Genomic DNA, 144,179 nt, shown 5'->3' with positions numbered 1-144,179 from the left:
TATATTTCTGTGTATATACAGCATACATGCAAATATTTCTATATATTCTTTCCCTCAATACTGTACACAGATGGGAACATAATATTTGAGACTCATGTATACTGTAGTGTGAACTAATAGTCATTCTTTTTTTTTAATTGCTTTACACTATATGGATATACCACAATCTGTTTATCCATTCACTGGTGATCTGCAGTTTGCTCTTTTCACCTCAAAAGTATATAAGAATTCAGTCTTTTTTTACGGCTGTATATATATTCTACTGTATATCTGGGTATTTTCTTAACTAATCTCTTTTACATATTTTTGTTATTTCTAATTTTTTTTATTGAGGTATGACTGACATAAAATTATATTAGCCTCAGGTATAAAACATAACAATTCAATATTTGTAAATATTGCAAAATGACCAAAAAGGAACCCTAGTTAATATCTGGTACCTCCATAGCTACAGATTTTTTTTTTACGATGAGAACTTCTAAGATCTACTCTCTTAGCAACTTTCAAACATGCAATACAGTATTATTAACGATAATCACTATGCTCTACATTACATCCCCAAGACTTATTTATTTTATAATTGGAAGTTGGTACCTATTGACCCCCCCTTTACCCCTTTTGCCCATCCCCACTCGCAACCTCTGGCAACCATCTATCTGTTCTCTATATCTACAAGCTCCATTTTTTGTTCAGTTTTAGATTTTACAGATAAATGAGATCATATAGTATCTGTCTTTCTCTGACTTACTTCACTTAGTACAATGCTCTCAAGGTCCATCTATGTTCCTGCAAATGGCAAAGGCTTTTAAAAAATTTTTTGAGGAGTCTCCACCGTTTTCCAGAGTGGCTGCCCCAGTTTACACTCCTATGTCGTTTCCAACTTTGCACAAATGATGTTCAGTAAATTGCACACGTGCTAACTCATACATTTATAAATATATCTGTGGAATAAATATATCTGTGGAATAGAAGCAGAATTGCTAAGTCAAAGGGTTGTGTATCTGTTTTCCATAATATTTTATCAATTAACACTTTCACTAGCAATATGAAGAGAATGTACATCATGGTTTCATCAAATTCAAGGAGTTAATAAACTAACTGCCTATTTTGCTTATTGTGTGTGTAATTACTCTTCCCATAGGCCTTCACTGAGCAGCTCTTTCTTCCCCGTTGTGGGATGGAAGCTGCCATCTAACAAAATTAAGCCCTTCATTTCCAGGGCGACTCCAAAGCTCAGGACAGTGTGGCTACCTTCCGTCGGCCTGAAGATTTGACTTAGACATAAACCAGGTCTGGAGAAGAAATGAGAGGTCCAGGTTGCAGACGTAAATTTGCCCAACGTTGAGTCTACGGCTGTTTTTCCAGCCAGGGTAAGAGGTCTACACCTCTCCACCCAGAGTTTCTCGCTTGCGCCCCTGTCATGTAGATGGCTGTCAGCAGTGCCTGAGATGGCAAAGTCCCAGAATATGCAGCCTTGGAGGTCTGTGTGCTGTGACCTGGACTCCTCTTTGAGGAGTCTAACTTCTGAGGAGAACCCAAGTCATAAGGGCTCTCGACAGGGTGGTCAAAGGAGATCTTTTTCAAAAGGGTGTCTGAACCACAGAAGCATTTCTGGAATGAAACTTTGCCAGGCTCACGAAATACAAATAGGCAGGCTTCTCGACGTTGAGAACAACATCCCAGTTATTAGGAGTGTGGGAGGTTGACACAGCCTTTTAGTGAGGACAGAAAATTACGCCAATAGGTCTGGAGGGCTTGCACTGGGCCTGGGCCTGTGTGGACCACTGGACGTGAACCATTTCACTGAATGCCCACAGCAACGCTCTGAACTGAGTTTGTCTTCCCTCGCCCAACAAATACAAAACTCAGGGCAGGAAATGTCTGCCGTGAGGGTTTCAAACCAAGACTAACTGACTCCAGGAACGGTGCTCTTAGTCACTGTGATGATATAAACTTCTTAAAAAATGTATTTAAAACCTACACACACCATTTAAAAATACATAGAAGGAAAGCCACCAGCAGGAAATACTATTCACACTTATGTCAGAGAGACAAGAAAAGAGTCTTTTTGTTCTATTCTCTTTTCTTATAGTTTTTCATACAGTTTGTGTAGTGGCTGCCTTAATTTTATGATGGAAGTTGTATACACACACACACACACACACACAAAGCACACACATATAAGCACACACACATCTTTAACCTACATGTTGTCAGCTTTCCGAGTAACGTAAATTCTTCTGCTAAGACACAGGAATGAGCCTGACCATCCTAAGAGTCTCTTGAAGGCTTTTATTACTTTTTGTTTGTTTCTCAGTCTCCCGGAATCTCTAAGTAAAAGCGTGTTCTCAGCATACTTCGTACCCTCACACCCAATAGCTCTTCCGCCTGGATTCCATTACAGTCAACAAACACTGTTGGGTGCTCTTAATTAAAAGCGCCCCATTTCTCCACTCTGATTTGTGATTGGTCTAAATTATGCGTCCTGGGCATGGCCCGCTCCTTGGCCATTTAGAGGCCACGTGCCTTTTTTTCACCCGAGACCATATCGCGGGGCTATTTGTTCTCAGATATCCTGGCCGAGGCCGTGTTTAGCGGCATGTCTGTGACTTCGGGACGTGCCTTCAGTAAGACCCTAAGGAACTTCTGGCCTCTGCTACCCACGGCGACTGCAGCTGTGAAGTCCAAAAATGCACTTTACTGTAAGGTTTAATGGGACGATGTTAACCCACTCTTTTTGGGGGAGTTTCCTTTCTTAAATTATGGAAGTTAATGAGACAACTGGAAGAACATTTTTGTTTGCCCTTGAACCCAGCCTCAGTTTGCGGCAGACAAATGTACTAAGTGGAATGCCAGTGAGATTGGTTGTTTCCTCATGCTCTCCCTGTGTTGCAACTGTTCTCAAAGTGTTCTCAAAGCGTGGTCCCCGGACCAGCGGCATCAACATCCCCTGGAAGTGTGTTCGAAAAGCAAATTCTTGGGCCCCACTTCAGGTCTACTGAACCCTAAACTCTGGGGTGGGGGGCCAGCCACCTGTATTTTAGCAAGCCCTCCAACGGATTCTGATGCACTTGCAAGCTGGGTAACCACTGGTCTGTTGTGAGCCCACAAATTCCAGCCCCGCCTGCCAGGCTGCCTTACCTTCCATTCACCCTCCCTCCGACTTTGGACTTGGCCATCTGACCATCCTCCCTTAGCCTAAATAACCCTGCCTCCCCAGTTAATTTGAAAATCAAGATCCTAACAGACATTCATTTAATGATGTTTATAATTCCTACTCAGATTTAACCAAAGTATGCAACTTCATGCAAATACCTGCACCCCCAAATAACCAAATCCCCATCCCAAACCATCTCCATTTTTCCTTAAGATTTATCTTATTATGTTTTTAATATTTATTTATTTTTGAGAGAGAGACAGAGACAGAGCATGAGTGGCGGAGGGGTAGAGAGAGAGAGGGAGACACAGAATGCAAAGCAGGCTCCAGGCTCTGACCTGTCAGCACAGAGCTCGACGCGGGGCTTGAACTCGCAAACCGCGAGATCATGACCTGAGCCCAAGTTAGATGCTTATCCGACTCAGCCACCCAGGCACCTCTCTCAAAATTTTTTTGAAACTGGAGGATGGAAACAATACTTCTTAAGCCAGAGAAACTACACTGTTCCTAAGCTATGAAGCTATTAATGACTAACTACTGTTTACTTTAGGGAAAAGCTCTTTAGCGAGGGAGGGGCAAGACTGACGACTACGAGGGGGAATGTTTTGGAGAAAGAACAGATTAGGGAAGTTGCAGAATGAAGAGAATCTTGGTTAGAAAGAGTAGAAGGGAAAGGTGAGACAGAAGGCCAGAACTCTGACTTTAATTTATTCTTTCAACAAACATTTATTGAGCACCCCCCTTTTCAAGGTTCTACAGGGAGGGGAGCAGACAAAGGCCCCTGTCCTTATGAGAAGCTTATATTAAAATGTGCACTGATGCCCACCCTTCTGTATTTTGTATCTAGCTTCCTTATTTTGCATCAAGCATCACCCCATCCAGTGATCTTTCGGTTCGTGGTCGTAGTGTTTCATGACTGTAGGGAAATGTAACCAGACCCCAGCTCATCTACCAAATTTAGCCACTTACAGAGCAAAGGAAGTCTCCCTGTGGCTTCCAAATTTTATGTCTTTATAAGTTTCTTTTTTTTTTTTTTTAAACAGATACTTTATTTTTTTTTTTATATTATTTTATTTTTATTTCAAGGAGAGAGAGAGACAGTGTGAGCAGGGGAGGGTCAGACAGAGAGGGAGTGACAGACTCTGAAATAGGCTCCAGGCTCTGAGCTGGCAGTCAGCACAGAGCCCGACGCGGGGCTCGAACTCACGAACCGTGAGATCATGACCTAAGCGAAAGTCAGACGCTCAACCGACTAAGCCACCCAGGCGCCCCTGTCTTTATAAGTTTCAAGGATCATGCACATTCTATAAAGCCAAACCGTCCTTGTAACAGATCTCCCACGGGGTAAGTCACATCCCCATCTTCCCCAGAGAAGGGAAGTGAGGCAGAGAAGAACTGAGTGACTGGATCCAGTTCTGAAGCAGAGCCTGGTCTGACCTAAGGATCCCCGTCGTCCTCTCCAAGTGCTTTCCTTGCCCGGGTGGGCATATGTACCCTCGCTCAGCTATAGCACTCCTTTTTCAGAGGTGATGCCAGTCTTCAGCCGCCATTTTTCATGCTCAGTCTTTGGTCGCCATGTTTCAGAAAGCCACCATGACTTTTATCTTCTTCTGTAAATATTCTTTCCTGCTGGCATCAGGTAGAAAGAGCCTCGTTCTTGTTTTCCATCCACTACTTGCTGTAAAAATCCTGATGCTGCATCCTTAATAAAATTTCTATCTAGTTATAAAAATAAGTTCCTTTGCTCATCCCTTACTCAAGTGTTGGTCATGTTAGCACAATACGCACAAAAGTAAAAGGCCTTAAACACCTTCCTGATGAATCAGAATACACTCTGTGCACTAAAGAGTTATTGAGGATGGCGGATACTACCATCAAAGCAAGCAAAGGTATTTGCTTTGGTAAAATTGTGAATTTTTAGTTTGGGACCAAAAAGTATTTTTTAAATATTTATTTATTTTTGGGAGAGCACGAGCTGGGGAGGGGCAGAGAGAGGGGGACAGAGAATCCGAAGCAGGCTCCTGGCTGACAGGCTGACAGCACTAAGCCCAATGTGGGGCTCGAACTCATGAACCATGAGATCATGACCTGAGCCAAAGCTGGATGCTCAACCTTGAGATTGAGCCACCCAGGTGCTCCAGACCAAAAAGGTATTTCAGGTTGAGAATACTGGCTAAAAATAAGAGCTCATCCAATTTTCGGGGGGGGGGGGGAGGTTTTCATGCAGTATTTATTAGAATATTAGAATATTACGTGCAATATTAGAATAATAATTTATTATGTAAAAGTATAGTAAAATTTACACGAATGGGTATAAATTATTCCTGATACTGAAAAATGTTAAGAATAGAACACATGAAAGATAAAGTCATATAACCTTTCAAGAGTCATGGCAAATGTGATTGTATATAACGAAATTTCTTTCTTTCTTAATTGGTGATTTCCTCCTTATTACCCTCCTTAAAATCAAAACAGTCAAGAGGTTCAAAATAGTGATAAGGATGACCTGACAACATTCTGTTCTGACTTCTAGAAAATTACGCAACATAACTTTTAATTGGGCACGTATATGACCAACTTTCCTTGTATGTATTTGAGATGGTGTTTCTTTCTTTCCCTCTTGTGTTTTAGAAAACCTTAACACGAAACCTCCTGATATTCAAGTTAATTCTGTGACAACATGCTAACTTCACCAAACTTGGAACACCCGCTTCGCAATCTCCATCCAGAAACCCTTTTGCTTCCAGCAGGGAGCCTCAAACGTCAGCACACTTGAGAATGAATGAGAGAGCTGGCCAACAAACAGCGCGGACATCTGGGTCCCATGCCCAGAGACTCTGATCCACTGGTCTTGACACGATGAGAATCTTCATTTTTTTTTTTTAATGTTTTTTATTTATTTCAGAGAGAGAGAGACAGCATGAGCAGGTAAAGGTCAGAGAGAGAGGGACACAGAATCTGAAACAGGCTCCAGGCTCTGAGCTACCTGTTGGCCTAGAGCCCGACGCGGGGCTCGAACCCACGATCCGTGAGATCATGACCCGAGCCAAAGCTGGCCACCCAACCAACTGAGCCACCCAGGGGCCCTGAGAATCTTCATTTTTAACAGCCCTACGGGCTCAGGTGCAGCCCGCCTAGGCACGCTTTGAGAAGGATACAGCCCCTACCTTAGGAACTCAAAGTGCGTGGAAAATCTGACCGAGAATCCTAGCTCACTGGGAGACTGACCTCAAAATCTCAGGTGATCATACTTCGTGCTCACTCAGATGGAACTAGGGGCAGAATGTGTAAGTGCTTCTGTTTGTAATTTCCCACCTGTCCCAGCAGGGGAAGACTTTATCTGTAAGACCGTAAGGTCAAGGTTCCCAGAATACCCTAGTCAATCATTTCCTCCTCATCCACTGTGGAAACAAGGTCAAGGCATAAAAGCTGAGAGGAAAGGGAAAGGAGGAAAGATGGCAGAGTGAGATGTATAGGAAGGGGCGCCTGGGTGGCTCGGTCAGTTAAGTGTCTGACTTTGGCTCAGGTCATCATCTTAGGGTTCATGAGTTCAGGGCCCACGTTGGGCTCCGTGCTGTCAGTGAAGAGCCCGTTTGGGTTCCTCTGTACCCCTCTCTCTGCCCCTCCCCTTCTTGTTCTCTCTCTCTCAAAAGTAAATAAACATTAAAAAAAAAAAAAAGAAAGATTCTTACAGGAAAAAATAAAAGAAAGTTAATATTGGCGGTGCCTGGGTGTCTCAGTTAGTGAAATATATAACTTTTGATTTCGGCTCAGGTCATGATCTCACGGTTCCTGAATTCAAACTCTGAGTTGGGTTCTGTGCTGACAGTGCAGAGCCTGCTTGGGATTCTCTCTCTCCCTCTCTCTCTCTGCTCTTACCCTCCCCCCACCCCCATGTGTATGTGCTCTCTCTTTCTCAAAAGTAATTAAACTTTTTTTTTTTAAAGAAAGAAAGGTAATGTTGCTCACATAAGTAGGATGAACCACACTGTCAATGCAGAATAATTCCAGGGTCTCCTTCAGAAGGTATGTACCAGCTACGCCAGCAAACAGGCCAGGAACCAAAGAGAGGAACTATTCATATTCTGGCCTCATGTTGTCTGTAGAGTCCATAGAATTTAGAAGGATGATCTTGTTCCGAAATCTTTTAATTTTTTTATGTTTTATTTTCTATTTGAGAGAGAGACAGAAAGAGAGGCAGAGCATGAGCGGGAGAGAGACAGAGAGACGGAGACAGAATCTGAAGCAGGCTCCAGACTCCGAGCTGTCGGCAGAGCCTGATGCGGGGCTCGAACTCACGAACCAGAAGATCATGACCTGAGCTGAAGTCGGATACCCAACCAACTGAGCCATCCAGGCGGCCCTCAGAAATCTTAATCCATAACAAATTGCAGAATGGGATTATGTCTCTCAGCAAGATCTGGCTGATTAGATTTCTTCTTCAGCCACCTGTATTCCTACTAAGGGTTTGCGATCTCTCCCCTGAGTTTGGCTATTACACTAAGAGTGTATCTCACTGTTGATATCATGGTTCCTCTTGAACCACATCCCTGTGCAGTTCCCAAATATGAAACACACAAGGAACACAGCTTTACTTCTTTCCTTCAGCCAGGGCATAACATATAGCTTCAACTTCCTACAGTTCTTGAACCCTTCTGTTTCATGAAAGTCTCTTGCATTTGAACACGATTTAATGTTGGCCACACTCTCTTTGCTTGATGCATGACTATGGAGTTAATGAGCCCTGAGGACGTTCAAATGCCTCTGCGCCAGGTGACTGTGCGCTAAACACACTAAGGTGAAGTTAACACATGGTAATTAACATGAATGAGATTTTAGAAATTAAAAAACTCTAAAACTGATCTCTGAAATGAAGCTCTCACACATGGGGAAGAGGCCACTCAGGGGGCACAAAGCACACACACATACACACACACACACACACACACACACACACACCCCTCTCCCTGCGACATCCCCTTTGGTCAAGCACAAAGTGATCCCCGCAAGAAGTCAGTGAACATGTCTTCAGCTCTGCATAATTTTAGAAGCTTCCAAAGGCCCTTCTCCGTCCAGAGCCTCACTGCCTACAAAGTGGCCATGACAAGTCCACAATGCTCAGGCAGGTTAAGGCGACAGGTCACAAAACACTCGGTGAGGCTGAACCACTGTCTAAAGCTAACAAGCCTTGGGGCGCCTGGGTGGCTCAGTTGGTTGAGCGTCCAACTTCAGCTCGGGTCACGATCTCATGGTTCATGTGTTTGAGCCCCTCGTCGGGCTCTGTGCTGACAGCTCAGAGCCTGGAGCCTGTTTCAGGTTCTGTGTCTCCCTCTCTCTCTGCCCCTCCCCTGATCACGCTGTGTCTCTCTCTCTCTCTCAGAAATAAATAAAGAAAAAAAACATTAAAAAATATTTAAAGCTAATAAGCCTTGCCAAGGAAATGGCAAAGATGAGATGAGAACTCAGTTCTCTCCGTGCCCAAAAAAGTAGCCTGCGGTCTTTGTATCTAGAGAAGGTTGTACTAAATAAGCATAACGGGCAGACATCTATGTGTTAAGAAAAAGGTGAGAAAAATCTCTGACCTATGCTCATAATTCCCACCATTTTAAAGCATAACGGAAGTGTTTCACTGGGTGGAATGATTAGTCATTTGAGAGAATAGTACATAAACAAAACCTGCTAATGGTGTCAGGTCACTATTCAGTTTGACCTGTTTCCGCTAATCTCACACCCAAACTCGGAGGAAATGAAGTGCAGACCATCCTACGGGAGCCTAGGGAGCTGAGGAAGATCCTGTCGCAAAAAGCAATGGTGAGAATGGGGGTCCTTCGCTAGAAGAGATGGGGAGTAAAGAAGGTAAAACCAGGTTTTCACAGGTAGTCTCAGAAAAATGCATTTTTTAACATTTCTTTTTGGGGTTTTTTTGGTGTTTATTTTTGATACAGATGGAGGGTGAGCACATGCGCATGCAAGGTGGGTCTGGGCGGGGGGGTGGGGGGGTGGCAGCGGATCCAAAGCGGGCTTCTGTGCTGACAACGGCGAGCCCAATGCAGGGCTTGGACTCACAAACTCTGAGATCATGACTTGAGCTGAAGTTGGATGCTGAACTGACTGAGCACCACCCCCCATGGCCCAGAAAAACGCATTTTGAATCAAACCCTTGTCCCAAGGGTAGAATAAAGCACTCTGTGCCTTTGGACATCCTAGGGTCAACTTTCCTTAGACCAGGAAATAACAAGTTAATTTAAATGCACGTTGGCTATGAATAAAATTTACCAGTAAAGTTTGCCCTAATTTACGTAAGGAAATCTACATAGGACTTTTTTGAAATGATCAAATCTAATAAGAAATTATCCTCGGGGCGCCTGGGTGGCTCAGTCGGTTCAGCATCTGACGTCGGCTCAGGTCATGAGCTCACAGTTTGTGAGTTCGAGCCCTGCGTAGGGCTCTGTGCTGACAGCTCAGAGCCTGGAGCCTGCCTCGGATTCTGTGTCTCCCTCTCACTTTGCCCCTCGCCCACTTGTGCTCTCTCTGTCTCTCAAAAATAAATAAATGTTAAAAAAAAATTTTTTTTAAAGAAACTATCTTCAATGTCCTTATGCTAACTTACCTAGTGATCGTTTTCCAACAAGGGATAGACTCGGTTCAAACCTGGCTTCATCACCTACTAATTGTATGATCCTGGGCAAATTAGTTGGTCCCGTCTAGTACGCTGGAGCTGGGAGAGGCATAGAAATGCACAAACAAGTGGCACTAGGTAGAGGCCGCAAAGCAGCAGAAGCTCCGAGACCGAAAGATGTCGACGGGCCTAGCAGATGAGGAAGGAGGGTCAGGAAAAGAAAAGGAGACCCCGAGTCCCAAATCTGTCAGGCCGTCAGAACTGCCTTTTGCAGATGATAGGAATCCAGGCCCTATTTGGCCTCATAGCTACGTGCCTTGTACAGTGAACAACCTGCACAGCCTTACACAGAGGCCTGGGTCCATGTCTAGTAGTAGCAGGGATTGGCACTAACGTTGGCAAACCCACGATCCCAGACCCACGTGGAGGGAGGAGGGACTGTTCGGCTCCAGACAGACCATCCTTGCCATGCAGCTGTACGTGACTAGTGTTACTGGAAATCTGGATTTTTGTTTGTTTGTTTGTTTTGTTTTACTATTCATTTATTTTCTGATCAAATAGTTTAAACAGTACTTACCACTTAACTGAACTTCTGGTTCTCTGCCTAAAGGTGATATTATTCAGTTGTCCAGTAGGTCCAGGCTCTGGGTTATCATTATTCTTTTAATGACTGAGCTTAATGACCTTGCAGACAAGTTAAATACTTATAGGCTTAGGGGCTCTTTTTGTATGGGGATAGGATTTTGACTCCTTTTCCTCAGAGTAGAAGTTACAGATCTTTGAATGGCATTTGAACATGATTTTTTAAACTCATAACATTTCAGAGAAAATTTCTCTCTTTTTAAACATAAATATAAGAGCAAATAATTTCTAAGAAACTAGAGACCATTTGGTGTCCTTCTTTCTTATTGCACTTTGCAATCTCTAGCTTTGGAAAAAGGCATACAGGCTTTAGAGAAGCTTCTTTAGGACAATAGATACAGTATGGAAATCTGGATTTTTATGTGAAATCTGCAGTTTGTAAATGTTGGTAAGGAAAAGAGAGAGAGAGAGAAGAAATGCCCTTGGATCTGCACACCCAATGTGCTGGCTAAGTAGGTGTCAGTTCTTAGTGTGAGATGCCCCCTTAAAATAAACCACCATCAACAGAAGTAACCTGAGAGCGTCTGGAATCCATACAACCCCGAAGAGCCTACTACTGTAGTTACTTTTACTACAAGTAACCACGTAAGCTCACAATAAGCGCATACTGTCTGGGAGAGGCCGTTTTCTTTGGTTCACCTAATCCTCGAAACAACCCCACCAAGTAGGTAGTATTTCCTTTGCTTCACAAATTAGAAAACTGAGGGCCAGAAAGGCTAAGTAACTTGCACATGAAAGCTGCTATAGGAGTTAAACTTCTGGCATTTTCCTCTTCCAGCAGCTTAGCAATGGAAAGCTTTGGGTGTGAAAGCTTTCTGGAGAAGGGTATTAAACTTCACCCCGCCTACTGAAAGGAACGGGCTGTGGCTTGTTTTTGAGACTCTGAACTCAGCTCCAAGATCATTAATCCCCCTAAGGGTAAGGAGTCTTGGAAACTGGTCCGAACATAATCCAAATACCCATCGGAGCAATGGGCAAAAGATTTAAGGGCAACCGCTGAAGGGTGAGTTTTCATCAAACGTCATTTTCTTTTTTGTGTACAGTTTAGTCTCTTCATGTTTTACTGGGGAACAAATCTCGAGCACAATAAAAGTGGAGCCCTTCGGAGTCCAACAGCTGTTAGTGCACCAAGTATTTTTCTAGGATGTGGGGTGGGGAAGGCAGAGAAGGGACCTGGAACAGAAATTCCATTCGGGCTTTTATTCCAGCTCTTTCTGCCTGGAGTGTATGGTGACTCGTCCTGACCAGCACCCTCCATTCCCCGACTCCTTGCAATGTCCGAGAACCCCCCCACCCCCCGCTCGATTCAGTCTCAGCTGAGAAGACCTTCATCACCAATCTCCTCTCCCACTTCCCATGACCACTGAGCCTCCACTTCCCGTCTACTCCCTCGCTCTGCCTACACCAGCGTTCTCTGGCTTCCACACTCGCCCCGCTGCAGAAGCTGTCCTTGACCCTGGCACCGTTTGCTGGGCAGCCACTGACTTCTTTCCTGCCCCGTTCTAACTTGCCCTTTCGTTGCATCAGACACTGCTGACCTCCTCCATCCTTCTTGAAGCCCCTCCCTGGAATTATACACATCCTGCCAACTCTCGTCGCCAACTGCTCTCAGTGGTTTTGTTTTTGGTTTTTGGGTTTTTTTGTTTTGTTTTGTTTTTTCTTGTGGGGTTTTTTGTTTTTTGTTTTTTTATTTTTTTGGTTTTCTTCCCCTTTGGACCCTTTAAATGTTGTTTGTTCCCAAATGACAGTCCTGGGATAACTTTGGGATTAAAAAGAGGGGCACCTAAGTGGCTCAGTTGGTTAGGCATCCGACTTGGGCTCAGGTCATGATCTCACGTTCATGGGTTGGAGCCCCCCCTGTGCTGACGGCTCAGAGCCTGGAGCCTGCTTCAGATTGTGTCTCCCTCTCTCTGCGCCTCCCCTGCTCACGCTCTCTCTCTCTCTCAAAAAATAAATTTAAAAAAAATAATAATTAATTAATTAAAAAGAAAAGGAGCAGCAGCTGCACCAGATGAGTAAATCTTACTCCTAAAACATGGGGAAGCATTAAAGAAAAAAAAAAAGGGAGAATCCCAAGCAATGAAAAACCCAGTGTTACGTGGTATCGCAGGGTCTGCTGATGAGCCTACTGCGACTATTTTCTGCAGAGTACGTAGATTTTTATAAATGGCCCTTTCTCAGAGGTCATCAGTTGCTTTAACAGTTTCATTCCTTCAAGGGACAATGTCAAAGTTGTTGAGCCCCAAACTGCCCAGTCTGATCATTTAGCGCACATGGAAAATTTTTTTCCTAAAGAATGCAGAAAGGAATTTCTATAAAGCAATTAATTTATCCTCTTTTGCCTGACCCAAAGCAGCAGCACATGAAGCCTTGGCTGTTTCCTGTCAATTTAATAATAAACAGCTCAGCCTTGTCTTGCCCTCACATCCACAGCCCCACATGCTCCTAGGGAGATGGTGAATGCTTGCTTGTCCGGGACATGTGACATTTAAAAGACCCTTAGTGTGGGGAATACTGTCAGGCAGTTCCAATGGCCCCAAGATGTGGCTCCTCCTTACACAGCCCGTGTTCCAAAATAAGGGAGAGGTGCTCTTGGCCAAGGGCACCTTCATAAGAGCTTTCAGGGTGCTACGAATGCCTTGATGCTACAATTTAAAGCGATGAGCATATTCTCGGGGTGCCTGGGTGGCTCAGTTGGTTAAGTATCCAACTCAGGCTCAGGTCATGATCTTGCAGTTCATGAATTCGAGTCCCACGTCCGGCTCTCTGCTGTCATCACAGAGCCTGCTTTCCCCTCTCTGTCCCCTCTTTGTCCCTCCCCAGTTCGTTCTCATTCTCTCTCTCTCTCTCAAAAGAAATAAACTTTAAAAAAAGTAGTAGGATATTCTTTAAAAAGCCAAAATTAGCACGGAAAACATGATACACTCTAAGAAAGGTTGGCTATAAGACATTTAAAGTTTTGAAGGAAAACTTACTGGTGCTGTCAGATCGGAGCTGACAGTATACAAAACGTCACAGACTTTTCTCTTTCTTTTACCTTTAGAAAGAACAGGTTGTGGTCAGAGGCAGGCCAGGTGTAGGGTGGAGACTTCTCTTTGTACTGGTTTAGAGTTTACCGTCGGAGAGGAGAACTCACGAGGGCACATTTGGGACACCATGAACGCTCTGGTGAAAGAAATTCTGTCCCCAAAAGTCGCGCCATTGGGCTACCTCTGGACTTGAAAGCTTGCCATTACTTGGCCTGTTCCGTCACCCCACCCATGAGGTCTCAGGTAAGGGAAGTTTTTACAGCAGAAAAAACAGTTACAAAGACAACCAGGCACAAAGAGAGATGAGAAGACGGGGCACTGAATTCAACCGCGGAGGCTGTGACCTCCCTGCTCCGTGTCATCTTCCTCCCAGAAGCCATCAGTCAGGGTTGCCTGCACCTAAATCTGTCACCCAGAATGAGGTAACGATATTAGCTCACAAATGCCCATCAATTTAGGTTATTATGTTTGTGGAAAGTCCCTGTTTCCCAGCGACAGTTGTTTCCTCAGGTAGCACTCTGCATTTACTCACATTATCTCAGTAAAAATCAACTGACTCTATGAGCAATAACACACTAAGTCCTTAGCAGCCCAAACCAATTCTTGTTGAAGGATCCATCAGCTGAAGGCCGGTTTTGAAGGGGGTTGGGGGAGGAGAAGAAAGGGACAGTTAGAACCCTTGGAGACCAAGTCTGGATGAAAATCTGAGAACATGCTAGAAATGGGTGGAGCCGTGGAGGGAGGGAGGGAAAGGTGTGTGGGGGCTTCTAAAGGCAACATCGCTTACATCCCAGTTTTCTTCAGGTCCTGGTAACTGAATCAGATAAAAGAAAAAAAGAAAGAGACAAAGAGAGCACTTGACATAGGTGAATGGTGTTTCTTTGAAAGAAGAAATGGGAAGTTGACCAAATAACTCTGGTAATGAGTGAGTCCACGTGATGATAGAAAATTCAAGGTTGGAGACCGAAGAACAAGGCAGTGTGAATGTTTTGTTTAAAAGGTGCATGCCGGGGCACCTGAGTGGCTCAATCGGTTAAGTGGTTGTGGTTCAGGCTACGATCTCATGGTTCATGAGTTCGAGCCCCATGTCAGGCTCTGTGCTGACAGGGTGGAGCCTGCCTGGGATTCTCTTTTTCTCGGTCTCTCCCCCTCTCTCTCCCCCTCCCCTACCACGCTATCTCTGTCTCTTAAATAATAAGCTTCTCTCTCTTTAAATAAACTTAAAAGGTGCATGCCAAGGAGAATATAGGAAACATAGCCAAACAACTGAGGAGTCCCTTCCCTTCTGAGGCTTCGGGGACACAATCCCAAGGTCAAGCCTGAGTGTGGATGTACACAACACTCCAGTGTCAAGGTTTCAAATGAGGCACTTCACCCCACGAGACTACCAGAATCTGCTCTGAACCAAATGCATGCTTCCTTTTCTAAAAGTATTTTTAGTTGTTTTAACATTTGTTTTTGAGAAAGACAGCATGCGCATGAATGGGGGAGGGCAGAGAGAGATGGAGACTGAACCAGGCTCAGCACTTTCAGCAAAAAGCCCGACTTGGGGCTCGAACCCACGAACCATATGATCCTGACCTGAGCCAAACTTGGATGCTCAACCCAGTGAGCCACCCAGGCTGCCCCTGAAGGTATTAAAGTTTTACCACAAAGTCTATACAGCTTTTTACTCAACTTCACTTCTTTTTTCATTTGAGACGGTCAGAAAAGAATGTTTTAATATAATTTACATAGGGACAATGGAAGGGAATTAGAAATATTTTGCTTTATTTATAAATGATAATACTATCAAGAGAACTTAAACTGAAGATATTTATTCCCCCAGAGACTTCTACATTTTTAAAACAAAGATTTCTCTGCCATAAAGCTAGATTGACTATCTTACAAATGGCAAATAGACACCATAAAAGATTTTTTGTTGGAAGTGTCCTTTTGGTTAAAAAATTAGCAAATGGAAGTAAATTCTGCAGGCTCATTAACTTACTATATTTGGCTAATTTACCAAATGTGGGAGCAGTGAAAGATATAAAATAACAGCTCATAATCTGTTTTTCCAGTGGACTTTCAAGAGATGTTAAAAAACAAACAGCAAATTCAAGTTAATAGTATGATAAACAAGGAAACACACTTCTTTCTGTACTTCAGGCGTGAATAACAATTTATTCAGATTCTATTCTATTGTGGCTATGTGAAAATATTTTTACTAAGTGTCACAAGGAAAACATTCAAGTCACTTAAAACTTTTTAAATACTCACTATTCTCAAACGATCTTCAATGTCAATTAAGAAATCCTAAATTCTGCTCATGGATTGGAAGAATAAATATTGTTAAAATGTTGTTACTACCCAAAGCAAACTACACATTCAATGCAATCCCAATCAAAATTGCACCGGCATTCTTCTCAAAGCTAGAACAAACTATCCTAAAATTTGTATGGAACCACAAAAGACCCCAAACAGCCAAAGTAATATTGAAGAAGAAAACCAAAACGGGAGGCATCACAATCCCATACTTTAGCCTCTACTACAAAGCTGTAATCATCAAGACAGTATGGTATCGGCACAAAAACAGACACATAGACCAATGGAACAGAATAGAGAACTCAGAACTGGACCCACAAATGTATGGCCAACTAATCTTTGACAAAGCAGGAAAGATTATCCAATGGAAAAAAGACAGTCTCTTCAGCAAATGGTACTGGGAGAACGGGACAGCAACGTGCAAAGGAATGAAACTGGACCACTTTCTCACACCATACACAAAAATAAACTCAAAATGGATGAAGGACCTGAATGTGAGACAGGAAGCCATCAAAACCCTAGAGGAGAAAGCAGGAAACAACCTCCTTGATCTCAACCGCAGCAATTTCTTACGTGACACATCCCCAAAAGCAAGGGAATCAGGAGCAAAAATGAACCGTTTTTGGACCTCATTAAGATAAAAAGCCTCTGCACGGCAAAGGAAACAATCAACAAAACTAATAGGCAACTGATGGAATGGGAAAGATAGTTGCAAATGACATATCAGATAAAGGGCTAGTATCCAAAATCTATAAGGAACTCCCCAAACTCCACACTCGAAAAACAAATGATCCAGTGAAGAAATGGGCAGAAGACATGAACAGACACTTCTCCAAAGAGGACATCCAGATGGCCAACAGACACATGAAACGATGCTCAGCATCCCTCATCATCAGGGAAATACAAATCAAAACCACACTGAGATGCCACCTCATGCTGGTCACAGCGGCTAAAATGAACAAATCAGGAGACTATAAATGCTGGTGAGGATATGGAGAAATGGACACCCTCCTACACTCTTGGTGGGAATGTAAGCTGGTACAACCCCTCTGGAAAACAATGTGGAGGTTCCTCAAAAAATTAGCCAGCAATAGCACTGCTAGGAATTTACCCAAGGGATACAGGAGTGCTGATGCATAGGAGCACATGTACCCCAATGTTCATAGCAGCACTTTCTACAATAGCTAAAACATGGAAAGAGCCTAAGTGTCCATCAACAGATGAATGGATCAAGAAGATGTGGTTTATCTATACCATGGAATACTACATGGCAATGAGAAAGAATGAAATCTGGCCATTTGTAGCAATATGGATGCAACTCGAGGGTGTTATGCTGAGTGAAATCAGTCAGGCCGAGAAGGACAGATACCATATGTTTTCACTTATAAGTGGAACAGAAGAAACTTAACAGAGGACCATGGGAGAGGGGAAGGGGAAAAAATAGTTGGGGAGAGGGAGGGAGGCAAGCCATGAGAAACTCTTGAATACTGAGAACAAACTGAGGGCTGATGGGGGTGGGGGGGATAGAAAGGGGAGTGATGGACATGGAGGACGGCACTTGTTGGGATGAGCACTGGGTGCTATACGGAAACCAACTTGATGATAAAGTATAAAAGAAAAAACAGAATAAATCCTAAATTCAATGCTCAAAGATTAAAAAAAAGCTCAGAAATCTCATTTTCTCTCTGGCACCCCCCTTTATTTATCCAACTTCCTTAGACTTGTTGAAAGTCTTACTTGTAAGTTGGTAAATTACCTGTGAATGACATGCTTTCCATCTTTGGATTCAACAGCAAGACCATGTTGAAATGGGATCATTTTATAGGTATATTTTTAAAGTTTCAAACATGTATTTGTCCACTACCTTCTATCTCCAAAGAAATCGAACCTATATTGAACACCTAAAGCCAATTTCTTGTGCCTCTCCTGCCTCTGTCAGATATAAAATAGATCAATTAGGACCATTTGTGGGTTGCCCCTCCTAGTTGTTTGTTTGTCTAAACTGTCTGCACAATCACCTCTATTTCCAATATTACTTGGTCTAATGAGTTTGAAGTCTTAGCATCTACATCTTGATGTCATCCAACCGACCCAACAGGTCTCGGATGGCTTCCTTACTCTGCCGATGACTTGGAATCGTGTGAGGATGAGAGATATGTGTGAAAGTGTCTGATACCTCACACAGAGTAGATGCTTTACAATCTTAACCTCTTCCTTTCTTCCCAGCAGGAGAGCAAATGGAGCCAGCCCCTGGTAGGGAGAAGGGCTCACTGGAGGCTCATTAGAAAGTGACTATTAAAGACCAAGTTGACCAGATTTTGGAGTAGAGGGTACCACAGATCATCTTTGAGGATGGATGATGACGCTGTGAGAAAGAGGGACCGTAAATCAAAGGGTTCCTTTCATGGACGTAATCTTCTAGCGTGTGGCGTGGGAAACACAGTAGGTATCAGATCGGTGGATTTGGGCAATGAGATGTATACGATGACTCCACTCCCACCAACATGCACACACACTCGTATTTCATCTGGAGCCTCTTGAGGCCCCCAGGGGAGGGGAGGGAAAGAGGAAGAACATAGCACCACAGCTGGAAACACCGCAGTAGGAAACACAGCAGTTGTTCAAACTGGGGCTCCCTGGGAGTCTTGACATCAAACAAAACATGTCAGCCAGCATGAACTGTATGGGGGCCAATCAGAGCTTTCTTCTTTGTAGCCAAAATTCAAATTTCATTAATAGCAGAGACTAGGGCCCAAGGCTGACCATCAGGGCAGCATCTCTGTCTTCCCAGAGAATGAACAGAGCAGGGACCCCACGGGGGGCTCTGCAGCACAAGATGCGTGGCACTGAGGAGTGGCCTCATGCATTGGTTTGAAGGGCCAGATGTGAAGAGAAATGTTCTTGTTATACCAAAACAAGAGAGGTCCCCTCCTGACATCCATCCCCTCCATCTGATAATCAAGGTTCATGCATTATAGCACCAAGTTGATGAAGTCCCTGAAGCCTGGGCAGTGTTTTAAGCAGAGTGTTTCTAGGTTTGATAATGTGGAGATGTGGAAAAAGTTAGACTTCTGAGTTTGAAAATGCATCTTGGTTCACAGCTAGTTTCGGAGAAAAATCGAGTCAGCGTTGGCCCACTCTAATAGCACCAAGCCCATAAAAGGGTTGGTTATTTGAGCTGTAATGAAGAGATGCCACCACAGGATTTTCAGAGGCTGGAAAGCTACCTCTAGTTGTGTTTAGAGTGGAGACAGTCCATCTCTCTTGAAAGTTAATCCGCTCATCCAGCTGAGGGGAAACTAAACACATTACGGCACATGGAAAAAACAATCTCAACAGATTCCACGGCAAGGCCATGGAGAAAACTTATTTCGGCACGCAAGCGGCTGGCCATGAGCAGCAGCAAGCAGCTAACAGCATTACACCTGGGTTTCTACAAGACTTATAGAATTATAATACTATAACATAATGATATACAATTATATGCATGTGAATTACATGCATGTGAATATATAGTACAGTATGTAATTATATGCACACGAAGGGCATAGCAAGCGTCAATAAGTGTAAGAATTAATGTGTTAAAATAATTATTAGTGAGCACATTGTGTTTCTCTTTCCTTCTGGCAGGATAAGAAACATACCACTGTCTTCTCAGTTTCTCCCAGTGCATATTGGTCTTCCCCAGTTGATGAAGATGAATTGTACAGTTGATCTTTCTACTTCTCAGTAAAAGGGAATTTTGAAAAAATTCGTAGTCGCGTCGCTATCATTTTTAACAGGCTTGGGACCCAAATTTCTTCTCAAGGGGAGTCTGGAGCTGGGTACTCATCCTTGTAAGTGGATGGAGTAGGGGAGGAATTTACAAAAGGAAAAAGTGACATGAGCCCTGAAAGGGATGTTAAAGATTATCTAATGATGCGAAGGCTCACATTGCCCTTCTGTACCAAGAAGCAGCTGGTATTTAATTCTTCTCAGAGAAAAGAAAACATCTTTTCTTGAAGTGTATTTATTTATTTTGTGATAGACAGAGAGAACACTAGCAGGGGAGGGATGGAGAGAAAGGGAGAGAAAGAGTCCCAAGCAGGAACTTGAACTTACGAAGTGCGAGATCATGACCTGAGCCAAAATTAAGAGTTGGACACCTAACTGCCTGAGCCACCCAGGCACCCCTAAAATACCTTTTAAAAAATTTTACCTACCCCTTCCTTAAATATGGAATAAAGAATTTGCCAGTTTCTCCATCTCCAGTGAGAATTCGTCTATTTACACCAAGTCATTTTACCTTTCCCAAAAGACAGGAGGAAAGAGGAATCAGTATTTATCAAACACCTATATGATAAGCAATTTCTACATAATCTTATTCAATTCTCATAACAATCCTACAAAATAGAATATTATCTTTTAATCAACAGACAAGGAAATTGAGGCCCAGAGAAGTAAAAGCTGGTTAGGAGGTGGGAAAATAGGCATTGGAACCCTGCTGTGACTCAAACTATTCATGTTTGCTCCAAAAATGACTTGCATTTCCATAAGCCCTCACCCTATTTTCTTCACAGCACTTAGCACCACTTGACATTATGTTATATACTGATCAGTACATTTATCCATTTCCATCATTAGAACCTAAGTTTGGTGGAGGCAGGGTCTTCTATATCCCCCAAGTGTAAAACAACAAGTGACATACAGTAATTGCTCAAATAAATATCTGTCACATGAATGAATGGGTGAATGAATGAATGCATTAGTGAGTTAACTAATTAATGAGGGACATAACAGAGAATGTCAGATTTAAATGTAAGTAGCATGTACCTCTTGCAATAAAAAAGAAATTATATATAATAAATTATTATTTTTTAGGAGATCTTATACTTCTATATAATTGTATTCTCATCAAGAAAACAGGGGCGCCCGGGTGACTCAGTAGGTTGGGTGTCTGACCTGGGCTCAGGTCATGATCTTGTCGTGGCTTGTAGGTTTGAACCACGCATCGGGCTCTGTGCTGACAGCTCAGAGCCGAGAGCCTACTTCGCATTCTGTCTCTCTCTCTCTCTCTCTCTCTCTTTCTCTCTCTCTCTCTGCCCCTTATCTGCTCATGCTCTGTCTCTCGAAAAATAAAAAGAAAATATACATATAAATATCTTCTGGGGGCTAGCTTATGGATTCTTGGTATAGCTGGAAACTTTGGGAATTAAAAAGGGAATAGCCTCAAAAAGGGACCAAGATTATCCAGAAAAGTATTCATTTAAACACTGTGGCCCCTAGGAAACTTCATGAGTTAATACTATTTGTCCAGACCAAATTTATCTTTGGGTTCATTGACTCAATCATAGAATGGCTTCAGTTCCATCTTTTGAGGCTGAGTTTTTCTTGAAGCCATCTACAAAAGATTGACCTTACCTGTTTGTGCGTTTTTGAACACAACTACCCTTTGGTTCTTAACCCAGGGACTAAGGCAAACTTCAGGGATGCCAACCTTTACAAGTGTTTTAAAATGTCACTCGAAAGACAGATATCACACAAAACCTTCCAGAAAGACAACTGGACAGCTATGTAAATCGGTGACTAATCTTCGGGTCTGTGGTTCCATGTCCAGCACTTACGCTACAGAATCATTCAAGATGAAAGTAAAGGTGAATGCATACATTTTTTGAGTGAAGTAGTGATTTCTAGTGGTGAATAATTGGAAACAAATGTAACTCGAATGAGAATTCGTTAAATAAATTATGATCTATGCTCACAATGAATTGTTATGCATTCATTTAGAAATGTCACGCAGGAATGTTTAGTGACATGAAAAGTTGTTCATGATATATTTTTAAATAAAAAAACAGGCTACAAAACCGCCTATATACCTGTTTCCAATTTTGTAGAAAACATTCATGCATGTGTGTGTTGGAAAATATATATGTATCAAGCTGTTAAAAGTGATAAACTTTTGGGGCGCCTGGGTGGCACAGCCAGTTAAGCATCTGACTTCGGCTCAGGTCATGATCTCATAGTTTGTGAGTTCGAGCCCTGCGTTGGGCTCTGTGCTATCAGCTCAGAGCCTGGAGCCTGATTTCTCTCTGCCCTCCCCCACTCACACTCTGTCTGGCTGGCTCTCAAAAATAAATAAACATTAAAAAAATTTTTTTTAAAAAGCCATATTTCATGTAAGGAAAGTATAGGAGAGAGGTGTGTAGTTAACGATCTGTAACGATAGCTGCTGGTCTTCAGGGTGAACCACACCTTCTAAATGGTTCTACTTCTCCAACATTTCTCTCCCATCTCTCACATAAACATTTCTGGTGCTCACATGACCGGCATTACCTAACTGGCTCTACCAAGTTCCCTCTGCAGGCTTTCAGAATTGCCACGAGTTTTCGTACAAGTCACTTTCTAGAAAAGGCAACCTTGCATGTCTATCATCTCTTTCGGTATTCAGAAAATGTGAGGTCATGGGGAAAGTCAAGGTCCAAATCTCCCTTTGGCCTTTACATCTCCTTCCTTTTGAGTGAACTGTCCATTGTGCACAATGCATACGTGTGTGCACGTGCGTTCTAGGGGACAGGCTTTGTAAATGAGTTGAAATCTTACTTTAGGTCATTGTGGTGGCTTTTTTTTTTTAAACATTTCTCTACCTCTCGTTTTCAGTGGTTTTTATTTTGTTCATACTTTTGGTTTTCTTCTCAGAGCACCTTCCTCACGAGAGCTCCTGTGCTGGTGTCTTCCGCATGATATACTGACTAATCACAGGACTGTGAAACTTATTCCCATTTTGCAGATGGTTCCTTAATACGTGTGTCTGCTCTTTGGTTTACCTAGCATCCTCATAGACATTATATCATCTGACCCAGTGACAGTGGTAGCATTCTGTTTTACAGGTGGAAACAATTAAGACTCAGGAAAGTTAAAGAACTTGCAAAAGACGCTCCCACTGAGAAGCCGTGGAGGGGGACGGGAACCTGATTGTCTCCCAAAATTCTGACTTGAAGGTCCATGCTCTTTTTCCTCCCTGCAGTGAGGGCTGAAGAGTTTTTCATTACGACAAACGATAAAATGATTCAAAGGCAGGGGCACCCGAGCATGCTCAGTCAGTTAAGCATTTAACTTCAGCACAGATCATGATCTCACAGTTCATGGGATCAACACCCGCATCAGGCTCTTTGCTGATAACTCAGAGCTGCCTTGGATTCTCTGTCTCCCTCTCTCTCTTTCCCTCCCCTGCTTGTGCACTCTCTCTCTCAAAAGTAAATAAATAAATATTTTAAAATAATGATTCAAAGGCCAATAAAACAAGAGGAGTCCTCGGACCCAAAGTACACCAGTCACGGAAAGCAAAGTGGCTCAGCTTCTCATCAAAATTCTGTCACAGAGGGCAGGTGGGACCATCACACCGTGACCCCACAAGTGGGAGCGGCTGTTTCAGAGTGCTTCTTTCTCTTCGATGGCATCTTGTTTCGTGCCAAATAAAATATTCATTCCAATTTAATCACTCGAAAGCTGTTCAAAAATACCTTTACCTTCTGGGTTTTCCTCAAATACTTTTAAAATGCTGTTCACAGGGGAAAAAAGAAACGGCTGAGCAACCTGGCACCTTATCCCCGTGTGGGGTGTCTAGAAAAGATCCACTTGCACGTGGCAAGTGGACCCTTCTGGTGTCTTGATTTCAATGAGATTTAAAAAAATTTTTTTTCCCCTACTCTTGGCCACCCTGCCTCAGAGGATAGGTGTGACTTGTATTCTGAGTGTCTCCACCTAGAATCTCAGGAGAGTCAGTCCACACGCTTTTGGATTTTGCTTCCCTGGCAGTCTCCACATCCATACGGACATGGGTTTTATCTATTCGCCCAGAGCACAGCAAAGCAGGCCTGTCTGTAGGTTTACTGACATTGTGTTAATGGCCATTGTGTTAATGGCCCAGGACCCTGAGGCAGAGACGGCTAGCGGGCCCCCAAAGATTCATGCTCCCCACTCACAGGGACGCATTGTTGCTGGCCTGTGGCTACCAGACAAGAACTGTATTCCCCAGCCCTCCCTGCGTAACAGCGGACCTCGTAGGTAGTCCTCACCATGTAATGTGAGAACGGATGTGCACCCCTATTAAGCTGAGGTATGAGAACTGGGTATAAAATCTTTCACTGTCTCTTCTTCTTGGCCACCGGCTGAATGATGCCAGAGTAACCTAAAAGCTACCAGGTGACAGAGTCATAAGGGTGAAGCAGCCTGGATTCCAGAGCCACTACTTGGAGGAGAAAGGCCACCTGACCTGCCTCAGTCTGTGGCATGAATATAAAATGGATTTCTGTTGGGTTATTCCACTGAGATTTTGGGACTATTTGTTATCACAGCTCCTTTACCCTGATTCATACTGGACCTCTAAGACTGGATATGCCTCCTCCTCCTTTGGCCAGGATCCTGGAACTCGAAGAGCTTGAATCTAACACAAGTATTCAGGGGTTGGAGGTGCCATGATGCTAAAATGGAAGTCCTGTCGCTAACTCATACCCACGGCAATTTGGGGGGGTCCAGAGCAGAGACCACTAGTTGCTTATCGGTACCCGTTATCCCCTTCATTCTAACTCAACCTTGCTTTTGTGGAAGTGGCAGTGTGTTGGGCTAATAACAATGATATTTACCAACCTCCCTTGGAGGTAACACAGATCTGACCAAATGTGATACACGGCAAATGTCCAGTTTCCATTTTCTGGAAAAGTCCCTTAAAAGGGAACAATGTTAGCAGACCTGGCTCTTTTGCCTTCCCTCTTCCTCCTGTCTTCAATGTTTTTTTAATGCACAGAGTCTCAGGAACCATCCGTATAGCCATGAGAATGAGAGCCACCCACTAAGGATGATGGAAAACAAGGACACAAGGAACCTGGTCTCCACCGAAATCCTGGGCTCTCCTACCAAGTCTGGACTGCCGACCACTGGAACACTTGCTATATAAGAAAAACAAGTAAACTCCTAATTTGTTGACTGTTCCTGGCAGCAACCCTAACTGATACAAGGGTAATCCTTCTGAGACAGCCTGTAACACGTACCTTCCTCACAGGCTGGCCTTCTTGCCTCCTTGCTCTATTCTGTCTTCCTAGTCTCTGTGATTTTCCCAGCCCAGGGCGTACAACGGACCACAACGCTACTGAATTTCTAAGCCCATACGATAACTTCCGAGGATAAAGAACTCGCTGACCCCCTTTCCAGTCACATAATGTCGCCTCAAATCCTGCTCCTTTGAGTGACACACAGGAATTTTCAAGTACCTCGTGCTTGAAAGTGACACACAAGATAACCAGAAGTGGCTGCTTCATCTCTGGACCAGACAGCCCTACAATTGTGGCTCCATCGATGTAATTATGGAATTGAAGAGAAACCCAAGTTATTAAGTCCATTCACCTGCCCCCAGGCAGGACTGTGATTTGCTCTCCCAGACATTTCCCTAACTTCCATGGACCAAAAAAGTCTTTCACGAGGCATGACTCATGGGCCGCTTTGAAGGAGTCCATTTAATTTGTTCTCAGTGTTCCTGCCAGTAAAATGGGTATTGTGATCTGAGCAGGGAATGACAAGACTTTCTGCTTCGACACGTGAAGTTTGAAATGGAATATGATTTCTTTCTTTCAGATTAAAGTGGCCAAATATTTTGCAGCTCCTCCCACTGAGAGACTGAATCTATTTCCGACCCGTTAAAGCTGGGTTTTTGCCTGGCGACTTGGTTTAACCAATTAATATGGTAGAAGGAATGTTCTGGAAGTTCTAAATTAAGGCTCAAGGAGCCTAGTGGCTTCCAACCTCTTCTTCTTAGAAAGTTCTCTCAACCCCATATGGAACATCAAGCTAGACTCCTGAAAGATAAGGGGCCGTGTGAGGAGGGACAGGAACACCATAGCCCTGAACTTGCGAGTGACGTTATCCTAGCCATTCCATTCCTGTTGACCCACCAGGTAATTACAGGCACATGAACGACCACAGCAAGACCAGAGGAACTGCCCCACTGAGCCTGGCCCCAATTTCCAACCCACAGAATCATGAGAAATAATAATCTGCTGTTGCTTTTAAGTCAATAAACTTTGGGGGTAGTGGATTAGTTTCCTAGGGCCGTAACAAATTACCACAGACCCAGTGGGATTTATTCTGTCGCTGTTCTGGAGGCCAGAAGTCCAAAATCAAGGTATCAGCAGGACCATGCTCCCTCTGACGGCTCCGGGGAAGAATCCTTCCTTGCCTCTCTACCTTCCAGTGGTTGCTGGCAGACCTTTGTGCTCCCTGGCTTGTGGTGACATGACTCCAATCTCTGCCTCTGTCTCCGTGGGTGTCTCTGGCTCTTTGTCTCTTCTTATAAGGATGCCAGTGATAAGATTTAGGGCCCACTATGACCCAGTATGACCTTGGGGCGCCTGGATGGCTCAGTTGGTTAAGCGTCCGACTTCGGCTCAGGTCATGATTTCGCACTTGTGGGTTTGAGCCCTGCGGCGGGCTCTGTGCTGACAGCTCAGAGCCTGGAACCTGCTTTGGATTCTGGGTTCTCTCTGCCCCTCCCCTGCTTGCACTCTGTCTGTGTCTCTTAAAAAATAAAATAAAACATTAAAAAAAAAAAACCTAGTATGACCTCATCTCAACTTAAACCTGCAAAGACGCTCTTTCCAGAATAAGAGGACACTCACAGGCACCAAGGCTTAGAAATCTTTGGGGGAAACACACAATTCTACCCACAACGGGTGGTTTGTCAAACAGCAAAATAGAATGGATACTGGTACTCTTTCCTAGCATTTTTTGTACTTCAGGCATACAAAGATAGACATACAGATAATAAAATAGAAAGGGTTATCAGTTCTGAAAGATAATACAGGACAGTGGCCAGAGAACACTGTCAGAATCTCCCAGGAAGAAAATATGTAAATAGAGTGTTTTAGTTACTGTTAGGGGGACGTAATACTGGAGTAATGCCAGATTTTCGATCTATCAGACAGCGGCGGGTCTTCTGAGCCTCTTTATCCACATGTAAGACTTATTTTCTGGGAACAAAACATACACGCGCTTTCCCTCTAAGGTCAGAGCACACATCCAGCAATGCGGGTTAAGTCTGTAAAAGCCAAAGCTTCCTTAGAACCTTCTGGTTACCGTTGTCCCACTTCTCTTCTGCCTCATCCAAACTTTATAAAGGAGAGGTCTCTACCAGCTTCCTCCATTTCCTCTGCACTGACTCCCCCCCATAACCCTATGAAATCCGACTTCCTTCCCCACAGCTCCGCTAAAACTGCTGGGTCAGACGTTTACGCTGACCACCAGCAGGCCAAATCCAAGGACTCTTTCTTTGTCCTCATCGTTTGGCATCTGACTTTTTTAACTGCCCTGTTAGCTCGCTTTTCTAGCTCGCTTTTCACCCCCTCTGCCCTATCTGGGCCCAATTTTTCTTCCTCTCTTTTTGTAGATTTCCTCTATTGTACCAAGTGGCAGTGGCTGGAGCCTAGACCCATTATTTTTCTCTCCCCGCTATCCCTTCCCACTTTCACTGATGACTTCCTAATTCATATATTCCATCCCGATCTGTCATTCAAGCCTCAAGCCTGTATCTCAAGCCGCCCGATAGAAATGTTGTGTATTTTATCGGCATTAGTCAGAGTAGGCTTGGTTATGCTGTGGTAACAAAGAATCCAAAAATCTTAGTGGCTTTCTTAAAACCAAGACCTCCAGGGAGCAAGCGTGACCTTGCCCTAATGGTCTTTTCTCCAGGACGCGGGCTGACAGATCAGTCGGGAACGTTGCTGGTTGTACAGAATAGGGAAAAGAGGGTGTGCCAAGTGCCGGGCTGGCTCTTGAAGCTTCACCTCAAAGGGACCCAATCACCTTCCCTAAGGTGAAAAGTAAAATCCTGTCACAGGGAAGGAGAGCTGAATATATGTCAATGTGCAGTCGGCTCCATTCTCTTAAACAAAAACTCTATACGACGTGTACCAAATCATCCTCCCAAAACTTACTCAGATTCCAAGTTTTCACATTTTCTCACTGGCACCATCTTTATCCAATTTGCCAGAATGGAAATCTGGAAATCGGGCGGGGAGGCGGGGTATCTCTTTTGTAACTATTACTTTTCCCAATTACAAAACTGTAAAGAAAATCTGGAAAATATACATACATCCATACACTTCATCGTGCCATAAACAAAAATCATCAATAATACAACTACCCAGGTATAACACCAATAACATATTGGCATACGTCCTCTGGGACCCTCCTTATCACATGTATTGATCTACTATCTCTATAGGGAGATATATACACGTTTATTTTTCAATAAGAACTATTTCATCCCATACATATAGCTTTGTGACTGTCAAAATCTTATCAAGATAATTTCAGTATCTTCTTTTCTTCCATTTTGAAAAATATCGTGGTCGTGACCTTCCAATTTAAGTATCCAGCTCTGACCTGTCTCCTGAGTCTCAGGTTCCTAAATAAAACTACACAGTAGGAAGTTCCATTTGAATTTCTAATATGCCCCTTAGACTTAATACGCCCCCAATTAAATTCTTGATTCACCCTAAAAGTCTGCTCTCCGTCCAAGCTTTTCAATTTCTGTGAAAAGCGTCAATATCCACCCGTTAACTTCAACCCCGGAGACATGGCGATTTCTCTTTTTCTCTCACTGCCCGTCTCCCTGACATCTGGCCCGCCCACTCAGTCTCCAAGCTGTGTGTCAGACCTCACATCCCCTGGCCCCTGTAGACCCAGCTCTCTTGTCATGTAGGCATCATCTGTCCCCTGGACCCCGACTACCTCCCGGTCCCTCCCCTTGTTTCTACTCTCTGCTTCTCTGCAGGGAAGCCAGAGGGCGCTTTTAAACCCAAAAGTCAATCAAGTCATGCCCCTGTTCCAGAAACCATCCCATCACGCTTGGAGTAACATTTAAATGCCCCCCATTGCTTGTAAGGATTGGGTTGCTGCCTGCTTTTCTTTTCCCTCTCTGTCTACCAGCCCCACCCCCCCTTCATCCACTGCACTCCAGACACCCTGGCTGTTTCTTTTCTTCCAACGCACCAGACTCTTGCTCCAGCCACAGCCCTTGCTAATTCCCCTGCCTGGTCTGGCTCCCAGTGATCTACCCGGCTCGGGGATCCCTTCCTTGCTCAACCTTTTGAAGTATCCACACTCTCCATATGGCCCTTTTACATTCTCTGCATAGCACCTATGTTATCTGATATTTCCTTGTTTATTTCCTGCTTTACATCCTTGTTATCTTTGCGCTGGAGAATGACTTCTTTTAGAACAAGAACCTTATCTGTCTTGCTCAGGGCTCTGTGCTCGACCTTAGAACACTGCCAGGCACACAGTAGGCTGCCGTCAGTGTTCATCACATGAGCAACTGAATAAATATTTAGGTGCTTCTCAAGTCCAGTCGGTTCCCTTTGAGGCATCTATGAACACAGTCCCCTTCCAGTCTCTTCTCCAGACCCCAGCCTGATCCCAGACCTCATCACCTCACACGGGGAGGACTGTGGCTCCCTCCTCATCCATCTCACAGGACCCCCCCACCCAGCGGCCCCACCCATCCATTCTGCACACGGCTGCTTATTCTTCTCATCATACCAGTGACCAGTAAACATGTGTCACTCACCCCCTGTCCCTCAGGGCCAGCTGAACCCTCCCCTCGGGGCCGCTGGAACACCCTCCCCTCCCCACCCTGAGTTTGGCCAACATTCTTGCTCTAACCCTCATCCAGCCACACAAACTTCACCTCCTGTGTCCACCTGCTCACTCCAGCTGAATTCTGGGAACATTTGCTGGTTGTTATGTCTTCCCCTCACACAATGCCTAGAGAAAGTTCGAGGCACTCCAAAACACTTGTTGTGAGTTGAATGAGGTTATTGGAAAGGGAACAATATACAACAGGTAAATTGGCTACCCCTTCTGAAGGGATGTTAGGAGGGGCGCCTGGGTGGCTCAGTCGCTTAAGCGTCTGACTCTGGATCTCGGCTCAGGGCATGATCTCATGGTTTGTGAGTTCGAGTCCTGTATCCAGCTCTGTCTGCATTGACGGCATGAGGCCTATTTGGGTTTCTCTCTCTCCTCTCTCTGCTCCTCCCCCGCTCGCTCTAACTCTCTCTCTCTCAAAATGAATAAATAACATTAAAAAAAATAAAGGGATACTGTGAGCACGGGCAGTGGTTTAGAACGGAAGAGTACAATACTCGTAGGTGAGGCAAACCAGTCAGAACGTCAACAGGAGGGGACACTCTTGTTCCCACAGAGAACAGATGGCCACCACTGCCTTGACACAACATCTACGTTAAACAGCAGGATAAGGTACATTTTTAGTGGACTTTGAGCCTGGGTTTTTCTGCTAGCATAAGGGAACTGGACATTATTCTAGTGCAAATCACTGTGGGGTGAGTCGCATGCCCGAGGCATCTCGAGTGTGACATCCTAATCACCCAGGCCCCCCAGAGGCTAGCCTTTCGGTGAGAGTTCAGCTTCTCTGACTGCTCCGGTACGTGGCCCAGAAGTGAACCCGGAGAATTCCACCACTTGCACCGTGGAAGGGGCTTGCTGTGTGTGGAGTGATGCCCCATGTCCCAGCAAGGCAAAGCGGCGATCTGGGGGACAGCACTGCTCTCTGTGGCCATTCTCCCCACTTTTCCACATATGAGGTGCGGTGCACCAGCGGACGATGTCTCCCTGTTAAGAGAGGGGAGAACCCGGCCCCGCGGCTCAGTCGGAGCAAGGCCAGAAGAGCCACGTGCTTTGTAGCAAACACCACACCCCCGTTGCTAATTTACATACTTTCTCTAATCACATGTCCAGGCAATGAGACAAAAGTTGTATTCTGTGCTTTTAAAACCGTATTATTTAAAAATAAACATGTTAATGGGGGCGCCTGGGTGGCTCAGTTGGTTATGCGCCCGACTTGGGCTCAGGTCATGATCTCACAATTCGTGGGTTTGAGTCCCATGTCGGGCTCTGTGCTGAGAGCTCAGAGCCTGGAGCCTGTCTTCGGATTCTGGGTCTCCCTCTCTCTCTCTGACCCTCTCCTGCTCACGCTGTCTCTCTCTCTCTCTCAAAAATAAACAAAACACTGAAAAAAAGTTTTTTTAAAATAAACATATTAACAACATAACTCCTTATCTCAGGTCAACTGCAGATCCTGAGGACATTTATCCGATGCAAACCAAAAATATATATTTATTTATTTACTTACTTATTTTGAGAGTGGGGGGGAGGGGCAGAGAGAGGAAGAGAGAAGATCCCAAGCAGGATCTGCACTGTCAACACAGAGCCTGAGGCAGGGCTCGATCCCACGAACCCTGAGATCATGACCCCAGCCAGAATCAAGAGTCAGACGCTCAACTAACTGAGCCACTTAGGGGCTGAGAAATTTCCTAGCCCTTCCAGGAAATGACTGATGTGACTGTAATGTAAGGCGTGACTGACAAAAGCAACATTAGCAGAATGTCCACGTCACAACACCTGTCATTCTTCATACACAGAGGCGCCACGGAACTGAATCTGACAGAGCTGTCTTCTGGAGTCAGGGGTTCCGCTTTGCAGCAGCTTTCGGAGCTTTCTTGAGGAGGGACCTGAACCCCCTGCTCCCTTATTTTACAGTCACATCTTCTCATTAATTCAAACTGATACTACCTACTGGAACAGGCTTGATGACCCGCTATTAGCTTCGGCTCATTCCAGAAACCATACAATATGTTATTCATGGATACGTGTACACACACACACACACACACAAACACACACTATAAGTACACCTTGGAGGGACACCTGGGTGGCTCAGGCGGTTAAGCATTCAGCTCTTGATTTTGATTTTGGCTCAGGTCATGATCTCACAGTTCATGGGATGGAGCCCCACGTCAGGCTCTGGGCTGAGAGTGCTAAACCTGCTTGGGATTCGCTCTCTTCCTCTCTCTCTGTCCCTCCCCCACTCCAAATAAATAAAGAGACCTCAAAAGTGAATAAAAATACAACATGGTGAGAGTGCTGGACTCTGAAGGAGAAAGAAAGAGAATAGGATAGAAAAGAAGAATAAGGGGGAATTCAAACTTATTGTTAATGTTCTTGTCTCTCATTTAGAAACACCTAAGACAAAAGTGACCAAGTGTTAACATTTGTTAATTCTGGCCAGCAGGTCCTCAGGCACCTGTCACGTTATCATCTACCTGTATTTTCTAGATCTTTGAGACTTTCCAAGTAAGCAAAAGAGCAGATTTTCCCTTAAGGGAAAAAGATTTCATGCCATTGAGCTTTTTCTTTTTTTTTATGTTTGTTTATTTTTGAGAGACAGAGCAGGAGTGGGGGAGGGGCAGAGAGAGAGGGAGACTGAGAATCCAAAGGAAGCTCCAGGCTCTTAACTGTCAGCACAGAGCCCAACGAGGGGCTCAAACTCATGAACTAAGAGATCATGACCTGAGTCGAAGTTGGACACTCAACCAACTGAGCCACCCAGGGGCCCCTGAGCTTTTTTTTTTTTTCTTTTTCTTTTTTTTTTTTTAATAAATGTACTCCAGTCTGTTAGAGCAATTCTAAAAGGATCTCCTAAATGTTCTGGATACCACAACTATGCTTAGAATAAGCAGCACGATCCCAAAATTGACCACTCTGAAGGCATAAGGCCCCAAACGCAGGGCTAGGAAGCAAAGAAGGCTCTTCCAGTCCATAATGTTGTGTTAACATCCTTGCTTCTGCAAGTGAAGGGCATGACTTGCTGTCTTTGTATTTCCAGGGTCTAGTGCAGTGTTCAGAACAGAGTAGCCCTCAGTAACTCAGTGAATTAATCAATATACTCTTAAAACTTACCAGCCTAGGATTTGCAAGCCTACTACATTAACCACACACCAGGAAGTTAAGAGATAGGAGAAAGAAGTTGATTACTTTAAAGTTCTACATTTCTTCATCTAGTTCGACTTTAGCCAGAATATCATTAAGTAACCTGTTTGCTATTTGTATCTTTGGCCTTTCACGTAGGAAGAACAATAAATTGTATCCTTTGAATGATAAGAGAGCTTGTGAAGCCTCCTGAGGGTGTGGAAACATGTTGTGTAAACCTAAAGCCAATCCTAGAGCAAGAGGAACCCAAAAATTATGAAAGAAGTCCAGTCTCTATAATCGGATCGAAGAGGAAAACACCGAGAATTACATCAGCTGCAATCTTCTTTGGTGATGGACAAAACTTCTGATTCCTAAAAGAGCTAGAGTTTAAGCCAGGGATGGGTAGATTCGATTAGACTGTTAAAGTAAAAAGTGAGTCAAAGTGTGACAGCTAGAGTCTAAAAGATAATCAAGAAAGAACTAAGATGTTGGAACATTCTCCCTTTATCACTAACCCACCTAGTCAATGAACAAAGAAAGTATGGAAGGCAGAGGTTACCACAATCTTTAGTTGTATATTAGGCAAAGGGAAGAGGAGAAACAGGCGACTGTTTTAATCCCTAAAGCATGACTTCAGGGGCCATGCCGGGACCTGACAGAGAAGCTAAACAGGAAGAGGTAAGAGACACTGAAGAGAAGGGGTCAAGCTTGCAAATAAAGATTTTAAAAAAATGATAACACCAGCGGGGGTGTGGATTCGAGGAAACGACCACTCCTAGCAAACCAGGCATAACTTTTCTGGGAGACAATCTGGCAATGTGTATCAAAAGCTTGAAAAATGTTTCTTTCCTTTGACCAAGCCATTCCACTCCCAGAAGTGTTTAAGGTAGTTTTGCACTAACACATAAAGATGTATGTGTAAGATACTCCATCAATCTCCGTATGTTTCTGTGTAAAATCAGAAACTATCTTGAGGCACGATAACAGAGTATGAATTCAATAAATCACCATGTATGAAAGCAAGGCAATTTTACAGTCTTACGTAAATTATAATGTAAATCAACATTGACTGACATGAAGTTATTCATACTTTAAAATTTTTAAATTTTTGAATATTTATTTTTGAGAGAGAGAGAGAGCAAGCAGGGGAGGAGCAGACAGAGAGGCAGACACAGAATCCAAAGCAGGCTCCAGGCTCTGAGCTGTCAGCACAGAGATTGACGTGGGGCTCGAACCCACAAACCGTGACGTCGTGACATGAGCCAAAGTCAGACGCTTAACCGACTGAGCCACCCAGGTGCCCCAATATTTAAAAATTTTAAGAACCAATGTCAGAGCACTGCATGTGATAAGATCTTATTTTTGTAAAAATGAAAGGGTATGCAGCAAATGTTAATGTCTGTAATTTATGGGTGGTAGACATTTTTGCTTATTTCCTATTTCTCACACTGAACATGGTTGAAAAGGACAGAGGTCGGGAGTCACTGTGGCTCTGCCACCCCCGATTCTGCTTTTCTTCTCCTGCATTTGATCTCAATGAGGCAGGACACAGTACAATGGTCTTACACCCTATGCCAGCTTTACCAAACAGTTTGAGCTCATCAAAGCTCTGAATACAGATGCCTTCATATATATTTTCAGAGATGTCAGCCGGTTTTTTTAATTTTTTAAAACGTTTATTCATGAGAGAGGGAAGGAGAGAGAGAGAGAGACGGAGATAGAGCACAAGTGGGGGAGGGGCAGACAGAAGGGGAGACACAGAATCCGAAGCAGGCTCCAGGCTCTGAGCTGTCAGCACGGAGCCCGACGTGGGGCTCGAACCCAAGAACTGTGAGATCGTGACCTGAGCTGAAGTCAGACGCCCAACCAACCGAGCCACCCAATCACCCCGATACGAGCCCAACTCTTATTCTGTGTGTCCCCAGGCTGTCCGTAAGCCACCAGTGCTACTTCAGTGCAAACTCAAGAGGCATAGGGAACACACTTACAACAACCGTAAAACTCTTGCATTTTCCTCCACCCTAGAGAACCTTGGCGACTAACAGACACCAGTGGGAACAGGGGTGGTACATTTTGCTGACCATTATTGAGCAAACCGTGAATAAGCCCTTGATCACCTGCCACTGAAAAATGCGAGCGCTCCCGGTTCTTGGCCTTCATCACCAAGCAGTCACATCCCTGCCCTGGCAAGGTCCTTGTTAAAGAGGATGGAAAGATGGGGCGCCTGGGGGGCTCGGTCGGTTCAGCGTCCGACTCTTGGTTTCGGCTCCAGTCGTGATCTCACAGCTTCTTGTGTTCGAGCCCCATGCGAGGCTCTGTGCCCGCAGCGCGGAGCCTGCTTGGGATTCTCTCTCTGTCCCTGTCTCTTGGCCCCTCCCCCACCCACCCTGTGTGTCTCTCTCTAAAATAAATAAACTTAAAAAAAAAAAGGATGGGAAGATGGGGTGTTTGTAACATCACCGCATTCCATCGCTAGATGTCTGGCTGGGGAGACCTGGTTCCTGGAGCTCCACCTCTCTCCCCGGGTAGCCACATGATGTAATGATATTCTCCTTCCACAGGTAACTGCATGATGCAATTACACAGCTATTTTTCCATGTAGAAGTAAACATTAGCTCCACACACCCATGGGAACTGTCAGAGCTCAAAGGACTCCAAATGAAGACAAATTCACCCTGGCAGAAGGTTCCTTCAACTGCACTTGATGCCTGAGGTTAAAGTGGAACTTTCCCAAGAGTCTGGAAAAACAGGGGCACCTGGGTGGCTCAGTCGGTTAAGTGTCCGACTTCGGCTCAGGTCATGATCTCACAGTTCATGGGTTCAAGCACCGCATCGGGCTCTGTGCTGACAGCGCAGAGCCTGGAGCCTGCTTCAGATTGTGTCTCCCTCTCTTTCTCTCTCAGAAATAAATAAAACATAAAAATATATATATTTTTTAAAGAGTCTAGAAAAACAATGATTCTGAATGTGAAAGACCAAAACCCTGAGTGGGATTGCCTGAAGCCTCATCTACTGGCCATTGGTCTACAACATGTCCAAAAAATGAAGCAATTCCGGAAAGAGCGAACATCCCCTCTGCCATCCCTGCTAACGTTTCGCTGCAGATGCACATTTATCCGTATATTTCTACGCCTGCACCAGCTTCATAGACAAAACCGCAAACGCTTCGTAGGAAGATCTCTGTACCTTCCTCTCATGCTGGTCATCTTGTCCTGGCTCACAAGTATTGGGATTCTTGAATACCATCTATTTTCTTAGCTCCCTGTTTTTATCTTCCATAAGATCACATTCTAATGATGATTATTTTACTTAACAGATGCTCCTTCTCGACAATGATGCGATGAATATAAAGTACTTAGCACAATAGCTGCCACACAGGGAGCAGTCAATAAACGTTACTTAGAGGATTCTAGAACATTCGAATGCCAGCACTGCCCTTCATTAGCGATTTGTAACTTTGGGCAATTTTCATGACTTCTCTCTGCTCAGTTTCTCTCCTGCGGTGAATGACTTAACGCATGCAAAAATTTCAACCCATACCTGCCATATAACAGCCATTTTATGAGCCTAAGCCACTATTATTTATTCCTTTCAAACCTGAATGTCAAGATCACTTATGCTTTTTCTGCCTTCTGCCTTTTTTGCCATCTTTACCCAGGGTCCTTATTTTGCTTTCATATGTGACCATATATATCTATTCTGTTTGAAAGAAACCAAGATTTTACTTAATGAAATTTCAGATTATTAGTAATATTTTTTCTAATCTCGGAAAGCACTAAATGCCAGTAAGAAAAGAAAGGCCATTGAGAAGACGTGGTGCTCGTGTTAAGTACTGTATTAAGATGTTTAAAGAAGCAATTTTGAAATGCCAAACATGATTACGAATTTCTTAACTGAGTGCAGTCTTCCTCTGTGCACAGGAAGTCAGCGACAGTTACACTGAAATGAAGCCGAGTACAGGACACTTGTACGACATTAAATTTTACTTCCCCAGCTCGGAAAACTTCAGTGGCCGGGACACCTGGGTGGCTCAGTCGGTTGAGCGTCTTACTTCAGCTTGAGTCATGATCTCCCGGCTTGTGGGTTTGGGCCGCTTGTCGGGTTCTGTGCTGACAGCTCAGAGCCTGGAGCCTGCTTCTGATTCTGTGTCTCCTTCTCTCTCTGCCCCACCCCTGCTCACACTCTGTCTTTCTCTCTCTCTCACAAATAAACAAACATTAAAAAAAAATTTTTTTTAAGAAAAATTCAGTGGTGGATTTTTCCCCGTATATCTCCCTGTAGTGGGTTCTAGAGAAGTGTTTAACCATAACAATTCATATGATTACATCATACAATTCTACTTGTGCTCAAAACAAAACAAAGAGTCCTATAGGTTAGGACTCTTCCAGCATAGGGGAATTTCAGCTTCATCAGAGCACGAGCGAGGGAGCCAGGGCAATCATGGGGGGTGGGCAGTGGTGGGCATTCCCAGGGTCCTGTTTTGTTTTAGCCCGGCCCCTAAACCGGGTGATGTTGCTTGCAAGAGACCGCAAAATTTGGGAACAGTGGAGGACATTCTTTTCCTACCCACCCCTTCTTGAGGTCAGTGTGGGCAGAGGTGAGCTCTTTACAAATACAAGTTTTAATATATCAGACTTGAATATTTCCAATTACTCCACAAACATTTTCAAGGGATAGTTTGTATCTTTACAAGTAGAAAGGGGAAAAAATATGAACCCACGTGCATATACTGATGGCCATATTTATACCGATGGCCATATTTCAACAGCGTCTTGCTTTTGTAAATTCATCTATTTTATTTTTTAATTTTGTTAAGTTAATTATTATTACTACTATTTTTTGAGAAAGACAAAGAGAGACAGAGCTGGGGAGGGGCAGAGAGAGGGAATCAAAAGCAGGCTCCATGTTGTCAGCACAGAGCTCAATTTAGGGTTCAATCCCACGAACCATGAGATTATGACCTGAGCCGAAATCAAGACTTGGACACATAACCAACTGAGCCACCTAGGTGCCCTCAAGTTGATCTATTTTAAAAAATAGTGGGTAGGCACGCAAGGGAAAACATTTTTTTTCCCAACTTCAAAACTCTAAAACGTCACCTGAGTGGTTTAAACACTAATCAGAATACAGAAACGTTTGCCAATGTTACTACTGAAATGACATTTTTTTAAAAAAAGGTAACTCCCAGGGCGCCTGGGTGGCTCAGTCGGTTGAGCGTTCAGCTTCGGCTCAGCTCATGATCTCACGGTTCGTGGGTTTGAGCCCCGCGTCAGGCTCTGTGCTGACAGCTTAGAGCCTGGAGTCTGCTTCTGTGTGTCTCCCTCTCTCTCTGCCACTCCCCTGGTCATGCTCTGTCTCTCTGTCTCTCAATAATAAATAAATGTTAGGAAAAAAAAAAAGGTAACTCCCTGCTTGCTTTTAGAGGAAACTAAGACTAGGGCATCAAAATAGAACATGCCCAATTAAGAGTACAGTCTATGGAGTCATTTATTATCCCAGCTCTGCTCTTGGCCTTGAACTTGAATAGTCTTGTGCAAACTACATCTCTAAGCTTCATTTTCCTCCCATATGAGATTTCATGTGAGTCTCCTAAGATTTTTGTAAGGGTTTAATGATATAACCCCTCAAGCACATCACAATTTCTGCGACATAATAAGTGATCAATTAAAGTTGAGTTTTAATATGTTTTAATATGCTATTAATACGATGTATGTCCTTATTAATGAACTCCTTTGAGCAAAAATTTCTGCAAAGCTCCCTAAAATAACTAACCCTTCCACCCAATACACAAGTGTTTCAGAAGAAAAAACAGAACCCCCCTGAATCGGAATATCCAATCCTTATTCGTGCCTGAGGATTAGGAAACCTTTTCTACTTTATGTAACTTGAGTGAAGCTCCGCTTGTTCACAGCGCATCGCACATTCTGTTCCGTTGCGCATGTCCGGGGATCTCAGCCCAGGGGCAGGAGGCATATGGGCGAGAACACCCGCCCCAAGCAGCTCCAGCCTGCGCCCCGCCCAGCCCAAAGTGGTCCCTGCACGGAAGTTCTCCATCTCACGCTCTCTTGCCTCCCCTTCCCCCTCAGTCTCTCAAAGGAGATAATAGAGACAACGGTGACAAAGACGGAGCTGATGGCAGTGACGATGAGGACAGCCACCACGTGACATGTTCCCTCAGCCAGGCACGATGAGCACTTGGTTCCCATGATTTTGCTCAATCTTCCCAAAGGTCGTAAAAAGGAGGTACCACGATTATCCCGTTTGACAGCGAAAGAAACCAAAGTTTAGGGAGGTTAGATGGCATGCCCACTGTCACCAGGTTTTGAAGAGCCTAAGTAACATCATTTTGAGATTAAGGATTCCATTAAGAGCACCCTCGGGCTGCACGTAGCCCCAGTTCCTCAGATTGCTCAAGGCTAAAGCCATCCTCGGACCGCCCTCAGGTCAGCTCATCAAAAAACATTCCTGAGGTCTGAGTCAAGGCTGGGAACTGTAGACACTTATTCTGTACAAACTAGCCAATTTCTCACCGCTTGCCTGAACCCCACGTGGGCCCTTTGAACTCCCCTCGTAATTGGTGATTTCCAAAGGATTCTCAAAAGTCATGATTGGGTCCCACCAAAAGTAATGAACACCTCACAGATACTGAACGGTCAAAGCTGTTACCATGGGTGCTGCTGTACAATTGTAATTGGTGCTTATGTGATGATGCTATACGTACAACGTGTGCACTGTAACACCCCCATCCCTTACCCCTTAAAAACCCTGCTCACTATTGTTCGGGGCTTCACCTTCTGCCACGACACCGGTAGGCGGGTGAGCCCCTGCTCGAGCTTCTAATAAAGACCCTTTTGTACTTGTATCGGTGTCGGCTCCTTGGGGGTCTCAGGGGACTTGCGAATCAGGCACAACAGTTTGTAGCAGCGAGCCAATCCGCAAGCAGGTCTGATTCCCGCCAGGCCCTGTCTTTATTATTATTATCATTATTTTATTATTATTATAGAGAGAGACAGAGTGTGAGCAGTGGAGGGTCAGAGAGAGAGGGAGACACAGAATCGCAAGCAGGTTCCAGGCTCCAAGCTGTCAGCAGAGCATGACACGGGACTCGAACCCACAAACAGAGAGATCATGACCTGTGCCGAAGTTGAATGCTTAACTGACTGAGCCCCCCAGGAGCCCCCCAGGCCCTTTATTCTTAACCCCCAAGCCCACCAACCCCACCACTGCTTTCAAGAGTGCTTTTAGGATATGCGCAGGCCCTGCTGCTGCCCCCAAGATTAACTCCTCCAAACCCCACAGTTTCGAACATCTTTCTGTCCCCAGTCACAATTTTACTGACCTAAAATTCACAGGGAGGGAGGAGCAGCAGTGGCTGGTGGAACACTCATTGCTAACTTCAGCTTGATTCCCAAACTCCCCAAATGAATAAACTGCCCTTTCTTTTTTTTTTAAATTTTTTTAATGTTTTATTTATTTCTAGGAGAGAGAGAGAGAGACAGTGTGAGCAGGGGAGGGTCAGAGAGAGAGGGACTCACAGACTCTGAAACAAGCTCCAGGCTCTGAGCTGGCAGTCAGCACAGAGCCCGACGCGTGGCTCGAACCCACGAACCGCGAGATCATGACCTAAGCGAAAGTCGGACGCTTAACCGACTAAGCCACCCAGGCGCCCCTAAACTGCCCTTTCCGGCTTGCAACAGCCATGAAACCTAATACAAAAATAACAACAATAACAACAACAATAATATTTAACAGCCATGTTATTATTCAGGTCTTTAAACTAGTACCTTTTGGCCTCCAACATTAATGTACAGTACACACTGACAATTAAATCCACTTTAAAGATGAAGAAATAATAAGGTAAGAGACACGGCTTGCCCTTAGCTACACAGCAGGTGGAATAAAGTCGCAAGAAAACCCAACGAACCCTCTGGAAGCCCTTACCGCCTGATTATTCCGTACTTGGAACTCCTTGCTGTTCCAAGCTCTTCGCACAACATCAGCACAAAAAACGTACTGTGGGAACTACGCTTTCACCGGCTCAGCTAAGAGAGGAATTGCAAGTCCCCGCGCAGGGAGGGCAGGGGAATGATGGTTGACCCTTCAGGACCGGTTTCGCATTATCTTTGAACCAGACAGTCTAGATTTCTCAGGGCAAGACGCAAACGGCCCCAACTGCTTGTCAGCAGTTTTCGGGGGGAGGAAAAGCTGCACCCCGAGCACCTCCGGTGAGAACTCTGGGCCGTCAATATGCTCCCAAGTACTTTGCGCCATGTTGACCATGAATTGTAGGTCAGCCCCGGGTCATTCCCCTCTGCTTATTTAAATGGAGAATTTTTTTTAAAAAATCACTTTTTCCACTTCAAGCCTCCTCTGGACCAGGGAGTAAAAATAGCGATGTCCACAGGAGCCAACCTTCTTGGGGAAAAATAAAAGGAGAGGGCGAAGCCACCAAAGCCCGGAGGCGGCGGCCCAGAAGCAAAGCTCTGCTCAGCCGCAGAGGACGCGCAGCGGAGAAGGGAGCGCGCGGCGACCCCCCGCAGCGCCACCCGCGCACTTCACCCTCCGCGCGCGCGGCCGCCTGCCAGACGCCCCGAGGGCAGCGCGGGCAGGCGGGGCGGGGAGGTGGCCCGAGCGCCGCCCCGGGAAGGGTCGCTGGCGGCCCAGGATTGTCGCGGAGGAGCGGGATGTCGCGCGCTCGGCTGCCCCACCGCGCGGCCTCGGGGTCCGGGGGGGGGGGGGGGCGCGCACCGGCGCTCGGGGTGCGGTCCCAGGTGCAAACCGCCGCGCCGTCCGCGGGACTCGGGACTCGGGCCCCCCCCGCCCCGCGGGGCGCTCGGCCGGCTGCGGCGGCGCGCGTCTTACCTGTTGATCTTGAGCGCGAACGCGCGCCGCTCGGCGCCCGGCAGCGTGGCCATGGCCCGCGCGCGGCTCGCCGGCCTCCGGGGGCGCGGGGCGCGGACGGCGGGGGCCCGACGCGCCGCGGAGCCGCTGCAGCGCGCGCCGAGCGGGACGCGAGCCTCATCTGTCAGTCCGGCCCGGAAACTTCCGCATTTCCACCTTCGGCGCCGCGGTCGCCGCGGGGGAGGGCCCAGCTCGGAGCGGCGGCGGCGGCGGCGAGCCCAGCCACCCGGCGCCCGGCCCGGCACGCAGGGAGCGGCGGGCGGGAGGGTGTGGACACGCCGCGGACCTGCCCTCCGGATGCCCGGACCGACGGCGCGCCCCGGGGGGCGGGGGCCCCGACCTCGGGCAGGAGGGAACGCGGGCGGAGGGCCGGGCGACCGCCGAGCGAGGCCGGAAAGTCCGTCTACCGAAGCTGCCGGCGCCCGCGGGCAGGAGGGGACGCGCCGTCCGCCCCCCCACCCCCCCCAGGGACCCGGCGAGGCCGGGACACCAGCCCTGGGGGTCACTAGGCCGTATTAGGGGTCCACGCCACGCCTGGGGCAAGGCAGGTTGCAAACACAGCAAACACACAAACCAGGATACAAATCAACTTCTGCAAAAGATGGGTCCCTCATCCTTCCTGGGGCACCTGCTGTAAATATAATAAACCATCCAAGGAGTAAATATAGGAAGTTATCCCCCAACATCCTCTTCAATTTTTTTTTTTTTTTAAACAGTGGGATAAACGGGTTTGTTTGTTTGCTTTCTGGGAAAACACCGCAGGCCTCTTTGCCGTGGTTCAAGAATTTGCGGCTGTGTATTTCTGTTTCACATGAGAAGTCTGCTAGGAGGCTCAGCCCCAACTCAAAAATTTTTAAAAAGGCCCAATGCTCACGACAGGGGGGAAATACGCCTTTATTTCAAGTTACCGATTCAGTCTTGGGTTTGCCCTCAGAGAGCGCTCTCTGAATAATGCTTCTGGCAACTTGTCCATTAAAAAATACTAAAGCAAGATTTTTTTTTTTTTTTTTTTTTTTGGTTCATAGGTGCCTCCTGTCCCGTGTGCCTGTTGACTATTGGAACTGATGGTTAGTCTGAATGGAGATGTGTTGAGTGTGTAAAATGCACATCCCATTTTGAAGATCGTGCAAAATATCTTGTTAATGATTTTTTATGTTAGTTACATGTTAAAGTGATAGTTTGGATATCGTAGGTAAACAAAATACTAAAATTAATTTCCCATTCGTTTAAAAAAATTTTAATCTGTTTTTATTTTTGAGACAGAAAGAGAGACAGGGCATGAGCAGAGGAGGGGCAGAGAGAGAGGGAGACTCAGAATCGGAAACAGGCTCCAGGCTCTGAGCTGTCCGCACAGAGCCCGGCACTGGGCTGGACCTCACGAGCAGTGAGATCATGACCTGGGCTCAAGTCAGACGCTTAACCAACTGAGCCGCCCAGATGCCCTTATTTTTCCCTCTTTAAAATGTGGCTTGCTTGAAAGAAAATTTAAATTATACACATAGCTCACTTGTGAGGGTCACAATATTCCCGTGGGACTCTGCTGGTGAGTAAACACCTGAGGACTGAATTCAGTCTCTTCCTTTCTCAGGTTTTGGCTGCCTCTGTTAGCTTAATAATTCTTCAGAGCTGGTTAGGTGACTTTTCCCTGCAAATACCAATGCCCTTAAGCACAGAAGACAAAGTTCTTAAGTCCGAGCATTATATAGACAATGAAAAAAGATCCAAAGAAAAGAAAGCTTTTGTTGTAATGTGGAGTTTCTGACTTTCAAAATTCTGAGTTCATTTACTGCACTGGGATTTATAAGCAAAGATTTAGATCAAAAGAAGGCTAGGAGAACAAGCATGTAACTACTTCTCACGCTGGAAACAAATGGATGATTCGTAGACACATTTTTTACACTGGAGTCTTGAGTCAGCTGTGTTCCGAGCCAGCCTTTCATAGGGGCTTCCCTGAGTTTCTGAAGATCTGTGGCATACACTTTCATACGGAGCAAACACATGACAGCTTCCATACAAACACAAATAAAATGTTATGAGAGTCTCTCAAATTTTCAGAATATGCAATCAAGGAAACTTTTGGGGGGGATGGAATCATAAAACTTCCCACCTCACACCTGGACATGGTGCGTTGAGCCGAGTATTTGGTACCTAATTATAAAGGTGAGGCTGACATTACGGTCCATGCGGTCCACGCTCTGATGGTTAGAAATGACTCCACATTGGGGCACCTGGGTGGCTCAGCCGGTTTGGGTGACTGACTTCGGCTAAGGTCATGATCTCACCGCTCGCGGGTTCAAGCCCCGCATCGGGCTCTGTGTTGACAGCTCAGTGCCTGGAACCTGCTTCAGATTCTGTGTCTTCCTCTCTCTCTGCCTCTCCCCAATTTGCACTCTTTCTCTCTCTCTCTCTCTCTCAAAAATTAATAAGTGTTAAAAAAAAATGTTTAAAAGAAAAAGAAATGACTCCACGTTTCCTGAACAGCCTTTTAACAATTCACGGTGAATATGTTACCCACTAATTTACCCAAATGCCTATTTAAAAAATGTATCTGCTCTTGGATGCATTCACAGCTCACTGGCAAACTTCAAAAATAGCTATGTGTCTTGTTTCTCGTTACTTCTTTAGTTCTCTGTTAGGGGATGTCTCTCCCGGTTACCCTGTCTGTCTGGAAAGCCTCCTTTAAAAAAAAAAAAAAGTTTATTTACTTTGAGAGAGAGCAGGTGAGAGTGGAGAAGGGGCAGAGAGAGAAGGAGAGAGAAAATCCCAAGCAGGCTTTGCATTGCCAGCACAGAGCCTAACGTGGGGCTCGAACTCACAAACTGTGCTATCATCACCTGAGCTGAAATCAAGAGTCAGATGCTCAACTCACTGGAATGCAGATACTTTCCATACCTCTGGCTTCGCTTGGTCTTCTTTTTTCTCTGTATCTGTGTGTCATATGATTTTGTTTTCCACCCTCAAAAAATTCCTCCCTTGACTTCTATCACAGACCTAACATCATCGTAAATGTTCCTCTGATTTTCCCTACATCTTCTCACCTCTCCAGGAAACCAACCTCTTTCTTTACATTGCCTTGTGACTATTTTATTTAACAAATAACACTTACCTTGTACCAAGACTGTTCCAAGCCCTTTACAAATATTAACTGATTATAGCCATTAAGTAATAACGTTATCCCCACTTTGCAACTGGGAAAACGGAGGCTGGGGGAGGTTAAGTGACTTGCCCACGATCACAAACTAGTGAGGGACAGAGTCGTTTCCAGTCCTAAATTCCAGATACTTCCACTTGAGTATCTTCAAACTCCACAAGCGTAAAACTAAAATTCTCCATCTCCTCCACCCTCCATACTCACTCATTTTTATTGTTCTCCCTCACAAATCATTCATTTAAGTGACACTTTTTCCCCATTTACCAGTTTTAAAGCTTTGGAGTCACCGTGGGTGGGAAAAGCAGGCAATCTGCATTCTGGATCCAGCTTTTCACTGACTGTGACCCAGAGCCAGTGGCTCCCTGTTTGGTGACAGAGCCCTCAGTCTTAGGATGATGCCATCTGCTCGCCTCTCTCTGGGCTCTGTCAATGTGTCAGCTCTCACTTCTTCCCTTTCTTTATCTTTAGGATCGAATCATCCACCGAGTCCTGTTAGTTACTCTTCATACACCTCACTCCTATGCCATGTCATTGCCCTTGCTGCCCCCTCTGGCCCGGCCCTCAGCAGTCAGTCTGGGGAACAGCAACGAAAAATGTTTAACGGCCTACCTGCCTATAGCGTCTTTTTATTCCAATTGAATCTGACCTAACGCTGTGTTAATTGCACTAAGATACTTCCTTCATCATGTTCTTCTCTGCTCCATTAACTCTGGTGACTTCCCACACCCTACAACCAAGTGAGACCTTTCCAACTGGTTTCTAGGCCCTCCTGTAACTAACTCTAAACCTTACCTCTCTGTCAAAGTGAGGAAGGCCTTCTTGACCGAGGCTCCTGTGCTGGCGTCATTCTCCCTGACATGTCATCTGATGTCATAGCCAGTCCGTCTGGTCCTTTAAAGTTTGAATGGAATTTATACCTTGCCCCTGTACCTATAGGATTAGGTCTTTCAGTCTGATAGCACCTTGAACTTGCTAAAAAGTGTAGGTCATTATTAGTAAACAAAGCCTCGTGGAATGCAAGCCCACAGGACTCCAGACAAAAGTGTGATCATTTGCACATCTCATTCTTTATTCCCCAAACCAATGAACACCTCTCTTAGATTCTGTTCAAAGGTCACCTTCCGTGACCACCTATTTAGCAACTGAAATGCCCCCTTCCCTAGTCTGACACTTACTAACTCCGTTTCCAATTTTTTCTTTATAGTGCTTATCACTATCTGACATAACTTACTTACTTATTTATTTATGTGTTTTTATTTATTTTGAAAGAGTGAGAGTGAGTGGGGCAAGGTGGGGGTACAGACAGAGAGGGAGAGAGGGAATCCCAAGCAGGTTCTGTGCTGTCAATGCAGAGCCCAATATAGTGCTTGATCTCACAACTGTGAGATCATGACCTGAGCTGAAATCAAGAGTCCGGCGCTCAACCAACTGAGCCACACAGATACCCTTAATTTATTTATTTGTGTGTATTATTGCTCATGCTCCTAGCAGATAATTCTGTAAGTGCTGAGATTTTTGGATTATTCACTGGTCAACCTCTATTGCCTGTAATAATGCTTGACACACATTATGTGTTCAACAACTCGAATAAATGAATGAGTAGCTGATCTAGTATTGAACCCGGAGCAGCCATTCAATAAATATTTGTTAAAGTGAACTTGAACTGGAGTTTCATGGGTCTTTCAGAAGGAAGTAAGAGTCTTTTTTAGTCTTTTGAGTACTTAAGCTGTGCCTTTGTGTGAACATCTTCCAGTTCCGTTTTGGGTTTATTTCTTGGGTTGAGAAATGAAACTGACATACAGATGATTACTACAAGTCGAGACTTGTATTGCTGTCTTATGCTTGAAGACAGATACAGAAAGATTTGTGTGCTGGCATTTAAAGCCAGCCATAGCTCAGACATTAGAATTGGAGTTCCTAGTTTTCTCCACTTTATTCCTTATATTGTCATAAGAAATCTGTAAATATGAAAAGAATAAAGAATAAGAATTTTTTCCTTAATAATGATCATGGTGATATATGTATGTATACAAGCATATATATATTTTTAAGGGAGATTTTTTAAAATTTATTTTGAGAGAGAGAGAGTGATGGGGGGGGTACAGAGAGAGAGAGAGAGACAACCCCAAGCAGGCTCCATGCTGTCGGTACAGAGCCTGATGGGGGCTGAATCTCACAAACTGTGAGATCATGACCTGAGCTGAAATCAAGGGTCGGTCACTGAACTCAGTGGGCCACCCAGGTGCCCTATATCGTATATATTTTTATATGTACACTTTACTACACACACACACACACACACACACACACACACGTATATATGTATGCATTTTAAATTTAGGATTTAGGGGCGAATGGGTAACTCAGTCGGTTGAGTGTCCAACTTTGACTCAGGTCATGATCTCACAGCTTGTGAGTTCGGGCCCCACATCAGGCTCTGTGCTGACAGCTCAGAGCCTGAAGCCTGCTTCAGAGTCTGTGTCTCCCTCTCTCTGCCCCTGCCCCACTCGCACTGTGTGTGTGTGTGTGTGTGTGTGTGAAAAATAAATAAACATTAAAAATTTAATTTATTATTTAGACTATATTCCAATGTACAGTACTATTTCATTTTCAGTAGGAATACTTCATACCATAGCATTTTATAACTAGAAGGACCTTGGATTAATTCATGAATGAGTGAATGAATGAATTCTCTCATTATCATTTATGTGCCTTTTATTCATTTCCCAAACACTTACCAAGTGGTAACCATATGTCAGGCTCTGAACTAAAGGATACTTGGGCCACAACAATGAACAATACTTGCTCCCTGACTTCGCAGAACTCACGGTCTAGGAACAAGATGCGTTACAAAGGAGAATTAGAAGCTTGAGTTCCGGGTGACAGTGCAGGATCGCTTTGCTGCACAAAACTCTTGTGAGTGAGGAAACACAGGGAGGAAGTGATTTATTATCATGGAGAGGGTGTTGGCAGAGAGACTGACGCTGAGGAACAATGACTTTACTGACCCAGTGACAGGGGAACTGGGTCTTAACCAACAAGGAAGCCCTCGCCAGGCAGAAAAACGCATTCAGGATGTCCCAGGAGCAGAGAGCACCAAACAGGGAGTCCAGAGGCTCCCACAGCCATCCCAGGAACTAAAGGTGCAATGGGAGGGGTGCCTGAGTGGCTTGGTCCCTTAAACATCAGACGATCTCAGCTCATGTCTTGATCTCAGGGTCCTGGGTACAGGCCCTCTCCACACACACTCTCACCCCATCCTGCCTGGGGGCACTGTACTGGGGTGGAGCCTACTTAAAAAAATACAATGAAAGCAGAGGGGTGGAGAGGTGTGGAGTGAAGAGGTGAGAAAAGAAGCTGTGAATGGGGGGGGCAGGGCCCGAATACAATGGTCCTGTCAAAGAATGCGGCCTTTATCCTATCAAGGCGGTTGCTCTTTTCTATATCTAGGTCATTGTCTCTTGGCGGATGCCTCTTGCTACCTGGAGGTCCACCGTGTAGACCGTCCACGTGTTGAGGATTTTGCCTCCTAGATGTGGCACTGCCAACCCCACCTTCCTCAACCTGAGTACGCACACTGGACACTAATGAAGAAACACCCAGTTCTTTACAGAAAGATTTAGGCAATAATCCCAAAGTCATAACGCACAGAGAGAGGGAGGATTTATGGGGGACGGAACGTTAAGACTGATCCTCTGGTCTGGTTCGTTCTGCCCCTCACTGGAATGCCTCCCACGGAGATGGTCACTGCCTCATTCCTGACCTCACCTCTCTCCCTGACTCCCCCACCCCACCCCGCCCCTCCATGTTCCCATCTGCCCATCAGTCTACTTTCAACTCCCTAAAGAAACGATCCACTACCGATCTGTTGGTTTGTCCTTCTGTCTGGACAATTTTCCAAGCATCCGCTGAAATGCCCTACTTTCTCCTTTGTTTCTGCTGTTTGCGCAGAGGGAAAGTCGGACTCTGATCTAGGCTTGAACGGATGCAGCGATAGGCTTCTGTGCCGGCTGCGGTCGGCACTCTTCACGTGGAAAATGTGGCTAACAGCGGTACCACTTTCCAGGATTGTTATAAAGATTAAATCACGTAAAACTCTTCTGGCAAATGATGTCAGTATTCTTGCTAGGGCCATGATCTGAAACATCTATAGCAACAAGTCACTAAAGGTGCAAATAAAAGTAGCTTAATCTCTAAGTGAATCGCCCAAGTGAACTAGAGGAAAGGGGTCTGAGATTAGGCCGGCAACTCAGCAATGCCACCAAACACCCAGTCACCGTGCGACCTCGTGATCATAGGGTGGCTCCCATGACCCCGAGCACAGTGCTCCCTCTGTGTGAGGCTCTGCCGTTCCCAGAAGTTGTCCAGGAAACCTGCCTTTAGAACTCAGGGTCTAGAAATGAATCTGATAGTGCCCCCCCCCCCCCCCCCCCCCCCAGCCCCCCCCCCCCCCCCCCCCCCCCCCCCCCCCCCCCCCCCCCCCCCCCCCCCCCCCCCCCCCCCCAAGTACTAGCCCCCCCCCCCCCCCCCCCCCCCCCCCCCCCCAGCTGCAAGGGAGGCTGGGGAAAACTACCTGGTGGCAGGAGTGAGTAATCCCGTTCGGCTTAGACTGCTCGGATTCATTGTCTGGAGCTGCAGAAATAAAAGAGGGACACAGGAGAGTAGTTGTTGGGTAGGCAGGGAACAGGGTCTGCTATTCTCATGTCACTGAGAAGCTAAGTAAGATAAGGCAGAGCCAGTATCCCCTGAGAGCGTGGGGGCTGTGATTTGATTCGCATGCGACATATGTGCTGATTTAAAGCCATATAAACCATCTTTTACATTTCGCTATTCTTTCTCATAACAGATTCCCAGAAGTGGAATTTATTAGGTCAGAAGTTATAGACCCATGCCCAAAAATGCCTGAATCTAATCATGAGGAAAGAGTAGACAAACTGAAATTGAAGGACATTCTTATTCCCCAGCCAGTCTTTCAAAAACGACGACGCTGTCATGAAAGAGGAGGAAAGGCGGAGGAACTGGTTTTGATCAGAAGAGACCACAGAGAGAGAGAGAGAGAGCAAGTAAGGTAATGAGGGAGGCGAGGGGTGGATCTTGGAGCAAGAAAAAATAAATTCTCTATAGCATATTACAGGAGCAATCGGCAAAGTCTGCATCTTGACTGTGTATTTGATCACACTATTGTAATCACAGTTACATTTTCTGAATTTGATGCTTATGCTGAAGTTGCATAAGATAGTATCGTTATTCTTAGGAGATAACCACGCAAGTTTTTAGGGTAGAGCAGCAGAATGGTATGATATCTGCAGCTTACTCTCAGATGCCTATCAGTGATGACCATGACAATGATATTAATTAAAATAAGATTACAAGTAACAATGAAAATAAACCAGTTGGTGAGTCTAGATGAAGATTATGAGATTCCTGCTCTGTACATTTGAAAAATTTTGAAAATAAAAGGTTAGAGATAAGAAATGAAAATGACAAACATAATTTTGACTTTTCTTAGTTTGTGCCAGTTTATAAGCAATGCTTAAATGACTTTCATTTTGGGGCGCCTGGGTGGCTCAGTCAGTTAAGTGTCCAACTTCGGCTCAGGGCATGAGCTTGTGGTTTGTGGGTTCAAGCCCTGCCTCTGGCTCTGTGCTGACAGCTCAGAGTCTGGAGCTGCTTCAGATTCTCTATCTCTGTCTCTCTGCCCCTCCCCTGTTTGTGCTCTGTGTCTGTGTCTGTCTCTCTCTCAAAATAAATAAATTTTAAAAAAGAAAAAAAATTTAAAGACTTTCATTTTACCCTCATTTATACTAGCATTTATTTTTAGTTTTTCCAAGTTTACTAGAAAGACATTTTTAAATGTTTTATTTATGTGCCTATTAGTTAAATGAGTTGGGTATTTTTCCCTGTTATTTTTCTATGTGGTTGTGTGTACTATTTTACTACGTGTGTGTGCACGTGTGTATCTATTTATATCTTGTCCCACTTGTCTGCTAAGATCTACTAAGATCTTAGCGTTGGGGTATCTGGGTTATTCAGTCAGTTAAGAGTTGGATTCTTGGTTTCAGTTCAGATCACGATCTCATGGTTGGTGAGTTCAAGCCCTGCATCGGGATCTGCACTAACAGCATGGAGCCTGCTTGGGATTCTTTCTTCTTCTCTCTGACCCTCCTCCATTCACTCTCTCTGTCTCTGTCTCAAAATAAACTTAAAAAAAATCTTAGCATTTTTCTCATTGATTGCATTCACCCTTTAAGCAATATGTTTGCAATGCAGAGTATTTCCCTTTAAGTAACTACTTAAAGGTCTCCATAAATACCTTGATCCGTTTGGGGAAGAACTGAAACCAGACAGGTTTATAGAATATTTAGAAATTTTGTTGGCCCCTGACAAGTGTCAACCTCAGGCCAAAGTTCATATGAATTTTTGAAATGTTTTATCCCCCATTTCATCCATCTCCAATATCCTCCCTGTTGATTTCACTCCGCGCAGTCACATCCGCCACAGGCGGGAGGTTGTCCGGTGACACAACTTGTGTGATCTCTGCCATTCTTGCAACAATATCCCCACATGGCGCTAAGACATAGCATATGGACGTAAGGCTCAGGGGACATGACTGCCTGCCACGTCCCCAAACCTACGGGCCATCCATGAGCAATCTGTGTCTTTTCGGACAGAAGTTCTCATGCTTTGGGAGGGTCAGAATTACCTAGAGAGCTAGGGACAAATACAGAGTCCCAAACTCATTGAAGAGGGATGACGCACGGGCCTCTGTTAGTCCGCCAAGTTCTCCAGGTGATTCTGTTCCCTACCGAGGTTTGAGAACCATTGTTTGCGAGTGTCCAATAAAAGGAAAATATCCCTCAAAGCATAAGATTAAAAACACTTATCAGCTGGAGGGTTAGCTTGGATTACGGGGTGAGAGGGGCCGCTGCAAGCAATGGCAGGTAGGTGATCTATACGGGCAGGCACGCTGTGAATTCGGGATCCTGAAATGGTTCTCTTTCTAGGACTAGATCATGGTTCAGCAATCAGCTTTAAAAACAAATCTGAGCATCTCATGTAAATGCCCATGTAACCCATACTGCGACCATATGACTGGTGGATGGAGTCAAAACACATCTGTTTTAAGGTTTTCCAATGCATTCCATGGGGATAACCCTTACCAATTCCACGTGGGAGTGTGGCAGCTCCCATGACTTTTCTCTTTCTCTAAGGTATAAGTCCTTAGCTGCAAACATAGTTTCAAGTCTGAGACCGGAAAAACTCCACCTTATCTGTGATGACAAATGGCCCTCCTGCCAGAGTGTGCTTTGGGCCAGCACCCTGCAGTGGCAAAGAAGGGGAAGAATGCATGAGTGGCTTCTTGTCTTCTCTTTGGGCCACTTCTCTTTTCTTCTTCTACTCCAGCTGGCCAGCCAGTTTCCGACCTCTTCTGGTTGAATGAATACTAAGGTGTAAGAAAACTCCAGTAATTCTACTAATGTGGATTTACCCAACAAAAATAAAAATATCAATTCAAAAAGATACATGCACCCTGTGTTTATTGAAGCATTATTTATAATAACCAAGATATGGAAGCAACTCAAGTCTCCATCAACAGATGAATGGACAAAGAAGATGTGATATATGCTATACATATGATATATATTGGCAGAATATTACTCAACCATAAAGAAGAATGAGATCTTGCCATTTGTGACAACATGGATGGAACTTGAGGGTGTTAAGCTAAGTGAAATAAATCAGACAGAGAAAGATGAATACAATATGATTTCACTTACATGTGAAATCTAAAAAATAAAACAAATGAACAAACAAACAAACAAACGACTCTTAAATATAGCAAACAGATGGGTTGTTGCCAGAAGTAAGATAGCTGGGGGAAATGGCAAATTAGATAAAGGAGATTAAGAGATACAAACTTCCAGTTATAAAATAACCAAGGCACAGAGATGAAAAGTGCTGCGTAGGGGAAATATTCAATAATAACGCGGTAATGTCACATGGTGATTACACCGAGGGTGATGACATTGAGTGATGTATGAAATTGCCAAATCAATATGTTGCACCCCTGAAACTAATATAACATTGTTGCATTGTCAACTATACCTCAAATTTTTGGGAAAAGAAATGCTCTTACAGAACTGCAGAACTGGTACTGTTCTTTTTTTTTTTATTTTCTTAATGTTTTACTTTATTTTTGAAGCACAGAGTCAGAGCACAGACAGGGAAGCGGCAGAGAAAGAGAGACACAGAATCCAAAGCAGGCTCAGAGCTGTCAGCACAGAGCCCAATGCGGGGCTTGAACCCACGGACCGTGAGATCATGACCTGAGCGGACATTGGCCACTTAACCAACTGAGCCACCCAGGTGCCCCGAACTGGTACCGTTCTAAGCTGACTTTGCATTTTCTGTGCCTGACAGATTTCCAAAGCTGACTCTTGACATTTCTTAGGTCTTCTGGAAGATTGTTTTCCTGAAGATTTATCTCCTCCATGTCACTTCACTTGTTTCATACACCTGTGTTCACAGTGTTCTCTTGTGGCTCATTTGTAACCACTTTCACTTTCCAGCTGTTAGTGTCCTCTGCTAAGTAACCCTGTGAGTAGGACCCCAGATGACCTTCAGCTGGATCTCACCCCTGTGACGTACCTCTGAGCCATTGAAAATGCTCATAAATAATCCTGGCTGATCTGAAAACAACCTTCACCTTGGTGGCCCAGCCTGCTTTACCCATCGTTGGTCAGAAGTCAGGCTGCATCCTTGAGCCTCCCAGCTGCAGGAAAATTGTCATTTCACACTCTCTGAAAGTTATCTTAGAAGCCTGGGAAGGAAGTGGCAGTTCTTCCTCATTTCCACCCCATCTTACCCCAGCCAGAAATGGAAGCTCTCCTTGGGAAAATCCCCTCCAAAATAATCTCTTCAAAAACCCTGTAGGATGGAAGAGCTGTGGAAATGGTTCTCAGTGTTTCCTTGGTAAATTCTGCAGATGGTGATCTAGTTTTGGAATATCAGATTTGTTATATGTGATTATCCCAGTGAAACTTATGTTTCAACATTATTTTACTCTGCTTTTAGATATCCTGCCATTAAGCCACATTTAGGGAGGCCATAGTTCAGGACAATCTTTTTTCCTACATCGGGTGATCTTTGGAGACAGGAATAGATGATCGGAAAATGATATAGTTGATGCCTTACTTTAGTAGAAATTGTTTTCAGTGTACAATATACATGGTGCGGAGTCTGAAATAATGACCACACAACTCCATGAAGTCAACAAAGCAAACACACCCACATAACAAGCACTCAGATCCAGATAGAGAACATTATCAACTTCTGGAAGCCCTTTTCCCATCTGACTTCTCCAGAGAAATTAACATCTTAACCCTCAGTCCATTTTTTTTTTTTTTTTTTGCTTTTGAAGTTGATAGAAGTAGAATCTTTTTTCTCTGGTCAACACTATGTTTGTGAGATTCATTCATATTTCTACCTTTCGTGGGAGATCATTCATCTCATTACTGTGTGGCCATGTTATGAACATACCTGGACAAGTTAATATTTGATCAGTAAATCTCTTCGTGAAGGGTAGCTCAGAGTTGACTGTGGCATCTCCAGACCTTCTACGATTCCAGCCTGAATCCACAAAAGGACTCTAAAGTCACCCTAATGACTTGTCTTTAGTGTCAGGAGAAAGCAGTTAAACTCTTGCAATTTTTAAAAAACTATGTCCAAGGTTAGGATCCTTCAGGAAAGAGTGTATTATTTATTCCCATTCTTTATATAGTATCCCATCAATCTGCTCTTTTCATTTGGGTAACTTAGAATCATAGGATGTTCAAACTGGATAAAAACACGTCTCCTGAGAAACATTTTGCATAAATTCTGATACCAGTTGTATGAGTTTCTATTTCCTCAGGAATTGAGATACGAAGTTTTATCGCTTAGCCCCAAGAAAAATTGAAACTGTTCCATTCAAAATGACACGTGAAGATCAAAAATAGTTCTTTGAGTATTTCTTGCACTGTACTTTGTAATTATGTCGTGCATTTTTTCCATTAAAATGAGAGACTTCCAAGTAGGATAGATTTTTATCAAGGATAAGACGACTCTTGAGTTTATTTAAATAAATATTCACATTTTACAATTGCAAATTCAGTACCTATTTTGAAAACTTGACAGAGTCCCCTTCATGGATCAAGGTCAGCGCTTCGGTTGAAAATGTTGAAGTGATGTTGGAATGAGCACTGGGTATTGTATGGAAACCCATCTAACAATAAATTTTATATATAAAAAAGAAAATGTTGAAGTGAAAATAGTGTCTATGCTCTGAATAATAAATGAAAAACACTAAAGACTTGTGTTTTCGTGAAATTCTGTTTGACAAATGGTAAAATATCATTAGAACATCATTTTTAAAATGTTTTTAAAAATTTATTTCTGAGAGAGAGATAGAGACAGCGTGAGCAGGGGAAGGTCAGATCGAGAGGGAGATACAGAATCTGGCAGTCAGCACAGAGCCTGACCCGGGGCTCGAACCCATGAACCATGAGATCATGACCTGAGCCAAAGTCGGACGCTTAACCGACTGAGCCACCCAGGCAACCCTAAAACATTATTTTAAATTAGAATTTTTTTCATTCAGACTGGGGTGTATAGTTTTACTCATTTATTTATTCATTCAACAAAATATTTAAGGAGCGCCTACTGTGTAGTAGGCATTGCATTAGGCTATAGACGAGTCACATGAATAAGGACAATATTCCACTGTCCTCAGGAGCCTAGAGTTTAGTGCAGTTGAGAGATAGATAAGTAAATGGCTTATGAACGTGGTAATCGCTGCTTGTATATGTGCTATAGGATTCTGTAAGTATAATAGAAGCCCACGAAAGGCACCAAATCAATCTTTGGTAGCTCATGAAATCTTTCCCCAAGGAAGTGATACCTAAGGTGGGCAGCTAGATACACGTTAGGTATTTAGGGTTAGAGGGTGGTGTAGACATTCACAAAGGCTGAAGCGACTAGTTGCCATTAACTGACATAGAACATATAGTATAAACATTGAATTAAAAAAGGAGAGGGGAACATAATTAAATCAACTAGGGACATGAAAATAAACACTCAAAAATCCAGAAAGAAACGATCATTAAGACAGCATACCAGAATAGAAATCAGTCACGGGGTGCTTGGATGGCTCATTCTATTAAGCGTCTGACTTTTGGTTTTGGCTCAGGGCATGATCTCACGGTCTGTGCGTTTGAGCCCCACGTCAGGCTTTATGCTTACAGCGCAGAGCCTCCTTGAGATTCTCTCTCCCTCTGTTTCTCCCCTCTTCGCTCTAAAAACAAACAAACAAACAAACAAACAAACATTTAAAAAAGGAAGAAGAAAAAGAAATGGGTCAGGAGTCAGGCCAATTTAGACTCAAATCCCAGCTTCACCACTTAACAGACATGTGAAATTGAACAAATCCTTTAACTTTTCGGAGCCATTTTTTCTCATCATATAAAATGGGAACAGCGTGAAGATTATAGGGCTGTAGGAAGGATTAAAGGAAATAATGTATATAAAAGTGTCTAACCCAGGGGCCCTGAGTGGGTCTCGGTTAAGTGCACGACTTCAGCTCCGGTCATGATCTCGAGCTTCAAGAGGTCGAGCCCCGTGTCGGGCTCTGTGCTGACATCTGAGAGCCTGGTGCCTGCTTCAGATTCTGTGTGTCTCCATCTCTCTCTGCCCCCTCCCCACTTACGCTCTGTCCCTCTCTCTCTCAAAAATAAACATTAAAAAAAATTTTTTTTAATGTGTCTAACCCAGTTCCTAGCACATATTGAGCGCTCAAAATTTGGAGGCTTTGGGTGCCCTGGGTGGCTCAGTAGGTTAGGCATCTGACTCTCAGTTTCAGTGTAGGTCATGATCTCACAGTTTCATGAGCTCAAGCCCCCCATCGGGCTCTGCACCATCAGTGCAGAGCCTGCTTGGGACTCCCTCTCTCCCCTCCCCTACTCACGCAGTCTCTACCTCTTTCAAAATAAATAAACTTAATTTTTTTAAATTGGAGGCTTTGTTAATTTGGAAGAAAATCAGGAGTTGAGGGGAGGATCAGTATTCAAAGGCCAAACCCTAGAAGATAAAAAGAGTTTTACAAGGTCCCTTTGGCTAGAGTTAAATCTACTAGCAATTCTCTTCCTTTTCCATGGACGAGTGAGCCATAAAAGTGAATGAACTTGTGGTTGCTTGGATAAAAGCACAAGTCAGAGCAGTAATGTATGTTCCAGGGACACAGTTGGCCAACAGCAGAATTATAAAAAAGCAGGTCTGGTTGTTTTCAAACACTCCTGAGTGAGCTTTGAGTTCCCTTGTGAAGATGCAAAGTGGATTTCTGGGTAGGGAGATCAGCTGGATATTTGTTATTGCCTTTGGTGTTCTTCTGAAACCTAATAAAATGACAGTAAAATAATCATTGCTTTCAGGCAGAAACCCACAGTGAAAATGAGATTAGGAGGGAAGACAAAACCAGACTTAGGAATTTAGAAGCCATACAGAGAAGAGGTAACATAATTTTTTTAAGGTTTATTTGGTTTTGAGAGGTAGACAGAGACAGCGCGAGGGGAGGGAGGGCAGAGAGAGAGGGAAGCATGGGATCTGAATCAGGGCTCGTATTCACGAGCTGTGAGATCGTGACCTGAGAGGAGGTCAGACGCTAAATCTACTGAGCCACTCAGGCACCCCAAGAGGTATCTCATTGGATCCGAGAAAAGTGACCCCTAAATTTGTCTAGAGAGACCTAGTGAGTGCCTGATTGCATCACAGACCTCCCAAAAGGTGTGGGAATGTGACTACCTTTGGAAACTCGGAGAACGTGGTGTTAAAAACAGGAGGAATTGGTTTGTAAGTATATTTAAGAAGCACTTTAAGTGATAGATGCCTGATCCAACACCGTAGAGCCATTTACCTTCCTTCTCCCCCCTCCCTGCGTCGCAGAGGCCAGATAAGGTAAATGGAGAGAATCACTTTGTGGAACATGCTTGGCACATTTGGGGATGGGATTCAGCCCTGTGAACAGGAGGGTGGTGGTTTCTAAGACCATTTATGGAAACACTGGTAACCAAGTAAAAGCAGAGGTCTTTTGCCTCCATTCTGATTCCTGAACACTGGAGATTGGCATGTTGACTGGGGTATTTGACCACGTGGAGGGGAAAGACATGATGGGACTGACATCAAGAGCCCCCCAATCAAATGACGCAGAGTACCCGAAACTGGAAGCTGGCAGTCAAGGAGGTTCACCCCTGGGACCACAACTTCCGGGAAGCATTTTTAGTACCTCACTCCTAAATTTGAGCAGAAAACCGAAAACTATCAGACATTTAGGGAAACCCACCAACATGAAAGTGTGGAACAGATCTTTGGGAATCTCTGAAAAGAAACAAAGAGTTTTATTTGAGCCCAGGAAACACGCTCTTCCCAGGGAAGAAAGTGCTCTGGAGAATGAAAAGTTTTACAGGGCTATATACTTTTTCACATTTTGTAAAAGCTCAGAAGATTATAAATTAACATAGAGGCAGGAATCACAAGATTTAACGTCAAGGGGGGAGGGGCACTGATGGATGTCTTAAAGACAAGGTTGTTTTCCTTTAGGTACTCATAAGGCAGACCTACAATGTCTGCTTGGCGGGCCATACGGCATGCTTCTGGTTTAAACAAAGTTTATGCCAGTCATACTGACTTACAGAGAAATCTAGAAGGCCTTCCTTTATAAATCAGGCCTTTATGAAACCTTTAGTGAGGTTTTTTTTCCCCTCTCATCAGGGCGCCTGGGCGGCTCAGTGGGTTAAGCATCTGACTTTGGCTCAGATCGTGAGTTCACACCCCACTTCCGGTGAACATGAGCCCCAGGTGAGCTCTTCTTCTCACTTCCTCCCACCTCTTTCTCTGCCTCTCATGGGATTCTTTCTCCCCTCCCCCTGCCTGACACTCATATGTACCTCCCTTCTCAAAAAAAAAAGAAAAAAAAAAAGATGAAGACCAAAACAAAAGCAACTTGGAAAAAAGCAAGACTCTAATGGGATCAGAAAACTAGGGGTGCCTGGGTAGCCCAGTCGGTTAAGCATGCGACTTCGGCTCAGGCTATGATCTCATGGTTCTGGGCTCAAGCCCCGCGTTGGGCTCTGTGCTGACAGCTCAGAGCCTGGAGCCTGGAGCCTGCTTCTGATTCTGTGTCTCCCTCTCTCTCTGACCCTCCCCTGCTCACACTGTCTCTCTCTCTCTCAGAAATAAATAAAACATTTAAAAATATTTTAAAAAAGAAAACTATTAGTAATATGCACAGTTGGATAAGAGGTGATATTGCACCCAGGAAACAAGAATATTATGTAATTTTTAAAAGGACTATTCATAGAATTAAAAAGGGCTTTGTGAAATTAAAAATATATATGATAGCAGGATAAAAAAAATTCAGAGAGGAGTTCTTGAATGGCTCAGTTGTTAAGCAGCCAACTCTTAGTTTTGGCTCAGGTCATGATCTTGAAGTTCATGGATTTGAGCCCTGAGTCAGGCTCTGCATTGACAGTGCAGAGCTTGCTTGGGACTCTCTTTCTCTCTCTCTCTGCCTCTCCCCTGCTCAAGTTCTCTCTCCCTCACTCAAAATAAATAAATTTTTTAAAAAATTCAGAGAAAGTCTGCATGATAAAGTTGAGCAAACCTCCCAGAAAGTAGAGCAAAAAGAAAGAAATGGAGAAAAAAAGAGTTGAAAAGAAAGAAAATTAGAAGATAAGAATAAGAAGTTCAATAGCTGCATTAGAGGAGCTCCATAATGAGAGACAGAGAAAACCAAAGGAAGGAAACTGTCAACAAAATATTTCCAGAGAGAGGGCATGAGTTTGCAGATTGTAAGAGCTACTGAGTGTCCAGATAATAGATGAAATTAGACTACCCCAAGGAACATTATTGTACCATTTCCAAACAGCATGCATTTGATGGCTGGCTTTCATACAATATACCGCAGGGTGGGTAGCTTAAATAACAGAAAGTCATCACCTCACAGTTTTAGAGGCTGGAAGTCCAAGATCAAGGTGTTATGGACCCTGGGATAGATTTTTTTAACAATGTGAAATTAAAAGAATGCCTGATATATTTGAACATAGGAAAAGGACATTTAGACACGTGTATAAGAGTTTGAGGTAAATTAGTGGTAAGTACGGAAGAGGAAGCAAACAAAACTACATAAACAGAAAGAAGAAAAGTATCAATTTCAGGGAAAATGAAAAGTTGAGCAGGTAAAAAACATAGGACACCATGAGGCTCCACTGTGAATATCATTTACACATGTTCAATAATGTTAAAATAAATATTAATCTAACCAAGACAAGTATGTTGGAAGTGTGAAAAAATAGAAATAGTGCTGTGTATTGGGTGTGCTCTGGGTAGGTGAGGTCAGGAAAAAAGCTAAAATTTCCCATTACTGTGTTTATGTCAAAAAAAGTCCTTAATCTGCACACTTAAGACGAGTGAGACTTATCTGTTGGTTGAGGCTCAGTTAAAAACAAAAACCAACATCCACAAATGTGGCTCTGGTTTAAACCTAGGACGGCAAGCACAAATGCCCAACGGGGCTAGGCAAAGAGCTTAACTAAGTGATGCAGTGAGCTTAACTAGGTGAGTCTAATTAAGTGATGTAAGATTAGGTGGGGAATTAGTGGGGATGCAGCAAAATGAAGGACGTGGATTCTGTTCTGCAAGTGGATCACCCCTATTTAGATCCAGTTATAAAAATATGTGTCACAGGGGAGCCTGGGGGGCTCAGTCAGTTAAGCGTCCAACTCTTGGTTTCAGCTCAGGTCATGGTCCCGGGGTTCGTGGGATCCATCCCTGCATTGGGCTCTTCAATGACAGTGCAGAGCCTGCTTTGAATTCTCTTCCTCTCTCTCTGCCCCTCCCCCTGCTTATGCTCTCTCTCTCTCTTAAAAACAAATAAGGAAACTTTAAAAAAATAAACTGAAAAAACATCACAAAATTTAAGGATGTTTATAAGAGAAGCCATATAGATATGGGAGGCGTCTGGGTGGCTCAGTCAGTTAATTGTGTGACTTTGGCTCAGGTCATGATCTCACGGTCATGGGTTCAACCCCCGAGTTGGGCTCTGTGCTGACAGCTCGGAGCCTGGAGCCTGCTTTGGACTCTGTGTCTCCCTCTCTCTTTGACCCTTCCTCATCATGCTCTATCTCTCTCTCTCAAAAATAAATAAACATTTTTAAAAATTTTTAAAAAAGAGAGAGAGAGAGAAGCCAGATAAGTTCTCAGGAATGTAAATGTCCTGATTTTTAAAACACCACTTTATGAAAAAAACATAGCTGTGGGTTATATTTGGTCCATATACTGCCAATGAAACCGATGAAGCTTTTTCATCCTCTCCTGGAGGGTGTGGGAGAGACCTAACATCCCTGAAATTATATTGCACTGGGTTAGTAAAATTGGCTCCGGATGAAAATAATTTTAAACAGCAAACCAAGGAGCAAAGATCTATAAAACTAACAAGCCAGAACAAAAGAAAACAAAGAAACAAAACCTCTGGACCTTAACATTTTCCCAAGGCACATTGATGTGATAAAATCAGAATTACTTAGTGTTTACAAGGCATCAGAGATTATGCCTTTGACTTCACATATTCAGAGAGGTGATTTAACTGGGGACGACTTTTACAAATTTACTGGAGCTCTAATACCTGGATCATTTAGGTCCTGCTGATAGGTAGAATATCCAAAGTCCATTTTTAGTCTGATATCAATTAATGACTCATCATTTCTCTTGACTTCCAGGCTTATCAGCATCCTGTGTCGCTGCATGTACCAAACAATGTGTTCGATGCAAGTCTTCTCATTCCTACAGCATCTATGTCTGGTAGTGTGCAGATGAACAAGGGTAAAAATGAAGGAAATCAATGAGAAATAATTACGTATTGTACAAATAAGAACAGAAAGTAGATCCATAGTGGCCCAGGGCCCAAGGTAGAGAAAGGCAAATTCGGAGATGATGGAAGTGATCTAAAACCAGATTGTAGTGATTATTGCACATCTCTATAAATGGACTAAAACTCTTGAACTATACATTGAAAATGGGAGAATTTTTTGCTAGGGAAACTATACCTTAATAAACCTGTAATTTTATTTTATTTTATTTTTTTTTAATTTTATTTATTTTACATTTATTTATGTTTTAGAGACAGAGAGAGGCAGAGCACAAGTAGAGGAGACACAGACAGAATGAGACAGAATTGGAAGCAGGCTCCTGGCTCTGAACTGTCAGCATAGAGCCTGACACGGGGTTTGAACCCACGTACTGTGAGATCATGACGTGAGCCGAAGTCAGACACTTACCTGACTGAGCCACCCATGCGCCCCTAAAGCTGTAATTTTAAAAAAGAATGATGGATGATAAAATTAGTGGGTTAAAAGATGATGAAAAATAAGATATTTACATAGTCTCAAAGTGCCTCCCTGCTAGATACTTATTAACTATAATGCAGAAAATAGTAACTTTAGGGTGGAGAAACTGGCAGACACCATTTGAACCAAGTGATCAAAGTTAACATCACCAGTAAGTGGATATATGGATATCAGGTACCTTCTGAAGTGATGCACAGAGGATATAACATCGACTTGTGATATTGTAGCCAAAAATGCATACCTGAATTTAATCCTGAGTAAGCAGAAGACAAACCAAAGTTGAGGGAAATCTACAAAATAACTGACCGAGTATTCTTTGAATGTGTCAAAGTCATGAAAGAGATAGAACAATGCCCCTGAATAAGTACATTAAAGAGATGTAGGGGTGCCTGGCTGGCTCAGGCAGTGGGGAATGCGACCCTTGGGCTTGGGGTTGTAACTTGGAGCCCCATGCTGGGTGTAGAGATGACTTTAAAAAATAAAATCTTAAATAAAAAATAAAGAGATGTGATAACTAAGTGTAATGTGAGATCCTGTTTTGGATTCTGGTCCAGAAAGCGGCTGCTAGTGGGGCATCCAGCAAAATTTGCATATTGCCTGCACATTGGTCACTGGCATTGTGTTGATGTTACTCTCCTGCTTTTGATAATTGCACTTAAAAATTTTTTTTTAAAAGACAGATTATAGGTCACAATGCAAAACTTGGCATTTTCATGCAAGTTTCATGCAAAACTTGGCAAGACAGAATCTTATGGAGTTTTTAGAATTCAAAGTACTGCTTTGATTATTATATTGCTCAGTGAAGGTAATAAAGTGAGCATTGACATTTTGGTGGCCACAGAAGCACCTTGCATGAAGAACACTGGCCAGATAGGGCATAGGTCTGTGTGTGCTCTGTTTTTCTATAATATATTAATTTTTCTTCTCAATGTTTACTGAAAAACAGCAAGTAGCTTTCTAGGTGAGTCGATAGTTAACTCAAAAGTTATTTAATCTCCCAGAATATAACCTTTAACTTTAAGGCATGTCATGAAATTATAAACATGTTCGCTAAAGGAAATCCCAATTGTTCATTTAATGTATGGAATATATATATTACAGGCTATTAAATGTTTTCAGTTAAGCTGTATATGAATTTACCACACTTGTGATGAAAAAAATTCACCACGTTTTAATGTAGATTCCCTTACTAACCAGAATGCTCCATTTACTCTTTTTGTCCAATTTTTTCTTGGAGGCTATTCAAACTAAAGATGCTTTAGGGAGCCTGGGTGGCTCAGTTGGTTAAGCATTCAACTTTAGCTCAGGTCATGATCTCATGGTTTGTGAGTTCGAGCCCCACGATGGGCTCTGTGATGACAGCTCAGAGCCTGGATCGGATTCTGTGTCTCTTCTCTCTCTGCCCTTCTCCCACTTGTGCTCTGTCTCTCTCTCTTTCTCAAAAGTAAATAAACATGAAAAAATATTAAAAATAAATAAAGGTGCTTCGAACAGTTTCATATGTAAATACAATGCAAATCCTTACCTTGCCATCATGTTCAAACGTATGAATGAACCAAATTTATTTAGCTATTTCCCTACACGTGGAAAGTTAGGGTGTTTCCAACATTTTACCTTTTGAACAGGAACACTAGCAATGTCATGAATGTCTGCATTTACATAGAATAAATACCTTTGAATAGAATGTCTAGGTCAAAAGATGTATGCAATTAGTATTTTGATAGATATTTTACAGTTTGTCTTTCATAAAAAGGCTGTTGATTTATTTTAAAAAATTTATTCTTACTCTTATTTATTTTAAAAAGTTGAATTTTCAGATTAAAAAAGCATAGATCCCTTTTGTAGCCAAGAATATGATACAAAGGTGTATTTAAAAAAATAAGGGGAGACTGGGTGGCTCAGTCGGTTAAGCATCCGACTTCAGCTCAGGTCATGATCTCACAGCTCATGAGTTCCAGCCCTGTGTCGGGCTCTGTGCTGACAGCTCAGAGCCTGGAGCCTCCTTCCGATTCTGTATCTCCCTCTCTCTCTGCCCTTCTCCCACTCGTGATCTCTCTTTCAAAAATAAATAAAACATTAAAAAAAAGTAAATAAAAATAAAAGATAACCACCTTTCCTTTATCCCATTGTCTGTCTCTGTCCTGCTTCCCTGAGATAGTCTCTGCTATTGCAACGATCTATTCCCTTCTAGGCATATTGCTGCCACATGCAAATATCAGCGTAGGCATACCTTTAGACGGTTGATCCTTAAACAACACAAGTTTGGCTGTGAATGTATTTTCTCTCATGCTTTTCTTAATACAATTTTCTTCTCTCTAGCTTATTTTATTGTAAGAATAAAGTATATAGTAACAATATTGTTAATTGACTTTTTATGTTATTGGCAAGGCTTCTGGCCCACAGTGGGCTATCAGTAATTAAGTTTTGGGGGAGTCAACATTTATGTGTAGATTTTCAACAGCATGAGGTTGAAAATGCCCATTTGTTTCAAGGGTCAATTGCATATTCAAATATATTTAATTTTATCTAAACAGGATTATATTGTCATAGTCAAAAAAATTTTGTGTATTTTTTACGTGCTATTTTTAATTTTTTTTTTTCTTTCGGGGTAAAGGGCTTGCTTCTTCTTCCTCATTGTGTCTGCCACGCATATCACCTTCCCTATTTCCTCTCCCTCAAAGACAACCCTGTTAACAAGTTGTGTCCTAATAATTATACATCGTCACATAAATACCATTTCTATATATACTTTGTACTTACCCGTGCTTAAGGAAGTGTGCCAAAGCTTAACTTTTCCTGCCATCAACATCGCTAGCTTGTGGGATTTAGAAACTTTCATAAAAAAAAATGGATCAAGTTAAAAGAACCACCTAGCCATAAAAATGTACAGTAAAATATTCTGTTTGCTAATACTTTCCAGTAGTGCTGCTCTGGGCTTTGAAGAGGTGAGTTATAACTCAAGCAAGAAACAGCACTGTGATCAAGACCCAATATGTAAACTCAATCTTTCTGCAAACAGCAACTCAGCCATGAATTTAAGCCATGTATTGTACACTGTTGCCCAAAACTCACAAACTACAATTAAATTATAAAAGTGCGTAGTAAACACACAATGCAAAATCTGAGCTTGTTATAAAAGAAATACAGTACATGCATAGAATCACATTAATTGTAAGTAACCTAGAACTGTTGATAGGAAGTTATGAACTTAAACCTTAATATTTCATAAAAAGATAAGTGAACTAATTTACTAAGAGAAGCCAACAACTGTCAAATACCAAGCTGGAATGAGAACAAAGTTTATTATCACGTGTACAAGCTTTAGCTTATTAGAATACTTTCCTATATTTTTTGTAGCGCCTGGGTGGCTCGGTTGGTTGAGCCTCTGACTTCAGCTCAGGTCACTATCTTGAGGTTTATGGATTCAAGCCCTGCATCTGGCTCTGTGGGCTCAAACCTAGGAAGCAGGAGATCATGACCTGAATTGAAGTCAGACACTGAACCCAGTGTTTGGGCTCTGTGCTGACAGCTCAGAGCCTGGAGCCTGCTTTGAACTCTGTGTCTCCCTCTCTTTCTTTCCCTCCCTGCTTGTGCTCTGTCTCTCTCTCTCTCTCTCTCTCTCTCAAGAATAAATAAACATTTATGTGGTTTGAGATGTAAGTATGGAGGTGGGTGGGTGGCTTGAAAATATGTGCTGCCATGTATTTAGAGCCATCTACATTGGTACTCAAGGCCACAATAGAAACATTAATATAATAGGAGGAAAGTAAATCAATCTGAAAAGAATTCATGGTTCTTTCAACATAAGTGAATACATGCCTAATTGAGAGGCAAGCTATAGGAATCAAGATACCACTTTGAAACTGGGAAGATCCGGCTTCGCTGATAGCATACTATTTCAGTTAAGTGCGACTAAACACTCTTGGAGGGGATTTGAAGGAATAGGAAGAAGAAGGAAGAAGGAAGGTATTTGATTTTTGTGTTTTTTACTTACATTTGAGAAATCATGAATAAGTGCCCATGGATTTTGGCTTCTCTCTAAAACTATAAAAGTTAGAAAGTAAAATGAAAGCCACAAATGTCACTTTTGAATGTCCATTGACAAGAAAAGAGGATATTATTTAGATGGTCTCCTAAACTATTATAACACAATCATTGCATGACTTTTTTTTTTAAGTGTTGCTCTACATCTGTTCCTTGCCTTGGGGTATATTAGTATATTTTGGAGAGATTAGGGCACCACTCAAGTTGATCAGCTAGCAGGCTTTAAATACTGTGTTCTTGTGTGTGAGTGTGAAACTGATTTATAAGTGACCAGGCTGTAATTAAGCCATATTAATTACAGTATGATTGAACAGCCTAAGACAATGAGCTCAAGTAATATTACTGACAGCCTTTGAAATGAAAGTTATACTCTCTAAAAACACCAAAATGGACCTATTTCACTTGTCAGTGATTGTAAAGTTTGCTTATAGAAGGAGTAAGTGTGGTAAAGGAAGCATTCTGGGGAAAGAATATTATTTCATGTCCTTACAAGAGTTTTATGTCTAAACAGAGGGCTATATGATATTTGAATATTGATATTCTATCCTAACTAAAGCGGTCACAAAAATAAAAGCCTTTGGGTTCTGGCCTTTCAGAGACCTTCCCACTAAGTTCAAGTGCACCTAGGAAAAAGTAGCAAATAAATCGAGTGGTTAAGAACTATTTTATTTGTTTGTTGTTTGTTTACCAACCACAGCTAGGTAAGAGGAAGTGGGTTAATTTTGAAACCTTAAGTTTCCTTTTCTCTAAACCAATAGTTATTGCTGGCCATTAATGTGTTCTTTCCTTTGCAGGAAGTTGCAAGATGAGAGAAGAAGAAAAAGAAAGAAAGAGAGAAAGAAAGAGAAAGAAAGAAAGAAAGAAAGAAAGAAAGAAAGAAAGAAAGAAAGAAAGAAGAAAAGAAAGAAGGAAAGTAAGAGAGAGAGAAAGAAAGAGAGAAAGAAAGAAAAGAAAGAAAGAAAGGAAAGAAAGAAAGAAAGAAAGAAAGAAAGAAAGAAAGAAAGAAAGAAAGAAAAGAAAGAAAAGCAAAACCAACCTGGCATTATTTTTAGCTTTCCTCTGATTTGGATATAGCTACCGTCTTTCCATTTTCTCATGGAAACTCTCATAACTGTTCAAAGGAGTAAAATGAGGCAAAGCCAGGACCAGGGAGCTGTGCCAAAGGACTTAAGGCTGGGTTATTTCCGTGAAGCTGACTTGCAGGAAGCCAGCTGCCCTGCTCCAATGCAAGAGGGTTCCTACAGCTGGGCAGACTCGAGTCCTGCCTAAATCGGGTCCCTCTGAGACCGGGTATCAGTTTCCTTGGAGAAAGAGTTGAAGCTTCTCAGCTTCAGACCTTCCTTTGAATATTAATACGGTGGTAACAGCGGTATCTAGCTCTTTGAGGGCAAGAGTTGTTGCAATGGTGAATGATTTATAAACCGAGCTTAAAATAGCAAGGATGCTATTAAAAAAATAGTAAAGAAATAAAAAAAAATAACAAGGATGATCTATTTTTGCAAAATTTCATTTAATGCAGCTTAACAAGGCAGTACCTATAGCTTAGATCTGTAGTTGGTGAACTGTGGCTCTCTACCTCTTTGAGTACTGTCTGCAAGCTCAGAATGAAAGAATAGTATTTCATATGAAATAGTATTTCATGACATATGAAAATTAGATCAAGTTCAAATTTCAAAATTTGCAGAAATTCGTTCTCTCTTTTTATGTAAGTACCTACATAATATCCTTGACTTTGGCTGTTGACCTGTTAAACTTAAAATATTTACTACCTCGCTCTTTACAGAAAAAGTTTGAAGATCTTTGTTCAGAAGAGCATGAGATTCAGTGTCAGACAAATCTGGATCGAGCCCCCTGGGCTGCCACTTACTAAGTGTATGACCTTGAGCAAGATATTTAACTTTCCTAAGGCTTAGTTTCCTTGTCTATAAAATGGACAGTCGGATACAATTTATCCTGCCAAATTAAATGAGATAATGCATTTAATGTGCCTAACACAATGCCTATCAGATGGTAAGGGATCCACACATTGGTATTTTGTCATCGTTGTTTTACCACAAAGCAACTGAAAACTAAATAAAATTGTAAAATAGAAGGAATTTTAAAGTTACATTTGAAGATGTACTAGGTTCTACAATATTATACCTAGGATTTCACCTTCTTCTTCTTCTTCTTCTTCTTCTTCTTCTTCTTCTTCTTCTTCTTCTTTTTCTATTAAAAGTCATTTGGGATTAAACAGCAAAAACAAAGTCTCACTCATAACAGAATGGATAAAAGCAGTAAGTCCTGTGTTAAGACAGAAGTAAAAACAGTCACACATGTAGGGAGAGCTGAGATCGCAAGCAGTATATCTGAATATATAAAAACCCTCACCTCTTCAGATACGAGCTTGTTAAATTTTGAAAAGTTAATAAAATAGTGAGATAGAGCCCCATGTTTGACTTCACACCGACTGCTCAGAGCCTGATTGGGAGTCCTCTCTGCCCCTCCCCCGCTCACGTGCACTTGCTCTCTCTCAAAAACAAGTAAATAAGCACTTTAAAAAAATAAAAATAGCAGCTTTATTGAAATAACATTCACAAACCATACAATACACCCGTTTCAAGTATACAATTCAATTTTTTTTGTATTTTCAGAGTTGTGCTACCATCACCACAATTAATTTTAGAACATTTTCCTCACCCCCAAAATGTACACATTGGCAGTCAGTTCTCTCAGTCCCTCCCGTCCCTGGTAACAACTAATCTGGTTTCTGTTTCCATAGACTTGCTTACTCTGCACATCTCACATAAATGGAATCATACAATACGTGGTGTTTTGTGAATGCCTTCTTTCATTTAGCATAATACTTTTTCCATCTTATAGCAGGTACTTCATCCCTGTTAATTGTGAGATAATTTTTCACTGTGTGGATGTACCACCTTCTGTTTACTGATTCATCCAGTGATGAACAATTCGAGTGTCTTTAACCTTTGACCATTGTACTGTCTAGAACGCCTTTTGCTCTGACCGAGGCTATATACTGTCAGCAATATTTGCCAGTCACCTTGGCTCAGATGGCTTTGTGGTGCACCGGTTCTCGGTGAGATAAGAAATGTTAGTATAACGTTCTGTCAGAGCCCTGTAAGGAAATGAGAAATGTGGAAGGGACTGTGGTCAGGGCTGTAACAGCTTCTGTTCAGGCAGTAATGCAGTGCTGAAGGGGCACTGAATGCTGTTCGTAGAGCAAAAGCTGAAAAGAATTGAGAATGAATTGCTGTATAGTCACACAACTGAAAAGTTGAAAATATAGATAACCCCTGGAGATTACATACTGTATGATACTCTTTTCGCGAAGTTCAAAGACAAGCCAAAATTAAACAGCATATTGTCTATGTACCTATATATGTGATAAAATTGGAAAGGGAGGAATGATCAGTTCCCCCAAATCAATTCATGCCCATGGTTACTATCTTAGGGAAGAGGCAGAGGATTGGAATAGAATACTGGCCCCATATAGGCAGATATAACTGGTTGGTAATGTTTCTGGACTAGGGATGAGGTCAAAGGCATTCACTGTAAACATCGAACTATAAAGGAGGGCTACCTATGGATTAATGATGAGAATGCCATGAACCAAAGAATATGATAAATGAACCCAGGTTACCTGAATCCAAATAAAAAAATGAGAAAAATAAATAAAAGCAGTGCATGTAGATTGTAAAAAGTTGGATACACATGTAAAGTATGTAATTATAAAAAAGAAAAAGTTTTACTGGTTATTCCTTTTGGTAGAAAAATTACCATTAATATAGTAGTAGTATAGCTTCTCGTTCTTTCCTCTATGAATTAAAATTTTTTAATGAGACAAAAAAAATATCAAGTTGGTCAAGTCTCTCTTCTCTACGGGGACTGTATAGGTCGGGCTACCCACTCCGGGATCCTACTACCCAGGACGTGGTCAGAGGCTGGAGCCCTAACTCCGCCCCGCTTCGCTCAGGTTCAGAGAGCACGCCCGGGAGGGGTGTGCCCAGCTCCTCTGGGGGCGTGGCTAAGAGGAGGCGGTCCTCGGCCGGGGCCCAGGTAATCGGGGCGGGGCTGGGAGGAGCCACGCGTCGCGGCGTAATGACGTCAAGGACGCGCCCGGCGTGGCGTGGCCGGCATGCGCCGCTGCCTTTCGGTGTTTTGGTCCACGCTCTGGGGTCGGGGGGCAGGCGAACTGTGCGCGTGGCCGGGATGTTTCCGGCCGCTGGAGCTGTGTATGAAGAAGAGGAGCAGGCGGAGGAGGACTGCCCCGAATTGGTCCCCATTGAGACGAAGCTCAGAGAGGAGGAGGAAAAGTGTGGCCCCGGCGCTAAGATCCCAGTCACAATTATCACCGGGTATTTAGGTAACTAACCATCCCGGTCAGAAAATGCCGTGAACGTAGCCTGGGATTTTGGGGACTGACGGTGCCTCTTCACCTTAGGCAGCTGGGCCTTCTGGCCGGCCGCAGATGTCTCTGAGGTAGGGGCTGGGTCACTTGCTCCCTGTATGGGTTGCTTCTCATCTCGGGGCTCAGGGATGCCCAGACCCCTTCTTGTATTAGATCCACATTTATCACGTGAGCTTGAAAGTTAACCTCGCATTTTGAAGCTAGGTCTGGCTTTGCACGTAGAGGCCTGCACCCGCCCCCTAATTATCCCGGTGACCGCTAACAAGTTGTCTTACCTTTCTGAAGCTCGTCAACCGCACTTGAAAGTGGACGTGTTATTCGTCACCTGTTTGAGTTTGTTTACTCGTCCGTAGAAGTCTATTACCATTAAAGGGTGCCCTGTCTGTAAAATGCCCGGCCCACAAGGGTATTCTAGATTCCCCTTCCACCTGGAGCCAGTCTCTTCCAGCTATTTGTGGCGAGGACTGCTATCTCAGACCGTTGTTTTTTTTTTTTTTTAACTGAGGTCTGTTTGCAAAGCACTCTTTTTTTTTTTTTTTTTTTAATTTCTAGGAGAGAGAGAGACAGTGTGAGCAGGGGAGGGTCAGAGAGAGAGGGAGTCACAGACTGAAACAGGCTCCAGGCTCTGAGCTGGCAGTCAGCACAGAGCCCGACGCGGGGCTCGAACCCACGAACCGCGAGATCGTGACCTAAGCGAAAGTCGGACGCTCAACCGACTAGCCACCCAGGCGCCCCCCAAAGCACTCTTGGAGAAGGAGTAAGAATGCATTCTCAACCCTCCAAGACCTGTATTTCTCAAGCTGTGGACATTCAGGAGTGCACAGGCACCCTTAGATTCATAGGTGTGTAAACGTACAAAGTGTCCTGAAGGACACTTTGTGCGTTTACACTTGGCGGTCCTTTATTGGAAAAGTCCGATGAGTATTATTTTAAACCCTTACAGTTTAATAGAAGGGCTAGAGTAAATACACGAGCATATTAAGCGTGTGGGGAAAGTTAAGAACTGTAAATAAAGCCAGGCGATTTGGGGTAGATAATACTGTTCCTAGACCTGGGGAACCTTTTACCTAAAAATAAGGATTAAATCACTGGTGCGTTTTATTTATGTATTTTTTAGATTTCTCCTTTTTACTCAGGACTAATTTCAGAAAGGAATTTATTTTTGGTGTTTCCCCACTATTTTTTCAGGGGCTCCTCTGTTAAGAAGTTAAGAAACTTTCTTGCCTGAGGTGGTATGGTTCAGACGTGCCCCTGGGGCCCTCCCCATTTTGGTTGTCTGTAGGTCGGGAGAGCATTGGAGGTAATGGCCCCGAGGTTGAGGAATGAGGACTTTGTCAATAACCTTGTTGCTGAGTATAGGGGATATAGTTTCACTGCTTATTCTTGACTATTTTCTCTTTTTTGAAACATCACAGTTTTCTTTTTTTTTTTTTTAACATTCATTTATTTTTGAGACAGAGAGAGAGAGCATGAGCTAGGGAGGGGCAGAGAGAGAGGGAGACACAGAATCTGAAGGCGTCAGCACAGAACCCTATGCGGGGCTCGAACCCATGAACCGCGAGATCATGACCCAAGCCGAAGTTGGACGCCCCACCGACTGAGCCACCCAGGCGCCCCGAAACATCACATTTTTCTTCTGATTCTTCCACCTACTTCTCTGGCCTTTCCCTTTTAAATTTTTTTCCACCTCTGTGCATCCTTTTAACTTCACACTCAGTTTCCGTTTTGATATCCCGCGGACTCCTCAAACTCAGCAGGTCCAGAGCTCTCATGTCTTGCCCTCCAATCTTCCTGCTCCTGTGATTCCAACGACCTGGAATACTCTAAAAAGTTTTCTCACTAGTCTTGTGTCATGCTTCCTTTTAATATATTCCGTGTACTTGAGCCTTAATGATCTTTGTAAGTGTCAACTGATTGTGTTACACCCATCAGTGGTTTCCATTTGGTTTACAGTTCAGATTCCTTAACACGAATCAGAAGGTCCTGTATGATCCAGCTCTTGACAGCCTTTCTGGCCTTCAGAACTGTGGTCCAGACACACTGAACCACTTTTACGTGTAAAAGGTGCCACGTATTTTAGCTCCTGGAGTACTTTTCTTTTTTGTTACTCCTTTGTCTAGACGTCCCTCTTAGGTGCTTCATAACCTCTTGTACATCTCCTATCCACTGTAGAATCCTGTGACATAATTATGTCTTATTGATCAGAATTCCCTTGCATCTCCCACTCTCTTAGTGTTTGTGAGTGTTGTGAAAGTAGGGACAGTTCATCTTTGTTTTGTGCCCTTTTCACCAAGGCCCAGCATAACATCTGGCCCATAGTAGACTTAAAAAAATTTTCCTTAGGGGCGCCTGGGTGGCTTAGTCGGTTAAGCGTCCGACTTTCGCTTAGGTCATGATCTCGCGGTTCGTGGGTTCGAGCCCCGCGTCGGACTCTGTGCGGACTGCCAGCTCAGAGCCTGGAGCCTGTTTCCGTCTGTGACTCCCTCTCTCTCTGACCCTCCCCTGCTCGCGCTGTCTCTCTCTCTCTCTCTCTCCTAGAAATAAAACATTAAAAAAATTTTTTTTCTTTAATACTTATTTATATTTGAGAGACAGAGAGAGCGCACGCATGAGCATGAATGGGAGAGGGGGAGAGAGAGAGGGAGACACAGAAGCCAAAGCAGGCTCCAGGTTCTAAGCTGTCAGCACAAACCCCCGACGTGGGGCTCTAACTCACAAACTTTGAGATGCTGATCTGAGCCAACGGACGCTTGACCGACTGAGCCACGCGGGCGCCCCCATAGTAGACTTGAAGGAATGAACTGTGCCTTACAGTCTCCTGCTTCATAATATGGTTTATTATGTGCTAGTAAATCTATTAAAATTCTCTAACATCCACTTCTTCCTTTCCATTTTCACTGCCACTCCCTAGTGCTGCACTCATGTTCAGGGTGTCTGTCTCACACTAGGACTGGTTCTAAGAATTTCCTCATTGCCCTGCCTCCTTAAGCTCCTTCCCTTTCAGCCAATACTTGACACTTTTGTGATGTTGAGCTTTTTAAAGCACCCTAAACACAAGTCCTTCATCCCTTCAACAGCCTTTAAAGGAGTAGGACCTAAAAATATTCAAGATATTAATACCCTAATGATCATTAAATCCCACCTAGTTATACACTAGAAATCTTGTAAATGTACTTCAGAAGATGCATGTAAGCTTATACATAAAGTTTGGAAGAACAAGACACTGGAAATAACCCAAATGTCTACCAACAGAAAAGTAAACAAAGGATAGATTCATACAATTGATTTACATTACTGTGCAGTATATATTTTTTTCCTCTTTGAACTTTGGCATATATGGTTCACAAGATAAATGTTCTACTTGAGCTGAGCATATTAGGTTTAACATGCCACCTACTGGATAAAGTTAGTGTAGCTTAATGAATTTATCTTTCTAAATACTGAATATTCTGTACATTGTTAACATTTCCTACACCCTCTCTCCCATTTTGTTTGTGTTTTATAGACAAGTAGACAGATACAGTTGACCCTTGAACGGTGTGGGGGTTAGGGGCGCCACCTTCTTGTGCAGTTGAAAACCCGCATATAAATTTTGACTCCCCTAGAACTTAACTACAAATAGCCTACTGTTGACTGGAAGCCTTCCTGATAGTATAAACTGTTGATTAACATGTATTTTGTACGTTATATGTATGATATAGTATATTATGATAAAGTAAGCTAGAGAAAAAAATGTTCTGAAGAAATCAGGGGGAGAAAATACGTTTACAGTACTATACTGTATTTACAGAGGAAAATCTGCATATAGGTGGACCCACACCTCACACAGTTCGAAGGTCACCTGTATATTTACATAATCTTTACAGACTAAGCATGCTAAAAGTGGCCCTATAGTTTGTTTGGATTTGTGCTGGTTAATGATGGATGTTGAAATAAAAGAGGGCTTTATATGTAAATTTTAGGAAAGTAAACCATATATTCTTGGCTAAGAAAAATTGTTATCATGTAAGAGTATTTAAGTATTTTATGAACTCCATGAAGTACTTCGTTCCTTGTAAGCCATTATTTCAGTAATTCCTTATTTAATAGAAAACTTAGATGTCTTTGTATTAATTGTATTATAAATTATGTAGAAGGTGTATTTTTTGTCGTATGAGATCAAAGAAAACTGTGATCCAAGTTGTAGGAGTATTTGGAAATACAAGATTTTATGTGAACATAAAGCTTTTTTGCTACTTTGCTGAGGATAATTAATCTTTTCCTCTAGAATCTTCTATGCCATAGTTATATAATATTTATAAAATAGCATGCACAATTTTAAAAACATTGGGACTCCATTTTTGTGTGTATATGCCTTTAAAATTTACCTTTCAATGTTATTTAAAACATATATTTTCTAGGTGCTGGGAAGACAACACTTCTGAACTATATTTTGACAGAACAACATAATAAAAGAGTAGCTGTTATTTTAAATGAATTTGGAGAAGGTAAGTAAAATTCAATGGATATTATACTGTAAGAATTTATAGGATGCTTTATTCCCCTGGTATATTGATATTCCATATTTAAAAATGAAAATACAAGGTATTATAATGAGAACCCATGACTGTAGATAGTTTTGGGAAAAATAGATTAATTTCTGTCAAGCTTTGTTTTGTACAGATTTGAGGAACTGAAATTATATAGCTTTTATAAGATTTTTTTATTCCATAATTTTGGAATTCATAACATCAGAATTAACTTAGGTTTTTACATGAAATAACTCCACAAGTAGAGATTAAACATATGAAAGAAAGTTCTTTCAGGCACTTTCAAGGTGCTTTTGTACTGACTATATTGTTCACTTGTAACTTTTGAAAAACATTTTAAAATGCTTTAGTATTTATAAGTTTACCTTGTTGGATGTTTATTAATAATTTGCAAAGCATTTAAAACTGAGGAGTTTGGGGCACCTGGGTAGCTCAGTTGGTTAAGTGTCTGACTTTGGCTCAGGTCATGATCTCACAGTTCGTGAGTTCAAACTCCACATGTTGGGCTCTGTGCTGTCAGCTTGGAGCCTGGAGCCTGCTTCAGATCCTCTGTCTCCTTTTCTCTCTGCCCCTTCCCAGCTTTCTCTCTCTCTCTCTCTCAAAAAATAAACATTGAAGAAAAATCTTGAAAAAAAAAACCCTGAAGATTTTAATTTTTTTTTTTTTTAACGTTTAATTTATTTTTGAGAGAGAGAGAGCATAGGCAGGGGAGGGACAGAATTCAAAGCAGACTCCAGGCTCTGAGCTGTCAGCACAGAGCTCAACATGGGGCTTGAACCCATGAACTGTGAGATCATGACCTGAGCCAAAGTCAGATGCTTAACCTACTTAGCCACCCAGGTGTCCTTTAAAACCGAAGATTTTGAAAATGAGTTAAATATATGATTTCCATCCTCAAGCACCCACAGTTATTGTGGAAATGCATGCACTTAAAAGTCTAGATTTTTTGTTTTTAATATTGAACTGTGCTTTACAAAAATCTATACAGCAGTGCTAAACACAATTCTTTGATTACTTTTGTAAGTTTTTCTTCTTATAATAAAAAGCTAAGTGTGAATTTTAATTAAAATCTAAGTGTGAATTTTAATTAAAGCTCACTTTTTGCCAAAAAAATATGTTGAGCTACTTCCTAACACAATTTTCTCAGTTGTAACTGAGTAAAGGAGCTAGGTTTTATGAACAAGGAGACCTGTGAAACTTGATTTCTTTTCTTTTTTTTTTTTTTAAATGTTTTATTTATTTCTAGAAGAGAGAGAGAGAGACAGCGTGAGCAGGGGAGGGTCAGAGAGAGAGGGAGTCACAGACTCTGAAACAGGCTCCAGGCTCTGAGCTGGCAGTCAGTACAGAGCCCGACGCGGAGCTTGAACCCACGAACCGCGAGATCATGACCTAAGCGAAAGTCGGACGCTTAACCGACTAAGCCACCCAGGCGCCCCTTGATTTCTGATTTCAGTAAACCAAAGCGAAAAGTCCTGTTAGATAAAATAAAAATGCTAAGATTTTTAAAAATCCTAATCTTATATTTTAGCTCATTAACTCATCTGTTGGATACTGATCACACTTTTTAGTATTTGTTGCTCTTTTTCATCATTCCTTGAGAATCATTTTGTAATTTTTCCTTTACAGCATTTGCAGTACTTTCCTTTGCATTTTATTATTATCGTCTAAACGCTGAATTTTATAGCAGTCCTTTTATAAAGTCAAAGCTCTTTATCCTTGTCTAACTGAAATATAAACAAAAAATATGGAAATGAAAAATTATCCTTTTTTTTTGGCCATTTTCTTTACTGGACATTTAGAACTCTTCTCTGTCTTTGGTATATTTATTTATTGGAGGAAAAGTAAGATATTTAAAATCAGTTTCTACTATTACAAGCATCTCAGAATTTCACATATTTATTATTGTTTCTTAAGTAAGCATTATGAGAAAACTTAAAAAATTTAATTTTTAAATGAACACATTGCTACCCTGGCCAGGCAGACTTCCTCAAAATGAACTGGGGTTTTTACTCATGCTGGCAATATTTAGTAGTCTAATAGAAACAAAAACAATATAGAGGAAGAATAAAAAGAAAAAAGGAGAAGAGGTAGTGTTTTAAGAGAGTTAAGGCCATATAAAAACCAATATATTGATATAATATCAAGAAAGAGTGCTTTTGAAGTAGCTATTTTATTAGGATATAGGAGTGGGCAGGTCGGAGACCTGAAGAGGAAGTAGGCATGAGTGGTTAATTTAGGATCTGCCTTTTGAGGGGCTTAAATCCTCTAAAAGAAATGAAAACTAAAGTACTCTATGGTAGTAGAGTTTAAAACATTGAGGCTGCATGAATAGAATGGAAGAATGCAAGTTACAAAGTGTATTTGTATAAAACGACTCGAAATCTGTGTTGTTGATACCCTCATCTTTGTTTTTGGTTGGCTAATGAACACAATCTAAAGAGTGCTTCTCGTTACTTATTATAGGAAGTGCCGTGGAGAAGTCCTTAGCCGTCAGCCAGGGTGGAGAGCTGTATGAAGAGTGGCTGGAACTCAGAAATGGCTGCCTCTGCTGTTCAGTAAAGTGAGGAATGTGTTTACTGCGTGCATGTTGGTCTGTTATAAATGTTTATTGGTCAGATTTCCAGCTTTGATTTTCTTGTGTAATTTAACTCAATTTACATAGTCTGCTCCATTGTATTTTCGATATAGAAAATAACTTATTAGGATGTAATTTCTTAGAGTGTTTCTTGGTGTCTTATTTATTTTTCTCTCTGCTCTAATGCTTTGGTCCTTTTATTGAATTTATTGTCTTTGATGTCAGGGTTTAATGAATAATCTCTGTGGTACATGAAACTCACATTTCATGTGTAAAAAATTATTTTATTTTTAATGGGTCATTGGTCTTATTTCCAAGGATTCAGCTTCTAAAAACAAAAATAAATGACCATTGAAAAGGTAAAAAACAAAAAACAAAAAACAAAAAAAACCCCTCAAGCTCTGTTCTACCAGTTATAGTCGTTTCCAAGGACACTGTCTCTTTTTTTACTAATATACCATAGATCTGTGAAAAGGACCTTACATACCTAGTCACTCAGATATTTGTTGAGTAAATTAGGAAAATTAATACCTGTACTATCGATTTTGTATATTCTAGTGAATGAACTTTTCCTACATTGTTTATAACTTAGGTTTTTGACTTTGAGTCAAATATATTAACAAAGCGAAAATCATGACAGATTTTCTTGAACAACCAAAATGAAATCCATTAAGTGTTCTCTTGCACTGTTGATCTTCTAAGAAAACAGGAAAACTGAGGTCTGGTTCTCTAATTCAGAACAGAATTGAAAAGTATTTTATGATTGTGTCCCTTTAGTTGTTATATTAAAACCACTGTAATTCGTAAATTTTTATCATTGCTTTGGATGTTGATTTTTTTCTTAGTGCTATAAAAATAGCAGAATTTGACTTTGGTCAGATTCATTAAAATTTTCTCTGTTTCTAGTTTTAATAAAATTACAGTATTAATTCATCATTCACCTGATTTATTTTACTCATCAGCACATGTGCATCTATTTTCCCCCACCTTTGGTAAATATTGACGGACTTTGTGTTAGAAGTTTGGGAAAGAGTTAAATTTTTACATTTGTGTGTGTGTGTGTGTGTGTGTGTGTGTGTGTGTGTGTTTAATTTTTAAAAATATTTTATTTCTGAGAGAGAGAGAGACATCGTGAGCAGGGGAGGGTTAGAGAGAGAGGGAGATACAGAATCTGAAGCAGGCTCCAGGCTCTGAGCTGTCAGCACGGAGCCCGACGCGGGGCTCGAACCCACGAACCATGAGATCATGACTTGAGCCAGTCGGACGCTTAACCAACTGAGCCACCCAGGCGCCCCAAATTTTTACATTCCTAATGGTATATTTGTCTCAGGTTGCTAAGTATACTTTAAAACGTTTATAATGATCTCTTAAAAATATTCAGGTAATCAACTATTTTTTATATTTTGGTATTCTCCAGGGACAATGGCCTTAAAGCTATTGAGAATTTGATGGAGAAGAAGGGGAAATTTGATTACATACTATTAGAGACCACTGGGTTAGCAGATCCTGGTAAGAAATGATATTATTAATAACCAGAATGTAGTTCTTAAACATTTTACATGTATTAGAGAAATATGTAAAGTAGGTTTAATAATCTTTAGACTAAAAATTTTGGTTGTTGTTTAAAACAGGAAAAATACTGGATTGTCATGTTTCTTTTGTAGATAAATCACGATCAGAGTAGTTGGTACTTTTAATCTGATGTGGGATTTGAATTTCAACTGATTGTTTTAAAATTATTATACGAACAGAAGTTGTTGAAAGTATGGAAATTTAGGAAAAATAGAGACATCCTACTTATAAGTGTATAATAGATTGGTTATACTGTACAGAGATCTTGTTTCTGATTATCTTCTAATCCAGCTTTCTTAGAGAATCATTTAGAGATGTTTAAGAGCCTTTGGACTCTAATCCCACCTATACTTAGTCCTTTTGAATTAATTGTTAGCATTTTGCTTTTCTACTACTAAAGTTGAAATAATTTTATTTGTTAATACTGTCTTTAGGTACAGAGTTCAATTAAGCCTACTGGGCCTTTTTCCTGGCATGGAATTAACAATTATCCATGGCATTTTAATCTCTGAGTGGAATTACATGTAGACTTCTCTATTGAAAGCTACACAGGGTTGATCTGGTTTCAACAGTAGGTGTCTGTTTCCTTCTTACCCAGATATCCTTTTAGGTAACACCTTTATTTGTAGTTTTCAGAGTATGTAGTGTTCGTCTTGTAAGTCTGATCATACCGTTTTTTTTTTTTTTTTTTTGGATCTGAGTTAATGGCATTGGGCCATAAAACCACACTAAAGTACTGTTTAGGAAGAATTTATTAAAGGGCTCATGGGGCGCATCTTGGCTCAGTCGGTAGAGCATGTGACTCTTGATCTCAGTGTTGTGAGTTCAAGCCCGTTGTTGGGCTTGAAGCTTACTTAATATAAAAAAAAGTTAATCAAAAGGGATCATAATTGTTTTAAAGAAACATTGAAGTATACTGTAGGTCCAAATGTAATCAGTGGTTGTTGTACTTAAAAATAGTGCACAATAGGATTGCCTCGTGTTTTCCAGCTAGTGTTGAGTTGGGCTGCTTTGTCCTGTTGGAGATATACTGCGTACATCTTCCTTCATTTTTAATAGATTTGATTGACGATGGGAGTGGGACTGTTACATTGATGTTAAATATTAAATTCATTTAAATTTGGTAAGATTGGGAAATACATTGTATGCCTCTGTTTTGAAATAGCAAATATCACTTTCTTTCATGGTAGCTGTTTAATAAGAGGAAAACTCTTGTAACTTTTCTTTGAGAGTAGGTGAGTTCAGTAAAACATGGTTCAGCTTTCCGGAGGGAGAAAGAAAAGTTAAATAAAGATCTCAGAAAAAGCTTTTGTGCAAATTGTAGGTAGGAACAGGTTAGTATTTCTTGCTTCTAACTTTCTTTAGAATAATGATTTTATTGTTTGCGTAAAAATGGAACATTCATTGTAAAAAAAATCTTTTTTACCCAATACCTAAGAAAATATAAAGAAGAAAGTTAAAATAAATCACACTGTATTTTACTGCCTTGAGATAAAAGTAGGTAAATTTTATTCTAGGGATTTTTCTGTGCCAGTGCTATTTGCTGAATGACAGCATCAGGTTCCGCTAGGAGCTTGTGAAAAATGCAGGTTCTTGGGCTCTCTCCCCAGGTCTTCTGAATCAGAATCTGTAAGAGTGAGGCCCAGCAATCTGTTTTATTTTCCAGGTGATTGTTCACATTCATAAATTTGGGGAACCTTGCTCTATGTGCTTCTGAAAGCTGTGTAAATATAGAGATAATTTTATAAAAATTAGATTGCATTTTTTGCGGTATTCTTTTTTTTTAATTTTTTAAAGTTTATTTATTTTTGAGAGAGACAGAGACAGTGCAAGTCGGGGAGGGGCAGAGAGAGAGGAAGACAGAATCCCAAACAGTCTCCACGCTATCAGTGCAGAGCCCAGCGTAGGGCTCGAAGTCACGAAAATGAGATCGTGTCCTGAGCCAAAACCAAGATCAGTTGCTTAACCTGCTGAGCCACCCAGGTTACTCTTTCTGTGCTGTTGTTAATATTAGTTGAGTTTCACTTGAACGTAAAAGAAAAGAATTTGGAGGCAGTTCAAGATGGCAGCTTAGGAACACCCTGAACTTACCCTCCTCCCACAGACACACCAGATCTGCAGCTGCTTCTGGAATAATTCCTGCTCAGGAAGAACTGGAAACTAGCTGAAGAATTCCCTGTACGACAGGGAGTGGAAGGGCCACGTTACAATGGGTGGTAGAGGCGGAGATGTGGTCTTGCCAGAATCTTCACCCTGGTGCAGTGACCCACCGTAGGGACGGGCTTCCCAGGCCTGGAGGAGGGACGGGTTTATGTTCCACTTCGGGTATGTCAACCCTTAGAACCTGCATTAGAGAGACGAGGCTCCCCATATGGATTCGGAAACAGGGGCTTGTGTACAGTGGATGTTGGGGGCTGGGGGGAATCTGACATACTCCTTGGGAGGCACTTACACACAGGTATGCTCATCTTGGGACCGGCCCCAGTGCACAGGCAGCAGTGTGAGACGTGACGGGATTGTATGTGAAGGAGATTCATTTTTTACTCCTCAAGTGTTTGCTGGAGGGACTAGGATCAGTCGGGACTTTGTCTGGGGACAGAGGTGCTTGTGAGCACCATTTTTGCACTCTCCTTCTGCTTTGCCAATGCAGTCAGGCAGTGTGGGCACAGCCTCCCTAAAGCATGAGGGTCCCACATCCTCAGCCGCCTCCCTGCCTCACTGAAGCCTGGGGTGTATCCGGCTCACATTGCTCTCCTGCATCCCTAAAGCCCTGTGTGTGCCCCGCCCTCAGCACTCCTGCAGCCTCACTAAAGTCTGCCTTTGAGTGCAGTCCACACTGGGAATGCCCCTGCATCACCTGGCCCTGGTGGCCAGAGGGGCCTGAGTTTCTGCTCCCCTTGGGACTAATAGGAAGGTAGTTATGGGAAGGCTACCATACCCAAGGCCCCGTGTAGATGACAGGCTAAAACACACCACTCGTCCGCCTATGGAAAAGGCTTGTCCACTTATGCTGGAGCTTTAGCCTGAGGGGCAGGCTTCACAGGTGCTCAGGGAGTGTAGACAGGGAGACACTCTCCTTGAGCACTTCTCTGGCCTTACCAGAGCTTGCAGGTACCTCCAGAAAGCTTGTACACTTGTGTGAACCCCTGACTTTTGCACCTGGACTTCAGGGGACATCTGCAGATCTCTTGGCCTGGGGATCAACAGGGTTTACAGTTGTGGTCTTACAGAGCTATAGATTTGCATACTCCAAAAGGTCCCCCTGAGGATCTGTTTCTAGTTAACCTGAAACTAGTTGCTGAGATCCCTCCCGTTGGGACACTAGCAGGTCTTGACACAGCCTCAGCAACTGGGGTCTGTCAAGAATAAATCAGGCTGATTCGGTAGTCCGAGTGTTTCAGAGAGACAACCAAGAGCTAGGGCAGGGTCACCAGTAAGGTTTACCTCATTTACAAGGACACCCTTTAAGACTGGGAGAGGTAGTCGCTTTGCCCAATACATAGAAATAAACAGTTGATTAAAATGAGGAGACAGGAATATTTTCCAAATGAGACAAAATCTCAGAAAAAAGACCTTAAAGAAGGGGAGAGAAGTAATCTACCTGATAAAGAGTTCCAGGTAATGGTTATAAAGATGCTTACCAGAGTTAGAAGAATGGTTGAACACAGACTTAAACAAAGAAACTATAAGGAAGTACCAAACACAAGTTGCAGAGCTGAAGAATACAGTATCTGAAGAGTAAAATATATTAGAAGGGTTCAGCATAAATGAAGCAGAAGAACAGATCAGTGACCTGGAAGACAGGGCATTGAAACTCAGCCAAACAAAACAAGAGCAACAACCGCAATGAAAAATTAATGAAGAAAGCTGAAGAGCTTATGGGACACCGTCAAGTGGAATAACCTTCACGTTGTAGGGATCCCAGAAGGAAAACAGAATGAAAGAGGCAGAAAACTTCCCTAAACTGGGAAACAAAACAGACATCGAGGTCCCAGAAGCACAGGGTTCCAGATAAGATGAACTCAAAAGACACCCAAGTCAAGAGACATTATATTAAAATGTCAAAAATTTAAAGAGAGGATCTTAAAAAAGCAGCATGAGAACAAGTTGTCAAGTACAAGGGAATCCCCACATCACTATTAGCTGATATTTTCAATGAAGCTTTGCATACCATCATGGCATGATACATTCAAAGTGCTGAAAGGAGAAACTTCCAGCCAAGAATATCTACCTGCCAACATTATCATTCAGAATTGAAGGAGAGGTTTCTAGACAAGCAAAAGTTAAAGGAATTCACCACTAAACTGGCCTTATGGACATGATAAAGGAACTTCTTTAAGCCGAAAAGGTACTATTAATAAAACATACGAAAGTAAAAATCTTGCTGGTATCACTTGCAAATTTGCTATGAAGGCTAAAAGACAAAAGTAGTAAACTTAAGTATAACAACAATAATTAAAGGATATACAAAGTAAAAAGATATAAAGTATGACCTCAAAAACATGTGGACAACAGAATTAAAATGGGGGAGCAAAAATGTAGAGTTTTTACAGTTATTCAACTTTAAGTTGCTATCAATTTGAAATAGGCATATATGTGTATAAGTTGTCATATGTGAGCCTCATGGTAACCATAAAGCAGAAACCTATGAGAGGTACAGAAAAGATAATGAGAAACAAATCTAAACATTGCACTGAAGAAAGGCATTAATCTGCAAGGGAAGACAGCAAGAGAAAAAAGAGAGAGAGAGGGACTACAAAACCAGCCAGAAAATAGTTAACAAAATGATAAGAAGTACATGCCTATCAATAATTCCTTTAAATGTAAATGCACACAATCTCCTATCAGAAGATGTACAGTAGTTGAATAGATTTAAAAAAAGATTCGTCTATATGTTATTGCTGACAAGAGATTCACTTCAGATCTAATAACACACAGAGGCGGAAAGTGAAGGGAGTAGAAAAAGATACTCCATGGAAATGCAAATAAAAGCTGATGTGGCTGTACTTCTATCAGACAAACAAGACTTGAAAACAAGTCTGTAATAAAAGAAAATGGGCATTACACAATGACAAAGGGTCAATCCAACGAGAGGCTATAACATTTGAAAATATTTATGCACCCAACATGGGAATTCCTAAATATATAAAGCAAATATTACAGACTTAAAGGGGGAAATGGACAGCAATACAATAATGGAAGACTTTACTACTCCATTTACATCAATAGGTAGATTATCCAGACAGAAAACCAGTGAGAAAGTACTGGCCTTAAACAACACGTGAGGCCAGATGGACTAAATAGGTCTACAGTTGTCTATGGACTAAATAGTCCATAGGACTAAATAGGTATATAGTTGATCCTTGAACAACATGGGTTGGAGCTGCGTGGGTCCACTTACATGCAGATTTTTTTTGCAGTACAATACTATAAAATGCATTTTCTGTTTCTTACTATTTTCTTAATAACATTTTCTTCTCCCTTAGTTCATTGTAAGAATACGAAATATATGCAACATATGAAATATGTGTTAATTGACTTTATATTATAGGTATGGCTTTTGGCCAATAGTAGGGTATTAGTAGTTACGTTTTTGGAGAGTTAGAGATTATATGTGGATTTTTGACTGCATGGGAGGTCAGTGCCGCAACACCTGCATTGTTTAAGGGTAATTGTATACAAAGCATACTGTCCCCAAATTGCAGAAAACACATTATTCTCTGTATGTGAAACATTCTCTGGGATCACATATTAGACCACAAAACAAGTCTCAGTAAATTTAAGAAGATTGAAATCATATCAGGTGTCTTTAATGACAGTGGTATGAAACAAAGTGAATTACAAGAAGAAAACTGGAAAAATGTTAAATATGTGGAATTTAACATGCAACTGTTGAACCAGTGGGTCAATGAACAAATCAAAGGGGATATAAAAAATACCGTGACAGGGGCGCCCGGGTGGCGTAGTTGGTTAAGCGTCCGACTTTCGCTCGGGTCATGATCTCGCGGTTGGTGGGTTCGAGCCCCGCGTCGGGCTCTGTGCTGACTGCCAGCTCAGAGCCTGGAGCCTGTTTCAGTCTGTCACTCCCTCTCTCTCTGACCCTCCCCTGCTCACGCTGTCTCTCTCTCTCTCTCCTAGAAATAAATAAAACATTAAAAAAAAAAAAAGTTTAAAAAAAAAAATACCGTGACACAAATGAAATTGTAAATACAACAATGCAAAATCTATAGGATGCAGCAAAAGCAGTTCTAAGGGACAAGTTCATAAAAAGACAGCCCTAGCTAAGGGAATTAGAAAAAGAAGAACAAATAAAGCTCCTAGTAGAAGGAAAGAATAAAGATTGAGAGTAGAAATAAATGAAGTCAAGACAAAAAAAAACAATAGAAAAGGTCAATGAAAGTAATTGCTGCTTTGAAAAGATATAATCAGAAATGAAAGACAAGTTGATATATAACAAAAATCAAGAATCAAGAGACTACTATAATGATGAAATAGGTTAATTCCTAGTAACATACAATCTTTTGGGACTTCCTGTCTTCCATTAAGAAATAGAAAATCTGAATAGATGGATTACTAGTAAGGAGATTGTAATAAGAAATCTCCCCTACACAAGTACAGGATCAGTTGTCTTCGTTGGTGAATTCTACCAAACATTTAAAAAACATATAATACTTATTCTTCTCAGAGGCTTCCAAAATCCTGAAGAGGAGGAAATGCTTCCAAACTCATTTTATGAGGCCAACATTACCCTGATACCAAAACCGGACAAGGACATCACCAAAAAAAAAAAAAAAGAAAATTATGAGCTAGTATCCCTGATGAACATAGATGTAAAAATCCTCAACAAAATACTAGCATATCAAATTCAACAATATATTAAAAGGATCATACACCATAATTGATGGGATTTATGCCAGGAATACAATGTTTTAACATCTGCACATCAGTTAGTTTGATACACCACATAACAAAATGAAGCATAATAATCGTGATCATCTCAATGCAGAAAAAGCCTTTGATAAAATTCAACTTCCATTTATGGTAAAAACTCTTAAAGTGAGTATAGATGGAATGTACTTTAATAAAATAAAGGCCGTATATGACAAACCCATCCTCAGTGGTATAAAGCTGAAAGCTTTGGCTCTAATATCAGGAACAAAATAAGGATGCCCACTCTTGTTAGTTTACTCAGTAAGTATTGGAAGTCCTACCCACAGTAATTACCCAAGAAAAAAATATAGAGTCATCCACATTGGAAGTGAAGAAAGAAAGCTATTACTATTTGCAAATGACGTGATACTATATAGAGAATACCCTAAAGACTCCCCCCACAAAAAACAACAACAACAACCTTATGAGAATAAATGAACTGTCATGTTGCAGTATACAAAATCAGTATACAGAAATTTGTTGTGTTTCTATACACAAATAATGAACTGTGAGAAAGAGAAATTAAGAAAGCAATCCTTGCAAAAAACTTAACAAAACAATTTGCATAACAAAATACCTAGAAATAAATTTAACCAAGGAGGTGAAAGACCTGTACTGTAGGACATTGATGAAAGAAGTTAAAGAAGTCACAAATAAGTGGGAAGCTATTCCGTGCTCATGTTTGAAAGAATTAATACAGTTAAAATGTCTATGTTACCCAAAGCAATATACATATTCAGTACAAACATAATCAAAATTCTAATGGCATTTTTCACAAAACTAGAACAAATAATTCTTTTTTTAAAAAGATTTTATTTTTAAGTAATTTCTAAACCCATCTTGGGGCTTGAACACACAACCCCAAGGTCAAGAGTGGCATGCCCCACCAACTGAGCCAGCCATGTGCCTCTGGAACAAATAATTCTAAGGTTGGTATAGAATCACAGAAGACCCTGAATAGCCAAAGCAGTCTTGAGAAAGAACACATGGAAGATGTCACAGCCCAAGACTTCAAACTATACTGCAAAGCTATTGTATGAAAACAGTGTGATATTGGCATAAAAACAGACAACATTGATCAGTGAAACCACATAGAGAACCCAGATAAAAACCCATGCTTATATGGCCAATTAATCTATGACAAAGGAGACAAAAATACACAATGAAGAAAAGCAGTGTCTTGAATAAATGGTGCTGGAGAAACTGGACTACTGTCTTACACCGTACACAAAAATTAGCTTTGTAAAAAAATTTTTTTTTAATGTTTTATTTATTTCTGAGAGAAACAGAGAGAGCGTGAGCAGGGGAGGGTCAGAGAGAGAGCGAGACACAGAATCTGAAACAGGCTCCAGGCTCTGAGCTGGCTGTCAGCACAGAGCCCAACTCGGGGCTCAAACCCATGAACCGTGAAATCATGACCTGAGCTGAAGTTGGACGCTTAACCAACTGAGCCACCCAGGCGCCCCTAGCTTTTGATGGCTGAAAGACTTGACTGTAAGACCTGAAACCATGAAACTCCTACAAGAAAAATAGGTGGTTAGCTCCTTGACCTCAGTCTTGGCATTGAATTTTTGAATCTGAGTCCAAAAAAAGGCAACAAAAACAAAAATCAGTTAAGTAGAACTACATCAAAACTAAAAGGCATTGGTGCAGCAAAGGAAACCATCAATAAAATGTAAAGGCAATTTGGATATTAACCCCTTATCAGAACCAAGATTTGCAAATATTTTCTCCAGGTCTGTAAATATCCAAAATGTACAAAGAACTTGGTAGCAAAAAACAATCTGATTGACATGTAGGTAGAGGATCTAACTAGCCATTTTTCCAAAAAAGGTAAACAGATGGCCAACAGGCACATGAAAAGATACTCACCGTCACTAATAATCAAGGAGATGCAAATCAAACCCACTACATGATACCACCTCACACGGGTTAGAATGACTAATATCAAATCGACAAGAATTCAGTGTTGGAAAGGATGTGAAGAGAAGGGAACTCTCCTACGCTGTTGGCGGAAATGCAAATTAGCACAGCTACTATGGAAAGCAGTATGGCAGTTCCTCAAAAAATTAAAAATAGAACTACCATGTGAACCAGCTATTTCACTTCTGGGTATTTTTCTGTGGAAAATGAAAACGCTAATTTGAAAAGATATCTGTACCCTTGTGTTCATTGTAGCATTATATTTACAATGGCCAGGATATGGAAACAACCTTCACTGGATGAATGGATACAGATGTGAGACACACACATGCACGCGCGTGCGCGCACACACAGACACACACAGATCATCATACATCATATCCCATATATATGATGTATGATGGTCTTGTCTTTTGCAACAACGTGAATGGACCTTGAGGGTATTATGCTAAGTGAAATAGATTTCATTTACATGTGGAACCTAAGAAACAAAATAAATGAACAAACAAAACAAAACCATAGATACAGGGAACAGATGGATCATTATCAGAGGGGAAAAGATTTAGGGAGCTGAAATGGATAAAGAGAACCAATTATATGGTAGTGGATTTTACATAGATTTACTATGATGATCACTTTGTAATGTATACAAATACTGAATTATTGTGCCATACACCTAGAGCTGATATAAGGTCATATACTATTTTACCTCAATTAAAAAAATATGTGCATTATATGTAAACCACCTGTGACCGGCACATATTAGATACTCCATAAATTGGCTATTAATATCATTGAGATGCATTGTCTAATAAATTGCCTAATAAAGATAGGTACAAGCAAAATACTATATAATTGAAAAAAAGAGAATGTGAAAGAAATGATTTGCTAAGTATCAGAAAAATACTTTTTCACTATGAGGGTATGAGTTAAGGGGAAAAAAGACTTGAAAAGGCATAAACTAATGGGGCATGTTAGTTTTTAAACTACATGTGTCAATGCAGAGCATTTCTTGATTCCCTGACCTGAAAGATTAGGAAGTTACTTCTACCCCCATCTCCTGCCTTTGGTAGATTGTGTTCTATGCTGTGGTGTCGAGATTTCTAACATTTACATTTTGTCATGCTTTATTTAGTTCTCTGTTAAACAGTTTTATTTTTATTTTTTACATTTATTTAATTCTGAGAGACAGAGACAGAGTGCAAGCTGGGAAAGGGCAGAGAGAGAATGAGACACAGAATCCAAAGCAGGCTGCAGGCTCTGAGCTGTCAGCACAGAGCCTGATGCGGGGCTTGAACCCACAGACTGTGAGATCATGACCTGAGCCAAAATCAGACACTCAACCAACTGAGCCACCCAGGCGCCCCATATGTCAAACAAATTTAGTTCTTATTACCACTATTGTGGCTTCTTCATTCCTGAGTTGATGAATTTCTTGATTGACTGAATTTCATGCTCAGGTAATCTTTTCATGCTATAAATGCTGTATGCCTTCAGTTCGTGGATACTTGTTTGAGAGTGCTTATCTTTTGTTTTTATACTTGAAGAATTACTTGGCAAGGATAAATTTCCTTCTCTCAGAACTTTGCAGGTATTGCTCCTTGATCTCTTAGAACTTTTTGATTGGTTGGATTTCCTTTCTTATTTCACCAGGAAGGATTTGTGAGTGATCTATTTTTTGAGTTTCAACGCTGTTGTTTCCTTTACTGTTTAAGTATGGCTACCTGGTATTTCCATTCTTGAAAAACAACTTGGCAGGAGGTAATATCCTTAGGGAACACTTTGATTAGAGCTTTGTGCTCATTATTTTATCATATTGGGGCATTGAATATTACTATAGAAAAGTCTGATTTCTGTCTGCCTCCTTGAAAGTGACTTGCTTTTTCATCCAAAATGCCTGACAATTTTTCCCTTTATTTTTGAAGGTCAGTAATATAACCGAGGTGCATCTACGTGTCACTGATTATCAGTTTTTCTTGGATTACAGTATACTTTTTAATCTGTAGGTTTATTTCTTCATTTAGGAACATTTTCCTTATCCTGAATTTTGTTTTATTCTCTAGATCTTTTGTTTTCTAATTGTTTTGTAACTTTTGCCTCTGCATCACTTTAATCCTCTCGAATGCTCCTTTTTGTCAGTAATTCTGTTTCCACCAGTGCCTGTTCTATTCCTTGATGTTTTAAAATAATTAATTAGTTGATGATGTGTTTATTGGCTATATGATTACAGCACTGCAAACTGCCTTTTCATATTCTGCTTTACCTTGCCTTTTAGTGCTTGTTTTTAATTGTGTTTGTGTTAAGTTCTTTATCGTGAATAAGCCTTTGAGAGTTTTCTTTGGCGTCTTGGGTTGTGTTGCTTTCCAGAATGGGTTCTTTGCCATTTATATGCCTTACTCATCTCTTCAGGTTTTTGTTTTTTTTTTTTCTTTTCTTTTTTTGTTTCTTCTAAGCTGTAATATGTGTGCATTGTTTTTTCAAGCATGTTGGTACTTGATGTCGGAGGCTCGGAGACATTCAGTCTTACATAGGGTGGTGATGAATTATTTTTAATATCCTACCCATGCCACCCAAACTTGTACTTCTCCTGGGCCTCAGTTTGAATGCTGGGTACTGCTGGGAACAGCGAAGGGAAGGCAAAGGAAAGGGGGTGACTGAGAGCCAGTTGGGGCTCTCCTCTCATTACGTAACACGTGTTGCCCTCATGGCTTTCTGCCAGCCTCTAGTAAAGACGTGCTCCGTACCTTGTGCCGGTATATTCTCCAGCTTCGGACCTTCCAGTTCATTTCGTTGTGAGCCCCAGAAGGTGCTCCCCCCTCCGCAGATGCAGAAATGGTTAGAAACTTTTACCCTGGGTTGTTGACTTTTCCCTTAATCTCTGCTCATTTCCCTTTCTTGCTATTTTGAGAGCTGTTTCTGGTAAGTATTTGGATTTTATAAACTATTTCCCCACAACTGCTCACTGGTTGAGGGTGGGGGTAGAATTAAGAATTATAATAAGTCACATAGGACTTTGTTTCTTTTTTCGATGGTCTCACCTCAGAATTTACCGCAGGAGGCTGTATATTTGGTTGTTGCTGATATAATTGGCTTTTTACATTCTATTTAAATTTTTTATATTAGGCTTTGAATAAGGGAGATTCTGTAATCTAGCTCAGTTCTTAACCTTGGCACAGATGTTGTTTAGGTGGCTAGTTCTTTCTTGGGGATTGTCTCGTGCATCTTGTGGAAGATTTTCATTTGTTTTTGTTTTTCTGCATTGTGAGGTGTTTAATGGCATCCCTGGCTTCTACCCACTAAATGCTAGTCGTATTCCCTTAGTTGAGACAATTAAAAATATCTTCAGACATTGCCAGGTATTCTCTGGGGAGAAAAATCACCCTGGGTTTGGCACCACTGATCAACTCTATCTCATCTTTCCTCCTCTTGCTAAATACCTGCATCTAAATTTTCTTTTTTTTTTTTTTTTAAATATTTTTATTTATTTCTAGGAGAGAGAGAGAGAGACAGCGTGAGCAGGGGAGGGTCAGAGAGAGAGGGAGTCACAGACTGAAACAGGCTCCAGGCTCTGAGCTGGCAGTCAGCACAGAGCCCGACGCGGGGCTCGAACCCACGAACCGCAGGATCATGACCTAAGTGAAAGTTGGACGCTTAACCGACTAAGCCACCCAGGCGCCCCATACCTGCATCTAAATTTTAAATAGTTCTTTCTTGCATAGCCTGAGCAGTATCACCGGACATGCACATCAGACTTAGAAAAAAGCTTGGATACACCCTTGTAATTCAGCGTAATAATATACATGTTACCTGTGTAGGACTTTCAAGCTATCTGAATAGTAATCTATGAATTAAAAAAAAAAACAAAAATGATTTATGAACACTGTGGAATTTTACTGCATAAAAAAATTTAAGACTTTTTTTAAATTACTCTTTGGAGTAATGATACTCACGGGAGATTTACTTTCTTCTCCCTCATTAATTAAAATCATGTTGTTAGCCAAGTAAGTGAAGAAAATTCTTATTGGCAATTCACTTGTTTCCCCGTTTAGGAGACTGACACCCTCCAGGTGTAAGCTAAATAATTGTCATGGTAAAGTGATTTCCTTGAAAAGAACAGGCATTGATTCGCCCCTGTTACTCACAAATCCTATTTCAGTCAAATTGGAAAACTATTAAGTTTTTGGGAAAAAATCAATAGGTATCAGGAAACCATTAGGTCTTGGGGCCCTTGCTATATCTTGCATGAGTAATCACTGTAACTGGCTGACAGGTGTTTTCCTGTTGACACAGAGTGAGACTTGGGGGACCACATCTCCTCCCGATAGGTGGACAGCTTCAGACACCGAAATGAGTTCAGTTTTCCCTGTTTTGTCCCTGTGCTCATTCTTCTAGACAGCCCTGTCACTAACTGCGCCTTTGATGCTTTGAAAAATCAAATACTTCCTTTACTGTCCGTTTTCTTTTTCCTGGGTCCTGGCATGCTAACCCCGTGCGCGTGGTTTGCTACCCGACCACTTTCTGTCATAAGCAAGTTTTATTTTCTTACTTAGGAATCATTTTTCCTCAGCTTCAAATTTTAGATCCGTATTAACTAGTATAAGGTTTTGTTAGTAATGCCATAGAGTGTGTAGTTTTACCTTTCGTTCTTTTTCTTCTACGCATCTTGTACGTTTTTCTCTTTTTTGGACAAGTGGCTTTGGAATTATCTGTGTTTTGTTTTGCTTGCCTTTAGAGAGATAATTCATTATTTGTGAACTGTATGATTCTTACATTTGAGAGAGAAAAAAAATGAGTCCTGTGTGCACATATCCATACTGCCCACATTATTTGCTAATATCTGTTGGTAAATTATTATGCATGATAGAAGCTTAGTATTGGGTTTGTATATGAGAAGAGCTGGTCCACTTTTACTTTTTCTTCCTTCCATTCATTCATTCATTCATTCTTTTGGAGGAAGAAAGAAAGGGGAAGAAATGAGTATAAATAGAAAAAGATTCCATCATTATAATTCCCATAAGAAGCTTGGAAACCCATTCTTAATTTGTATATGTGTTCTCCTGCTAATTCTGTTTGGACAACTTAAAATAGCATGGATAGAATAGTGTTTCTTGGTTTGAAGAAGTATTTTTGTGTGATGAATATTATATATATTTTTTTAGGTGCTGTAGCCTCTATGTTTTGGGTTGATGCTGAATTAGGGGTCGATATTTATCTTGATGGTAAGTTAAAAAGCAAATATTCTTTTGTTTTTAAGTAAAATGTTATGGTTAAGATTATTTTTGTTACATATTATAATTTTAATTCCTTGCATTTATCCTTTTTTTCTTTTTTTGAGAAAAAGAGAGCATCTGCTAGCAAGGGAGGGGACAGAGGGGGACAGACAGAGAGAGAATCTTACACAGGCTCCACACTCACCACTGAGCCCAACATGGGACTCGGTCTCACGACCCTGGGATCATGACTTGAGCCAAAATCAAGAGTTAGACATTCAATGGACTGAGCCACCCAGGTGCCCCACATTGTTACTTTTAAACTTGTTTGGTTAGTGCAGTAAGCCTTTATTTATACAGATTCCAGAGCCCCAGACAGTGGTATAGCTAGATGTCAGATCTTATTATTAACTCCCGATTTAGTGTGTCCACTAAGGTTTTCCTTTTAAAATAGTATGTAGGCGGAGCGCCTGGGTGGCTTAGTCGGTTAGGCGTCTGACTTTCGCTTAGGTCATGATCTCGCGGTTCGTGGGTTCGAGCCCCGCGTTGGGCTCTGTGCTGACTGCCAGCTCAGAGCCTGGAGCCTGTTTCAGTCTGTGACTCTCTCTCTCTGTGACCCTCCCCTGCTCGTGCTGTCTCTCTCTCTCTCTCTCTCCTAGAAATAAATAAAACATTAAAAAAATTAAAAAAAAATAAATAAAATAGTATGTAGGTTTATTCAGGTGCCTGGGTGGCTCAGTCACTTTAGCGTCTGACTCTTGGTTTCGGTGCAGGTCGTGATCTCAAGGTTCCTGAGATCAAGCGCCAGGTCGGGCTCTGAGCTGACAGCATGGAACCTGCTTGGAATTCTCTCTCCCTTCTTTCTCTGCTCCTCCCCAATAGCTCTCTCTTTCAAAATACACTTAAAAAAGAAACGCTATGTAGGTTTCTTATGTCCGTTGATTTATATACTTAGTATGTGAGAGAGCTTTTTTTTTTAACTAAAATATACAGTATGAGGATCATATCTCTGCTTTCATTTTTTTCTTAAGATAAGAATTAAGCAAGCCCTTCACCCCTTACTGTATGTACCTTTACACTTTTGGGCAATTTTATTCAGAGGCTTCATTTAAGACATATTGGAAACTTTCTGAATTAAGTAATTGTGCCCTGCCCACCCTTGACCTTTCTTTAAACCAGGTGTCCCATAGACTAAAAAGTGAAATTTAAGACTGTCTTCAATCATTTGGCTCTAGTATATATGGCGTGTAGATGGTTGAGTTCCCTGAGCATCACCAAACTCCTGCTGCTGTCCTGTGAAACAGTTATTTGGCATGCAGATTCAGAGATTGTCAAACGAATTGACCATTTGGAAACTTAGGTTCGTGTTATAGAAGACATTTGTGTGAGTCAGATTTGGTGCAAATTACTAGGAATGAGACATTTAAGACATCTCAGATTTGTTAAGGAATAACTTAAATGTTCAGAAAAGTCTTGATTTTGGTTATATGAATGTACACCGGAAATAACCCGTCTTGTGTAATTTCTCACATTCCACTTTAGGTGATGGAATTTATCTCATCATATTTGAATTGTAAGCTTTTTCAAGGTCATAGAAATCTTATTTTCTTACTTGCTTCTTTGTTTATTTAATTTAAAAACTTTATTGTGTGACCTCTAATGCCTTACAATGGTGCCAGGCACTCAGTTTGAAATGTATCTCCCTGTTGGTAGGATTGAATCAAATTGCAGCACTGGCAAGAGAGAAACCAATACCTTATTTTATTGAGTAACATTGAACTGAACTAGATTAGTTGTGATTTTCATTCTCACATATAAAGGTGATTAACAGAGATATTCCTTTGTAGGTATCATAACTGTTGTGGATTCAAAATATGGATTAAAAGTAAGTTGAAAGATGGCTGTGAGTTGCTAATAATTTGTTAAAAGCTAGGTATATGGGGACGATAATATTGTTTTCTCTACATTTTTGTTTGCATTGTTTGCATTTTTTAACAAAAAGTTTTTTTTTTACTATCTTGAATAATAGATGAAATTCGTGTGTCTTTTAATTATAATGTTTTTTTAAAAACGTTTATTTTTGAGAGAGTGAGACAGACACACACACACACACTCACACACACACACACACACACACACACACGCACACGTAGGGGAGGACCAGAGAGAGGGAAACACAGAGTGCAAAGCAGCCTCCAGGCTCTGAGCTGTCAGCAGGAAGCCTGATGCGGGGCTCGAATCCACAAACCTTGAGATGATGACCTGAGCCGAGGTCGGACGCTTAACCGACTGAACCACCGGCCCCCCACTTGTGTTTTTGAATTAAATATTTATTTTCTGTTACTCTGCCTTGGTGTGATAAAAGTTGAAAGGATAATATTTTGCAATAAGGATAGGACAGGATAAAGTTTCGGTATGTAAACTTCTCAGTGGGATTCAGCCCCAGTGAAATGTTGGTAAATAAGAACTTTTGTCAGAAGTTCATCTTGATAGAAGAAATTGAGCTTGCTAAAGCATAGAACTTTTTTCTCTTGGTAAACTGCTATCAGACACAAACTGGAGGTAATTGAATTTCAAAAAAATAATCGGTTTACTTTATTTTGAAGAAATCAGGATTTATTCACGGATGTTGTGAGTGGAAGCTTGTTTACAGGGAATCTTCCCGTGAAGCTTTCCTAACTACCACCATGGGCTGCAATTCATAAAGTGCACTTAGTGGAATTCCTAAAACATGTTGCATAAAATAAAACAGTATTTCTCAGCTTTCCGAGTGAAATGCTACTAAAGGCAAAATACAATGAAATTCTCTTTCTCCTGGTCCCGATCTGGGAGTATGGATAGCACCCGAAGTGAGCATCTCTTACAACTTTCATATAATATCTAAAAACTCAAGCCCATTTTGTATTCTGCTTCACAGTTTATCTGAATTTGTTGATTTGAAAAGTTTTCCTTCCCGCCCTTCAGTAAAATTATGCTCTAGGAATATGTGGTGGCCTGAGAAGTGGTTACCTGTACCCCTTCACTGGCCTTTGGCTCTCTTGGGAAGAAAAGACACGACTTTGAGATGTTTGGGAGATTTCTTTGTAGATTTTAAGCCCAAAATGATTAATAGTCTTAAGATTTAAAGAAAGATTCTGAATATTACAATTTTATTCAGAAAAATTCCACGTATTCCAAAATCAGTATTTTTCTAACAAAATGTCTATGGAGGGGCCAAAAGAAATCATATTCTTTATTCTAAGTGTTTATTACAGGCATATTTGAATTCATCTCTTGTATACCTTAATTACCACATTTCAGATAAATTGGTATAGCAGTTTAAGACATTTTATTTGGAGTTTTTTTTGATAGACTTCAAATGTGTCGTACTCAGAGTAAAACTCTATATATTATTATAAGAATAATTTTATACATATATTTAGATTTGCAGAGGAGTTGAAAAGAATCTATCATCAGCTGAATTGAGGCCAAATAAACAAAGCAACATTTTGAATAATGCAAACACCGTAAACGTTTAACCTCCTGCCACCTTGATAAAACCTCTTAAATTATTAAATCAATATACCTACACAAAACTGACATACTGTCAGGATAATGGAAACTTTAGATTTTCTAAGTCAGATGCCAGATAAATAACTTTTCTTTTATATAAAGAATTTGCCCACTTGTCCAATTCCTCTGGTTGCAGAGCTTGACCTCAGTAGCTGCTTGTGATTCAGAGAATTCTGAGGCAGTACAAGTAATGACACTTGGATAATGGGCAGCAATTTAAGGTGTCATGCTTCACAGAGCCAGCCCATCACAAGTAAAGCTGAGAAATGGTACCCTGTGGCCAGGCAGCCAAATTGAAACTGAAGTGGTAATTGATATCATGGGCTATCACTCTAATGGGATTGTCACCCATTGATCTGAAATATTCATTTTTTAATCATGGGCAAAGAATTGGACAACTTCAAATGACAGCTCTTTATTCTCAAGACTTGACACCCAGGCTGCCAACATTGTTCTTTTCAGTTCTACAAACGTGACAGCATTTAATGCAATAGAATCAATGAATGAAGTTACACAGAAAAGGTCAAGGGAGAGGTTTCTTTTTGGCTCTTTTGTTATATTGCACTAGCTGTTGAAACAATTCAGTCAGAAAACAGTTTGGCTTGGAAAAGACTGGAAAAATAAATAGACTGACATTATGCAATAATCATTTTTCAAGAGCTGAGATAGTGTTAGATCTATAACCAATCCATTAGAAAGAGATGGCCACTGCTTTTTCTAAATGTCATGTGACATCTTTGACACTAGATTTATTTCCACTTGGGTCAACAACAGTGTTTTCCTCCTGTCTTTCTCTCTCCTTCTTGGTCCAGCTTGTTTCTGTTTCTACAGAGAAATACACTCTCTGGCCTTTATTGAAGTTTTCTCCCCAGTGGCATTATCTCAGAGGCTGCCTTTCTGCCTTACCATGTGCTCAGTTGGAGGGTTGAATCCTAACTTTTTGGGTGTGGTAGATTAATTAGTACTAAAATTGTTTTTATCTTTTTAAATATGCAAGCAAAAAGCCACAGTCTCTAAGTAGACATGTGGAATCCTTTGGGGTTATGTATACATATGTTCCCATGCACACACACACACTATAAAATTTTTGAAAGATTTTTTTAACAAATGTTTTTCTTCTTTGCCTATACAGGTAGAATAGAATATCAAAATTCCCATTTTTTAACTCTGTAAATGGAAGTCATCCGATTGAAGGGCCAGTATTGGAGAATGTCCTTTTGAATAACAGACCCTGTTTTAGTCTTTTTGCAAAGTTTGACTTGGGAGGTAGGAAGTTGCATAGGGGAAATGTTGGGCTGGTACCCTGAGAAAATAAATGTTAACATGCATTTATTATTTCTTGATGGTTGTGTTCATATATGCATAGAACACATATCTCTTTTTCTATCATTATTTGTGATGATTACATGTCTTATTCATAATAGAGTTGTATATATTGGCCTATTTGTATTTTGGGGATTTTAATGTGTTTTTATATTTGCTACTTCTTGACTGCCAGAAGGTTGTAAAATGTTGCTTAGCTTTGAGTATAGGTTTCTAATCTTTTGGAGAAATAAATGCTAAAAACATGGGTTACTTTTGTGAAACCACTATTAGTTCGGTTTTGGTATGGAAATTCAAAAACAAAATCTCTAGTTTTCTTGCCATATCTTTTTTATATCCCACCAACTCACAACCATATAGCCCCCAACTCATATATAAATCTTCCCAAAGGTTGACATACATTTTGAAAAATATTTCAAGTTTTTGAAAGAACTAGAATATTACAGATCTTTCAAAAACAGATGCTTTGTTAAATGGATTGCTGAATAGAAATGGAATTGTTGCTGCACATTATATAGAATATTTCAAGTAACAGTACCCATGTATCCTTGTCAGCAAATAGGAAGTGTTAACTAGAATTCATTCAACAAATATGTGTTGTGCCTGGTGCTGTTTCTGGAACGGTAACAGCCTTATTCTGTACAGGACGCGGTAACAGGATTTTCAGTAGCCTCAGGACAGGAATGATTAGCAAAAATAGTAAACTTTGTCTCTTGTCAGGGAGTAGTTTTTGGTATAATGTTTTAATAATAATAATATAATTTTGAATGTAACTTTTAGGTAATCTTTATGTGTATACTCTTATGCGATTGTTAACCATTTATGTAACGTGTATACAAGATTGATTTTATATGACATAAAAGGCTTTCACAAGTTTTTAAATTATGTTCATTTTACTTCTATTGAGCATGTTTTCAATTTCTGAAAGATACCCCCGCTGATAGGGCATCCTGTGGCAGTGACAGAAGAAGAGGAAATTTAGTCTCTTCTTTTACAAAAGGAGGAGAATGGCGTTTTCCTCTAATGATTATGAAGGCTACGTGAGATTATGTAAAAAAACCTAAGAATTTGTGAATTTTGATTTCAAATACAAAGAACATTAATATAATCAAATTGCTTAATACAAAGAACATTAATATCAAATTGCTTCTGACCTCAGTAGGCAGCTTTTTATTGTGAGGAGGAGAATCTGGTGAGGGTTAAAGTACTGAAGGTGGGACATTTTGCAGGGACGAACCTTATGGCATGGGTGCCTTTAGGGATTTAAGTAGGATTATGGAAAAATAGTAACTGCTTCCAGAGAGATGAAAACTACCTGGTGGCCTCCTAAGTCAATGTCAAAATATTTTTTTGGAGCTATCTTGACTCTGGAGAAGTCAGAAAAAGAAACAGTTAAACTGTGGGGCCAGATCACACCCACTCAGGTGTGGGTTTCTAGAGAGGAGAAACTGTTTTTAGGCTAGTCCTGTGGCGCTCTCCTTCCCACTGCTTTTTTGTTTCTAGGGAATGTGAATGGCCCAGTATTGAGTCCATATGGTGTATGATTTGGGGCGGGGGAGGGGGGGACGAGGGGGAGGGTAGGGGATGGGGTGTGGGATTGGAATGGAGAGAAGGATATTAGATTTTAAGAAAGCATTATTTCAGTGGTTATCTCTCTCTCTCTTTTAATAAATAATTAAAGGGTATTTAGAACAAAAACAGTTTTGTGAAAAGGAAAGTGCCTAAAATTTGAACTGTAACGTTCTTTGCTTTTATTGACATGATTTAAATCTGGAGGGTTTTCCTTTGAAAAAGGAGACATCAGGGGGAAAAATTTAAGTCCCAGGGGGAAAAATTTAAGTCCCGTCCCCTCCCAAAAGAAACCCCCACAGCTTCACTATAGGAAAACACGAATGGGGAGTAAAATACTTTTAGCTAGAAAAGTTAATTCTGCATTTGCTTACTTAGTAATAGATCTTGCTGAAGTCTGTATTGGAAGCAAGAAAAAATTCTCCAAAGTAAAATTCCTTGTGTTAACATTAGAATTTGTGTTATATATACCACAGTAACTTTTTTCAAACTTTGTTTTTGTTTAGCATTTAGAAGAAGAAAAACCTGATGGCCTTATCAATGAAGCTTCTAGGTATTCATATTTTAAAAGTATATATTGGTTACTGGCTAATTAAGGAGAGAAAATTATAATGAAAACCAAAACCAAACTGAGAAGTATAAAAACAAAGTTAAGGAAGATTTGTTACCTTTCTTTCCTGTAATTGTATTTTTGCTAACTATGTATAATGGTGTGATGACTAAAATTTTATTTAAGACTTTTTTATTATAGCATAAAATGAGTATTGGACACAACAGTTCTTTGAAAGGAGCTTGGGAAAAGCGAACATTTAAAACTATTTTTTGTTCTTATACAATTTCATTGGGATTGAAAATGATGTAAAGAAAAGAGCTGACTCACTACCGTCCCTCATACTAATGCATCTGATTCACGTTTACTGTTATTCAGAACAACAGAGGAACAGATATGGAACTAGTTTTAATTGGTATTTAGAACATTTTTTAAATTTATTTAAATGCCTGTATGTTCCTAACTGGGTTGTCTTTAAATTAGTTTGCCTACCCTAAGCGTATTCTTGCTAATGGGAAAAAGACTTTGGGATCGACCGTAGCTGCTAAGTGTGCTGCTGAGTTTAAGAAGAAGGCTCCCTGAGGTTTGCTAGGATGATTCAGACATAAAAATAGGCTATAAACAGGCACTTGACTTCCTGTCGCTTTGGAACGTGGTACTCTGTGGTTCTGTAATCCTGCCTGAATGCTGCATTTGGTATGTAGGTGTGATGCAGGTTAGACTGAACTTACAATATTTTTGTAACTGTTTTCCTTGCCAAAATACGTTTATTATAGGAAATGTAAATAAGCTAAATAGGAAATAGCAAAGGATCATAAAAGCCAAAATAAAGTTAAACGTAGAAAGCCTCCAATGTGAAGATTGTAACTGTTTGCATTTTGAGATGTCCACATTAAATCTTTATTGATAGAACACTTACTTAAACAAAATCGAATTGTAATGTACATACTGTTGAAACTTGCCTTTTCAGTGAATCAGTTTATTTTTGAGAATTTGACAGTATTTTTTTTTTTTTAAACAGTTGGCTGGATCTTCAAGTAGCATAAAACTAGAATTAGGAAAAAACAGTTTAGTGATTAAAACTTCCTGAAGAATTGAGGACAATTTAAAGAATGCTCAGCTCTGCTACTTCTGATTATAGTAAGCTGTTGCGTTCTCTAGCATTCTGTCAGTGGGATTCTTTAACTTGAATTTCTGTGTATCTGTTTTACAGAAAAAATACATATTTGTAATGATGAAGATAATTTGCTCAGGACCCTGTTGTATCTTCTGAAGAGTAGTTTAAAAAAAAACTGTTTAGTGTTAATGTTAAGTGAATTTGTTCTGTTTCTTTGAAAATTATGGTAACTGTTACCTGGAAGATTTTAGCCAGTAGACTGTCCATGTTTTACCATATAGAATATCTGAATTGTATACATTTCTTTACAAATAAAATCATGAGTTGAAAATCATCCTTGGTCGCACACTTTTAGGGACTTATATTTATAGCTTCAGAGTGAGAGCACTTAGTAAATATTTTTTGAATGAATAAATATGAATCCTGAATTTATATAGTGATGGATACAGCTTATTCATTTGAAGAATGATAAATAGGTTGGGAGTAAATTCAGTTACTGTATAGAGTACTATATAGTTCTTAACAAATATTTGGTCTGAAAGGGATTTCTGTTTTTAATTTCTTAACATCTCTCTTTTGACCTCTGTCCTTTGCTAATTTAGGCAAGTTGCTTTGGCAGATATTATCATCATTAATAAAACAGACTTGGTTTCAGAAGAGGACTTAAAGAAATTAAGAACAACCATTAGGTATGAAATTTTGTGTTAACTATCTACAAGTCCAAAGTGTACTATACAAAATATTTTTCCTGTAACTATTGCCCTGTAGATACTTAGGTTCATGGTTCACCTTCTTCATGTACCATTTGGGAATCATGTGTTATTGCCTAATTGACTGTTACGTAACTGGTAGCGTGTACAGTTATTTCCCACTGCTTACAGAGCGTAGGTCAGAGTTCATAGACTGATATTCAGGGTCTTCTGACTCCATCCTCCTTTTCCCATCTTCTCTTTGACTCTTTCTCTGAATGAAGTTCTCTGACCTTACTCAGGACGATTTACTTCCCCATGGACGTATCTTGCCAGATCCTTTCTTTTACTCTTACATGTTCTCACTCTCACTCTGCCAATCCTTGAATTCCTTCACTGTCTCTGTTTTTTCTTTGCTTTCTTTTTTTTTTTTAAGGATTTTTAAAAATGTTTTTTAATTTTGAGAGAAAGAGAGAGGCAGAGTATGCACAGGGGAGGGGCAGAGAGAGAGGGAGCCACAGAATCCAAAGCATGCTCCAGGCTCTGAGAATGTCTTCAGTGTCCATGGCCAAGGTTGGTCAACATAGGACAATATGACTGGTACTCAGATATGTGTGAAATGATCCAACCATCATTTGGACTTTTCACATGAGGTTAGAGTTCAGGGACTTTGAATTATTTTTTAAGACCTAATAAATGCCATGTACAAAGAGACATTCAGTAGCTTTTTTTATTAGTCCTCTTTAATGGGTATAATCTGCTGACATCAGATTTTGATTCTTTTGGTCCCAGTTAATATAGTATGTTATAAATTGAATCATAAAGGTAAGGCTCATGAGGAGATTGGCTGCAGTGATTAATCGAAGAAGAAAGAAATTAATGTTTTTCTGCATATTTTATATTATTTTAATACTAATATTCTCTGAGTCTTCACTATAAAAAAACTGTAATAATGTCTCCATGTAGATGGCACGTAGTGATGCATAGTGTATAGATGGTGGACTTTGGAATCTGGTCGGGTTCTACTCGTTGGTCTGTTTCTTGCTGTATTCTTAAGTCTCATCTCTACAACAGGAATAATACCTATTTCATTAAGTTCCGTTTGAATGTTACATGAGACAGTGTTGGAAAGCTTTGCCTAGGGCCTGACATGTCGTAAGTGCTCTGTTGGCTACTGTTATGAGTGGGGATGATGTTCCCGGCTTCTATAGGAAGTTCAAGTTGCAGTGAATAGCACTGTGAAAGAAAGAGAAAAGTGGTTATTTTTGAAAAGTCTAGAAGGATGAAAGCAGTGAGTGGAGATTGCTGCTATTTTGGTACCCTTTTGACACTGGCCTCCTAAATTTTATTTCTCTTGTCAACTTCCTCTGCATCGTTGTGGTTGCTGGAAAGGAGGACATAATCATGCAGCAAACGTTTGGTGTGAAAGGAAGGGTTGTTACCACTGGGCCTTTCTGTGCCCGTGTTGGCCACTTCAGCTGGGTTTCTACCATCGGCAGAGTTGCCTGCCCGCCTTCTTGCCAGCCTGCCCTGCACAGCGGCGCCAGGGAAGACTTTGGACAAAGTGCTTTAATGGCTTGCAGACCTTTTGGCTGTTGACTCTCGGTTGTACCTCACAGACTGGCAGCTGGCTGGGCAGTAGTCTGGGGAGCTGGAAGAAGGGGAGCATATTTGAGAGGAAGTAGCTATGAGGTTATATGGTACATTCACGAAAGAAGGTGGTGGAGAGACTTGCCTCAGAACAAAAGGCAGGATATTCAGCAAGTAAAGCTGAAGGCAGTGGAATTGATCGTGTAAAGATAAATACATCAGGTATACAGTGTGTTGAAAAGGATTTCACGAGTATTTTTGTTACAGCTTTTCCCATACAGAGGGAATCTTACCTCATTATCTTAGCATCAGAAAGGGAAGGACCAGCAGAGTGGGTAGAGTTTCTAGTTAGGGAACCAAAGAGGTTATTCTGAGAAATAACATGGATGCGTGACTTGGTGTTACTGTGAATACTGAGGACAGTCTGGGGTCAGAGCCACTCAGCGAGGTTTTTATTTCTAGCGGGTTGTAATAGCCGTTTCCACAGTGTGTGCTTGTGGGAAATTGAGTATCCGTAGGAATCTTGATTTATCTCCTCGTTGTGAGAGCATTAGAATTATTGACTACTTCTGGATCATTTTTTTCTAAAGTGAAGGGTCTCTTTATAATTCACTGAGTGGCCCCTGGTTTGTCAGTTGTGCAGTAGATTTTTGCATATCATGTTTTGCATATCATGTTTCCACCTAAGTGGAATAGACCTGATTTATGATTAGAAAGAGAAATAAATAATAAAGTATAAAAAAAGTAAGTTTTGTTTTTTATTTTTTTCTTCAGATACATTTGCATATGCTTCCTGTTTTAGAAATAAGGTGCCTTAACGATTTTTAAAAAGTTTAACGTTTACTTTCTTTACCCTTTCTTCCTCATTTTTATGTTTCTTTCAGATCAATAAATGGACTGGGAAAAATTTTAGAAACACAAAGATCAAGGTACTTTTAAAAGCTATTACTAATATTAACAATAAATAACCCAAGTTAATAATAGTAAGAAATTGATAAATATGCTTGATTCTGTTATAAGAAATATGTGCATTTTTAAAAAATGGGGCCCCAAAACGTTTTGAATGAAATGAGTGTGGCTTATGTGGTTAATACGCCCACTTCTCCTTGTAGCTAAGACTGCAGAGCCGTGGTGGACTGGGTCACCGAGGAAGAAAACAGGACTTAAAACAACTCAAAAAAGTGCCTGGCATAGAAATCTATAAAAGCATATTGTTGGGGATCTTAGTTTGAGGTACTCAAAAGGCCTTCTAATATTTTTTAAAAACGGCTTTGTTTCTTGTATAGTTGCAAAAATAATGTGTCGTGTACAAATTCATGGAACCTTTACCTTTAAGTTCCTAATAACCCTTTTTAAAATGTTGATTTCTAGTTCCTGTAGGTTCTTCTGTCTTTCCATTCTGTTCATACAGATGTGCCTTAGTTTATAAAATAGAGGTATTCTTAAAACATCTGCGAAATGTATTTCTGTGGATTAAATTCTGTTTTCCATTGCATGCTCTTAGGATTTTAGAAAATTTCTTCCGGGGGTGTGCTGTTCAGCTCATTGTTTTGGCCAGAATGGCCCAGCAGCTGATGGAGCCAGCAGCTCCAAGGCCCACAGCCGTTGGCCCGGGGCCAGCCCGCTCCCAAATTCAGTTTCTCTCCTGGGGGGGGGGGGGGCGCAGCAGGGGCCTTAGCGGAGAGGCCTGTGAGCCGAGATGGAGATTAGAGGTGCTGACAGACCCCCATGGGCGGGAGGCTACGGCGGCAGCTGCTTGCATGCATGTGAGCAGCTGGCAGTCAGCCTGGAATGCCTTCTCAGAAGCCCCTGGCCCCTGGCGGAGGTGGCGGAGGAGGAGTGCCCGTGGGGGGAGCATTGAACCAGCGTACCAGCCGTGCTCCCTGCAGCTCGGAGCCCAGCCCCTCCCATGCCTACCAGAGCCATCCCTCCATTAGCCGGCTTCGGCCTCTGGCATTTTATCTACCGTTTTCTTTCTCCTTAGAATTTCTCCTCATTACAGAGTGACACACCGACGCCCACACAGAGCGGACATAAGCTGTGAAAAACCGTATCCATACATAGCTGTGTTTCTGTCGTAATAGCAGTTATTTGGTTCATATTTACAGACATCTCAGATCAGTTTTTCTAGGCTCCTGGATTGACCCTGCTCAATTTTTCTTTCTGTTGGCTTTTATTGTAGACCTTTATGTCCTGCATAAAGATTTTATCTTGAAGAGTTTATCGTGTAACAACTTCGATGTTTATGTGACATTTCTGACATTTGTTTTATTACTAAAGAGCAGGAGACATGCAATGATTAGGTTTAGTTACTTCGAAAGGATGAATGAACAAATGAGTAAAATCTCCTTCTTTCTTCTGTTTCTTCAGTGTCTTGTGTTTGCCGTTGCCTCTGAGAATCTAAGGACTTTGTAAAATAGTACTTCCTTGCTGTGAGGACTGAAGTTGGATTAGGATCCTTTTCAGTGAAGATCAGACCTCCATGGTAGATGAATCTTACCATGGTCATGAATGTTAACATTAAATATTTCCCCCAATTCCTGGAAGCAAAGCAACTTGAGCTTCCTGGTTTAGAAACTAGAGATTTGGTTTTTAACAAAATAGTTGAAATCACTGATAGAAGTTTTGTTTTATTGTGTTTGTTTCTTTGTTGTAAAATTTTAATCCCTCAAGCATTTTGTGGTTGACAGACATTCATAGTAGTAAAACTGACAATAATAAGATGATAATATGCATATACAGAAAAGGCTTACTTGAGTATTTAAGTTGAGGAATAAGAATCCTGTGTAACATCTTCTTATTGGTAAGACCTAAGTTGACTATGAGGCAAATAGAAGTTCCAACGGGCCACGTAGACTCAGAAGTAGGAGTGGAAGATCGGGAGAAGTGCTGTCCTTACCTTGTTCTGACTTCCCTTTAGTCTTGGAGATTTCAGCCACCTGAACAGCGGAAAACCAAAATCCACTTGTTCAGTAATAAGTTCATTAATTCAGCAAACTATTGAACATTCCACTAGTCACTAGGTGTTTCTTGGCTTGTCGAGGATTTAAGGAATGGGTAAAGAAAAAACTGCCTTTGAAGTGGGTGATTGGGGGAGACAGAAGGAAACAAGCAAAACCCAATATACTAGCTATTATTAGTATAACAGGAAGAGTAAATGTGTAGGGTGTAGGGTGCTATGAGAACAGGAACATAGAGGAACAAATACTCAATTCTTCTTGATGAAGATTCAGGAAGTTTTGAGAAGGTGATTATTGACTTGAGTCCTGAAGAATGAGTAGGGTTTTTCCAGATGAACAAGAATAGCTGTTGCTTTCCAGGCATAAGGAAGGTTTGTACTCCAGAGACCGGACTATTTTAGAGCGGCCAGCGCATATGGTTGTGTGGCAGATAGAAAAAGAGGTGTGAGGGGCACCTGGGTGGCTCAGTTGGTTGAGCGTCCGACTTCGGCTCAGGTCATGATCTCACGGTTCATGGGTTCGAGCCCCGCGTCGGGCTCTGTGTTGACAGCCTGGAGCCTGGAGCCTGTCTTCGGATTCTGCGTCTCCCTCTTTCTTTGACCCTCCCCTGCTCATGCTGTGTCTCTCTCTCTCTCTCTCTCTCTCTCAAAAATAAATGAAAACATTAAAAAAACAAGAAAAAGAAAAAGAGGTGTGACTGACGAGAGGGAGAGCTTTCCACAAAGGGTCTTGAATGCCATGACTCGTAGTTTGGATTTTTGTTTTCCCCCGTGTGGGCAGCAAGGAGTTAGTGAAAGGTTTCAAAAGCCGTGTAGGTTCTGGGAGGATTGACTCTGGCATAGTTCTCCAGGGAAGGAAGCACAGAAGGAGGAATGACTTCCGGGTGAGGTAGTGACAGCAGGGGGTTGGTAAAAGGTGGTTAGTTGAGCTTCACGGTGAGCTTGAGGTGCCCCTGGGGAATGCTTTCGGGAATGGAGATTTCGTTCTAGAGTTCAGGACTTAGCCATTGGATGGGTTTGACAGTTTGTAGATCTGGAATTGGCTGGAGGCTCCTTGAACTTGGAAAAGATGATGGTCAACACTAACCCTGGGCTAGCCGCTCAGCTCCCCTCCCCACCGCATAAAAACTGATGGTAATTGTCTTCCTATTTTTATTTACATTTTTGTGTTACTGTTTTGAAACTCTCTCATGTTTTAATCTCTAACGGAGGAAATTAAATATATTTAATGCCATGGAAGTTAGTTTTCTAATTGGATGAGTGAAGGAATTTATTTTGCATGGTGGTACTAGATTTGGGGCGGTCCTTGGTAACTCCAATCTGGAATCTTAGACATTTCCTGTTTTATTCTCCATTGAGAATCTGGTGAAATAAAGTGAGGGGCTGGTATTGTTTTTTATTCTCTGTAGATTTTTTTTTTTTGCCCCCTCCCCTCCAACCCTGCTTCAATGCCCTCTACCTCCCAGTGGCACCCCGCCAGGGAGAGAGCGCTGGTCGTAGCAAGAGAGCAGAGCTCCCCCACCCCGTTCCACTCATCTCCCCACATCTAGAGAAAAGAGAGGCACGCACCTAGGCACCCCTAGCTCTGCTCCATGAACTAGGGCAGAGGCTTAGTGGAGGCAGCCTCAGTGGGGACGCTGTTCTCTGTCGATTTTAGCATGTAAAGGTCTAGTGTTGATCCTGTGTGTTTTGGAAATATCAAAGGATTCTGGGTATCAGGCAGAATTCTTTATAAATGTGTGGCATGGGTTCTCAAGAACACTGTCAGTGTGAAACGAGTTTATTTTAGAAACTGGTATGTGAAAACGGATTTTTGGTACTCACCCACTTGGCCTGGATCCAGATAGTCCTAGGATTGGCAGGCGTCCTTTTAAACTTGAAGCTGTTCCCTAAGGTAAAGAGGACAGACTTGGGGGAGAACTTCATTTGTCACCTGTCAATACAAATATTTGCTCAGCTGTCATGGTGAAAATGGAAAGATGTTTAATGTCAGGCCTTGATCTCTTCAGTAACTTGATATTCAGAAATTTCTTGGTGGAACATTTATTTCTTTGCTTGATGATTTTCCTGATTCTTTTCCTCTAGAATGTACAGACTTTGAAGTGTCGTCATAGTCTGTTAACATATAACTTTGGAGTCGTGTTCTTTCAGTAAGATGGGAGTTTGCCAGCATACGTGGTCATGATCTAACAGTACTGTTGCCGCGAGTGAGGTTGTACAGCAGGCCGTGTGAGACTCAGGCCTGGCTGGCCGCTTCTGAGTTACAGGAGGCGAGACTCAGGCGGGGCTGGCCGCTCCTAAGTTACAGGAGGTGGTCGGGCTTACAGGCCTGCACCTTTTAAAAAATCTCAATGAACGGTTGGCAAACTCCTGGAGTCTCATTTTGAATTATACTCTTGTCATTTTCCTTAAACATTCCTTCATTGTAGCCTTGATTATAGAGAGAAATGACTGCTCATGTAAAAATTAGAACTCATTCACTAGTCTTTGTAAACGGACTTTTATGTATTTAAGCCAAAACGCATGCTGTTTGTGGTATGATACCCTCTTCTGATTTGAGTCATTGCTTTGCTAATAGGGCTTAATTATAACCTCTAAACAATTTCCGTGGATACTGTTTGTTCAGATAGAGCACCAAGTGGGAAGTGTCAGTCTCTAGGCAACCCTGTTCTGAAGGAAATGAAATCTCAAACCACATTCTTTTGGATGTAGATTAGGGTCATAGAGTGAATATTTATACATTAGGTTTGATGCCTCATATTCTTAAAATATTACCTGTTACATCATGGAAGAGAGGAAGGGAAGTAAAAGAAACACAGAAATTCCAAAGGTGAGGTATTATAGTGCTGTGTTACTTCCGTTTGCTTCACTTCCCTCATTACATCTTTGAGTAGCTGCTTTGAAGAGCTCCAGTTCTATAACTCATTTTATTTTGACTGCAAGAATGTATTTGAAAAGCTCCTAAACATCCAGGATTGAAAAGACAATTAGAAGTCAAACAAACTAACAGAAGCAACAAACGGGAAACTATAGCCTATTGAATCAATAATCAAGTAATTTTCTGCCCTGATTTTATACTGTTCACCAGTTTTTGATTTTAATGAATATTTTCTATTAAAAATTTTTATACTGGGCTTTATGTTCCTTGCTTGCTATTTTTATGTGTTTCCCAAAATAGTATGATAGATTGACTATATACTTTATGTCTATATTTTTGGCAAGAGAGTTAGAGATTTTTTTTTCCTGATTAATTGAATACATTTCACATAATTTCACACTGTTAATATTGGATTTCTTTCTTTTAGAGTTGATCTGTCTAATGTATTAGATCTTCATGCCTTCGACAGTCTTTCTGGAATAAGGTATGTTTTCCGTATTTTGTTCACTTTTATTGTCACTTCCTTTTATTGTACGCATTGGAGTTGCAGGGATGATTTATACAGTTGCACACTTGATTTAAGCTTCTGGTCATTCCTTTGGCATATGGGATCATTCCTAATGATTATGATCTTGAAAGTTTTGTCAATTGCATATTTGGAAATCACAGTGCAGTTTCCTGCAGAAATTATACTGTAAATGGTAGTTAACTTTAGAGATTAATCCTCAATATTTCTACACCGACCAATATATGTATTACTTGGTTTCTATGAGAAAATGCATGAAAAACAAAAAATTTTAGCTTGGGGTATTTCTTCAGATTCTTCCTTTCTCCTTCAGTGATGGATCACTTTCCTGCTTCTTTCCCTGGGAGGAATCTTTTTGTTAAGGGAGAGGAACATCCCTTTCTTCCCTGGACATCAGCATCTTTTTTTCTTTTTTTTAAGCATCTCAATTATGTTCCAGTGAACAATTCAGTACTGTTAAGTGTATTCACGTTGCCGTGCAATGGACCTATAGAACTTTCTCAGCTTGCAAAACTGAAACTCTTGTCACCGTTGATTGACAGCTCTCCATCTGCCTCTCCCCACAGCCCCTGGCGCCCACCATTCTGTGATGTGTTTTTAAGAATCTGACTTCTTTAGATTCCTTAATGCAGTGGAATCATCTGGCATCTGTCTTACCGTAACTGGCTCATTTCCCTTAGTCCTCATGCAGCATGTGACAGGATTTCTTTCCTTTTTAATGCTGAATGACATCTCATCGTATGTACAGACCCCATCCTGTGTATTCGCTCATCCAGTGACTGCCGTGCCGACGGCCTTACCCCCTTGGCCATTGTGAGCAGCGCTGCTGTGAACGTGGGTGCGCACATATCTCTTCGAGGCTCCTGTTCTCAGCTCTCTTGGATATATACCCAGGAGGGGGATTGCTGGATCATATGGTGCTTATATTTATAATTTTTCGAGGAAAACCTTACTGATGTCCAGAGCAGCTGCACTGATTTCCCTTCCCACCAGCAGTGCACACATGTCCCAGTCTCTCCACACCCTCGTGCACACTTGCTGTTGTCTGTTGTTTGAGGTAGTCGCTGTCCTCGTGGGTGTGAGCTGATAGCTTTGCATTTGCATTTCTCTAGTAGTTAGTGATAATGAACATCTTTTCTTGTGCTCATTGGCCATTTGTAGATCGTTTTTGGAGAAATGTCTCTTCAAGTACTTGGTCCATTTTTTAATCAGGTGGTTTTGTTGTTGTTGCTCAGCTGGGAGTTTTTTAAAAATATATTCTAGGTATTAACCCCTCATCAGATGTGTGATTTGGAAATCTTTTCTCCCATTTCGTCTGAAGTAGTTGACTCATAAAAGTCTCACGTGGGAGATAGCCTCCCTAGGCCCAGAGGAAAGGAGCCGTCTTCTTTTTGAAGACGAAGGCACACACGGAGGGATCTGAAGGAACAGGCCTCCGAGTTTCCCCCGTCCGCTCCACTTGCTTCAGACCACGTCCCATCCTATGTTTGTGCAACCTTCCACTCTTCTTCAGACCTAGCGTGCAAACACTCAGGTACAGGCGTTTCTTTGGTTCCTCACTTCTTTGCGAAGCCTCCCGTCACATGAAACTTAACAGTAAATAAACCTGCACCCTTGCCTCCTGTTAATCTGTGTTTGTCAACCCGCTTTTCACACCAGCCAGGCTCCTGAGAGGGTCGAGGAAAAGTTTTTCCTTCCTTGCACAAGTCGTTGGCAGTTATTTTTAACAACACTAGATATTGAACCTAGACAATGAGCATGATTTTCCAGACACTTTCTACGGTAATCTCATTCCACACTTGCTGAGGAACAGCGAGAATGCATTCGTGACATTTGAAGTAGCTGTTTAACGTGATGCCCTCTCTGTGGATCAGGCCTTTGCATCGCTTTTCCTCTTTTCCTCGTGCGCAGTTGCTAAAATGGAGAATCCAGCCAGCTGGGAAGGACTTAACTTGACACCTTCTTGGCTGAGGCCCCTCCAGTGAGGTTCTTTTCCCTCCAGCCGGTCCTACAGTCCTTTCCTCTTTTCTAAACTTGCTGTTACTAATTTACCCCTCACTGTTCTACAAAGCCAAACATCTGCAAGGTTTTAAGTCCTTTTCCTCTTCCCACCCGACCCCCATCGGTGTCTAAATGTCTGCTGCTGCTGTGGTTATCAGGTGTGACGCCAGATTGATCTTCTTGCTCTTTTTCATATCAGAAAAATGCCTTTGTAGGATTCTGACTTTTTGTTTTTTCTTAGTCACAGTTAACAGACTATGTAGCAGGTGTATATTTACAGATACTACTTGCTTTTTAATAAGTAGATACGTTCAAGGGAAAACACCGATAAAGGAGAAAACGGACCTTCTAACTGTCTTTAGGTAGCAGCTTTATTGTCACGTTAGGGAGCATGGGGCGCGTGGATGAAATTTGGAGCATTAGTAAAATGTTTCCGTGTATTTTTTGAGGCCTGTAATAGATCTCTTGGAATTAAGAAATCTACTGACACATCCAGCCACACTAAATAGTATCACTAGAGATGAGGGCTTTCCAGTATTGTGTGTAAATGTACAAGTGTGAATGTGTTGTCCATTTGCTTTTATTGAAGCATGACACACGATGTCAGGTGTGTTTCGTGGGTCAGTGGGTTGGCCACTCTGTATTACTCAGTGCTCTTAGGTGTGGTCACCATGTGTCGCTGCATGATGTGACTGCAGCATTGTGGACCGTATCCTTGGGCTCTATTTTTCATCTTCCTGATTTGCTTATTTCACAACTGGAAGCTTGTACTTCTGAATCCCCTTTCTCTCTTTTTCCCATCCCCCACCCTCACCAGTTTGTTCTCTCTATTTAAGAGGCTTTTGTGAGTTTGTTGAATGTGTGTATGTTTTAGGAAAAATCTTTAAATAATCTGTTAGTTTTCTTTATAAGAATATGTAAACAGCGTGTAAAATTGGAACTGTGTTCTAGACTGAGTTGTGGAAACTCTCTCTTTAGCTCTGTACCTCTAAGGAACATATAAAGTTAAATCGGAAGTATATTGATCTCTGAATTTATAACCAGTTGTTTTTAGTTTGCAGAAAAAGCTTCAGCATGTGCCAACAACACAGCCTCACCTAGATCAGGTAAAAAAGTCTTTAAAAAATTTTAAAGCATTTTTTTAACTAAATTAGTTCCATCAGGACCATATTATTTTTGTCTTGCTAAAAAAAAAAATGTTTTGGAACCGTGTTGATAATTTTCAGAATTTGGGTGCTTTTGAGGTAATCTCATCTGGCTTATTGCATCACAGGAAGTCCTCAAACCAGAGTTGCTAGAACCTGAGGGAATCGTGCTTTCTGGCTTCCCCGTCCCACAGGTCACTTGGCGCCTTTCAGCTCTTCTGCTGGGAGTCACTGCTTAGCGACCCCCGGCGGCTCTGTATGCTGCCTCTCTGTAACTCTGCTGAACTGACAGGTTAAGGAAAAGTCTGGTAAAGGCATGTAGGGCTCATTTAAACAAAAATTGACTTTGAGTTTCACCCGCAGGTAGCACTGTAAATTTGAAGTGCTTACCGTGTCCTTCATTTAGGCGCTCCCAAAGCCCCGTTCCTGAGGCAGATACTGAAGACCCCAGGAGCAAACAACACGTGTTTTCACTGTACCCACCTTTCTTTTGTGCAGATCGCAGGTCGTGGATGGTCGAGGTTTAGGGTAAATCTTTGTTCCATCTCACACGGTGAGAGCAAGGGGGCATGGAGTGAGCCGTGTACCTCTTCCTGCCTCTGGCTCCAAACTGCCACTCATTTTGTGAAGCATGACTCGTTCTAACAGGGCCTGCACACGGCTCATGTTTATGGGGCTCGTCCTGCCGTGTTTGCAGCACTTTTTTCTCTCAGAAACTTCACGAGAGATTCATCTTCACTTGTCTTTCGCATGAGTGAGAGAAATACAGCTCTCTGGTGGCAGAAGTGTTTAGAAGAACCAACTCTTTACAGTCCGCAGTAGTCGTCACAAAGATGAACTGGAGGCACATTCTTACTGACTTTCCGGCTGAGGGGCATCATCTGAGGAGTCCTGAGGAGTAAAAGACGAAGGGTATAGTCACTTTCAAGAGCCCTTATCACGGTTATTGTCTGTGCCTGTGGCATCTCGCACAGACTTGTCGCGGCTCGAATGATGCCTTATAGCTGGGTTGAAGCGCTCTTTCCTTGTAGCCGTCTGTGCATCCCGAACACCGGATTCCTCGCCGCTCGGCACAGGGCGTGGGCTGTGGTGGCTGCGCGGGGAGTAGTTGTTACAGGAGTGAAAAGCCCTGATTCTTAAATGGGGAACACGAGAACCCCGTTTAGTACTGGATACCCGGTAGCCCCCACGCCTCCTGTCTCCAGGGGCCTTGGCTATGTGCTCTTTAATGTGTCTGTATATTTTGAACATTTCATCATAGAAATTTTAAAAAGACCCACCAAAGGAGAGAGAATAGCAAAAGGAGCCTTTGCACGCCTGACCCGGTTGCCCTGGCCGTCAGCATTTTGCTGAAGTTATGTCCTCAGTCTTCCCAGCCTTTCTTTTGCTGGAGTATTTTCTAAACAGGAAATTTCAAACATGTGGCCACGTGGAAGAGTGCAGGGAAACCGCGGGCACGCGTCGCCCTTGCTGGGTGCGGAAGGCAGCTCCTGACAGCAAGCCGCCTCGCCAGTGAGAAGGGCGGCTTCAGAGCTCAACGGGAGACTCGGCGCACTTCCCTGCGTCAGCCCTGTAAACAGAGGGCGGCAGATGGGAGTACTGCAGACAGAGGGCAGTGGGGTTCGGGGGGCGGTGCTCTCGTGGTTCAGCGGGTCTGAGGCTTTGTGAAGGACGGGCTCTTTATTTTAATGTACAGCAAAGCATGTAAGCTTTTAGCGTTCAAGTCAGTCTGTCTTTGCATATATTTGTGCCCATGTGCCGGCCCATGTGCACACAGGAGCACATCTCTCTGTAATTCCCCCTTAGATACAAATACAGACAATTTCCATGATCATTAAGAGAATTCCCTTGTGCGTCTTTCCAGTTAGGAACACTCCTTGCAAAGACGCACCTGCTGCTCTGAGTAAGACATCAGAAAGTAGAAGGTTTTGTTGGACCGGAAGAAGTAAGGGAAAGAGCAAGCCAGGTTCTACCAGTGGGAAGGCGAGCCTGCTCTAGGAGAGGGGGGCTCTAGGGCACAGGCCGGGTGGGGAGGGGGGCCCTAGGGCACAGGCCCGGTGGGGGTGGGGAGGGGGCTCTAGCGCACAGGCCCGGTGGGGGTGGGGAGGGGGCTCTAGCGCACAGGCCCGGTGGGGAGGAGGAGGGGGCTCTAGCGCACAGGCCCGGTGGGGAGGAGGAGGGGGCTCTAGCGCACAGGCCCGGTGGCGGGTGGCCGCTTCCTGCTGGAGCCCTGGGCCACGGAGCCGGGCTGTGATGGGCGGGCCACACGGAACCGCTGCCCGGCTGTGGGGCAGGGACAGGGAAGCCGGACCGAGCTGAGGACGGGAGACCAAGCAGGGAGACCCCTGTGACGAGGGCCTGGATTGTGCTGGTGGCAGGGGGCATGGAAATGGGGTGAATCCAGGGCAGAATCACAGGTAGACCTGCCCGACCAGCCTGCCTGCCTGGCGCTGGGGCAGTAAGACAGGAGAAGTCATGGGAAACAGGCCTTGACTGACTGGAGGGACCTGTTGCTTCAGTTTTCTGCTTCTGGGGTCTGGGAAAAGGAGAGTTAATTTCAGATCTGAAACAAAAACTGGGAAAAAGTCTGAAGCAGGTAATACCTAGGACTTAGGAGGTGTTAATTCAGGTTGAGTCCCTGAATCCCCTTTGATGCAACTCTATCTGCACGGCCCCTCGTTTGCTCCCTGTCAGGAGGCCCCCCGGGGTTGGAGGGTGGGAAGGTGAGAAACGCCAAACAGCAGTGGCAGTCCGTGCATAGTTTACTAGTAGAGCCAATTAAATTTGGGACAAGTTGTGACCCTCAGCTTCTGCACTGGGAATTTACGGATTTCATCTCCTTTACGGTCTGCCCGCCGTGAGAAGAGTGTACTGGTACAGGAAAACATCTAGTTCTGCAGTGTGTATCTCTGTCCTTGAGCTCCCCTATACATTGTCTTAATTTGCAAAATCCTATTTATCTCATACTGGAGTTAATTGTACCCCTTAAAAAGATTTTCTTATTTCTAACCTGCCAAAAGCAACAGCCATTCCCAGTAGAAGTTCTTTAAGAATAAAGCAATACTGAGTTTTATGTTGAGACCTTTCCAATATTAAAAGCCAAGTTCTCCAACTTGAATAAAATACATTTTAAGCAGTTTTGAAGGTTGAATTGCTACTGTCCTTTGAAAATGACAAATTATGTTTCATTTAGCATCCTTTAAAAAATTTTTTTAAGGGCACCTGAGTGGCTTAGTTGGTTAAGCGTCCGACTTTCACTTGGGTCATGATCTCACGGTTCGTGGGTTCGAGCCCCACGTCGGGCTCTGTGCTGACTGCCAGCTCAGAGCCTGGAGCCTATTTCAGAGTCTGTGTCTCCCTCTCTCTCTGACCCTCCCCTGCTCACGCTGTCTCTCTCTCTCTCTCCTAGAAATAAAAAAAAAAAAAAAAATTTTTTTTTAAATGTTTTATTTATTTCTGAGAGAAAGAGACGGCATGAACACGGGAGGGTCAGAGAGAGGGAGAACAGAATCTGAAGCAGGCTCCAGGCTCTGACCTAGCTGTCAGCACAGAGCCCAACATGGGGCTCGAACGTGTGAACCATGAGATCATGACCTGAGCCGAAGTCGGATGCTCAACCGACTGAGCCACCCAGGCGCCCCTAGTGGTTGCTTTTTTAGTCTTCTTTTAAAAAATGTTTAATGTTAATTTACTTATTTTGAGAGAGAGAGAGAGAATGAGCAAAGGAGGGGCAGAGAAAGAGTTAGAGAGAGAATCCCAAGCAGGCTCCCCCCGCGTAGATCCTGAAATGGGGCTTAATCTCATGAACCGTGAGTTCCTGACCGGAGCCAAACTTAAGAGTCAGATACTTAACTTACTGAGCCACCCATGCGCTTGTAAAAATCTGACATTTTAAAGTCAATTTTAGTTGCCTTTCATGTCTCCTATTTAGCAAGTAAGTGCTTTCTGTTTTTCATATTACTAACAGCAGTGGAGACTAAATGTCCGTGTATTTTGTCCTTTGATTGATTGGTCTTCAGTACTCACCTTTAGCTATTCTCTATGTTTGTATAAAAAACAATTGGTCTTTTCATATTTACTACTGTAAGCCTTAGTGATTTTCTATTGGTGAACAAAATTGCTGTTAAGATACGCAGTTGTAGGAAATTATAGAAAGCTGTGCTTCAGTGTGTTTTTTCTTCCTGATTTGAAGCCTGGCGTGAGCGTGTCATCCTAATTCTCCAAGGTGGGGTTTGTGTTTTCATCATGTTATGCTTGGCCCCCATGTATTTTCATCATGAAGTTGAAATGTTGGGTTACAGTAGCACATGGAGCCTTGGACGTGAATTATGTGACCAGCTGCAGGAAATCTTAAGGTTCAGGTTCCTTAGAGTGGACAGTGAGAGATTTATCAAGAGCAGGAAGAAAAGTAAATCTAAGAGTTAACAATCTAAATGAAGTCAACCTTCTACAAACAAAGGTGACATGACACTGTCATTCTCACGTCCAGGTGCTCCTCTCCCTTCGCCATATGCTTGGTCAGAACTAAACTGAATTTTTCCTTTGTATTGTTCCCGGAGAACAAAAGTTCACTTTTGAGTTTTACTCCTGGACCTAAGTAGTTTACTTTTTCTGAGCCTCATTTTCCCCAATTTAGAAAATGACAGTTCTCTTTATTCCACAGGACTCTTGTCACAAGTAAATGAAAGATGAAATGAAGGGACCCAGGCAGAGTACCTGGCTCAGAACATAGTCGATACACTGTATTTATCACCTTCCCTCTTAGTGCTGAGAGTCCTGGAAAGAATGTATTCACGAGTACTGAACCACCGGTCACTGGCAAAATACAGAAAATGGAATTGCTGCTCTCAGAACTCAGCCAGACAGTGAAAAAGATACACGTAATATAGTTATTAGGCAAAATAAATTTTCATGAATGTGTTTTTATCTTAAAACTTAATGTACTTAATGTCTTAAAACATAAATGTACTTTGTGTCTTAAAACTTGTGGTTTTTAAAAATGTACTGTCTTAAAACTTGTGGTTTTTAAAAATAGACTGACATTACTATAAAAAAATCATTATTGATAATCTCTTGATTTATAGAGCATTCTTACGGTGACATTCGAAGTACCCGGAAATGCAAAGGAAGAAAGTCTGAATGTGTTTATTCAGGTGAGTGCGATATGTAACTGATGATGACTTGCCACCTGTTCTGTTACTTGGCTGTGCTGGGAGCAATGTTTGGTCTTATTGAAATATGTCCCTTGGTCCAGAATCTTCTGTGGGAGAAGAATGTGAGAAACCAGGACGGCGACTGCATGGAGGTCATACGGTTAAAGGTACGGTGTACACTTTTCACGCTTACCCTTTCCTTTCGTGGCTGTTCCATAATACCATATTTGGTTTTAAACAGAAGCACTGGTTTTAGTACAAATAATACGGTCTGTTTTCACTTTTCCATATTTCCATTGCTGGAAAGCAGCTTTGGCAGTCACCGCACAGAGCGGGACTGATGTGCAGAGCTGCGTTCGCGTGGCAGCTAACACAGCCCTGTGCTTCCACGTGCCCCCCGCCCTCCCCCCGCAGCGCTCTGAGCAGTGGGCTTGCTGACGCGCCGGGCTCGCCGGCTCTCCTGTCCTCGGTGCTCAGCTTGGTTCCTTCGGGAAAACCGACCGTCTCGTGTTTAATTTTCCAAGACCGCTTCGCTCACAGGGAGGTAACATTAGAGGTTTGCTGCGGCCAAACCCGTGTCGCTTGGCGCCCGTAGCGGACACTCCGCAGTCGTGCTGTAAACCGTTATGGAAGGCGGAAAGCCAGGAGAAGGCTCCTGTGTGTTTTGAAACCCATCCGTGTTACTTGGCGTTGGGGGATTTATGTCCTGGAAGGTGTTTTTTTCCAGGGGGCAGTGTGCTACGTCGTGTGCCTAGCCACTCAGCAGTCATTGGTCTACTCCTGTGTTTCCACAAGGTTCTATCTTACTACTTACTGTTAGTGACTAGATTTTCCTGTTAGCAGCTGACTTCCTGAGGTCACTAGAATGACGAAGGCTGAGACTATCAAGAAACCATTCAGGAGGTGCCTGGGGGGCTCAGTCAGTTAAGCGACTGACTTTGGCTCAGGTCATGATCTCATGGTTCATGGGTTCGAGCCCCACGTCGGGCTCTGTGCTGACAGCTCAGAGCCTGGAGCCTGCTTCGGATTCTGTGTCTCTCTCTCTGCCCCTCCCCTGCTCACGTTGTCTCCCTCTCTCTCTCAAAAATAAATAAATGTTAAAACAAATTTAAAAAAAAAACAACAAAAAACCAAACCATTTGGTTCAGATGCCCTCACCTTCTGTGCTGACTCTGCCTGGGATTGGCCTCAGAGCCACCATGACCCTCAGTCTGTTCCCGCCGAGTCCCCACCCAGAGGGACTCCGCCTGCTGCTGCTGCTGCTGTAACCCCGGAGTGTGTCCTTCCAGGGAGCACACTGGCCGACTGTGTCTCAGCCTGTGAGCACTTCTGTCCTTGCTGCTGGGGGCGGAGGGGCGGTTCCTACACCGATGCCTCCGCTGTGACCGCGCCTGGTCCCGCGCCATCCCGGCCTGGGGCCTGGCTTTCGTCTCTGGGTGCAGGACGGTTTTTCCGCGCGCCCTCCGTCTGCTGTGGTTCTTTGCTTGTCCTTGCTCTGTCACAACAGCACTGCGAGTCTCACTTCACAGACTTGCCCCAACTCCCTGCCGCGGGGACTCGTGCGCCGGCGCCAGCGTGTTCCACGTGTCCCCTCTGGGGACGGCCATCGCTTCGGAGCCCTTCTGCACGCAACACCGAACTGATGTAGACACTTCTTTCCCAGGAGCGATCACATGTTAAAATTCAGGTTTACAAAGGAGAAAACAAAACTGGGCAAAGGAGACCAGGAAGAATATACACATAAAATACACAAGTACACAAAACCACACCAAAGTTATGTGGTGGGAATGACACGAGTGGTTTGCCTCTTACTGTTTTGCGACATGTGTATTAATTTAATAACAAACAAGTGTAACAAATATCATTTCAGAGAAATTGTTTCATCCCCAGAGGAGCCTCTTTATCAGATAATTTGTTTCTTATTTCTGTGAGTCAATATAAAATGAAATTTATCAAGATAGATGTATATTTTTTCATTTATTTCATCATTATCTGCTCCATTTATTGCAGTCCATTCAAAAATTACCCCAAATCTTTTAACTCCTCAAATGTTCCCACTAAAACTGTGAAACAAGATAAAATCCTTAAAAGTAGAAAAATCAGTAGAATTCGATGCATGTTTTATCATTTGGTTGTTTTAACTTCTTGTTACAACACTGAAAGGGCATCTTAATACATGTATTAATTTTATCATCACAAAAAGGGACTATTTAAAAAAAAAAAAAAACAACCTGGTGCACAAATGCTTGAAATTTAAATTTAAAAATCAGAGGCTTTAAGAAACTATTTCTAGGGGCGCCTTGGTGGCTCAGTCAGCTAAGGGTCCAACTTCAGCTCAGGTCATGATCTCACGGTTTGTGGGTTTGAGCCCCGCGTCGGGCTCTGTGCTGACAGCTCAGAGTCTGGAGCCTGCTTCGGATTCTGTGTCTCCCTCTCTCTCTGACCCTACCCTGCTCATGCTGTCTTTCTGTCTCTCAGAAATAATTAAAACGTTAAAAAAAAAAAACTTAAAAAAAAGAAACTATTTCTACAAGGCACAAATAACTAGATATAAGTAATTTTAACAGCGTCTTTCTGGGTTTATATTTAAAGTAGAATAGGAATAATCCATTAACACTCTCTGCTGTAAACTTGAATGAGGCTGATTGATCGTTCTCCTCTGAGCAGGGGCTGGTGTCGATCAAAGACAAACTAAAACAGGTGATTGTCCAAGGCATCCATGAGCTCTATGACCTGGAGGAGACCCCGCTGAGCTGGAGCGATGACACAGAGAGAACCAATCGATTGGTTCTTATCGGTAAGTGAAACGGGTCCGTTTTTAAGCAGAGTAAAATATATATTTGAAAGTGACATAATATGCTTAACTTAAGCAGTATTAATCGTCTGAACCCCTGTGATTAGTTCATGTATTTGTCTTCATGATGTGATAACCTTCATAAGAACTTGTTAGGCCTTTTACTCTTTTCTTCAAACAATTTTAGAAAAGTAATTAATCGAAAGGCCAGTTTGGTTCTAAGGGACCTAACTAGAATAGAAAGTTGAAAGGATCACTAATTACTTTGTTTTTGTAAATTTCTGAGGATTATCAAGCCTTTAATGATTTGGAATTGATAGGTAAGCTGTCATTTTAATAAGCATAATATGATCACCATATTTTTTTCTGTCTGCAGGCAGGAATTTAGATAAGGAAATCCTTAAACAACTATTTATAGCCACTGTGACTGAAACAGAAAAGCGGTGGACAGCACACTTCAAAGAAGATCAAGTTCGTCCATAGACTAGAAGCAGCTCTAATCAAAGGGACTGGGGTGGTAAATCGGGAATAAGTTTCCTACTACTTATATTTCAGGCATCTGTTGTTTGCATTATTTCTGCTATTAATTCCAGGGTACTTCAGAGTTTATTTTATGGAACACGTAAAATTTAGTAAATAAGTACTGTAAAACATTTGACATTCACACCATAAAGTATAATACCCTCTGAAGTGGTTTTTTTCTTTTTTAATGTTTGTTTATTTTTGAAAGAGAGAGCATGCAGGGGAGGGGCAGGGAGACAGGGAGAGAGAGAATCCCGAGGAGAATCTGCACTGACAGCATGGGGCTCAAACTCACAAACCGTGAGATCATGACCTGAAACCAAGAGCCGGATGCTTCACCAGCTCACCAGCTCAGCCACCCAGGCACATCTGCTTTTGTTTTTTTTAAATAGATGTTTCATTGAAGCATCTGTCAGAATTGGCTTTGGAATTTACATATGCTCAGTTTTCCACCCATGGAAATGATTTCTAATCCTAATGATAACACCTAACGTCAGCTTTGAACAAAGAACTGCAGCTGCTTGCATAGATATTATATCATTATTAACAAAATTTAAAAAATAACGTCACCATTTTTATTGAATGAAATAAAAGTCTTGGAGACTTATGAGTGGCAGAAATGGGAGTCAAACAACGGGCTGCATCTCTCGTTCTCAGTTCCAAGCCTCACGGGTGGAGGGATGGCACTCAAGCCCTTTACTCTGTAACATATTCATACGATTCCAATTTCAGAGCTTTCAATGTTAAGTAGGTTTTCCTGCCGGTATTAAATTCATCTTGGTTTTTTTGAACTTCTTTAATTTTCAATGTAAGCTAGAAAGTGACGAGGTACAAAACTTCAGAGGGAACTACGGATACCTTATGACAGTTTAACCATCTTTCTATCAGTGGATGGGGGTAAGTACACAGCGGCTTACTTACCCGCTCTTTCTATTAACGCCCAGGTCAGCATAACTGTACAGACTGTAGGAGAAAAGCATTAGATGGCATTTTAAAAAGAGCTTTCCCAAACTAATGATTAAGTATCAGAAGGCTGTCAGAATGTTTTTTTGGAAAATTTTTTTTTCCAGAATTTTCAGTGAAACGGTTACATCTCTGTGTCTTGAATGGTTCCAGCGGTCAGAGGCAGGCTAGCTGGTCAGATCATCTGTCTGTCATTTCCCCTGCATTCTGTGCCTTTTTAATATAACCCTCTACATTCCTCTGTGTACCTCCTGAGTCCAGTCTCTGAAATTCGTGGTGAGACAGTTTGTCTTAGTTTGTGGCAGCATATGGCCCAGGAGAAACGCAGCTGAGTTTGGGGTCCAGTCTGGGCTTTATTTCCAGTTCTGCTGCTGCTTGGCCCCGCAGTCTTGGGCAAGTGCTTTCTCCGAGATCAGTGCCGAGATCGGTGTCCTTTTTTATTGGGCTGAGTACTTTCGGGATTGGTGTCCTTGTTTATAAAGGGGGTGGCCTCATTTCAGGCATTCAGGGTTGTGAGGATTGCATAGGTTTGCGGCGCACCTGGTGGAGGCTGCATACATGCTTTCTTTTTCCCAACTATGTAAAATTTGATGTGTTTTCTGAATAATGTGGCCACAATAATAGTTCGTAATGTTCTCTAGCAAATAATAAGTATCTAGAGTCATTTGTTTACAGCCAGGAGAGAGCGCTTACAGTTAATTGTCCTGCTGTGGGAGAAATGTTTGAACTACTGTTAATCTGTACTCTTAAAAATCTGTATTTATCAAACTCCTAAATATTTTTTCTTTAAAATGTATTAACATTTAAATATTTTTTTATTACGTAAGTATTGACTGAATACATTGGTGTCGTAAAAAATGCAAATGTCAGAGGTGACTCAGTGTCCCCTGACCTTCCTCCTTCAGTCGCTGACACGCCTTAGGGGGGAGCAGTGCTGTCAGCTTCGTGTCTGCCCTTTTACATGTTTCTTTTCACTTACGCACACGGCTTACGTTGTGGTCCAAAGTGAATGATTTTTTTCAGTGATTAGAGCCATAGTGTAAGCTGCTACTTCTGGAGACGTGAGACCTTGCTGTAAATATCCTAAAGGAAGGAGTTTATTTTCATAATGTAAATATCTTACTTATTTAATTTTTTAAAAAATGTTTTTGATAAGAGACAGTGCAAGCGGGGGAGGGGCAGAGAGACAGGAAGACACAGAATCCTAAGCAGGCTCCAGGCTCTGAGCTGTCAGCACAGAGCCCGACGTGGGGCCTGAACCCACAAACTGTTGTGAGATCATGACCTGAGCCGAAGTCTGATGCTTAACCTACTGAGCCCCCCAGGCGCCTCTTAATGTATGTATTTTAAATAAAACATTCATTCTTTATATATTATAATGCACTTGGCTTTTTAACAAACTCAACTGGTAGTCTTAGACCTTTTCCCTTGACAGTGCATATGACTACGTCTTATTCTCGAATTGCTTCATGGAAATTCATAGTGTAGCATAGAACACATTTGTTTAAAAAACCACTTATTGAGGGCTTCCACTTTGCCCAGGTTTGAGTGCTGGGCTGCAACTGCACATGACAGATAAGGGCCACGTTCTCACAGTGTTTTCATTTAGGTGGAGGGACTTAGAAAGTAAGAGGAAAGTAAGGCGGATAATGGGACTGGGTGGTCCTGGAAAGCCTCCCTGAGGAGACTTGGGTTTAAGCTGCGGGTGGAGTTAAAAGGCGTGGTGCACAGGGAGTTAGGATGAAGGTTCCATGCAGATGGACCCCCTAGCGGAGCCGCCTTTCAGGTGTGAGCCCCCACAGCACGGTGCAAGACCAGGCGGGAGGTGAGGGTGGCAGAGGGTGGCAAGCCAGGGTGTAGGGTGGAGTTGGGAGCTGGGGCTGCCTCGCTGCTCCTGGCGGGACAGAGCAGAGCATCTGGTCTATTCCGAGTGCCCTGGCAACCGGCTGAAGGCTTTTAGGCTGGAGGAGCGTCGTGGTTTGTGGTGGATCCCTGTGGCAGAGGAACCAGCCCTTAACCGTTCCTGAAGCTGCAAACGGTGCTTTAGTGAACATCATTGTGCAACGTGCCTCTTTGTTCTTACGTAAGGATGTTTGTCTAGAATAGATGCGTGTGTGTGGAAACACTAGCTTCTGGGATGTGCACGTGTGAAATTCTTAATAGATGCTCATCAACTGCCCTCCCAAATGGCTGGAAGTTTCTACCTCATACAGTAGGACATGAGGAGACCCATTTTTCCAAACCTATTTAACCCGCCGTAACCTCTGCTGCTCTGGGTAGGAATGGCAGCTCACTCTGGGGCTCAACCTCACAACTGAGATCATGACCAGAGCTGAAATCAAGAGCAGATGCTTACCTGACTGGGCCACCCAGTCTTTAATTTTCAGAGTGGAATGGAGAAAAAAACAGGCATCATCATCCTTTTTGTAGATTAGGTTAGAAAGTTTGGTTTTTCATACTAGGACAGGATTTCGTGAGCTTCTGATGGGTTTGTTCAGAAAAAAAAAACCTGTTTGTTATTGAGAGAAGTAATCACCAAGTATGACAAAGCGCCCACCGTTCACAGGGCTGCGTGTGAATTCACCATAAACAAACACTGCAGGAGCTACAGAGGCTTCTCATTCAATCAGGCAACACTAAAGACTGATGGGATGGGACCCTGAGTTTCTTTTTTTCCAGAGGGACTTGGCAGAAAGCAGTCTTGCATAGCACTGCTTTTTCATTGATAAAAACTGTTTTTAGATGCGCATATTTTGTGTAACAACTTTATTTAGATAGAATTGTTCACATACAATAAACTTTACCCTTGAAAAATTTTTTTCAACGTTTATTTTTTGAGAAAGAGACAGAGTACAAGCAGGGGAGGGGCAGAGGGGGAGACAGAATCCAAAGCAGGCTCCGGGCTCTGAGCTGTCCGCACAGAGCCCAGCGTGGAGCTCGAACTCATGGACCGTGAGATCATGACCTGAGCTAAAAGCGTCGTTAACCGACTGAGCCACCCAGGCGCCCCTAAACTTTACCCTTTTAAAGTGTACAATTCATAGCTCTGGGAAATCCACCGTATCTAAGTCCAGAACGTTCTCCTTACTCCCCCAAACAAACTACCGATTGGCGGCACTCCCCGTTCCCCATCTCCCCTGCCTGTTGCCCCCAGTGGCCTCTACTTCCTGTTCCTTCCTGTAAGTGGCCCATTCAGACTCCTTTCACTTACCATGACGCTGCCCAGCTCCATCCATGGTATAGCATGTACCAACACTTTGTTTCTTTTTATCGCTGAATAAAAGTCTATACACCACATTTTGTTTATCCATTCATCATCTGATAGACATTTGAGTTTCTCCTTTTTGGCTAGTAGGCCTTTTTCCCATGTTTAAGTTTTTAAACTAATAGAATGTAACTTTCTGAACAGTTTTAGATTTACAGGAAAATTGAACAGATGGTACAAGATAAAAGTACAGGTGGTACAAGTTCCCATATCCCTCCCGCCCCCCCATGGCACGTTTGTTACAGTTAGTGGACTGATAACATTATTATTAACTAAAGTCCATTGTTTATTCAGATAGTCTGTCGTTTTTCTGTTCCAGGATGCCGTCAGACATTTTTCTGTTCCAGGATGCCGTCCAAGATGCAGTTAGTTGTCCTGTCTTCGTAGACTCCTCTGGGCTCAGACTGTCACTGTTTTGGTGATGTTGATAGTTTTGAGGATGGTTGTATCAGGTACATAAGATGCTTCTCTATGGAAATTTGTTTTTCTCTGAATTACGCGGGCCTCCGGGGAGCCGATCACAGAGCGCTATTTTTATCACATCATATTAGGGGGATATACTGTCAAAGGGTTTATGACTGTTGATACAAACATTGGTCACCTGATGACCTGACTGAAGTGTTTGTGACATTTCTCCACTTGTAAGGATCTTTGGAAGGAAGATATTTTTGGAAGGATTTTGGAAGATATATTTGGAAGGATTCCTTTAGGAGGAAACCACTCTGAACTGCCTCTGGTAAGAGAGTGAGGAATTCTTTTCCCCCATTTAATTATTTGGATTTTTTTTTTTTTTTAAGCAAGCTCTCCGCCCAGTATGGAGCTTGAAGTCAGGACCCTGGGTTTAAGATTTGCGTGCTCTACCGACTGAGCCAGCCAAGCACCCCTCTTTCCTCCCATTTATTAATTTACTCAGTCATTTAGTTTTTATCAGTATGGATGCACACAAGAATATTTATTTTGTCCTCTGGATTGTAATCTAATGCTGCTCGCTGGAATTGCCCCTGCTTTCACCACAGGAGACTTAGGAGACTTTCATTTGTCTCCGTTGCCCCCTCCATCATTGGAGGTTCTTTTTGTTTTTGCCTTTATTTTTCTCTTTTCATTTTTAAATAGCCCAAATCCCCATACAAGTTGACTTTAGGAAAACTAACAATACTCCCTTCCCAGGTAAGGGATTGGCAGAAATGTGCCTCACCTGCGGGGGGTTGATGGGAGGCAGCTGGGAGTCTGAGGTTGAATAAGACACCTGTCACCCCCTCCCCCCCCCCCCCCCCCCCGGCTTAGTTTAGTCATCCCCAAGTAATAATTGGTGAACCTGGGATTCAAACACAAATCCCTTATGCTCCTAAACTGTCACTCGTTCTTCAAGCTACGTGTGACTGAGGGCGCGAGAATCTCAGGAGTAGAGCATAAGCTTTTAGCATCCTTCAGAGAAGCACTTTTCAGAATTTTATCCTGAAGGGACCAGCTACTTTAAACTACTTTTTTGTTATATTTTGCTCTTTTAGCTGTGGCTTCTGATTTCTGGCTGGAAATTCATTATCACTTACAAATGCTAATGGTAGCCTTCCTGGGGGGCCATCAGTGGCACAATAGGTTTATACTGCATTTTTAGTAGATGCCTCCTCAGATTCTTTTCCCCAAGTAGGTGGGAATTAAGTTATGAATAGCCAGTCGCTCAGTACTTCACCGTAAGATCCTTATTTATATAACACACGTGAAGTTAGAGTCCACTGGACTGCTACTCTGGTCTCTGAACATAAAATTTAAATGAAGCCAGTCTAAAAATCGCTACTTCTTAGGATGTTAGGTGAGTGAAATAGAGATTCTCTGCCATGTCCCTCTTCTCCGGTGTAGGGAAGGACGACCTAGTGACTTAGGGAAAGGCACTGCACCTCTTCCTTTGCCTTGTTATTGTTACTAATTTTTTGTTTAGTAGGCTCCACGCCCAGCATGGGGTTTGAACTCACAACCTCGAGATCAAGAGTTGAATGCTATACTGACTGAGCCACCCAGGTGCCCCTGCCTAATTTAAGTTTTAACTTTATTATAGTAAAAGTGCTTAAGGTTGGCTTTAAAAGAAGAAGAAGAGAGAGAGCACATGCATGAGAGATTGACTCTCAGACTGGGTGTGTCTGTTGGTGTTGGGAGGCTATTTTTGTGACAACAGGATTTTTCACACTGGCTCTATACTCGTAAGAATGTGGCAAAAACCAATTTAGTTGGTAGTGGACACTTTAAAAATTATGTCAGTGGTCACTTGTTTTACGAAACCCATTTTAGGTACAGAAGCCTATCTATCCAAGATAGTGACATAAAATGTATTTTATCCTGTGGTAAAGTGTTCAAAGACCTTCGAGAATCGCTGAGGCAAGGGGACTTCTCTTTAGCGCTCTTGTTTTCCTTCTACCTTGAACTTCCACAACTTAATGCCAGGACATTGCAGTCTTTTCTGAAAACCTGAGTTGGGGAGCTCGGGTGGGGAGTAGAAGGGACCATGCAGCCCTCCGTCACATTCCCCTGAGCTCGTGGATATAGTCAAGAATGCTTAAGAATAGTTCAGGTCCTCATTCTGGAAGAGCACGGAATCCACCAATGAAAATGGGTGAATAACCCGCTATGAAACCCGAAAACACACTGTTAAGCTTTCTTTTACACAGTAGACATTCAGTGCCCTCCCCCATTTCTGTCCTCCAGGGGAGAGGTCCGGATATCAACGTGGCCACAGATTATCGGGTGCCCTATTTTCCTACCTCTTCTATTTGCACGGATTTCGACGCGCTTTCACAGCGCGTCTTCCCGGGTGGCCGGTGGGTGCCAGGAGGAGGAGGCTGCCCTGTGGGGTAACGTGCGGTGAACCCTCATCATTGGACTGCGTCCGGAGGAAGTGGGGGAGCGCTCAGAGGTAGGGGAGGAGGGGGTATAAAGCGGGGGGCGGCCAACCACTCAAGGACTCTAAGAAGCTCCGAGAAAAGGTAGAGTGCGTCTTTGCTGGACGGTGTTGGCAACGAGGAGAAACCTACAGGTTTCCGCAGGCGCTCCTGCTTTTGGGAACACTCCGAACCCCGGCGGGCAGCCCACCCCCGCCTGGAGGCAGCGGCGCAGCCGGCCCTGCCCCTGCGTCTTGCACGACCTGCTCCCCCATGAACTTGCCCAAACCCGATCGCCTTCGCTCCACACCGCGGCGCAGCCTCCGGGGCCCCGACGGCGAGGACGGTGAGGTCGACATCCTGGGAGAGGAGGAAGATGAAGGCGAGGAGGAGGAGGAAGGAGGCGAGGCGGTGCAGAGCCGGCGGTTGCCAGAGCAGCTGCCCCCTCCCGGGACGCAGGCGGCGCGGCGCGGCGCGGGCGCGCGGGCCGGAGGGCTCCCCGAGGGCGGCGGCGCCCCGGCCGACCCCGAGCTCGGCTCCAGGTTCAGGGCATCGGACGGCCCCCCGCCGGCGAAGCCCCCGTACTCGTACATCGCGCTCATCACCATGGCCATCCTGCAGAGCCCGCGCCAGCGCCTCACGCTCAGCGGCATCTGCGCCTTCATCAGCGGCCGCTTCCCCTACTACCGCCGCAGGTTCCCCGCCTGGCAGAACAGCATCCGCCACAACCTGTCGCTCAACGACTGCTTCGTCAGGATCCCGCGCGAGCCGGGCCACCCGGGCAAGGGCAGCTACTGGAGCCTGGACCCCGCCTCCCGCGACATGTTCGACAACGGCAGCTTCCTCCGGCGCAGGAAGCGCTTCAAGCGCCCCCGCCCGGCCCCGGGAGCCCACCTGCGCCGCCCCGTCCCCCTCCCCGCCGCGCCCGCCGCCCCGCACGGCCCGTACCCGAGCTGGCTGCTCGGGAGCCCGGCCCCGCCGCCCCCGGGGCCCGGCCCCGCCGCCGCCGCCGCCGCCGCGGGCCGCCCGTGCGCGCTGCTGCACCCGCACCCCCTCCGCTACCTGCTGCTGTCCGCCCCCGCCTGCGCCCAGCCGCCCGGGAAGGCCCCCGGCGCCCCCTCGGCCGGCCGGGCGGGCTCGCAGCCCTGGGAGGCGGGCAAGGGGTCGGCGGCGCGGCCCGGGGACGGGGGCGCCCCCTTCAGCATCGAGAGCATCCTGAGAGGGGCGCGGGGCGGGCCGAGTCTGCCGCCGAGCCCGTGGGGCTGCTGCCGCCTGCTGCAGCGCCCGTCGTGCCCGGTGCCGCACGCGGCCGCTGCCCCTTCGCGGCGGGTGTCGGTGGCGCCCGCTGCCCGGACGGTGTTGGAGCAGCAGCGGCCGCAGCGGCGGGGCGCGCACCTGCCCGCCCCCGCGGCGCGCCTGGGGGGCCCGCCCGCAGCCGGAGGCGCCGGGCCCACGGCGGTGGCCCAACTTGCCGGCGGAGAGAGCGCCTTGCCGGCCTTCTGACCTGCACCCGCACCCCGTCCTGGCGCGGACTCGGCCGACACCCCCGGAGCCAAGGCGGCGGACGGCGCCCCGCGCAGCGCCCCACCCGCACCCACCCCACCCCCAGCCCCGCCCCACGCAGCGCCCCACCCGCACCCCACCCCGGTGCAGCGCCCCCCCAAGCCCCCCCCAGCCCGGCGCAGCGACCCCCAGTCCCCCCCACCCCGCGCAGCGCCCCCCCCACCCCGCGCAGACCGCCCTGCAGGGCGCCGAGCGCGCGCGCCGGAATCCCGCGTCGGAACCACCCCGGACCGAACGGCGGCGTCCGCGCCGCAGAGTATTTGCAAAGGACAAGTCGATACTGTTCGCACAGCCCGACCGTAAACTTCCGACGGCCTCCACTCTCGCCCACTCTTTTCCAGCCTCCAGTTTGCGCTTCCAGGATTTTTTTTCGATTACCCATTTCTAGAGGAACTGTGAACGTGAGTGGGGGCACTGTGTTCTAGTATTTAAAAAAAAAAAAAAAAGGAAAAGAAGTGTCCAGTGCACAGCCCGTTTCTCCTACGCTCCCTAGGAATTGCAAATATTATCCCCAAGTCAAGTGCAAAATGCTTGTTCTTTACGTCTTCCTGAAATCGATGTGTAATACAGACTTTTAATTCTGAGGCATTGATTTTTCCTACGTGTGTCTGATTGCCGTCTTCTGTAGAAAGATGTTAAAATTAAAGCTAGTGATATAGACCCAATAAAATGCTACGTCTCTACACTGTATCACTTATTTCGTATTTACTTCTCAATAATCGCTTCCTAAATGGAACTTCTTTTCAAGCTTAGTTCTCTCCTCCCAGTTAAACGGTTTAGTTTTACAATTCGTACTCGTTACAATACGTATTCGTTACAGGTATCAGAAACAGTTTTCCAAACTGGCTTTCAGACTTCGAATATTTGCAGTGGGAAAAGTCCTGGGTTTTAAAATACGGTATTCAGAATTAATGAAATCTGAAGGAAAAAAGAATTGGAGGGTAAGGTCCACACGTGTTCCATTCGTTTTTCGTTTTTATGAAGATGCTGATTTTTCACCTGAATAAAGCGGGGCACCACTTGAGATCAACTTCAGAAGGTAGTGGCCAAGATTTCCTAGGGAAAAATAAAAAGCATTTAAAAAAAAAAAAGCTTTAGAATTTTCAAAAGCAGGGCCAGGGAAAACGGAAGTATCAAGTGAAGCACTGGTGCTCTGGACAATTTACAATTAATCCCACCCCCCCCCCACCCCCCATGGGTGCCTTCTAGGGGCGCGCGGTCCCTTTTTTTAGGACAGAAAGAACTTTGGTGCTTCGAAAAGAATTTCTGAAAGAACTTAGCAACCAGAAAGGGTGAGGGTGGGGAGGGGGCGAGGGTGAGGGTGGGGTTAGGGGTGGGGCGGGGTGGGGTGGGGTGCGGGTGGGGCGGGGGTGGGGGTGGGGCTGGCGCATCAGGAAATGCCCGCCAGAGACCGCAGGTTCCCGCAGCGCCCCCGCAGCGCCCCCTCTCAGGGCTCCCGCTTGGGCAGAATCCCATCGCTTGCCGCCGCGGGAGAACGTGCGAGAAGGCCGTCCCCCTCATCTACTCGGCAGTTCCAGCTGTGACTTTCTGGTTCCCAGAGGCAGGGAGGCCTTAGACGCATGTTTACAGCTGTGCAGTTGGCCCACTTTTACCCCAGTTTCTCACCTCCTCCGCATCCCTTCCAGCTTCGTGGCAAGTCCTGCCCGCGATCCTCACCTCCTCCGGGCTTGCAAGTAGTACGGTTCCGGGGACGTTCTAGAAGGTTCCGGAGCCCAGCTCGCGGGGGCCGCTTAGACGCGGGCTTCCATTCTCCCTGCGCCCGCTCGCTCCGCGGGCACCACCCGTGGCCCCCATGCGCGACCCGAAAAGCCCTCTTCACTCCCCCACGCCGCCCCCACCGTCCCTTCTCGGGTTGTGCCGGGTCCTGTCCCACCCCCCGCAGGGGCCCAAGTGAGGTCCCTTTGGCGGATTCTGCAGGTCAGGGGCTACCAGTGTTTGTCAACAAGCCATAATGAAGGGGGCCGGTGTGACGCCAAGCACGCTCCCCTTCCCGTGCCAACTCCCCGCTGCCCGTCGTGCGAAAGCGTTTCCAGGCCCACGCGCGTTCTTTTATTCAGTCAATAAACCGTGGGAGCAGCAGGTAAGAACCGAGCCCAGAGGCGGCCCTCGAGGCTGACCAGCACGGTCACGAGCACCTGTGTCTGAGCGTCGCAGCCCGGCCCAGGCCGGCCCCCACGCTCCTACTTTTATTTTTTTATTTTATTTTATTTATTTTATTTATTTTATTTTATTTTATTTATTTTATTTATTTTATTTTATTTATTTTATTTTTTTATTTTATATTTTATTTTATTTTATTTTATTTTATTTTATATTTTTCTTTTTACCTAACTAAACCATATCGAACGATGGATTTCCAAGAAAACCCGTCCATTCGGCGCAAGAGTGATTTAAACGTGGTTTCTCAGTTGAGCGTGTCCGCCTGGTGGGAAGCGCAGCGCGCGCGCGCCCCGGTGGGGCCTTCCGTGGGGCCCGCGGGGTGACCCGCCGGCACCCCGCTCCCTAGAGCTGAGGACGCGCCCTCGCTGCGGGCGGGGCGCCGCGGGGGTCTGTGCAGGGGCATCTGGGGGAACCCGCTGCCGTCACTGCCACTGCGCGGGTCTGCTGGGGACCCTGCGTGCTGCGCAAGGCACAGCTCTTCAGAGTTGCGGGGTCGCCTTGGGCCTTCGGGCTCGTCTTCTTGAGGCCAGGCCGACTCGAGGCTTCCAGAGCGGCTGGCGAAGCGGCCTCTGCGGACCTGGGAGGCGTAGAGAGGCTGCGGCGACGGCTGGAGGGAAGCCGGGGAAGCGACTCTCCCTCGGGTCCCACCGGCTGATAATAACTAGTAACAGTAAGGATAGCCGCCAACCGTTAACCCCTGCTCCCTGCCTGCCAGGCACGGGGGTCCCCTTGAACCCTCCCAGCACCCGGTGCCAAAGACGCGCTGAGTCCCAGTTACACAGGCAAGAAGTTGGTGACGTGGTGAAATCGAGAAACGCGCCCCAAGGCTCTTCGGGGATGGCACCGGGCCCTATTTGGTTTCTGAACCACTAACCCTGTGGAGGCCGAGACCCTCTCCTGCTTAGGCCTCGAATAGATCCCGGGGACCAGGGCCTAAAAGGGGCGGACGGCTCCCCATCCCCCCCTCCCGGCTCCCAGCCCCAGGCCCGGCGTGCCAGGAAGCGCACTTCTGCCCCCGGGGCCCGGCCGCCCGAAGCCTGCGCTCCCGCGAAGCGCGTGGGCGGAGCGGTGGGAAGGTCACGGCCGCGGGCACCTGGCCCCGCCCGGATCCACGTGTTACTCTTCGGCTCGACCCCAGACGGCCGGCGAGCAGGCAGAGGAGTCCCGAGAGTGGGCTTTTCCTCCCCAGGTGGGCTTTCGTCCTCCTTCTGCTGGTGAACCCCCAAACCCAGGCACCCCTGGACGTAGATGCCGGCGGTACTGCGACCCCCGGTCCGCCTGCGGGCCCGCAGCCGCCGCCCCCACCAGCCGCCCGCCCTCGGCGCTGGAGGTGGGAGGATCGCGGCTGCCCCGCCAGCCCACGTTTCGGGAATCTTGCCCCTGCGCTCCAGTTCGCGCCCCGCGCCCCCGCGCCCTGGATCGGTACGGCGCGCAAAAGGGTTGTGGGGTGGCCGGGATGCTGGGCGGCACCTGCCTGCAGAGAGGCTGGGGAGGGGTGGGGACGCTGGGCTGCGCCGGGGCCAGCCCTCAGCTCACCCTCGGGGCAGAAAGCCCCGGCCCCCTGGCCTGGGAGTGGAGGTGGGGTCCCCTTGGCCTGGGAGCGGAGGTGGGGTCCCCTTGGCCTGGGAGCGGAGGTGGGGGCCCCCTGGCCTGGGAGCGGAGGTGGGGGCCCCTGCAGGGAAGGAGGGCGTCCGGCGACCCGGGACTGCGGTGGCTGAGCACCGCAAGCCAGGTGTGTCCTGCGGCGGCCAGCGCGCCCCGCGCCCCGCCCGTGCGTACTTGGGGTGTCCACAGTGTTTCCAAGTATTCATGGGGACGTAGCTAATGACTCGCCCCAGTCTCCAGTCTGTCTAAACCAGGCGCTCTGCTCCTTTCCTGTGGCTTAGACGCACCCAGGGCACAAAATCTGGAGAAACAGCAGGAACTACGAAAAATGAAGTCAGAGCCAAAGGGCCCTAAGACCTGAGGGGGCTGGAGCGAGGTCAGGGGGATTTCATTTTTGGAGATTTCGCCCCAGGTCACAGCTGCGTCACCGCATTTCAGGGAAAGCGTGAGGGGACTCGGCTCTCATCCGCCCCCCCCCCCCGCCCCAGCATGTAGAAGAGTGTTCAGAGCCTGTTCCCGCCTGCACATCTGATTCCTCCCCAAAGGTAATCCTCTGCGAATGCCACCCACCTGTAATTTCGACAAAAATGGTTTAGTCTTAGTGGCTGTTTTTTCGTATCAGCGCTGAAACTATTTAAAAGTGTTGTAATTATTCATTGATTCCATACACACCGCTTGGTTCAAAGAACTTAAATAGGTGATAGCTAATAAGCTAATAATACCAACATTTGCCACCCTCCCCCTCCCCCCGTAAAAAAAAAAAAACGGAAAAAGAAACCAGAGAATCCAGTGTGAAATTCAATTCTTTCAACTACTTTAACACAATCAAGGTTTATATGTCAAAATGGATGCTTATAAAAGAAATAACTGGATATAAACTTCATTTCTTGTTCTTAGGAGCAGGTGTGTGTTTATTGAAATCAGTAATTAAGAACATTTGGGGATAGTTGTGGTTTATTCAGCTAGGGAAGCAGTTTCTATTCCTAAACACAGGCAAAAAGAACAATGAGATTAAGTTAAAGTAAGGCATTTCTTTTTTTTCCAGATAGTGTAATTTTCTATGTATAGCTATACCTGTATTTAAAGCCATATTTATGACCAATAGTTCTTAAAATTAACATGACAGTTAAAATTAATATTGTGCTATCTGAGGTATCTCTTGTGTAAGAGACATTGTGCCATATTTTAAGCAATGTCCATTTTTCTCTTAAATTTTACGTCTTTTTGAAATATATACAATGGAAACTTCCAAATGTACACAAAGTGAAAGAGATTAGTGTAATTAACCTTTATGTACCCCTTCACCAGACCAACTTTATTTCCTCCTGAACCCTCTCACAGTCCTCTTCCCACTGGGTTATTTTTATTTTTTTAAATGTTTTTATGGTTTATTTATTTTGAGAGAGAGAGCGTGAGCAGGAGTGGGACAGAGAGAGAGGGAGACACAGAATCCGAAGACAGGCTCCAGGTTCTGAGCTGTCAGCACAGAGCCTGACGCGGGGCTCGAACCCACAAACTCTGAGATCATGACCTGAGCCGAAGCTGGACGCTTAACCAACTGAGCCACCCAGGCACCCAGCTACTGGGTTATTTTGAATCAAATCCCAGGTATCCTCTCATTTCACCCACAAATATTTTTGAACATTTCTCTAAAAGAAAGGAATGGCCTCAGTGTAACCACAATACCATTAGTACACCTGAGGAACTCAATAGCATCAACATCTGAATTGTCTCAAAACTTTTTGTTTAGTTGGTTGGTTACACACTAATTAGGGTACAAACAAGGATACAAATTAGGATACAAGCAAGGGGCATAGTAGTGTTTGCTACCATCTCTTCTGTGTCGGTGAGGTTTTCCTTGTTGTACTACATTTTTGTTGTTGCAGTAACTGGACTGTTTGTCTTGAAGAATTTGACATTTGGGATCTGGTGGTGACAGGCAACATCTTTCCAGTAAGATATTCTCAAGCATGTGCTGATTTATTTAGACTTTCGAATAGTAGCAGATAGTCATTATTTGTAGAGGGGCAGGGCGTAGTCAAGATACCTTGAAGAGTCAGCTGAGAGAATACATTTTTATTAGGGGAAGCATGGGTCTGGGAAAGCTTATGTGAAAATTTCCCAAATCTACAATTATTTAAAAAAAAGATGATTTTCTGCGGTTGCCTTAGCTGGTTCTGTCGGTGAAGCATGTGACTCTTGATCTTGGGGCCATAGAGTTCGAGTCCCATGTTGGATGTAGGAGATTGAGTACTTACTTAAAAGTCCATTTTCCATGTACTTATAGAAACATAAAATTACCAATCAAATATTTCTAAGTCTAAAATTTCAGTGTAAAAATCTGAAGCCTGTCTTCTTTTGGCATGAATGTAACCCTTTATATACCTTCAAGTTCCAAAGGCATTTTATGTGTCAAAATTGTATGTTGTGTATTACTTTGTATTTTAGAATGAAAAGTGGTAACATTCAGTGAGGGCCAGAGTAGGGTATATAATGGAGTGTAGATTCTGTGCCCCTGAGAAGAAAATTTATTTTGGGATAGTTCTCTATTAAAGGAACTCGGGATGTGAAAGAAATTAGATAAGACAGGAAAAAATTAATAAGTAAGTTTAATAAAAATGGAAAGAAAACTTTTTGGGGGGTTTCTATTACTTTAATAAGTGCACGCCCTAAATAAAATTTCCATTTCCTTTCTTCCCTTTCATAGGACTTGGATGACCTCATTTGTCTCATTCTGCAGTTATTTGCAGAGGTTTCTGCATTGTGCACTCTCTGGAATCCCTGTGAAGGTACAGACCTGGTCTTACCCATTTTTATAAGTCAACTCCCAGCACGCTGTCAAAAATACATGTGAAATTAATTTAAATCAATTGTATCTATAATATTGGTAAGTATGTAAAAGGGTGTCCATATATTGGCATAATTTTTTAAATGTTTGTTTATTTTTCCAAGAAAGAGAGAGACAGAATGAGAGTGGGGGTTTGGCAGAGAGAGAGAGAGGGAGACACAGAATCTGAAGCAGGCTCCAGGCTCAGAGCTGTCAGCACAGATACCCACGCGGGGCTGGCTTGAACTTGGGAACAGTGAGATAGTGACCTGAGAGGAAGTCAGACACTTTAACCGACTGAGCCACCCAGGTGTGCAGCCAGCCCCCCCCCACCTTTTTTTTTTTTGCCATAATCTTTTAAAACGTCTATTTTGAAAGGGTGTTCATATATTGGGCTCTGAATTTAGCTTAGATGGAGATAAATATTTAAATTACCAACATGTTTGAAAATTCTTATTCATTTAGAACAGATAGAGATTTTAGGTAAGGCTGTATGTTTAAAACCTTAGTTAGTAGGTCACGTTTCCTAACCATTTGATACCTGTTTGGTAAGCAGCTGATGTTTTATATAATGCTGTTGAGTATTTTTTGTTTGCTTGGATTTCTTGGTTTATTACATTGACCACTTAATATGATATAATATATTGTATCTGTATATGTATTTAGCATTCAGTAGCTTTGGAACTTTAATGCCGGAATAGATTTCCAATGGTTACCAGAACTGTTCAAGTACCTCCTGCAAGGAAACAGCTTTTGTTGTTTAAGAAAAAGCAAACCCAAAACTGCCCACCTAGGCTCCTGTTTTCTCAGAGACTAGCTGAGGATAGACGTCTGCAAGGACTGGGATCTCTGGAGGAAATGTATGCCGGTTCTGCCCCTTACTTGCTCTGTGATCTTGGGCAAGCAACTTAACCAGTCAAAGCCTCAATTTCCCCCATCTCTACAGTGGTGGCAATTGTAGATTTCATTGTGAGGGGTTACCTGAAATAATGCATATACAGTGTTTAGTATAGTGCCTGGTGCATAAATGCTCTGGAAAGGTCAGCTGTTAATGAGTGATGAAAGTAACTACGATGTGCCCCTAAGTATTGATGGAATTTTGCCTGACATTTTCTTTCCTGTGTCCCACGTCTTCGCATGGTGGGCATCCTTTATTTTGTGCCTTGAATGGGTGACGTACCTGTTTTGCCGAGAGGTGCCAATGCAGGGCTCATGTCAGTGGGATTCAGCCTTCTGGTGTGAGGAGCAGGCCATGTCACTGCCATCACTTTCCAAGGACAGGCATGGTCAAGGACACCCTTTGGGCAAGCTCTCCCTGTTTACATAGAGTTGCCCTTGTGTACCACTGCAGCCCAGGATAGTAACAGGAAGTGACCACACAACCCCTCAAATTAGAATTTGCACGCGTTGGGGTCCCTGGGTGGCTCAGTCAGTTAGGCGTCCGACTTCGGCTCAGGTCATGATCTCACCGTTTGTGGGTTCATGCCCTGTGTCGGGCTCTGTGCTCAGAGCCTAAAGCCTGCTTTGGATTCTGTGTATGTGTCTCTCTCTACCCCTCCCCTGCTCACGTTCTGTCTCTCTCTCTCTCAAAGATAAATAAACATGAAAACAGTTTTTAAAACTCAGAAAAAAAAAGAATTAGCACAAGTGAGATGACGGGGCAACCTTCATTTGGACCAGTCAGGCGCTGCACTGCTGCCCAGGTTCATGGGCACTTGATGTGCAGATGTATATATCCGCAGGCATCTGGAAAATACTGGTTGAGCAGTTGCTCAGTGTTTAAGTATTTTGCTGGGAGCAAAGGACACGGTGAAGGACAAGACAGGCGAAGCCCCACCCCCAGGCTTCACTGTCCCACTGAGGCCACAGACAAGGAAGAGGGCGCGTATGGGACCCCGTGATGGGGACGACGCCGGGTAAACCTACGGTGTTGTGAGAACACGTAGGAGGCGCTAGGGCATGTGTGCGGCTCTGCGGCAGAGGGCGCCCAGTCACTGTCATCCCTGAGATCGGAGGTGGTGCGAGACACGGCTGCCAGCTTGTCCTCATGAGTTCTGGTTGGTTCTTGTGGGTTTCTGTCTGTCCTTGCTTTCCCCCACCTCGTGTGCAGCCTTTCTTCCTGACCTGTGGCCCCGTCAGGCTGCGGTAACTCCCAGCCGCCACCACCCGCCGCCACAGACGTCTTCACCAGCTCTCAGGACTGCATGACGTCTAGTCCCTATAATAAATCCTTGATTGCATATCACTCACGTGGGTTCTGTGTCTCCGAATGCTAACAGATACATTCTCCGATGAGGGAGCAGAGGCAAGCAGACAAGCCGCACCCCCACCCCCCTCCCGGCCCGTGGGATACATTCGATACTCCTGGGCACTGCCCGCTGCCTGAGAACAAAGGAAAGACAAATGGTTAACTGATGGAGACCATAGTCTTGCAGGACTTGCTCTCCATCACCCCTCCATAGTGATGTGGGAAACAAAGGCAGAAGGAAATGGCAGATAGAACTAAGTTTCCTTATAACCAGCAGCCTGTTGACAGATACTTAAGGCAGGCAGAGTAAAACATTCTCCAGGAACTCCTTAGTGTCTTTTTAATGTTTTGCTCCAGGGAGAAACAACCTTAGCTTGACAGTAGCTAGGCCTCCGCTATCCTGGGAGTCTTCTTTAGCATATGAAAGTCTCCCTGGAAACTTCCCCAACTTTACTCCCCCAACTCTATGGTATAAAACCAGTCTCTCTGCGTGGTCCTGGAGCTCTTCTTGCCCGCTGGTCCTTCCTGTCCCTGTGCTTAATAAAATCACCTTTTTGCACCAAAGATGCCTTCAAGAATTATTTCTTGGCCCTTGGCTCCAGACCCCACGGACCCCACTGTCACCCCAAAAACCTCCTCATTCCCCATTGGGTAATAAGCTTCTTGTGGAACCTCGACCAGGGGGCGGCAAAATCTTGTTTTAGGCATTGTGGGCCGTATGCCACTTTTCCTGGTCTTCTTCCCTCCCTCTTTATTCTCCTCCTGGGTCTCTTCTTTTCCTTCCTCCCTCCTCTTTCTTCTCCTCTTCACAACCTTTAAACACGTGAAGCCATCTTAGCTCACGGGACATACACTGTCAGCCCATGGGTAGGTCATCGTTTGTTGCCCCTGGTCTGTTCTAGACCGATGGTTATCAAAGAAAGGAACCTCACGCAGGGAGTGGTTTTTTTTGTTTGTTTGTTTTGTTTTTTTGGGCACAATGATTGGGAGGCATTACTGACATTTTCTTGGGTGATATTTAGGGTTGAGGGACATCCTGAAATATACCAGACAGTCCTGTCCAAGGAAGAAGACACCTTGTGGTATTTGATTTGAAATCCCCAGTATCTCACCTCCTGCAATGGACTGCATTTGTGGCTGTCACTTTGATGATGTTTTACAGGTTTAAATGCAGGCATCTGACTAGTTCATTGCCGTCTGTGTCTGTCTTTACCTGAACATATGGAAAAATCTTAACTGTATTTCTAATTTTTTTTTCCTGTGCCTCTTCCCTCCAGGGATTCCAAATACAAATATATTAGGTTGCTTAAAGTTGCCCCATAGCTCACCGATGCTCTTAATTTTATTTCAGTATTTTTTCCTCTGTGTTTCATTTTGGCTAATTTAAAAAATTTGCTTGTCTTTCTTTCTGCAATGTGTGATATGCTGTTCATCCCCTCCTGTGTGCTTTTCATCTCATGCATTATGATGTTCATTTCTAGGAGGTGCATTTGGGTCTTCTTCTAGATCTTCATTGTGTGCAGTTACAATATTCAGTCCTTAGCTTCTGGAACATAAGGAATACGGTTCCATAACTCTTCAAATGTACTTGTACACTGACTCTGTCATATATGTCATTTCTGGGTTGGTTTTGATTTTTATCCTCACTGTGTGTCAGATTTTCTTGCCTCTTCATATCCCTGATACTTTCTGACTGGGTGACAGGCACTGTGAACTGAACGTTGTTGGGTGTCACAGAAACATGAGTCTGGGGTTCTTTCTTATCCAGCAAGAGAGCGGATACAGAATTGAATACGAGAGAGGCTGATGTCCAGGAGGGGACCAAAGCTTGAACAAGGGTTTCCTCTCTGTATTTACTGAGCGCTCAAGATCTTACACATGTGGTGAATGTGAAGAAAACACATCTTACCCATGTGAACAATCAGACAGTAACCATTAACTTGTGTGTGTGAGAAGCAAAGGGTCTGGGGGGCAAGTGGAGTTTGTGATCAGAGTATAATAGTATGTCGGTGTCAGATGGAAAGTAATTTCCTGCAGGTGACATAACGGGTTACTCAGGATTCCAGTGTTACGGAGCCTGGTCTGGATCACCCAGTGGAAGAACCAAGTGGCACTTGGAGATCTTGGAAGGCAGGAGGTTTATTTCACACCGGTGGGCTCAGAGGAGATCATTCTCCAGAGATCTGTGGCCTGAGAGTAAGCAGAGGGAACAATTTCTAGTCTGTTACTTCCTTATTCCACATTAGTAGTAATTTGGTACGCGCAATAAGTGACGTGGGAAGAAGACCCCGGAAAGGGAGTCTTCAGTCAGGGACTTGAATTTCCCTATCAGTCCTGTTGGTCATCTTATAACAGATTTTTCCCTGTCACCATTACAGTATCTCACTAGCTAACATCAGTGCTTTCGCACCGTGGTGGCAGCTTTCTGCCCTAAGCTTTTTTTTTTCTAACCCATTTATGTAAGTAGAACCTATTTCCCCACAGTCGGGTGCTTGATAGCTGTGTATTTCCATAACTGTTCCTGAGGTTGGTTCCGTCACACTGTTAAGCTACTTGGAAAGGGTTTGATCTTCAGCTCCTGCTTTATTGGGCATTAAGAAAAGCACGTGATCTGGAGCTCTTGTGCCCCGAGCACCGAGGCAGAACCCAGCTGAGTACTCTGCCCTAAGCCGCATGAATGGAGGCTTTCCAGCCTGGCGGACAGCAACGGGCACTATTCCCGGCCCCATGTGAGCACCCTGTGCTCTCCCTTTAATCCTTGTGCGTGGTTCTTTCTCCAGGCTCAGGCCATCTTCTCACATGCACGCTTGGATCAGTCCTCTGCAGGATACTAGAGGGGAGGAGTATTCTCAGGCCCCTCCCGACTACCTCTGCCCTGCATGGTCTAGCCACCTTGGTCTTCCTGGACTCCCAGCTCTGGCTTCTCAAGATGGGGAGACCTCTGCGCCCAGCCTACACCAGCTCCCTGTGCTGTGGCTAGGAAACCATCATGAGACAGTAAGCAGGGACAGTGGGAGGGCTCCCCTATTTGTTTTCCATCTCTGGAGAAATCACTGTCCTTTATTGCTTAGTTCTAGTGTCTTGGAGACCCTTGCTTCCTATATGTTGTCTAGTTTTCCAGTTGTTTCAGGTGGGTGGGTTGGGGGGTACTGTTGGTCTCTTTTGCTCCATCTTGGCCAGAGGTAGAAGTCATTGACCCAAGCCCTTGTACATCAAAAGATATGTAATTTTAAAGTACTTTACCTTTAAATCTCCTTTCCCTCTGATCTGGGACATTTACATCAATTATTTAGGAATTCTGTTCTTTTCAAGTTCTGTGATCAATTCTTTTGAAGTATATAGCATGCCAGCCATTCCAAAAGTCATCAAGCAAAGGGGACTTGGGTCTCAGGGGGTAGAACTGTAGGCATTACACCTCGAGTTACCTGACCCTTCACTGTGCGTAGGGAGACAGCTTTGGGAGAGAAAGGGGCCCTGTTAATAATTACATCAGGATCATGGTCCAAAGCAGACTGTCCCAGGCAGCTGGGGACAGATTTGTACCCCACCTCTACTCTATGTCCATATGCAGCATCATTTAATTTTACAGCCTTTACCCAGCTGCTCTGTGCCAGGTGCCGGCATTGCCAAGGTCAAGAAGGCCGAGTCTTGCCTGAAGCAATTGACAGAGAGGAAGCAGTTGGTACTGTGATCTGTGCTCTGAGAGAGCACAAGGGGCTGATGAAGGCCCAATGGAGGGAACATCTAACTCCAGTAGCGGGTGGGGCAGCTTCTGGAGGAAATTAATTTTTTTAATGTTTGTTTATTTTGAGAGAGAGAGAGAGAGGGAGAGCATGAGTGGGGAGGAGCAGAGAGAGAGGGAGACAGAGAATCCCAAGCAGGAGCCACGCGGTCAGCACAGAGCCCGATGTGGGGCTTGAACCCACAAGCTGTGAGATCATGACCTGAGCTGAAATCAAGAGTAGGACACTTAACCGACTGAGCCACCCGGGTGCCCCAGGAGAGGAGTCGTGAAGTCTATTCACTGGGTACTTGGGAGAAGAGGGGGGAGGGAAATGGTGTTCTACTAGGTGCTGAGGCCAAGAACCAGAGGAACACATGGGTGATTAGAAGTTCATTCTGATTGGCCACATTCAGGGCTGAGAGCAAAGGAGGGTAGAAGGTAGTACTTACAGAAATAGAGTATTTAGTGCTCACGTACGCCATGTTGGATGCAGTTCTGGGCACTTTCGACATTTAATCTTTATAGCAACACAGTGAGTGGAGGCACTATCATTATCCCCATTTTACAGAGGAAGAATCTGATCTGAGGCACAGAGAGGTAGGTACCTCGCCCAGGACCACACAGCAAGTCTATCATAGATCCTGGAACTCAATCCTGAGTCTTTTTACTCTTAACTCCTGAGAGCCAGATACTACGAAGCTTTATTATTCTAAGCCAAGTTGTGCTAAAGACAGTGTCCTGGGGGCAACTGGGAGCTTCTAGAGCATTTGAAGTTACTGATTTCAAGATGGTATAAGAGAGCTTTCCCTCCCCACAAGAGCAGCATTCACATGGAATTTAGGGGATGCCTGAGTGCCTCAGTTTGTTAAGCGACCAACTTCAGCTCAGGTCATGATGTCACATTTGTGAGTTCAAGCGCCGCATTGGGCTCTCTGCGCTCAGCACGGAGCCTGCTTCAGATCCTCTGACCCCCTCGCTCTGCCCTCTCCTGCTTGTGTGCAATCTCTCTCTCAAATATAAACAAACATTTGAGAAATTAAAAAAAAGGGAATTGAGCAAGGATTTCTACTAGTGACCAGAGGTAGTGAGTCTGAATTAAAGGTGTAGCAGCAGGGATGGAAAGGAGGGGATGGATTTATTACCACCTCCCCCCACCCCCCGCCCCACATGGTATCCTTTGGTATGGTAACTATTGTGAGGGTACAGGAGTCCAGGAAGATGCCGGGCATCTGACCTGTGCCCCTACGTGGACACACACTTATAGGAGGAAAAGCAGTTACGTTCGAGAAGGCGATTCTAGATGGAGACATCTACCTCAGCTCTGGAGCCTCTGAGATGC

At 43.2% G+C, this 144,179-nt stretch overlaps 4 protein-coding genes across 4 annotated transcripts in view; 2 read left to right on the top strand and 2 right to left on the bottom strand.

Annotated features, from left to right (window-relative positions):
- The window catches only part of DOCK8 (dedicator of cytokinesis 8), a 225,444-nt gene extending 183,777 nt beyond the window's left edge, over nucleotides 1–41,667 (bottom strand). Inside the window, exon 1 of the mRNA XM_039249540.1 lies at nucleotides 41,411–41,667. Within this exon, the coding sequence (XP_039105471.1) occupies nucleotides 41,411–41,463 (53 nt within the window). The 5' untranslated portion in view covers nucleotides 41,464–41,667. The remainder of the gene's footprint in view (nucleotides 1–41,410) is intronic.
- Nucleotides 41,668–70,201: 28,534 nt separating this feature from the next.
- CBWD3 (COBW domain containing 3) lies at nucleotides 70,202–121,758 on the top strand. Its single transcript, XM_039249538.1, has 15 exons — nucleotides 70,202–70,442; nucleotides 74,888–74,974; nucleotides 77,480–77,576; nucleotides 79,009–79,100; nucleotides 93,176–93,235; nucleotides 95,074–95,111; nucleotides 100,177–100,223; nucleotides 101,940–102,026; nucleotides 104,501–104,545; nucleotides 109,881–109,937; nucleotides 113,035–113,086; nucleotides 118,210–118,278; nucleotides 118,380–118,445; nucleotides 120,946–121,075; nucleotides 121,449–121,758. Exons 1-15 carry the CDS (start codon nucleotides 70,289–70,291, stop codon nucleotides 121,553–121,555), a joined length of 1,188 nt encoding a protein of 395 aa, XP_039105469.1. The 5' UTR covers nucleotides 70,202–70,288; the 3' UTR covers nucleotides 121,556–121,758.
- A 7,183-nt stretch (nucleotides 121,759–128,941) lies between these two features.
- FOXD4L3 (forkhead box D4 like 3) lies at nucleotides 128,942–130,209 on the top strand. Its single transcript, XM_039249522.1, has one exon. It carries the CDS (start codon nucleotides 128,966–128,968, stop codon nucleotides 130,193–130,195), a length of 1,230 nt encoding a protein of 409 aa, XP_039105453.1. The 5' UTR covers nucleotides 128,942–128,965; the 3' UTR covers nucleotides 130,196–130,209.
- A 2,471-nt stretch (nucleotides 130,210–132,680) lies between these two features.
- On the bottom strand, nucleotides 132,681–143,322 carry LOC120243400 (basic salivary proline-rich protein 2-like). Its single transcript, XM_039249523.1, has 4 exons — nucleotides 143,314–143,322; nucleotides 133,973–134,108; nucleotides 133,444–133,850; nucleotides 132,681–133,043 (listed from the first exon to the last, which is right to left on the bottom strand). Exons 1-4 carry the CDS (start codon nucleotides 143,320–143,322, stop codon nucleotides 132,681–132,683), a joined length of 915 nt encoding a protein of 304 aa, XP_039105454.1.
- Nucleotides 143,323–144,179: the final 857 nt, after the last annotated feature.

This window comes from Hyaena hyaena, unplaced genomic scaffold (assembly GCF_003009895.1).
Source record: "Hyaena hyaena isolate Hyena2069 unplaced genomic scaffold, ASM300989v1 scaffold_341, whole genome shotgun sequence".
NCBI lineage: Eukaryota > Metazoa > Chordata > Mammalia > Carnivora > Hyaenidae > Hyaena > Hyaena hyaena.
This window is presented reverse-complemented; position numbering and strand designations above follow the sequence as displayed.

Coding starts and splice junctions, on each gene's coding strand:
- CBWD3 (XM_039249538.1), top strand. CDS start 70,289: ATGTTTCCGGCCGCTGGAGCTGTGTATGAAGAAGAGGAGCAGGCGGAG. Junction 93,236..95,073: donor GGTCGATATTTATCTTGATG/GTAAGTTAAAAA, acceptor ATTCCTTTGTAG/GTATCATAACTGTTGTGGAT. Junction 118,279..118,379: donor GTCTGAATGTGTTTATTCAG/GTGAGTGCGATA, acceptor CCCTTGGTCCAG/AATCTTCTGTGGGAGAAGAA.
- FOXD4L3 (XM_039249522.1), top strand. CDS start 128,966: ATGAACTTGCCCAAACCCGATCGCCTTCGCTCCACACCGCGGCGCAGC.
- LOC120243400 (XM_039249523.1), bottom strand. Junction 133,851..133,972: donor CGGGGCTTTCTGCCCCGAGG/GTGAGCTGAGGG, acceptor GTACCGATCCAG/GGCGCGGGGGCGCGGGGCGC. Junction 133,044..133,443: donor GCCGGGCCCCGGGGGCAGAA/GTGCGCTTCCTG, acceptor GCTTCCCTCCAG/CCGTCGCCGCAGCCTCTCTA.